The 144,179-nt window shown below is 40.4% G+C and overlaps 1 protein-coding gene across 1 annotated transcript; it reads right to left on the bottom strand.

Annotated features, from left to right (window-relative positions):
* Window positions 1-22,865: 22,865 nt before the first annotated feature.
* Window positions 22,866-142,238, bottom strand: COL3A1 (collagen type III alpha 1 chain). The gene is made up of 51 exons (XM_077448668.1): window positions 142,015-142,238; window positions 119,528-119,727; window positions 116,029-116,088; window positions 111,314-111,430; window positions 106,409-106,489; window positions 99,644-99,697; window positions 96,650-96,703; window positions 92,621-92,674; window positions 84,298-84,351; window positions 84,129-84,182; window positions 81,529-81,582; window positions 80,116-80,160; window positions 78,932-78,985; window positions 76,232-76,276; window positions 76,070-76,123; window positions 69,729-69,827; window positions 69,600-69,644; window positions 68,210-68,308; window positions 65,029-65,082; window positions 64,843-64,950; window positions 62,303-62,356; window positions 62,114-62,212; window positions 51,477-51,530; window positions 50,885-50,983; window positions 50,401-50,454; window positions 50,266-50,319; window positions 49,292-49,345; window positions 48,759-48,812; window positions 48,571-48,615; window positions 47,244-47,342; window positions 46,620-46,727; window positions 46,469-46,522; window positions 43,896-43,949; window positions 42,333-42,386; window positions 36,866-36,919; window positions 36,663-36,770; window positions 36,468-36,521; window positions 34,850-34,903; window positions 33,229-33,390; window positions 32,833-32,940; window positions 32,588-32,695; window positions 31,006-31,059; window positions 30,797-30,904; window positions 29,867-29,920; window positions 29,623-29,730; window positions 27,620-27,673; window positions 27,401-27,508; window positions 26,667-26,955; window positions 25,958-26,145; window positions 25,491-25,733; window positions 22,866-23,968 (listed from the first exon to the last, which is right to left on the bottom strand). The coding sequence occupies exons 1-51, from the start codon at window positions 142,100-142,102 to the stop codon at window positions 23,822-23,824; spliced, it is 4,410 nt and encodes a 1,469-aa protein (XP_077304794.1). The 5' UTR covers window positions 142,103-142,238; the 3' UTR covers window positions 22,866-23,821.
* Between the last annotated feature and the right edge of the window lie 1,941 nt (window positions 142,239-144,179).

Raw genomic sequence — 144,179 nt, 5'->3', positions numbered from 1 at the left:
TTTCAGCTTTGCGTTCACAGGCAGATCAGTGGCTAACACCGCTCAATTTGACAGTTGGTAAAGTGATGTGTGACAATGGTGCCAATCTGCTTAGCGCATTGAAACAGGGCAAAATCACGCATGTGCCATGCATGGCACACATTTTAAAATTGGTCGTGCATCGATTCTTTGTCAAATACCCTGGGGTCCAGGACATCTTGCGGCAGGCAAGAAAAATCCCAGCCCATTTCAGAAGATATTACACGGCCATGGCTCGCCTTACTGACATTCAGCGGCAACACAATCTGCCAGATGTCTTATTTGCGATTGCCTGATGTGATGGAACTCAACCTTCTATATGCTTGATAGGCTTCTCCAGCAGAAACATGCAGTTAACGACTACCTGTACAAAATCTGCGGCAGAACAGGTTCTGGGGAGCTTGGTTTTTTTTTATCGCGCCAGTGGCTGCTCATGCGCGACGCATGCAGACTTCTGCATCCATATGATGAGATCACCAAACTGGACAGTCGCAGCCATGGTGCCATCAGTGACAACATACCTTATGCCTTCTTTATGGAACATGCATTGTGTCGTGTCATTGATCAAGCCGTGGAGGAGCAGGAGCAGGAAGATGAGTAAGTCGTAATGCTGGATGAATTCCCAGGGGGGGGGGGGGGGGATACTCTATCTGAGACAAGTCAACAACAGGAGTCTGAAGAGGAGTCAGAGGAGGATGGTGCCAGTGTGGATGAGGAGGAGCAGGAATAGCATGCTTTAAACATTTCTGGGATCCCTGTTGTTGTGCATGGATAGGGAGAGGAGAACAAGGAGGACGACATTATGCTGGATGATGAGCAGGACCCAGACCACCACACCTCTTCCAGTTTAGTGCAAATGGGGGCCTTCATGCTCCAGTGTTTTAACAGGGACCCCCGTATAAAAAGCATAAAGATCAAGGACCAGTACTGGGTGGCAATGTACTTAGACCCCCGGTACAAACACGAAATGGTGGAAATGTTACCACCGTCACAGAGGGCTGTCAGGCCTTGCTTCGAGAAATGCTCCATTCTGCTTTTGCGTGCGCTGGCAGAGGAGGAATTCCCACTCCCAGAGAAATAGTTGCAGAAACCAATCCAACAGCGCCTGCAAGAAGAGGGCGGTTTGAAGATGTGCTGGTGAATTCTGATATGAGGTCATTCTTTCAGCCGACCCATCAACAGGTCTCATACGGATACACATGTGACCAGTAGACCATGTATATGCATAATTCTATAAAAGATTTATTTAATCGAGTACACTGACCTTTTTTCTACCTTTGGCTCACTTTCTTGTACAAAAAATGCACACCGTACTATATGCCCGTACCCTCCTGTTTTAAGAGGTTGAGCGGTGTCATATTTTTGGGTTCCACAGCGAATTGCTGGTATCAGTGCTGCTGTCAGTGCTCTCTATCTCGGTGCTGGTGTCAGTGCTCTCTCTCTATCTCGGTGCTGGTGTGGTGTCAGTGCTTTCTATCTTGGTGCTGGTGTGGTCTCAGTGCTCTCTATCTCGGTGCTGGTGTGGTCTCAGTGCTCTCTATCACGGTGCTGGTGTCAGTGCTCTCTATCACGGTGCTGGTGTCAGTGCTCTCTATCACGGTGCTGGTGTGGTGTCAGTGCTCTTTATCTTGGTGCTGGTGTGGTCTCAGTGCTCACTATCTCGGTGCTGGTGTGGTCTCAGTGCTCTCTATCATGCTGCTGGTGTCAGTGCTCTCTATCATGGTGCTGGTGTGGTGTCAGTGCTCTCTATCTTGATGCTGGTGTGGTCTCAGTTCTCTCTATCTTGGTGCTGGTGTGGTCCCAGTGCTCTCTATCACGGTGCTGGTGTCAGTGCTCTCTATCACAGTGCTGGTGTGGTGTCAGTTCTCTCTATCATGGTGCTGGTGTGGTGTCAGTGCTCTCTATCTCGGTGCTGGTGTGGTGTCAGTATTCTCTATCTCGGTGCTGGTGTGATCTCAGTGCTCTCTATCACGGTGCTGGTGTCAGTGCTCTCTATCTCACTGCTGGTGTCAGTGCTCTCTATCTCGGTGCTGGTGTCAGTGCTCTTTCTCTATCTCGGTGCTGGTGTGGTGTCAGTGCTCTCTATCTCGGTGTTGGTGTGGTCTCAGTGCTCTCTATCATGGTGCTGGTGTCAGTGCTCTCTATTACGGTGCTGGTGTCAGTGCTCTCTATCGCGGTGCTGGTGTGGTGTCAGTGCTCTCTATCTCGGTGCTGGTGTGGTCTCAGCGCTTTCTATCACGGTGCTGGTGTGGTGTCAGTGCTCTCTATCTCTGTGCTGGTGTCAGTGCTCTCTATCTCGGTGCTGGTGTCAGTGCTCTCTATCACAGTGCTGGTGTCCCTGCTCTCTATCATGGTGCGGGTGTGGTGTCAGTGCGCTCTATCTCGGTGCTGGTGTCAGTGCTCTCTATCTTGGTGCTGGTGTCAGTGCTCTCTATCACAGTGCTGGTGTCCCTGCTCTCTATCATGGTGCGGGTGTGGTGTCAGTGCGCTCTATCTCGGTGCTGGTGTCAGTGCTCTCTATCTTGGTGCTGGTGTCAGTGCTCTCTATCTTGGTGCTGGTGTCAGTGCTCTCTATCACGGTGCTGGTGTCAGTGCTCGGTCTCTATTGCGGTGCTGGTTTCAGACAGTGAGGGAGATAGTATCGGAGAAGCCATATAGCAGGCAGTGCCAGCACCATGGCTGAGTATCAGCACTGGACTGGCACCTCCGGACCACCGCAGTGGAGCCCTGCATAGGTGGGGGTAAGGGCCGGGCAGAGGGAGGGGCTCAAGCACAGGTTGGCACACTGGGACACTGGCATAGGACTGCGCTGCCCTGACTGTGGCACTGATCATCTCCTGCACCCCTTTCATAGCCTGCCCTGACCTTGCCTCTCCTCCATGGCCTTCATGCGCTCCTGAATTGTCAAAATTTCACAGATAAAAAAAGAATGCTTGTCCTTGTCGATCCCAGATTCACTTAATACTTTTGTTATGTCAGTGTCCATGTGGTGGGACTATGTGTGCACAGCTAGTAAACATTTTGTGGCTGAAAATATGACCTGTAGGTTTTTAAGGTTCGCCTGCCATTAAAGTCAATGGGGAGCGTCGTAAACTTTTGGCCGCATTCACGGTTTGCGTTCGGGAAACGTCCCGTCGGAAGTTCGTCCATCACTAATCAGAGCCTTCAAAACACTGGGCATCCTCAATGGAGCATTTACCCAACACTGTGCTCAAACAGTTCGAGGGACTCTTCAGGAGGACATCGTGGGGCTAGGGAAGGAGTGACTGATGCCATTGAGCCAAGGGAAGAGGCCGCATTGGCAGCTGCTTTGCAAGTACCCTGAGCCTGGGTGCGAGAGGATGAGGAGGATGAGGACGGCTTGGTCATCCACTCTACCAAGTATTCGGCATGTTGCGGCTCAACACGTCCAGCTCCCGAAAATAAGGACAAGCATGTCCCATGGCCACGTGCTGATGAGGATGCACCGTGTCCATGACCAGCACTGTTGCCTCTAGACACAGAGCCTGCTTGGCCTCTTTTATTGGCTCGTGACTGTCTACCTCTCCTTGTTGGCCTTTCAGACATACTAATGGCCTGCAGGGAGATGTAGCTGCACAAAGCTGGGACGTATATACTGATATACTGCAGCTAGCAGAATCAACTGCCTGCCTGTAGTATTATTAGTATGAGAACACCAGCAATTGGGGTAGCTTTATGTGCACACTGTGCAGAGTACACAGTACACCAACTGTAATTAATGCAGCTGCCTGCAGTATAGGATCAACAGAACACCAGCAATTGGGGTAGCTTTATGTGCACACTGTGCAGATGACACAATACACCGACTGTAATTACTGCAGTTGCCTGCCTGTAGTATAGGGTAAGAAGAACACCAGCAATTGAGGTAGCTTTATGTGCACACTGTGCAGGTGACACAATGCACTGATTGTAATTACTGCAGCTGCCTGCCTGTAGTATAGGATCAGAAGAACACCAGCAATTGGGGAAGCTTTAGGCACACACTGTGCAGATGGCACGGTACACCGACTGTAAATGCTACAGCTGCCTGCGGATAGGATCAGCAGAACACCAGCAATTGGGGTAGCTTTAGGAGCACACTGTGCAGAAGGCACAATACACCAACTGTAAATGCTACAGCTGCCTGCAGATAGGATCAGCAGAACACCAGCAATTGGAGTAACTTTAGTTGTACACTGTGCAGATGGCACAATACATCGCCTGTAATTGCTACAGCCGCCTGCAGATAGGATCAGCAGAACAGCAGCAATCGGGGTAGCTTTAAGTGTATACTGTGTAGATGGCACAATATTCCGACTGTAATTGCTACAGCTGCCTGCGTATAGGATCAGCAGAACACCAGCAATTGAGGTGGCTTTAGGTGTACACTGTGCAGATGGCACAATACACCGACTGTAATTGCTATAAGTGCCTGTGGATAGGATCAGTAGAACACCAGCAATTGGGGTAGCTTTAGGTGTACACTGTGCAGATGGCACAATACACCGACTCTATTTGCAACAGCTTCAAATTAAATGAAATCACACTGTCTCTCTGTCTATCTCTCTCCACCGCCGCAACACACTACACAAGGCCGCCGTGCGGGTGGCCTTATATAGTGTGGTACATGTACTAAACCCCCTGAGCCATAATTGGCCAAAGCCACCCTGGCTTTGGCCAATTACAGCTCTCTGTTTTTTCCATGCTGTGATTGGCTAAAGCATGCGGGTCATAGTGCATGCTTGGCCAATCATCAGCCAGCAATGCATACAATTCGAATTTGGCGTGAACGGCCCATAATGTTCGGAATTCATCGAACGGACGAACAGCCGATGTTCGAGTCGAAAATGGGTTTGACTCGAACACGAATCTCTTCCCTATTCAGGACATGTCCTTCGTCCAGAAGCAGAGCACTTCTCCTCACGCAGAAAATTGGTCTAACTGCTTCAGAGACAGGAGAACCATGCTAGAGGAAACACAGCCTCCCCCCTCCTCACCTGGGTAAACCACTGATAAGAATATTGTGGCAGCAGGCAGGTAAAGTCACCTGGTTGTATCCAGGATGGGAAATATGTGTGCCCTAGATTCAGGCTTTATGCAGACTTGTACAACTAGAGGGGAAGAGTTAATGAGCCCAGCTGAAGTAAATGGGTTCATTGAGACCTCTACAAAAAACCCCAGCATGCTTAGGGAGATGCTCCATCCTGGAACCAGTTTTGTGTTGTATAGACTGGGGAGTGTGACAACTGTTCTGTGCGGTGAGTTAACGCCTGTGTGGCAAACCTCTACAACAGGGACAGGGACTGGTGCAGCACAAGGCTGCACTCAGTTGTTAGACAGGGAATCTAAGTGTGTAGTTAGAGGTCGAGCTGACCAGGATTTATTTTCATGTTTTATTTTTGTTTGGCTGTTATATGTATCACTGCATGTAGCATAAATAAACCGCTTCTTTTGTTTTTTTGCACCTACAACGCTGTCTGCTGTGCCTGATTTTGTGTTGTGAACCCATCCAGGGGGTCACACACACCCGCTGCCGAGCTAACCCCTCACAGTTGGTGGAGAATTTTGGCAGTTTTTTTTTTTAAGGCCAGCATGGAGGAGATACTGAGACAGCTGGCTCTAGCAAATGCAAATCAGCAGCAAACAAATGCGGGTTTACAAAGGAGCCTTGCAGCTCAACAACAGAGCCTTGCAGCCCAGCAGCAGACAAATGCAACTTTGCAGCAGAGTCTGGAAGCTCAGCAGAAGGCTCACCAGCAGAGTCTGGAAGCTCAGCAGAAAGCTCACCTGCAGAGTTTGGAAGCTCAGCAACAAGCCCAGCAGCAGACAAATGCAACTTTGCAGCAGAGTCTGGAAGCTCAGCAACAAGCCCAGCAGCAATCTGAAGCCCGCTTCATAGACCTGTTGCAGAAGCAGGAGCAGAGTTTTCAACAGCAAATAGAGACATTGATACAGCAACGTCCGCAGACCAATGAAGCAAGTGGTTACAATAATACCGCATCCTTTGGTGTGAGCCGTTTACTGACAAAAATGACTGGAGAGGATGATCCGGAGGTGTTTTTGACCACATTTGAAAGGACTGCTGAAAGGGAAAAGTGGCCTAAGGAGCAATGGGCTGGACTGGTGGCCCCTCTGTTAACTGGGGAATCGCAGAAAGCTTATTATGACCTAGAGCCTGACCAAGCAAAAGACTATGGGGTACTAAAAACAGAAATATTGGCACGGCTGGGTGTCTCCCTGGCCGTCCGGGCTCAGCGTGTGCATAATTGGACTTTTCAGGTTGGAAAACCCCCCAGATCTCAAATGTATGATCTCATTCACCTGAGCAGGAAGTGGCTGCAGCCAGAGATTTTGACCGCACCAAACATTGTGGAACGTGTTGTTATGGATCGTTTTCTGAGAGCTCTTCCTACTGCCATCCAAAAATGGGTAAGCCATGGAGACCCAGAAAATGCAGATAAACTTGTGGATCTGGTTGAGAGGTACTTGGCTACAGAGAACTTGACCACCTCTTCCAGGGACTCACAGACTTTCCATCCTAAGACCAGATCATCCCCAGTGGCGGGTAAGATGACTCCAAGGGGTGAGGGTGGAGAGAGTGAGAGGATGGGAGTTCTACCTAAGGTCTGGCGGGAGCAGCCCAGGAAGCCCATGCTGCAAGAGGCAGCGAAAAAGATTATTTGCTACCGCTGCCGGCAAGAGGGACATATTGCAGCCAATTGCCCAGTTGTGGATGAGCCTATGCAATGTGACTTTATAAGGGAGAGACGTCAGTCGCTGTTTGCGACAGTTGCATGCACTGCCATTCGGGGACCTGAGAAACATTTATGTAAAATGTGTATTAATGGTAGAAATGTTGATGTGTTGCTGGATTCAGGTAGCCTGGTAACATTAATAAAAGCTGAATTAGTTACTACAGAGGTCTCTGGGAAGAACAAGGTGGCTGTTATTTGTGTGCATGGGGACACCCGAGAGTATCCTGTAACTTCAGTGTTTTTTGAGACCCCCAAAGGTAACCTCTCTCATCAGGTGGGGTTAGTGTCTCACTTACCACATGATGCTATTGTGGGAAGGGATTTTCCAAAATTCTGGGAACTCTGGGATTGTCCTGAGCCCCCCACTGGTGCCCCTATAAACCAGGAAGATGACCAGAATTCCTCTGGGAGTGGTGAGGACTCTCCTGAATTTCCCTTGTCGGTATTGGCGGGGGAAACTCGAGAAACTGGGGCGGAGCCAACATCCTCAGATGAAAACATGCCGTCTGTGGAGTTTTCGGATCTTGAGGTTCACAGGGAAAATTTTGCCACAGAACAGTTAAAAGACCCCACCCTAATAAAGGCACGGGAAAATGTGGTGAAAATAGATGGCGAGTTAGTGAACCCAGATAAGACTTGCACTTATCCTTACTTCACTATGGAAAGGGACCTGCTGTATCGAGTGGCTCAAAGGGCAGAAGAAACCATTGAGCAACTTGTAGTGCCCAAACCTTACAGGAAGTTGGTGTTAGAATTGGCCCATGGGCACATTCTGGGAGGTCATCTGGGGGCCGAGAAAACCAGAGAGAGGGTACTGCAGAGATTCTATTGGCCTGGGGTCATGAAGGAAACAGAAAATTATTGTTCCTCCTGCCCTGTGTGTCAGAAGTCAGCACCTATGCCACATTTCCGTAACCCGCTGGTACCTCTTCCTATCATTGAGGTCCCCTTTGAGAGGATCGCAATGGATTTGGTAGGCCTGATAATGAAGTCTGCTAGGGGGCATCAGTACATTTTGGTTATATTGGACTATGCCACCCGTTATCCGGAAGCAATTCCTCTTCGAAATACCTCGGCCAAAACCATAGCCAAAGAGCTATCTCTTGTTTTTAGCCGCGTGGGTATTTGTAAGGAACTGCTTACGGACCAAGGTACACCCTTTATGTCCAGGGTTATGAAAGAACTATGCAAGTTGTACAAAGTGACACAATTACGTACATCTGTGTATCACCCCCAAACAGATGGGTTGGTTGAAAGATTCAACAAAACCCTAAAACAAATGTTAAAGAAGGTGGTGGATAGAGATGGAAAGAATTGGGACTGTTGAATACCCTATCTGATGTTTGCCATTAGGGAGGTACCCCAATCCTCTACGGGTTTCTCACCCTTCGAATTGCTCTATGGGAGACACCCAAGAGGGCTGCTGGATATCGCCAAGGAAACTTGGGAAAATGAGAGGTCTCCTCACAGAAGCATGATTGAGCATGTCGCCCTGATGCAAGATAGAATTGCACAGGTAATGCCAATCGTAAAGGAACATTTGACCCAAGCGCAGTTAGCACAGCAGAGAGTGTACAACCGTGGGGCCAAGACCCGTACTTTTTCCCCGGGGGATAGGGTCTTGGTGCTAGTCCCTACGGTTGAAAGCAAATTTCTGGCCAAATGGCAAGGTCCATACGAAGTAATTGAAAAAATTAGTGAGGTGAACTACAGGGTTAGACAGCCAGGAAGGCGAAAGCCGGAGCAGATCTATCACGTCAATCTGCTGAAAGCCTGGAGGGATAGAGAATCCTTAGTCGCAGAGACTTTGTCACAAGCACAGCCTGATTGCTTAGTTCCTGAGGTTGGAATAGCAGACACCTTATCGAAAGCCCAACAACAGGAGGTTAAAGAGTTTGTACTTCGCAACAAAGAGATTTTCTCTGAGCTGCCGGGACAAACATCTGGCGTAGAGCATGACATTATCACCCCGCCAAGAGAAAGGGTAAAACTAAAACCTTATAGAATACCAGAGGCCCGACGGGAGGCAATACGTGGGGAGGTTCAAAGGATGCTGGAATTGGGTGTGATAGAGGAGTCCCAGAGTGACTGGTCCAGTCCTATCGTACTAGTGCCCAAACCTGATGGGAGCTGGCGGTTTTGTAACTATTTTCGACAATTGAATAAAGTTACAAAATTTGACACCTACCCCATGCCGCGTATAGATGAGTTGATTGACTGGTTGGGAACAGCCCGATATATGACAACTCTTGATCTCACCAAAGGGTATTGGCAAATTCCCCTGGCCGAGTCGGCCAAGGAGAAAACTGTGTTTGTAACCCCAGATGGGGCATTCCAATATAAGAGAATGCCGTTTGGGTTACAGAATGCACTGGCAACATTCCAGCGGAAAATGGATAAGATTCTGAGGCCACATCAGAAATATGCTGCAGCTTACCTGGATGATGTGATTATCCATAGCACAGACTGGGTCTCACATTTGCCAAAAGTACAAGCAGTCCTAGACTCTATCCGGGAAGCTGGGTTTACGGCCAATCCAAAGAAGTGTACCATTGGACAGGAGGAGGCCAAATATCTTGGGTACACTATTGGGAGGGGGGTGATAAAACCCCAAGTCAATAAAGTCGAGGCCATACAGAGTTGGCCACGTCCCAACAGCAAGAAACAGGTACGAGCCTTTCTGGGAATCGCTGGCTATTATCGACGATTCATTCCCCATTTTGCTTCTCAGGCTGTGCTCCTCACCAACCTGACAAAAGGGAAAGAGTCGGTCATGGTTAAATGGTCCCCAGAGGCTGAAGAAGCATTTCAGTCCTTAAAAACAGCCTTATGTAGCCAGCCAGTGTTGTACTCACCAGACTTCTCTAAGGACTTCGTGGTACAAACTGATGCATCAGACGTTGGGTTAGGAGCAGTGTTATCCCAGGTCTGGAACGGGGAAGAGCACCCAGTCATTTACCTCAGCAGGAAGTTGAAGTCCCATGAGGTAAATTACTCCACGATTGAGAAGGAATGTTTAGCAGTGAAGTGGGCTCTAGATTCCCTTCGGTACTATCTACTAGGTAGGCACTTTGACCTGGTGACGGATCACGCTCCTTTAAAGTGGATGGCTCAAAACAAGGAGACCAATAGAAGGGTAAATAGGTGGTTCCTGGCCCTACAGGAATTTAACTTTACAGTTAAGCATCGCCCTGGTGTTAAAATGGGGAATGTGGATGCTTTGTCTCGGATACATGCGTGCCTGACTGCTTGTGTTACAACCCCAAGGTTGAAACAAGAGGGGGGGGTATGTGGCAGCAGGCAGGTAAAGTCACCTGGTTGTATCCAGGATGGGAAATATGTGTGCCCTAGATTCAGGCTTTATGCAGACTTGTACAACTAGAGGGGAAGAGTTAATGAGCCCAGCTGAAGTAAATGGGCTCATTAAGACCTCTACAAAAAAACCCAGCATGCTTAGGGAGATGTTCCATCCTGGAACCAGTTTTGTGTTGTATAGACTGGGGAGTGTGACACCTGTTCTGTGCGGTGACTTAACGCCTGTGTGGCAAACCTCTACAACAGGGACAGGGACTGGTGCAGCACAAGGCTGCACTCAGTTGTTAGACAGGGAATCTAAGTGTGTAGTTAGAGGTCGAGCTGACCAGGATTTATTTTCATGTTTTATTTTTGTTTGGCTGTTATATGTATCACTGCATGTAGCATAAATAAACCGCTTCTTTTGTTTTTTTGCACCTACAACGCTGTCTGCTGTGCCTGATTTTGTGTTGGGAACCCATCCAGAGGGTCACACACACCCGCTGCCGAGCTAACCCCTCACAATATATTCAGCTTAGGCAACAGGCTGTGTCCTCTCGTCCCTTTCCTCCCCGCCAGCTGTTGACTCCTGCTCATAACTCAAATAAGCTGGAGAAATGTTCCCATTGGCTGAGGAGGCAGGTTTACATCAAAAGCATGTTAGTAAGGGACATTTCAGTGACAGATGTAAAAAAACACAGATTTTTTATGTACTGTCGCTGGTTTTACTGAGGCTGACCACTCTGATGGTGCCCCCTAGTGGCCCAGGCCCTCGGAGAGTGTCCGAGTGCCCGAATGGTCAGTCTGCCCCTAAATTGATCCCCATAGCATTAAAACCAAATGCTTTATTGCACAGAAAAGAATAAAACTTACAGGAATCCAGACAGATACAGGTGTGTGTACAAAATCAAGAAATCCGGATGTGACGTAATGGTGAAAATAGCTCTTCCTTATGCGTTTCATCACAAAGACATCATTGAAATTGGCCCTGTGAAAGCTGGTTGTCCTTCAATAGGTAGTGTCATCTGGTGAGTATCGCACATAAGGGGGGCATACAGAGTGACATGAATGTGACACAAAGAATTTGCTTGGATCTATGTACGTTTTCTGTAGCACTTTTTTCACTTCCTGATATATGGAATTTTCATGGACTTTACTTATATTTAATTACATTACTTTTGGAATATCTCAATGAGCTATTATTGCACTGTGCACTTTGTATATGGTATTTGCGCTGGCACTTAGCACTTTGTCTAAGGTATTTCAACTTTTCAAAGTTGTTTATGTTTTTTGTTTACCACTTTAATATTGTTTACAAATTTCAAATATGTCTTGGTTGAGCAGAATTTTTTTCAGAGGGGATTCTCATCTTTTGGATACAGTAGAGGAGTTCAGGTGAACATCTGATACCAAGTTTAACTCAACCACACATTATTACATGGCCTCTTAGGATGGATCTGATGGATTGCATGATGCATTTGAGGAAGCGCATTTGGCAGACATTAGGTGCATATATGTATATATCAAGGTATAGGAGACATTGTTTATAGTGCACGTTAATACAATGTACCGACCATTCAGGTCTAGGGTAACCTGATGGGACTGGAAAGTTACTGTGTCTTTGACAGCAATTAGGACTTCTCTTTTTTTGGATGAGAAGGAGGCCTGGAGAATGTGAGGAAAGCGTTTGTTGGAGCATTTAAGTGTAGGAGATGATGAGAAGTGAGTGTATTGGACAATTAGAATGTTGCAATTGTCATCTTAGGCAGTTTTACATAGGGAGTGGCGCTTGGCAAGGTGGTTGAGCCCATTTGTGTTCACAGATAGGATACTGAGTGGCTTATTTGATGTGGAAATGTTTAGTGTTAGGTATTCAGGCACTTACAGTTAATTGGATCTGGTAGAGGTATTCCAGTTGTTATTCTTGGCATCCTGTTGTAGTGAAATTGATCAGGACAAGAGGCAACTGTGGAGCTTCACGGTGATGCTGGGAAGTTAAACTGTGTACAAGGATAACGAAAAGAAAAGAAGAGGGAAAAAAAAGAAAAAGAAAAGTCAGCGTAAAAGAGCAGTATCACGATTGAAGCTAGATTATTGCGGTATAATCTATGACATATCAAATAAAATTAATTTAGCAGATCCGCAATGTGGGGAGAACAGTCAGTTGTAACAGGTCTCTAACAAAGTAATAAGAGAGATATTGTCAGAAACCATGAATCAGACCGAGACAGAAGTACAATCAAACCACACTTGTTTATTAAATAAAAATAAAAAGGTAAATAGAAAAAGCATAGTCAAAGCATGGCCAGAGTCCAGTAACCGGATCAATTAGTCAGCCAGGTCAGAGTTCAATAACCAGATCAGGTAATCAGCCAGGCCAGACGTCAGGGATCCAAGTAGAGCAACAGCAAGCAGGATAAGGAGCCAGAAGGGATGTCAGCAAGCCAGTCATTAAACAGAACCGCAGGAGATGGTTTCTTGTGATGTGACCAAGGCAGAGGTGAAGTGAGCTGGACAGCTTTAAGTAGGCAGGTTAGACGAGCATGATTAGGAACAGCTGGTAACTGTGGAGAGAGATGAGAGCTGGCAATTAGCCGACAGCTGAGCAGCCAGCCCAGAGAAGGAAGGGCTAAGCCAGCCCTGACAGTACCCCCTCCTCAATATTAGATATTATATTGTGTGTGGTACCTCTACGCTGGCCCAACAGAAACAATGTAAAGGGAGGATGGAGTACTGCTGCATGCACTGGATAAGGGTAAACTCCTACCCTGATGGGGTAAATATGTATATATGTGAATGTGTATATACGGCGCAGCCCTATCACATATATACATATTTACCCCCTCCTCAATGACCCCTCTCCCTCGGAGGGCCACCAGGCTTGAGGGGAAACCGTCTATGGAACTTGCGGAGGAGGAAAGGGGCATGTACATCCGAGAATGAAACCCAGGAGCGTTCCTCCGGACTGTACCCCTTCCAATGCACCAGGTACTGTATGCGCCCACAGAACCTATGGGAGTCAACAATGGATTGTACCTCATATTCCTCATGGTTCTCAACCTGAATAGGGTGAGGGCGTGGCACCGAGGTGGTAAATCGGTTACAGACCAACGGTTTCAATAAGGAGACATGAAACACATTTGAGATGCGCATACTAGGAGTAGGGTCCAGCGCGTAAGCCACTGAGTTAATCCTGCGAAGGATACGGAAAGGCCCAATAAACCGAGGTGCAAACATCAGTGAGGGAACATGAAGCTGGAGGTTGCGAGATGACAGCCAGACCCTGTCCTCAACCTGGTAAGAAGGCGCAGGCAGGTGTCTGCAGTCAGCATGGAGTCTGTACCTATCATTAGCATGATGCAAAGCCTCCTGGACATGTACCCAAGTGGAAAAAAGACCACGGAGATGCTCCTTTAATGCAACAACACTCTGCGGAACAAACGAGTCAGGCAACATGGAAGATTGGAAACCATAATTCGCCATAAATGGAGATGGAGACAATCGGGAGGCAGAATTCAAGGCACTTTTATGAGAAAACTCTGCCCATGGTAATTAGTCTGAGCAGTTGTTATGGTGGTCAGAAATATAGCAACATAGAAATAGCTCCAAGGACTGATTGGCTCGCTCTGTGGCCCCATTAGACTGCGGGTGATATGCAGAAGAGTACACAAGCTGGATTCCCAACTGTGCACAAAAGGCTCGCCAGAACCAGGAGACAAACTGACTGCCCCTGTCCGAGACAATCACCTTGGGTAGCCCATGTAAGTGAAAAATCTCCCAAGCAAAAATGGAAGCCAGTTCCTTAGAGGTAGGCAACTTCTTAAATGGAATACAATGACACATCTTTGAGAACTGGTCCACCACCATAAGCCCTTGTAGACATGGTCGGACATTCCGACAACAAAATCCATCGTATTTTGTCCAAAACTTGTGTTGCATACACACAGTCAGACAAAGTTGTTGTAAAATCCAACTGTACGTAAGGTGATGACGTTATTTCTTTACGACGGGACTACGTTCAGGCTAGTAGTCAATAGCTTTGGTCTAGGAATTTGATCTGAGCATGCGTGGCACTTTGTCCAATCGGAATTCTCTGCACAAAATCGGACAAAGTCCGATCAGATCATGTTGTCAGAAAGATTTATAGCCCAACTCTAAAACTTTGTCCGTCGGATATTCCGACGGAAACAGTCCAATGGAGCCCAAACACAGTTGGATTATCCGACAACACGGTCCGATTGGACATTTTCCGTCGGTATGTCCGACCGTGTGTACAAGGGCTAAGGATAACAGTGTTGCCTTGGGATTTGGGCAACTCCACCATTAAATCCATTGACAGGTGAGTCCAGGGCCTCTCTCCATTGGGTATGGGTAGAAGGAGGCCCAATGGAAGGTGTCGTGGAGTCTTACTCTGAGCACACACGGGACAGGCAGCTACGAACGCAGTAACATCAGCCCATAGACTAGGCCACCAGAATTGTTGGGAAATGGACCAAATGAGTTGATTCTTCCCAGGATGGCCAGCTGCCTTGGGAGGATGGTAAGTCTGGAGCACTGCAGTACAAAGATTCTCTGGGACAAAGCAGCGGTCACAAGGTTTCTCAGAAGGAGCATGGACCTGAGCAGCAAGAATTTTGTCACCCAAAGAAGTAAGACTGGTGTGAACCGTAGCCAAGATATGATCAGGAGGAATCATAGGAACCGGAACTGACTCCGACTTTGAAGTGGAGAAAAATTGGCATGACAAGGCATCAGCCCTTACATTCTTAGTACCAGGTAAGAATGAGACAATGTAATTAAAGCTCAACAAGAAAAGAGCACATTGCGCCCTTCTGGTCTTATGGCAGCATCATCTTTATGCATTTTTTTAGGGTGTGCCCCCCAAATATCTTGTTTGTCTATTGTATGCATTCTGACCAAATCCTGTTGGGTGGAGCACCCCACTCCCTCAGTAAGTAACTTCTAATTAGTGACCACCTGTGTCATTGTGGAGACCTCATGTTCTCCCATATAGAGGAGTATAGCTCCCATGGTTCAGAGAAGCAGGATATCCTAGTCTATGGATAGTGTAGGACCCACTAATCATGGGGAACTTTGTCGCAGTAAGTGGGCTTAAGCACCGTATAGCAATATGGTGTGACCAAATCCCCACATTTTTTGATAATGTTTTTTGAAAATGTCTAGGTGTTTTTAAAAAGCTTTGCTGGAGGTAAATGTTAGTTAAGCATGTGTGCGCTGTAATATTTTTGTTCTTCTGGGAGAGAGTCGCTTAGCCTCAGACAAGAATGTAAGATTCTTATGGTCAGTAAGAATAAGAACAGGCACAGTGGTACCTTCAAGGAGATGTCTCCATTCTTTCAGGGCTAAAATGATCGCCAACAGCTCTCTGTCACCAATCTCATAATTGCACTCAGCAGGTGACAATTTCTTGGAAAAGTAGCCACATGGATGCATAGGGCTCTCAGAGTTAGGACGTTGAGACAGAAGGGCACCAACTCCAGTCTCAGAAGCATCGACTTCTAGCATAAAAGGCAATGTAGGATCAGGATGTGCCAACACAGGAGCAGAAACAAAGGCAGCCTTGAGAGTCTCAAAGGCTTTAATGGACTCTGGAGACCAACTCTGTGGGTTACTGTCCTTTCTGATCAAATCAGTCAGGGGCTTGACCAGAGAAGAGAATTTACAAATACACTTCCAATAGTAGTTGGTAAAACCCAGGAAACGCTGCAGAGGACGTAAACCCATGGGTCGAGGCCACTGTAGGACTGCTGAGAGTTTCTCTGGGTCCATCGAAAAACCAGCATTGGAAATGACATAGCCCAGGAATGTAACCTGTTCACGATAGAACTCGCACTTCTCCAAATCTTAGTTTCTGAAGTACACGACAGACATCTGTGTGGTGGCTCTCCAGGGACTTGGAAAATATGAGGATATCATCGAGATAAACCACCACACATAACTGCAACAAATCTCAGAGGACATTGTTAAAAAATTCCTGAAAAACTGCCGGGGTGTTACAAAGGCCAAAAGGCATTACTAGGTATTCATAATGGCCTGTTCTGGTATTAAACGCAATTTTCCACTGGTCACCCTCCTTAATGCGCACATGATTGTATGCCCCTCTCAAGTCAAGCTTCGTGAAAACCTTTGCTCCCTTGATGTGGTCAAATAACTCTGTAATCAATGGAATTGGGTAGGCATTTTTAATCGTGACACAATATAATCTATACAAGGTCTCAGTTCACCGCTCTTCTTCTTCACAAAGAAGAAAATAGCACCAGCAGGAGACGAAGATTTGCGGATGAAACCTCGAGAAAGTGCGTCAGCAACATACACCTCCATGGCCTTATCCTCTAAGACTGACACAGGGTATGAGGAGGTATGGCACCAGGTTGAAGGTCAATTGCGCAATCATAAGACTGGTGTGGAGACAAACTACCAGCTTTATCAAAGACATCGCTAAAATCGCGGTACTCCTCCGGCAGGGAAGGTAGTGAAGAGGTGCACAGGACCTTGGATACCTTCAGGAAGCATGTCTAACTGCATTGTGGTGACCAGGAGAGAACCTCAGCACGGAGCCAATCAAAAGTCGGGTTGTGCCTCTGTAACCAAGGATAACCAATAACCAGCGGAAATCTGGGTGAGGAAATAACTAGGAATTTAATTATCTCATGGTGAAGAGCCCCTACAGCCATGGAAAACGGAACCGTCTCATGAGTCACATGGGCAGGCTGTAAAGGTCTCCTGTCAAGAGCCTCAAAGGCAAGTGGAATGTCACGCAGCTGCAGCGGAATCGATGCTGTGAAACAAATGTAGCATTAATGAACAGGCTTGCAGCCCCAGAGTCGATTAGAGCCTGTATCTTGATGGACGACTCAGCCCAAGAAAGGGTGACCGAAACCAGGGGCTTATCCTTCTGGATAACTGGGGACAAAACAACACCACCTAAGGTCTGTCCATGACAGGACCTCAAGGTTCGGGCGTTCCCTGGACAGGTAGGACAAGACTTCAAAAAGTGACCTGCCTGGCCACAATAAAGGCAGAATCTCTCCCTCCTCCTAAAGGCTCTCTCTTCCGCAGAGAGATGCGTGAAGCCCAGGTGTATGGGTTCATCTTCACTGACCGACTCGGTACCAGGAGGCATGGGAGGTGAGGGAGGCATGGGTGGGACTACAAAGCTCAGAGGCAAATGTACAGGAGGCTTCCGCAAGCACTCCTTAAGAGAAAGTAATTCTCTGAGTCTGGAGTCAATGAGGATGGCAAATGAGATCAAGCTCTCCAGCTCAGTGGGTATACCTCGGGCTGCTATCTCATCCTTGATGGAATCCAAGAGACCATGAGAAAAAGCAGCCATGAGGGCCTCATTGTTCCAAGCAACCTCTGCTGCCAGAGTACGGAATTCAATGGTGTAGTTGGCAACAGTTCTCGTACTCTGTTTTTATGGACATGAGGCACTTGGCAGCAGAAGCAGAGCTTGTGGGAACGTCAAATATCCTTTTAAAGGAGGCCACAAACTGAAGGTAACTCAAAACAACAGGTTTTTGCATCTCCCACAGAGGGTTAACCCAGGCCAAGGCTCTCTCGGAAAACAAAGATATCACAAAACCTACTTTGCTTCTGTCCGTGGGAAATGCCTGGGGCAGCATCTCGAAGTATATCTCAACCTGATTGAGAAACCCTCTGCATTGAACTGGGTCACCCCCAAATTGCTGGGGAAGCGGAGCGGAACCAGACATACCTCTTATAGAGGTAATACTCGAGGCGGGTGACTGCACAGAGACTGGCACAGCAGCAGGGATGGCCCACAACTCAGGTTGTACCAGAGCAGCCACCGTGGGTGATTCCAGGTGAGCCGTATGACTCAGGAGCGTTTGTAACACCATTGCAAACTGATCCATGTGGTGATCTTGCTCATCCAATCTGGAAAAAATATTACCAACAAGTGGATTGACTGTATCTTCTGAATTCATGGCCTTCGCCTACTGTCAGAAACCATGAATCAGACCAAGACAGAAGTACAATCAAATGTTTGTTTATTGTTTATTAAATAAAAATAAAAAGGTAAATAGAAAAAGCGTAGTCAAAATATAGCCAGAGTCCAGTAACCGGATCGAGGAGTCAGTCAGGCCAGAGTTCAATAACCAGATCGGGTAATCAGCCAGGCCAGAAATCAGGGATACAAGTAGAGCAACAGCAAGCAGGATAAGGAGCCAGAAGGGATGTCAGGAAGCCAGTCATTAAACAAAACCGCAGGAGAGGGTTTCTTGTGATGTGACCAAGGCGAAGGCAAAGGTGAAGTGAGCTGGACAGCTTTAAGTAGGCCGGTCAGACGAGCATGATCAGAAACAGCTGGTAACTGTGGAGAGAGATGAGAGCTGGCAATTAGCTGACAGCCCAGAGAAGGAAGGGTTAAGCCAGTCCTGACAGCTATAAACTATGAATCGGGAATAGAAAGATTTAGATGTGGAAGGCCCATCCATGGGTTAGAGGTCACAGGCATCAGTGATATAGCTTCTGCTGATTGCAACGGTTGTATGGAGATCTGTGTTGCGGCAGAGGAAGACTGAATTTCTGTGGTTGTTCTAGAATGATGCCCCAGGTGTAAAAAAGTTTCATTCCTCCTGTAAGGGTGGTTATAACGTGATCTGTTATCTGTTAGACTATTATTATTAAGTTTATATAGTTATTTATTATATTATCATTTATAATTTTGTGTTTAAAACTTTATCACTTTATAAAGCAGCCATAGAGGACTGTAAGGCCTGGTTTGTTTGGAAAGGGTTAAATGAGTAGGCCGCAGTGTGCTCTGTGGATGAGGGTCTAGGCTCATATGGCCTTAGCAGGGCTCCCTGAATGTGGGCTTCCTCCAGCTGAGTGACCGGAGATAGGGACAGCAGTTGTGGCTCTTGATTTCCCTGTAATTCATCATGGAGGTCTGTGTATGAGGATTGCGCCACAGCCGTGACCAGCGCTATTTTGGGCGTCACTGACCCTTGGTGATGTCTTGAGGAAGAAAGCCGTAAGCTTTTTTTGGCCGTTTTTCCTCTTTCCTCTTGTGGGACTTGGTTCAGGATGGTGTCCGGGGTGTGAGGAATGGATGGCTGTGAATTCTCCATGGATGTGGGCCATTATTGCTCTGGATCTCTCCCCAGTGTACAGAGCTCTGTACACCGAGCGGCCATCATGCTCGCTGGTTCCTTTCCCAGTTTGTGTTGTATTATTCATTTTTTTTTGTTATATATAGCTTGTATTATTTTCATACTGGTGTATCTATATACTTATAGGTAGTTTATTATATGAGTTGCAGTAGTTCCTCTGCTCCCAATTACTTTGATTAGATAACTAGCTAATTTCACAGAAAGTGAATCTCCCTGTCCTAAGTGGAGGCACAGCCAACTTATCAAGCCCTCTCTTCCACTTAGCAAAGTTTCTGGTTCTATAATTTACCACCAGATTTAGCACAATATTCTGTTTGGGGAGGGTAATTTTTTATAACCCCTCCAAAAGAGGGCTACATATTCAATCACAATTATATTTTGTAAACTTTTATAAGTACTGTATTATTTTAATCATATTTTAATGATTATTTTACCATATAACTACTTTCAGTGATTTATTAATAAATATATGTTTTTGACCAAACCACAGTTTTGTGAAGTTCTACTGTCCAAGAATGTGTATGTAAAAATAACATGTTACTGGTTATCTTCATCTCATATTTCCTGGTTAGCATTAGTATTAGCTTACGGTTAGACATAGGTTTGTCTGCAGTCAATATTTTATTTATATCATTATGGGCTTTATCAAAGGCCAGTTATTTTCATGGTACACATTTGTGACACGTGACAATGTTAAGTGCAGTGTTACAGTCTAGTACTGTGTATATCAGGTAAATTGTATGTTAAAGAACATTATCAAAAAAATCTTTATTTACAGTTTCAAAACGATATACAGTGCATCTACTATTTGTACTGTAAATGGTCAAACCAGTATTGGTTAACCCAAGAAAAGCTCTTTCTATTACCTTTTTAATACCTTTTTGTGGTGTGTGAAACTTAGAGGGGTCAGCCATTTTACATAAAACGATAGAGGTCTCACCATAACAAGTAAAAACAAGTTTATTTCTTTATTTAGGATAGTGGGTATTATCATACAAATTCTTCCTTTATACCACTGAGCCAGATATGCATCCAACTAATTTAGAGCTATTTATTCCAAACTGACGGGTCTTCAATCACACATTTAAAAATATATATATATATATCCTATATGTTTTTGATTGAATTGAAACATGTAGATGCAGGCATAGGGCAAATTAATATTGCCTGTGTTTTCCATGCAGCTGTTCTTTCCCCCATTACTAACCTACTCTTGGTCTGCACTGTGTCTGTGTGTGGAGGAGGCCAAAGAGGTAGGGCATGTTAGAGGCAGGGCTTTGCTTCCTTATGCCAAAGCCTCCACCAAGGAGATCAGTGAGCTGCACAATAGTGACATCATCCATTCTCACTCCAAATCTCCTGAGAAAAGAAGTCAAGGACAACAATGCCTTGGGTCTCACACTTCAGATGTACAGCTATGAGACTGTAGCATAGGCACACTCACATACAAGAAATGACAGTGATTTTTTTGGACAACAGGTCTGAAAGTTCTGTAAGTTTTTAGTGGGTTGGATTTCCGTTTTTTAGCCCACCTGAGCACTTAAGCTGCTTGGCAATCTTAGAAAACAAATCTCTTTAAGACATCATATCCAACTTGGCAAATGGGTGGGAAATCATCTACTGCATCTGTTTACATAGGTGTGCTATGGCAATGAATGCCAGATTCGTCAGCTGTGATGATGTTACTAATTCAGAACATATCAATGTTACTCAAATAATACATAGCTTTGTTTGAATATCCACTACTTGGATAACTGTACAAAGGCCGCAAGTCCGCTTTGAGGTTCTCAATCTTCTACAGCTTTCCGAGTTCACCTTGACCCCTAGGGGCGGGGGATTGTGTTCCGTCACGTGGTAGTGTCTGCACAGTATGTTTATGCTGTGAGTCACAGCCTACAGGATGTTGTCATCACTTCCGGGTAGGGGCACACCAGAAGTTGTTTTCACTTCCGGGTGTTAGTTCGTGCTGTGGGGACCTCCCCTTCGGCGTCCGCATGGGGAGGGATATATAAAGGGCACACATGTTGCAAGCTTATTTAGGTGGTTTGGGAGCGCTTGAGACAAATGGACTTGGTGTAACGTACTTTTGGTTGTTTCATTGCGGTGAATTGGGAGGAGAAATCATTGGGACTTTGATTGATCTATGATTGTTTGCTGTTTATTCATTTAGGTGGACTCCCTTTCCCTTTCTCGTTGCCTAGATTTTTATTAGATGTTTTTTTACCCTGCATTGGGACTTTTTGATCCTCTCTTTTTTCTGGTGCGCTCCCTCAGTATAGAGATTCTTTGTGAGGTTGGAGCCACACTGCAATAGGATATATAGAGGTGAGAAGCATATATAACAAATGTGAGATATTTCTAGTATATTCATACCCTATAATAATGTATTTGATCTTTGTCTTATTATCCCTGTTTATACATTTTTGTAGATCTTTAGACAGTGGAGTTTGGGCCATATAGGGAGAGTCAATTAAAACTCTTTGTAGTTCACCTGTCCGTCAGAGCTCCCAACATTGAGATCATGTGTGGTTGCCAATCAAGATATGGGCCTTTGAGTATAGTCCGTTTAGAAGTTGTCCTATGGATCTGGGCTCACTTTATGCCTAATCTAATTCTCATATTGATGTTGTATTATACACATTGCAGGCATTGCTGCGTTTACATTTGTCAGTGAGATCATAGAAGTTTCATCCTTCCCTATAGGTATTCTGACACAGTTGGATCATTTTTTGCGGGTAGGTGGGAGGAGGTGGGGAGGGCTCTGTTGTCCTTTCTCATCTTTTCCCTTGTTCTTCTCCCTTACCACCCTTTTTTTCCCCCTCCTTCTTCTCCCTTTCCTCCCTTTTTTTCCTCCTTCTCCTCCCTTTCTTCTCCTTTTTCTTTTTTTTTTTGTATTGCTGTGGGCCATATTTGTACATTCATTGTATTTAATATTTGAATTGTTATTCATTAGTTGTGATGCTTTTCTCTTCCTTTTCCTTCTACACACCTAAGGCTTTGCATATTTTGTCATTTTATGTCTATTGGATATTCTCGCCCTTTTCCGGATGAAGCCGACCTGGCGAAACATGTTGAAATAGTAGGATAAGAGAATAAAGCTGTATGTGACCCCAGTTCTCTCGGCAGTTAGGGTTGAGATGTGTGTTATACCCAGAATGTTGACTGTGACTGGTCCTTAATTTTATCTTGTTTATGTTTAATAAATGATGTATATATTGCTTTTTTACATTGTTGTCTGTTTGTGTATATGGTGTACCTTTAAAATCCCAGTTCCTCAACTCTTTGTGCCTTGTGTAAAGGCAAGAATGCAAGTTTGCGATTTTGTGGAAAACAACAAACATATTATAGGGGCCTGAATTGAACACATGACAGCTAATTAATTTGCAATAATCTTAATATTGTTTAAGCAGCCAGACTCTAGTGCAGCAGGGATGTAATAGACTGTCTGCAAGAATATGCTCATTGATGCCCTGGAAAACAGTATTTTTACTTCTTCGTAATTGCCCAGAAATGGCTGAACGGTGGGTCCAGTGAAATGTATGGGTAAATGCACCAATATAAACAAAGCATTCTTCAGCGAAAAGAAAAATGCACACAGCAAACATCCATTTCATAGCAAATACAACAAACCAAGCCCAGATGAATTTTGTACATCATTTTTTTATTATGTGTCTCTTTACTCAACAGCCATATAAAAAAGTTTACAGAGGTGGATAATGTCTGCCATCTGTATCTTAGTTATTGCGGCTAAAGCTGATGAATAATATTGAAATATGCCACCTTAGGTAAGGTGAATGCCAACAATAATTCTGAACAGAAGACAAACATGTTTCTGTTGTTGTGAAACTTTTTTATTACCATTTATACAAAATACCTTTTTTGTTTTAGTTTTAGAGTGGAACATGTTAGCATTTAGCACCATGATGTTTGATCTTTAAACTTCCTTTCTACTTTAGTGGTCTTGGCCAGCAATAACAGGAAAGTATGGAGAGCACCTTAAAAGACTGAATATCTTTAATCAATCTGTTCTGGACAAAGCAGAAAATAAAAACATTATCAGTGGACTACATTCAGGAATCAGGCCTTAGTTGTAATTTGTTGATTCATGGCTACCTTGTATTTCATAAGTTTTTTTTTTGCCTCATCAAACCCTACCCATCCTCTGTCCATGATGAGGTAGTTGAATTAGGAAGTTCTTTAAGCATGATGTGAACTTCATCTTGGTTAGAAAGATGGGTGGAGTCTGATTTATAGATTGATCAGTGCTTTTTAAATTGGCCACACATGTAAAAAAAAAAAAGTAAATCACACAGTGTTTTCAATAATGATTTTAACCTTTTTATAGCACCGTTTTCAAAATATGAAATTTGTACAAAAAATAGAGCAAAAGCATTTAGTTTGTGTTATTGCAAAAAAAAAAAAAAAAAAAAAAATTACAATTTTTTTTAGCCCTCTCTACCAAACTATCCCTTTTTCATTAATGGTTGGAAAATAAATTATTGGAATGCAGTTTTTCTTTCGAGTGACAAAATTTCAAAGGGAAGCAAATGGAGTGAAGATCATTTGATGTGGTTTAAATTTCAGAAATATCCTAAATTACAAAAAGCATACAGGGCCGACTTCAATTCCAAATTCTTGATCTGGTCCACCGATATCCATTGGTGCAATATCTACAATAGGTAGCCTCATTGTTTTGCGTGTTCTGTATTCAAATACTGTTCGACCCCATTCTCCTGTGTGTTTCTGTTGCCAAAAGAGTAGGAAAAGGTCAGCAGATCAATGCATCGATATTTGTTAGATAATACTATTATATTAGTGTATAGCAGGTAATTAAAAGCTAGTAAATAGTCACACACTTCTACATAAAAATATTTCCACTGGTGTCTGTTACTAAATGCAGGTGGATGATTTATTTTACTATTTGTAAGAAATAAGGAATAGTTAATTCAATATTAGTTAATTAAAATAGTTCATTTGTGGGGGGAGGTAGAGACACAAGCTAGAATTGGGGATATTTCATCATTAAAATCCCTGAGAGATGAGTTACAATTTAAGCTCCTCTATAGAGCATTCATCCCTTTCTTATCAACCAGGGATTCACATGAATTTGTTTCCTGTCCACTGTGAAATATCCATCGGCTGCCACTAATCGATTTTGGTCTTGCCCTCACATCTAAACATCCTGGACCAAGTGATAGCCTACATCCACGGGGTAACCAACTGTCAACTCCCTCTTTTGTTTGGGAGCCATTATGCCTGGGAGGCACCACATCTATCAGTCTCAGGAGAGTTTGCAGTGTTTGTCTGCCTATACATAGCCTGCAAAGCCATTCTCCAAAAAATGGATCACCACATCCTCACAGGCATTAAAAAAGGATCTGAGACTTTTGTTATATAGTGAAAATCTGGATATAGAGCTATAAAATTATGTCTTCTCTATACATTTCCACACAAGGTGGAATGTATTCACTGAAGCAACTCTCATGACTTCAGAAAAATCATCCCTGTTGTCATCTTTCACTTATGTTGAGAGGTATGCTAACGCTTTCCAAACCACTATGTAGAAGGACTAATTTTTACTTCTCTCCTTAGAGGTTCCACACAGGCTCTTTAAAAGCATACACTTGCTGTAAACACAATCAATAGTTCTCACCTTTTGGCCACTCCTTTATGATATAGTGAAGTATTGCTGTATATGCATGGATAACATGTTTTTCTATTGGATTGCAGATTCAACTTCTTTATTATGTTTGACACTTTTATACTCTTTTGATTTTCTGGATCACCTAAACAGCTAATCATTTCTATACCAGATTTGTGTCAACATCTTGGGGGGCACCTTGAGTTTCTGCTCCTTTTTTTAATGAGTCTTGAAACGGTGCCCCCTTATGGTATCAGCCTTAGTTGTCTTTGAAAGGCCATTGATCTATGCAAAGTGGATACTCTATTTGACAGTGTCTACCTACAATATGGCATAAACGTCCTTACCATCTGGTTTTCTACTCTGTATTGTCAAAGAAAAAAATAATAAAATATATTTTAAAAATAAATCCCTGAGAGATATAAGAAACAAGTTGATGGTCTTTGAGGTACCATGACTACTTAGATGATCACTTTTGTGTCTTTTCTATCTTTTGCTTTCTGCTCTCAACAAATGCATTAACTACTTTCAAAGTTCCTCTTGTAAGATTGTGTTACTTTTTTGTAAATAGCAAGACTCTATAAACATTTTAGAGATACAAAGTAACAAGTTAAAAAAACTTACAGTGCAGCCATCTTCCAAAACAGTGTATGTAAATTTGCTGTTTCCTTCGGCTTTAAGCTCACTTTCGGTAGAGCTCATAAATTTCACAGCCTTCTTAACATTTCCACTTTGTGCATCCATGTATGCAATGCTGTTCTTGCAATGGTAAGTGATATTCTGGTAGCCTCTGCTGGACAGAATTCTAAGGAATGCCATTTGGACATCAGATATATCTTCTGGAAGATCTGGGTCTCCATAGCTGAACTGTAAAAACAGATACACCAATTGGTAAACTACAACTCTTTTAAGAGAAGCATTTTTATTTCTTCCCGTATTGCTGTTGGAGAATCTCCCTCATTGCCTATGTAATAAAATGTCAGCAGGACAGTGATAGGAAATTTCTCTAACATGGTTAGCAATGAAAACTCAACTAATTTAAAGTGAAATTAAGGGCAAGTGTAGTGAGGAAAACAATATGTTTGGCTTACCTGGAAACCACCATTCATAGACTCTCCAAAATAAACATGCTTTTTATCAGTTCCAGAGCTGGTGTACCATTTCTTTTGTGGTGCGCTGCTTGGATTGGCATTTATACATGTTTCACCAGTTTCCATGTCACAGAAAACCTTAATAGCATCCATTTTACAGCCTTGGTTGGGGTCGATCCAGTATTCTCCTACAAAACATTAAAGTATTTAAAAAATATATATTTATAGTGTTCATTGTTTTAAAGCAATATTTGATACATCATTGCTTAATTTGCATATTCTGTAAAGAATATTATGCAATTGGACACATTGTTTATAAAACAATGAAAATTGAACAATTAACACTGAGAACACACGGAAACTGAACACAGGGGATCAACTACTACAGCATAGATGACATTTATTGACATTATAAGGGTCTTTGGTTTGGGAGCTTTAAAGTAAGTTGGTGGTGTAATGGTTCCTCTATTCCTATATTCCTATGTTTAGTACAAACTACAGGTATTAATTCAGGGTTACATTATGTAAGTCTGCTACTCATTCAAACTTAAGTGTGTATATCCTACAGGAACCTAATGAGCATTTCTTGGACGGCTTTTGTAAGCACACCTGGCTGGCGTTTGCTAAGAATGCATCTTAATTAAAACAAGAAGAAATAGGGCTGTGTATAAAAATAATAGCTCAATGTGCATCTTTGAGTTTCACTTACCACTCTTATACTCTGGGTGACACAATTTAAGATCACGACAGTTACGGGCAGGGTTCTTTCTTGTGCCATCTGGACTAATAATGTTTTCTATTTGGCTGTTGATTGATTTAAGGGAAGTCATAATTTCAGTAGTGGTAGTTGCATCAAATGGTTGATCGCCATAGTATGGGGACCCAATTGGTCCTTTCTCAAATTGTCCACGACTAGCTTCGCCGCCACCATCACAACAAGGGCCAGGTGGGCCAGGTGGGCCAGGCTGTCCTGGAGGTCCAGGATGACCAGCTGAACCCTGAGAAAATTACATACAATTTTAACTTAATGTGTTACACATTATTTTGGATGTTGCAAAATATTTTATTACTAACTTTGCATAAATAAAAATGACATAGTTGTTTAGAAATTAAATGATATATGGGTAACAAATACATACATTGAAAATCTTAAGAATTTTTGAGATTCTGACTTTAATGATCCAATACTGTTTTTTTTTCAATTTTCCTTGTGCATGACTGGGTATTTTTTTGAAAACCTAATTGTCATTTAGCTTTACTTCACTAACTAAGCTAAGCGAAATTTCATTTTACAAAGGGGACATGCTCTACTTCTTTAATCATTGTGTAAACAAAGGGGCCTGTCTTCTGTTTACATATTTGTCTCAACACTACAAGGCATGACATGAGCCTTATTCATGCTAAATGATGTCAAGCTAAACTATGAATTAAAAATAAAATCACCTCTGGGCCAGATTCTCCTCTGCTACCACGAGGACCTGGAGGGCCAATAGGTCCTGGATATCCAGAAATGCCATCTTTGCCTGGAGATCCATTTGATCCAGGAGGGCCCTAAAACATGAATGTATAGGTTAAAATATAATTCATCTATCTATAACTGCATTCATTTCTATAGCTGTTTTTTCACTTGCATGCAACTGCTATTATAAATAGGATACATACCCTAGGACCTAAGGGGCCAGGAGATCCAGCAGCACCTTGTTCTCCAGAAGGTCCCTGCAATAAAACGTTAAATTTGTCAGATTATTAATGCACAATAAAACATGAAGCCAGAACAATACTTATCAACTTTACCAAACAATAAAGAACCCACCTTTATGCTCCCACTACAGTATAATATAATATATATATTTTTTTAAAGAATTTGATTGTCAGTAATATGACTTATGCCACGTACACACGTAGCAGACTATCCGGCGGACTTAGTCTGGTGGACTGTCCCCTGCACTGTCTGCCGGATTTTCCGAACGAGCTACCTGCCCACACACGGTACTTTTGCGGCGGACTAAGTACGGCGTACTAAGTCCGCCGTACTTTTGAAATGAATAGACTCGCCCACACACACGGAGGAAAGTCCGCTCATTTTGGATGCTGGGACTGAGACATCATAATGGGCGGGGACATCATCCGGTGATGTCCTATATAAGTCACCACACGCCACGTGCCTGTCATTGTGGCCGGAGACAGCGATGAGGCAACATCTCCAGAAGAGAAGAAGAGAAGAACAGAAGATGGCGACAGGGGCGACAGAAGACCAGAGAGGGGGACAAGACCCCTGAAGAGGGGGACAAGACCCCTGAAGTCGGAAGAAGAGGGCGGCGGCGAAGAAGAAAGCCAGGCTCCTCCGCTAGTGAAAGAGCTGGCAAAAGAGCAGAAGATAGCGGAGGAGTCCGGCGAGAAGACCCCCGAAGATGGAAGAAGACCCCCGGAGCTGTGCAATAAACTATTTTAACCCTTGTGTGTTGTGTTTTTTTTACTTTTTTCACAGGTGAATGGGTAGGGGTACATTGTACCCCATACTCATTCACATAGGGTGGGGGCCGGGATCCGGAGGCCCCCTTATTAAAGGGGACTCACAGATTCCGATAAGCCCCCCGCCCGCAGACCCCGACAACCAATGGCCAGGGTTGTCGGGAAGAGGCCCTTTTCCTCATCAACATGGGGACAAGGTGTTTTGGGGTGGGAGGGCCGCACGCCCCCCCTTTCTCAAGGCACCCCATGTTGAGGGCACGCGGCCTGGTACGGCCCGGGGGGGGGTGCTTGCTCGTCCCCACCCCCTTTTCTGGCCGTCCGGGTAGCGTGCTCGGATAAGGGTCTGATATGGACCTGGGGGGACCGCCACGCTGATTTTTCGGCGTAGGGATTCCCCTTTAAGTCCATACGAGGTGATGGGGTGGGAAAAGTCAGTTCATTTCAAAAGTACGGTGGACTGGCACACACACGGCCATACTGTCCGCCGAAATGTGAGTCCGGCGGACAGATTGGTGTGCAAAACTACTTTCTTAGTTCGCCGGACTTTTAGGTAAAAAAAGTCTGCCGGAGCCTACACACGGGCGGATTGTCCGGCGGACTCAAGACTTTTCCACCGGATTGTTTGATCGTGTATATGCGGCATAAGTGTAATTGTTTACTTGTTAGGCTTTATACTAATGTCTTTTACCAAAAGAAAATAAAAACATCCCACTTAAAAATGTTGGAATTTTCATTCATATGGGCATTTAAAGACTAAGTCAGCAATAAAAGAACTGGGCAGGAGCTATAGCCCATCTCCATTCTATCCAAATAAAAGTTTGGGCTGGAGTTGGTGTTCAACAATTTGCTGACTTCCCCACGCAGATGTACTGCAGCAGGGCGGCTGCTCTGTGCTACATTATGTATATGATACACAGTCAGTGCTTATGGGTAGTGGGCATGCGTAATAAATAATAATGCAAATAGGTGCTCATTTTAGCATAATTTATAACAATCTGCCATATGTGATCAAATAATGTAGAAACAAATTTGTCTGTGGTTACCTTGTTTATCTTACACTACACTTAAGCAAGTTTTTAAGGAGCCATAACTAACACAGTGAACGAATATGGTGTTTGCTTTCAACTAGTACAACGTAATGAAAGTTAAATTAAAATTGTGGTTACAAAGCAAATCTTTCCATTGAAACTTACAGGGGAGCCAGGAGGGCCAGGGTTGCCAGGCATACCACGATGACCTTTAATTCCATTGGTTCCACGTTCACCAGCTTCACCTTTATCACCACGTGGACCTTGTTGTCCCTATAAAAGTCATATGTATTATTAAGAAAGCAACTCAATATAATATAGGTTTGTTTAATGATGATTGGAGTAATGTAAATTATTACTTGATCCACGTTTAAGAAAAAGAATGGGCAGAATTCTATTGTCAACTTACAGGAGCTCCACGTGCACCAGCAGGACCAGATGGGCCAGCAGGGCCAGCAGGACCCTAAATAGAAAAATAGAAATTAAAAATAAACATGCACTTGATAAATTTTGGACTCAAGAAAACACACAAAAAACAGGAAAAATATAACAGTAATCCATGTTTCACCAATGTTTTGTAACAAGCCACCATTTGACAGAGCCAACAATTGCCACAAATCACACGTAATCACCTAGGAGAAAGGAAGGGAGTCATATGGTGTGGAAGTGAAGGTAATCGAGTATAAACTGATGTGGGACTCAACAATAAATGGATCTTTTTGCAATGCACTGCATTGGCAAGGCACAGTTGAATGCAGGCCTACTTGGTGGATCCATTAAACAAATACACCAAAAAAATTAGCTGTAATGTGGTTTAATTGTGAATTAAAATGTTACTAAGCAATGACACATGTATTGTACATGTATTGTATGTTGTCACTGTTATATTTTCTTTGATCATCCCATCCCCATGACTTTAGGCATTGTGTGGCAGACATTTCTAGATACCCGTTCTACTAAATCAATGGTAACTAGAAAAATATACATCATACAGTGGTGTTGATTTACTAATAACAAATAGACTGTGCACTTTGCAAAGTGCAGTTGTACTCTGCATGTGCAGTTGCTCCAGAGCTTAGGAAATGAGCAGAAGCTCTGTTGCCTTCCATCATCCAATAATGTGCAAGCAAAAATGCTGTTTTTGTTATTTTCCTTGCATATGATTGGGTACTCTTTGCAAAGTGAAGCTTTGCGTAATTTTCTAAGCTCTGGAACAACTGCACTTTGCATAGTGCACAGTCTATTTCTTTAGTAAATCAACCTCAGTGTGTCTATTACAAATATAAAGCATTAAAATGTAAAACAGAGTTGACTCATTTTAAAATCAGCTTTAGCTTACGCTTTCTCCTCTGTCGCCATTCTTTCCAGCTGGGCCAGCAGGGCCAGGGGCGCCTGGGTGACCAGGAGATCCAGGAGCACCAGGAGAGCCATTTTCACCACGGTCACCCTGTAAAAAAAGGAAGAAAAACATAATTACCACATACACAGCAAACACATTTATAAATAAAGTTTAAATTATGTAAGGAGAACTACAGAACTGATATTTACCTTAGGTCCGGATGATCCATCACGTCCAGGCGCACCATCAGAGCCAGAGTTACCCTAAATTAAAGAAAAAAAAATCAACACATTTTAAAATCACACTGTTTTGCAGAATAAAAAATTATTTTAATATGTTGTAGGTCTGCATATGAAATGATAACAATTTTAAACGGTCAAGTGTACCCATGAGACAGTCTAGTAAAATTGCAACTAGTAAACATGGTGGTATAGTGATTAGCAATGCTGCCATGTACACCAAAACACTATAGGTATATTCTACATCTGTTATGACTTTATCTTCATATAGTTTAAACTTTTTTCCCCAATGGGTCAAACTTTCCAACATTTTGCTTGCAAGGGACACATTTGTCTGCAAGGTCCACTGAAACATGGATGATATGAATTGTGAAATATGTTCTATGAACTGTTTTTCAAAGCACAAGTGTACTTTTATTGAAAGTACACTAGACCACTCTGCCTAGACCTCCAGAGCTTAAAGGTACAATAAAAAAAAATCATGCCCAACTGCTTACTTGCCTTAGTAGTACAGCTGCAACCTGTACCAAGCCACTGGTTTGTTTTGATCTGGTTGAATTGCAAAGATTTTCACTTCTGGCCATGACTGCAGCATGGACCCTCATAGACTTGTATAGGGACATTCCCTAAGACTGGAGACACTAGGAAGACAGCCCTATGTATGTCTATGAAGGTAAACTTTGCAGGTGTTGCCAGCAGTGAAGATGACTGCAGCAGAATAGAATCAAAACAAAGGTGTGGTTCAGGGCCATTCTTTTCCCCGAAATTTTGCTTATAATGAAATATGTTGTCATTTATAAATATCAAAAATAAAGAAAATTAAAAAATTAAATAAAGTAAAAATAAACTCAGGTACAGTATATCATCAAGATAAAATCACTTAAACGTATACCGTAATAAAGGGGCAGACTAGACTGGCTGCCTTTATCTGCTGTCAGTATACTAACATTTTATATGATCTGAAAATACTTTACAATAATATGACTAAGAAAGCTGGTCAATCACCATCTTAGATGAAGTTATACTGGTGTTATTGAAATCCCTAAAGTCATCTGGAGTTATAGAATAAAAAGTTACAAATCTGTATGTACTAAGTGTTTTAGGCTTAACACGGAATAACAAGGAAACTAAAATGCTTGAGTGACTTATGTCACTATTTAAAATGTCCTTTTTTAAAACTTATCATGCCAAATGAAAGCTCCCAAAACTTGTCTGGATTGTCTTAGCTTTGCAATAGTGCTGTATAACACTACAGAAGAGTTTACTTCTTAGCTCTGGTGATTCATCTGCTTCTATGATACCCTGAGCAACAGGAGCCCAGGTATACTGCCCTGTACTGTATAGTGATCCATATTTATGATGGAATAATAAACGTAACTGAAATCCTTACTAAGTACAATAAATATGTGCAGAGACCTCTAGATTTCCTTCAATGGTAGTCCATATGCCTAAACTAGCTATGCCTCCTATAACTGCTACTGGTTAAACCATAAAATGAATTCCCATGTTGTTAACTTTGGCAAAGCAATAGAGCACGCTGTAATTTGCTTACATCTCTTCCAGCTTCTCCAGGGGCCCCATTATTTCCAGCTGGTCCTGGTAAACCAGGGGAACCACGTTCACCTGGGAACCCATTGGTACCTGGTTTTCCATCTTCACCCTATAAAAGGAGAACAATGAAGAATATTTAAATATATAGAATCACGTAAGTATTTTCTGTGGAATGATTGGCTGTAATTTTGTACTATTTTACCATTTTTTTCCACATAATTTAAAGAAAGGCTTAAAAAGCCATACCTTAGAACCTGGAAGACCAGGAGTTCCTGGTCTACCCTGCAATCCAGGCAATCCTACAATACCACGAGAGCCAACTGGACCACTAATACCTGAAGGACCTGGAGCACCCTGTAAAAATAAATATATGTAAATGAAATTCAGAATAACATTTTTTCATTAATATGCATACAGGTATAACTAATTGTCTTTCTTCACTTTATATTTTCTCCAACAGAACAGAGTGATATTGTGATTTATTTGTCAGTAAAATAGTTCCTTACTAGAGCAAACAAACAAATAACACTAATAAATAAGAGAGACTACTGTTCCCTTTTTTCTTTTTTTTTTTTTTTTAGGTTTTCACACTAATTACGTTTCTTACATTTTTTTAAAATAAAATAAGGTAAGAATGCTTACCGATTCTCCTCGATTTCCTGGTGGTCCCCTTTCTCCTTGTGTACCTGGTTCACCCTTTGGACCTGCACTACCTGGACTACCAGGAGGACCAGTACTGCCAGATGGACCAGCTGGACCATCCTTTCCAGGGCCTCCAGGGGGACCAGGAGAACCAGAATTGCCCTGATTAAAAAAAAACAATTATTTAATAAAGAAAAAAACGAATCATTGTGAAGGGCACTCTATACATTAATGCTTGTTTACATTATAAAAATAAATAAATACATACATACATACTGTACATTACTGGGAAAAATAAAATATACTTAATAGGATAACACTGAAGTGAGTGCAACATTGGCTAACCACTAATTAAAAAATGACAATACTTGCCCTAGTAGTATGTATTCCCAGAAGATTACTAAACAATGCCAGGGACCCTGTGTGCAGTCTGAATATAATGCTGCTTAATATTTGAGATTATGTATATGTTTTTTAAATTAGAAAAGGTGTCCCCATTCCAGAATGGGCTAGGGGGTTTTAGAAATAATGTTTAAGAATGGTTCTATTGGGTAAGAAATGAAAGAGAGAAATATAGAGGGTATCATGGCAGGCAATATGTGCATGAAAAAAAAGGTCAACTGTATGACAGGGGGCAACATGTGGTGACAGGATGGCCCATGGAGTGGCGGATGGGGGGGGGGGGGGGGTTCAGGACAGTGAGTTAGTGAGGCTGGGAGTTTTAGTTGGTTATGGATGGATGTCAGCAAGCAAGGCAACAAAGGGAAACATGGGATTGTAAGGTAGATGGAAAAGGAGGGTTCTGGATGGCACCCAGGCTCCAGCAGACTAGCAGCCAGAGGAGGGTGCAGCACCATGCACAGCAGCAGCAACAGGTATTAAAAGCTGATTACAGGGCTCAGGAGCCAGTAATGTTTAGGGCTAGAAGCTAAGCCCAATGGCAATCTATACTGCGCGATGCAAAGCTCCTAGGCTGACTAAATCTTTCCTACTGGTTGCAGAGAATGGGGAGGAACCAACATTTAGTGCCCTGGAAGCATGGAAGCAGATCATAGGGCCAAGATGATTTCTGTTGCTTGCTGCAAATTCTGGTGTTTGTTACTGACTGGGGAGAACAGGGTCAGTCCATTTTCACTGATACTGCTCCCTGTCCTATCTGGGAAACTTCACTAATATGCGGCTTCAGAATTAGTGCTGGGGGGGACCTTCTGGTTAAAAGCCAATCAGCAGCAGTGAACGTTTGGGGGGGAGTTAGTTGTGGGGCTGGAGATTTCAGTCCTTGTGAAGGATGTGTTTCATTTATCAGTGATAGTGGACTTTACTCCCGCACAAGAACTTTACACAAGAAGTGTTGGTGGATCAATCCACTGCGCATGTCTTATGAAATTTGTAGATAAAAGTTTACCCTGCCATTGCTACACAGCCTTTTCACCTTTGCATGCCTGATCTTGTGGCTCTTGACTGTAATAGGGTGGCGAAGAGTTACAAGACCCCCTGTGCATCTTTGCACAGGAGGTTGAGGGAGGGCAGTGCTAGCTGTTTCACTCACTTCCTGAGTTCTTTTTTTACAATAATTATGGGATATATACTTTTTTTGAAAAGGGTATATTCAAATACTTACATTAGCACCTGGAGGTCCAGGCAAACCACGAGCACCAGGGAAACCAGCTGTGCCCTGTAAAGCAACCACATTCAATGTCACTTCTGCAAATATTAAGGTTGATATCACTAAATTTTCAAGCTAACTATACATTTGCAACAAGAATAAGTTAAAGTTTCATTATATACCAAGTTCAGTATGCATTTTATATTCTGTGCACTTGTGGGCTTTGGAAATGTAATATTATACTAGTACAAAATCTTTATTGTGTTAGTTTAATATCTAGAAAGTTACAATAAATCTTTTAGGATGATGTATGTTAATGATTCTAGTCATGTAAATTATGAAAATACCCAAGAGTATCCTTTCTACTATTGGAAGTCATTTGTTATGATGCCAAGGGAATATTGCTTTATTGTTTTCCTACTATTAATATGTACCTTAGTAAAGTCAACCCTGTGGCGTTTCACATACTGATCAGAACTACCAGCCCTTTCCAAATGAGGCACATTAGGTCAAAGTGTATTGTTCATATGTAGGGATTATGGTTCAACAAAGTTCATATGCTTGAGTAATAGGTGAGTAATAAGCAGTCCACCTCCTAACTACCCAGAGTAAAGGTGCTAACAGCTCATCTGTAAGCCACAGGAAAGAAAATGATCTAGAATCTGCTGCACTTTAACCTTTAATGAATTTTCTTTAAAATCATCACAGGCAGTGTGGAAATGTTTCAAAGAAAATGCAATAAAGGTTGAAGAAGTGCAATGGATGCTGAATCCTTTTCTTCTCTAAAGTTCATATGCTTGTTTTAAATATCCAATGGTTAAGGCAGTGGCTTACCAGCTTATCATGCAAAACAACAAACAAAACAAGGCATTATGCAGAAGTCAATTTCCCTTTGCTAGTATATTACTGTGGCTCCTAGAAACATATCTGGGACACCGTCTATCATTTTACTCATTTTGTGGTAATACTGAGCTGCTTCTGAAACAATAAAATATGTGATCTATCAAATACGTGGTATGGCTGGGTCTGCAGGCATGTTGCTGCTTTAGTAAAATAAAAGATAAAAACAAACCCTGAATCTTTAAAAGTACAGCAATGTGCTGTCTTGAGTTTGGCAATTTGAAGCCAGAGGAGTAAAAAAAAAAAATAAATGAATAGGAGCGTAAAGAGAGAGAAGTTCAAAGTCACGTGACTGCATCTCATCTAATTGGGGAGCTCTGTTTGCTGCATTTACCAGGAGAACTCCATCAGGCACCACATGATCGGCAATGTGGCACACATTTAATTAATGGGCTGCTTTCATATGGACTTACATTGTGAAGTATAATGGAGAGCAGATATTATATCTGTTATTCATTTTAAGTTTCCCCTTTGGAGACATATTGGCTTAGGAGGTCAATGTATAAAACATGTCTCATAATGAAGCAATACATTAAATGGCAACTTTCACATTTCAAGCAAATATTCTCCAGGTCTTGATGTACTGTATAAGCTTTATTTGGCTCTCAGGTTGTTTTAATATGCTTTAGGGTACCCTTACCAATCGGTGTTCAGTATTTGCATAAATCCTTGCTGCATTATGCCCAACTCAGATACCTATATTAAAAAGTCACACCTATACTTGACTACTTACAGGTGATCCTGGAGCACCACGGTCTCCTTTTGAGCCCTGAGGACCAGTATTACCCTGTAAAAATGTAAGGAAAAAGATATCAGTTTTACAGTTTTTTGGCTTATTTGCATACCATTCTAACAGAGGGACTAATTATAAATAGCATAATTATAACAGAGGGACTAATTATAAATAGTATAGTGCAACAATACGTACAGCAGGACCAGGTCCACCTGGAGAACCACCAGCACCTTGAGGACCAGGTTCACCTCGCTCACCAGGACCACCTTTTTCTCCTTTACCACCAGGTTCTCCATTTTGACCCTGCACAGAATTCAAAATGTTATAGTACAGAATTAAACCAAGCCAGAATGGAATTGATTACATAACATTAAACTGATAACACTCTATGTACTTACAGGAGCTCCAGGAAAGCCAGCAGGACCAGGAGGACCAGTTTCACCACGTTCCCCCTATAATTATGTAGATAGAAAAACATTTACTGAAACAGGAAAAACATATATCAACTCTTAAAAAGATATTAATTTAAACATGGACTTTAAATTTCTCACACAAATCTTAGCAAATAGACTTATATCGGTCCAAGGCCATCTAATCTCTCAAGACCAAACATGGTTTATGCCTGGCAAAGCTGCAGATAATAATCCTAGGTGGGTTTATACCCATTTACAACTTGGCCCTGAGATCTCAACTGGGGAAATCCTAGTATTCTTGGATTTAGAAAAGGTCTTTGATTTGGTGGATTGGCAAAACATGCAGGGGGTCTTGCCTGGGTTTGGCTTTGGCCCAATTTTCCACAAATGGATTTCATTATTATATAGCAACCCAGCGGTTGCAGTTAAAATCAATGGGATGATATCTGAATTCTTCCAAGTAGCTAGGGGTACCTAGCAGGGATGCCTGTTATCCCCAGGCCTATTTGTATGAATGATAGGACCATTGGCTGTGGCTCTGAGAGTGTCTTCTGATGTGAAGGGAATCCAAGTGGGTTTGTTGGAGGCAAAAACTGTGTTATATGCCGACAACCTGGTCCCCTTTCTACAAGATTCTGACTCATCCCTGTCTTCGGCCCTGACCATATTAGATACATTTGCCAGGTTCTCTGGCCTTAAAGTTAATTGGGGTGAATCTCAAATTTTAGCATTGAAGGTCTCCTGCCCAACTATGAGGTCCCCTGGTGCCTGTGTGCTTCAGAGAATTGATCGGGTGAAATATATGGTGGTTGATTATATCAAATGCTGTCTCAGACTTTATTCCCCTAAATGTCACTAAAGTGATACAAACCCTTAAGCACCGCATTCGAGCTTGGTGGACTCTACCTCTTTTCCTGATTGGGAAAATAATTTTGTTGAAAATTACACTTCTCCCTGTTTGTTTATACACGTTTTGTAACTCGCCCATCTGGATTCTTAAAAGTGTATTTCAGACTATAGGCAGATAAGTGTCTGATTTCCTGTGACATGGGGGTGCCCTCATATCGGAGTACAAGTACTGCAAGGACCTTGAAAGGAAGGGGGTTTGGCGGTACCCAATTTCTCACGCTATTTTGTAGCAGGGCAGTTGGTTTTTGTACATAGGTGGCTGATGCAGCCAGAGGGTGATGCAGCTGTTTCACTGGAGGCAGCAATTGTGGGATCCTATCAGGTATGATATCATCTGGTGTTTCGTGGATACAGGGCTCCTTATCCCCTTATGGTGTCCATGCGGTCTGTTGTTAGGGCATGGGAAGTGTCCAGAAGGGCAGAAATGAATAATGATGGGGTGAGTTCTCCACATGTGCCATTATAGAAAAATCCGCAGCTGTCTCATTTTTACTTTTACCCTGACCCCATTCTTTGGACAAAGTTTGGGATCAAAACAGTGGGTTTAGTGGTGGGGAATGGAGTGCTCCTATCATTCAACGCACTAAAAAGTAAAAATCAGCTCCCAAACTCTTATTTTTTTTAGATTTATTCAGCTTAAACATGCATTTGCTGCTCAATTTGGCTCCACTGGCCTATGTGTACGGGTTATCAACCTGGAATCCTTACTCAGAGGTATGACCTCACTAAAGCCCTCTCCGCTATATACAAACAGTTATTCATAGATACCCATAAGGTTCTTTCATCTTTTCGCACTGCCTGGTTGACAGGTTTTCCCCAGTAAGATGAAGACGACTGGGACATATGGGGCCCTACTTTTTATAGGCTGGTGTCAGTACAAGATCACCTTATACAGTTTAAATTCATTCATCTATTTTACCTCTGCTAAACTAGTAAGAATATTTCCTTCACAATTGTCAAACTGCTGCTCCTAGGACAGACTTCATGCATATATTTTGGCATGGTATGACCAGTCAACAGTTTTGGTTTGAGGTTGTAGGATGTGTATGGTCTGTTACGACTATCAATATTAATCCTTCGGTGGAGATTTGTTCACTGGGCCTAACTGAATCACTAGAACGATAAAAATGATAAATCCACTGTATCCGACTGATTAGTTGTATGCTGCCTTGATTTAATGGGGGTGGGAGATTGAAATTTGAGTCCATGGGGGTATATGGTATACTTGCTTGTTGTTCCTTGGAGAATAGATTTTGTGGAATTTGTAATTGTCTTTTAAAGAAATGTGTTGAAGTATATTTTAATGATGTCAATATTTTGTTTTGGAGTCACATTGCTTATTGGTGCTGATGTATTGTAGGAACACATTTAAAGTGTTAGCAGCAATTCTTAGGTTATTAGAAGTTAGGTCACAGCTCAGGAGTACCTTTAAATATAACATACCTGAGGATTAATATTTATAGAATATTAAGCCTCAGGTATGCAAATTTCACAACTAAATTCAAGGAAATCACTCTTTATTGTGGATGTACTATGGAAAAGTAAGAATTAGATCTTTAATGTACTTTAGAAAAGGTAATTTTGCCATTTATTTGTCTATTGATCTGGTGCCTGAACTAACTAACTGAACTCAGGCCATGTCATCTGTAAAGTGCATCAGGAACTTGTAAAGTTGCTAAAAGTGTAAGTCCATATGAAGATGAGGGTAGAAACAAGAGGTGAACACCAGCTTGTAAATGGGACACATTGGTTTCTAGGAAAGTAGGGCATCTCAAGTAACAGACTAATTATCAAAATGTCAGAATTACCTAGAGAATCTGAATATTTTTGGGAGATTCCCCTTTCCAGGCAACATATTGATACAAATTTATACACCTTGCCTTGTTTATCACATTGGTTTAAAAAGAGGCATAACTACATCCAACAGTGTTTGTGTAAGATACAAGCATGTGCGGAATATAAGACGTAGGCATGATATACAGAACTAAGACTTTTAATACTTCACTAATCACATGCATATTCCAGATCAGTAATAGGCAGGCTATATTTTAGGCATGATAACCTACATTTTGGGGAAGAGGGTGGAAGAGTAACTTATTGGAACTACGATAACTCTTCAAAGTGTATCCAGGTTTTGTCAGGATAAACTGAAGTATATTTAATAATTAAAAGATATCCTTAAAGGGGATTCAAGGGAAAACCTTGTTTTGGCTGTGCTTAGGGCATCAGTTGCCCTTAACCTGGCCTTGCTTGCAATAGGTACAGAGGAGCCACCCCATATGCGCTGCCTGTACTGACTTGCCAACAGACACCATCTGCTTAAAATTGCATTTTTGCTTATGAAGTGACAGGCAGGTGAACAGCTTTGGTTTACTATAGGAGAATGAAGGATGAAGCTGGGATCCCTGGACACTATTATTATTAATATACAAAATTTATATAGCGCCAACAGGGCTTTACAATGTAGAGGGAGGACAGTACAATTACATTAAAGTTCAATACAGACAGGGTGGGAGGGCCCTGCTCATGGAGCTTGGAGATTGACTGGTTCCTAGGCTCCTGTGAATGATCTGTCTCACATTCAAGCAGGACCGGTACAATGCAGGGGCGGAAGGGGCAGATGCCCTGGGTGGTACAGTTTACTGCAGGGAAGGGGGGCGCAGGTGAAGTGGGCTTCTAAAAACGTTTTAGAAGCCCTGTCTGGAATTGTGTGTGCGACTGTACACACCAGCTGCTAATAGCTGCAGTTGCAATGATGTGCCGAGTGTGCTCCTGCACCCAGCACAAGCCAGCATGCCAGCCCTTCACTTGCCTTCCCTGTCAGTGGAGATACTCAAACTCCTCCCCCTTACAGGTGCTTCATAGTTCTGGATGGCCCAGGGGGACATCACTCACTGAGAGGCCGGAGATGATGGGAGGCGAGGTGGGAGGACTCAGAGGAGCATCATAGACTGCTCCTGGTGCTGTGACCAAGAGGAGCCGAGGAGGAAGAACTAAACACTGCATGACTGCAGTGTGTATCACACAAGTAAGCAGATGATTGCAGCTTAATTAACTCTATAGATTTGGGGCGGTGGAGGTGGCAGAGGGGAGGTTAATTACCAATGTTATTAAATTTCAGTATCATACAGCATGAGGGGGTTAATGTATTGCCATTGGTCACTGATGCATTAGTGACCAGTGTCAGTTAATTAACCCCTTTGTGCTGCAGTGGTGGCACCAGTGTTAGTGTAAATTAACACTGACACTGGTGCCACTAATGCAGCACAAAGGGGTTAATTGACTGCTACTGGTCACTAATTAGTGGCCAATTAGTCGCATTAGTGGCCAATGGCAATACATTAATCCCCCTTCCATGCTGTATATTACAAATTGGGTCAAATGCCAGTGATAAGAACAAAGTCCCAATTACTAGATTGCATGGACCGCCTATCACATGTAATCGCATTAGGATCAAAACAAGCTGGCTGGCTAATCACAGCTACCATCCTTCCGAGATTCGAGAAGCGCAGTAACATCAGGTGATGGAGCAAATCCCGGAAGGACAGGTAGCTGCGATTAGCCAGCCAGCTTGTTTTGATCCTTATGCCATTACATGCTTTTGCTGTAAAAGCAAAATTTTATAATTTAAATAAAGTTTTTAAAGATTTTTACAGTATGGCTAGCAAGCCTTTTTGTATTTTGGGGACCATCTGTGATATTTTTTCCTGGATGGTGGATCCACTTGCCATAAGTGGTTCCTTGAAAGGACCTGGCTGGGTTTAGTGTCACTGACCTTCCCCGATAGGAGGTCTGTGCAATCTGTTAAGCAAGCACTTTATCTATGGTGGAGGTGACTGTCACAGGATCACTCAAGTGAAGGTGGTGGATGGTGTGGATGTTACCAAAGAACTTTTTTGATCACATTGGGACTTTGTTTTTATCACTGGTGCTTGACTCAATATTAATTAGTGCAACTCTGTTTATGAATTTATGATTTGGGACTGTGTTATATCTCACAGTAGAGTTTGCGGCTGCTTCAGATGTTCATGTTATTTGACGTTATTTGATGCATATTACAAATACCGTTGTTAATTAACCACTTCCGACCCATCACAGTACATATACTGCTATGGGGTGGCAGCTACGGGCGTATGATGCTGCTTGTTTCAGGGTGTCGGGTGCATGCTCCCACCCACCTACTCACCTGTGATTCGACACATCAGGAGACTGTCAGCAGATCCCAGCCAATGATTCATGGCTGGGACATGCTGATCAGCTGTGTCAAATCACAGCCTAGAACTCTGTGTTGACAATCAATACAGGGGCTCTTTACAGAGGGAATGATCACTTTTTTCTTTTCCCTGAAAAGCACTGACTCTTTGTTTACATTGGGGGGGGGGGGGTGCAGTTTGCCATCTACGCCCTGGGCACCAAATGACCTTGTCCCGACATTGCGTTCAAATGCCATATTTTGTCTAGATATACGTCATCTGCAATAAGTCATTATACTTTTCTGTTTCAATCACTAAGCTGTAGAAAAAAAAGGGTTTAAAGTACTTACAGGACCGCCGCGTGCACCAACAGGTCCAGGAGATCCAGCTGAACCAGATTCACCCTGTAAAAGCACATACATAAACGAAGAACTTTAGTCAAGAGAAATATATTCAAATGTAAATGTACATAGGATCACATAAAATGTATGCAAACCTCAACCGTGAACTTCTTGCATTTGCTCACTTTTGCTCTTTTAACAATACCATTGAATTTGTTTTGTTATATGTTTGGTAAGTGTAAAAAGCACACTGCTGATCCTGTCAGAAATATTGTGAACTGTTATATTCCTGTGCTGCAGTCTTATCAGTTACCATTATTCCCAGCTCTCACTGGACTACAACATTCCTCCCCTCTATGTTATGGAGAACAGGAGAGGAGCCATGCCTCTTCAGCAGAGTTGACCAGCTCTGCTGAAGGGGCATGGATCCAGAACATTTTGCTAGAATGCTTCATTTGCCAGGATACAATATTGGTATTTACTAACTAGCGAATGATTTCAGTTTTTCCATTGATATTTCCAGAAGCTTGTTATCTGCACTCCTGCCCTCTCCTTATGCTGATTGCTTAGTGAGAGTAGACATAGTAATGTTTGCTATCATCTGGTAACGTGCAGGAGGAGGTTTATGCCTTGATCCAAGTTAACGTTTGTATGTGGAATGTTTATAATTTTTTTTTATAAAGAAGTTTTATTTTCACTAACCAGCAGGGCCACTGATAACACAGAACGGCCAGCCCTCAGTTCAAAAGGGGGGCCCAGGCACCTGCTGAGCAGGAGAGCCAGCTGTACTAACTTACTGCACACACAGATACTCTTCTGCCTCCTCCTGCAGCATTTCTGGCTTCTCCACTACTCCCTCCCTCCAGCTGTGCTGCAGGGGGAACAGTTCTAGCATCCGCACCCCCATTCTCCTGCTTTCTGGGCTCCTTCTTTGCACCCCTCTTCCCTGCAGTGTTTCCAGCTTCCCTCCTCTCCCGCCAGCAGCTGCTGCAGGCACACAAGAGGATGTTTCAGGATGGAGAGTGGGAGAAGGAGCCAATAAATACATCATATAATAATGATTATAGTGTATATTTTTTGTGAATATATAATTAGTTTTTTTTGTGGTGGGGGGAGGGGGGGCAAGCCCTGTTAGGTAAGCTGTATGGGGCCCAGTGATTTCTAACAGAAGCCCTGCTAACCAATGTGTTTTGTTTTTGCTTTTATCTTAGATACAATGTAAGTCTACTCACAATGTATTTGTATTATTGTTTACATTTAAGCGCCTATGGCAAAAAAAGGGCTTCTAGAACTATTTTTAAAATTCTCAGAATTTTCAAGGAGGCCTTTGGATTGTAACAGCGGAAAACTGTTGTGGACCATTTGTACTCTTCAGGACAGTACATTCAAAAATAAAAGACACAAAGGTAGTCAGACATTGTTTGATACCTATCTCGTAATAAATGATGTAATTATTACAAACATTCCCTTTAAATAAAACATTTGCATGTAAATGTATGGTTTACTAGATAATAGCACTCTTAAAATAAAATATGGTTAAATTTACATATCAAATTTGAACAGGCACATTACCTTGTCTCCAGATGGGCCAGCAGGACCAGGGGGGCCAATGGGGCCAGTAGAACCCTAAATTAAAAAATAAATAAATAAAAACATTAATACAGGTATATTATGCAGGATCTCAATACATTGAAACTGATGCTGGATATGTTTTTTTTTCCAGGCATAAATAAAAAAAATGTCATAATGTATTACCATTAATTAGCTATCTATGTTACATAATTTTGGAAATGTTGTATAGTAAATATTTTATAGATTATAATAATAAAGTGTTAATAATGCCTACATCTATAAATACTAAACTGCTAAACTGATCATTTATTTGCAGCACCTATAAAAATTGAGACATGCACTTTCATGCACTCCCATTGTCTTCAATTGGCTCCCAATGCACATTGACAGACGAATAAATGCATCTGAAGTATTTTTTATGATGTACCACATCTAGGCACTTTTCATAAATTTAAAATATCATCAAAAAGTTACTAAAATAAATTAATTCAATTCAAAAAGTGAAACTCATATATTGTATATAGATGCATTACACACAGAGTGATATATTTCAAGCATTTCTTTCTTTTAATTTTGTATTTTTATTACAGAAATGTTGGCTTACTGACAAGTATGTCCATGTACAGTATAGTGTCCACTCAATACTTGGTCAGGGCTTCTTTTGCATGAATTACTGCATCAATGCGGTGTGGCATTAAGGCGCTCAGTCTGTGGCAGTCTGTGGCACTGCTGAGGTCACCTCATCTGCATCTTTGCGTCTGGTGTCTCTAATCTTCCTCTTGACAATACCCCATAGATTCTCTATGGGGTTTAGGTCAGGTGAGCTTTCTGGCCAATCAAGCACAGTGATACCATGATCATTAAACCAGGTATTGGTACTTTTGGCATTGTGGGCAGGTGCCAATCCCTGCTGAAAAATGAAATGAGCATCTTAATAAAGCTGGTCAGCAGAGGGAAGCATGAAGTGCTCTAGAATTTCCTGGTAGAGAGCTGTGTTGAATTTGGCCTTGATAAAACACAGTGGACCAACACCAGCAGATGCCATGGCTCCCCAAATCATCACTGACTGTGGAAACTTAACACTGGACCTCATGCAACTTGGATTCTGTGCCTCTTCACTCCTCTCCACTCTTCCTCCAGACCTAGAATTCCAAAATGAAATGCAACATTTTCCACAGTCCATGATGATTTGGGGAGCCATGTCATCTGCTGGTGTTGGTCCACTGTGTTTTATCAAGTCCAAAGACAGCCCAGCCCTCTGCCAGGAAATTCCCTAGCACTTCAGGCTTCCCTCTGCTGACCAGCTTTATGGAGATGCTGATTTCATTTTCTAGCAGGACTTGGCACCTGCCCACACTGCCAAAAGCACCAATACCTGGTTTAATGATTATGGTATTACTGTGCTTGACTGGCCAGCAAACTAGCCTTACCTAAACCCCACAGAGAATCTATGGGGTATATGCAGCACAACCTTTTTCAGTAGCAGAGTCTGCTGATAAACTTAACAGCCCCAGAAGATAGCCACTCTAGACAGTATCTGGTGGCTCTGAAATGGGCAATAAATCATTGTCTTTTGCCAGAAGAAGCTGCCTGTAAGTAATAGGATATACACCATTAGACACAACAGATGTGTTTGGTGCTATATCCCAACAAAAAGTTAAACTTTGACAAAAAAGGTTGTGTAATTGGAAAGAGTGGTCACAAATACTTAGAAATAACATTTTAGAATGTGTATCTGATTGTCACAGGGGATCCCAAAGTAAATCTTTAAGGGTTAAGGGTTTAAGGCTTCCCCTGATTTAGGGTTTGAAAGATTGCTAATGTTTTTTCTTTGTTTGAACTTGATGGGCATGTGTTTTTTTTTTTTATTCAACCTGGCTTCAAATATATGTATATAAATACAGTAAGTATTTTTTTGCAATTCCCTGACAATCAGAACAATCTTTTCATTTGCACAATTACATCTGCAAAATGATAGTTAGTATCTGACAACTAGAGTACTTTCTTTAAAGACATTTTTTCCTTATCAGACCTTTCATCTTTTAGGGAAAATAAAAGGAAGTATTAACAATTCAATGGAAGGAGAGAATATTGGCCTGGCGCAATCAAATAATGATAATTATTAAACAGATAAAATCAGCTCTATGGTCATTCATGGTTTATTGATTAAACATTTAAAATATTTTATGCACAAGGTTTGTGTTGTCTTCTGCTCTCATAAGTAGTGATGTCTATCTGTGTCTGCTAAGAGAAGCTGCAAGACTGACTGTGTTCCTTCACACTTTTTAAGGAGTTTATTGCTTTGAGACTACCACCATTATCAAGTGGTCTTGTTCATACTTTCTTAAAAACTAAACACTTTGAAAATTTGTGAAAACGTATTTGAAAAACAGACGTTAGCTTTTATAAATCTCAGCGCATAAAAAAAAGTTACTTACTTGCCATAATGCTATAATACTTATGTGCCATTATCATGTACATGAAACAAAATGTCCTTTACTTGTGCAGGACACAAAACACACATTTGAGCAGATGTGTTTTCTAATACATTATACTGGGCTATACAAACTCACTCTCAATCCATCTTTTCCAGGTAATCCATCTCCGCCTCTGCCTCCAGGTTCTCCCTAAAAAAAATAATATTTTTATTATTTAATTAGGACAAAACATATCTGTATATATTGTGTGAAAAAATCAATACATAAATTAAACCTTGATACTGACCTTTTCACCTTTTGGCCCAGGATTTCCAAAGCCTCCTCTTTCTCCAGGCATGCCTTGAAGACCAGGTGGTCCCATTGCACCACCGGGCCCAGGTGGTCCAGCAGGTCCCTGTGTGTGTTCCACAGTGAGTTTAAAATGCATTTTAAACAAACATAAGCTTTTTTGTCTCTATATAAATCATTTGTATGTTATATTATTATATTATATATATTATAAACAAAATTGACTAAATAGGTGCAGCATTAAGTTCTACTGTATATAAAGCATATTGATCCTGCAGATAAATGCACACATATGTATGCATTCGTTGGGAAGTCATTTTCTTACATTTTTAAATGAAAGCCCTCACAGCTGAATCTCCCTACAAATATCAGCAGGATTAAACTGCCTAGCAAGACATTTTTTTCCATACTCTGTACATACCCTATACAGAAGTGAACTTGAATTGTTTAGAGAGGACTTAAAGTACCCATCCCTGATGTTATAGCTAATATAAAACTGCTACTATCAAGAGAAAGCATCAGTAAATAAACAAATTCAAAATGCCCATAACTAACATGATTTTACCCCACCTACTACATTTCTGAAGGTTCAGTAACTCATCTTACATTTTTTTGTAATTACCTTCCCACCATCTGGACCTGGAGGACCAGAAGCACCTCTATTACCAGTAGCTCCAGGAGGACCTTGCAGACCTCTTTCACCGGGAACGCCATTTTCACCCTGAGATGGAGAACATTAATTATATTATATTTATATCATATTAGTTCCTTGTAACATGTTACTTCTATACTTAATGCTTACTTTCTACAGTATATGGCAAAAGTACTTGAGTGACAATATCCCCACTTACAGTAAGAATGATTTTTAATTTACCAGCTAAAATGACAACTTCTGTTGTTTCTTACTGCCTTTGTGTTCTTTATCATGCTCATACCCATTTAGGGTATTTTCTACAAACAAGTATCATTATTTCCTGAAATCTAGCTTTTAAAGCCAAAAAGCCAATGCCAGCACCACACACCTGCACCTGGCAGGTTATTTAAAAGAAAGAGCATTAACTGCATAATACTGTTTCCATGGAAATCAACTTGTTTAAATTTAAACACAATGTGAAGCAGTCATCACCTCACCTCATCTGCAGCACTCTGAGACTATTATAAAGGGTTCGACAACACTCTTTTTAACCATGTCCATGCTCAAGATGGGTTTTAACCATCAATCTAATGTGTTATTCAGGTAAAAAATAAACCAATAAGAAAGATTGCATAAGAGTTAATCAACTTGCTTATAATGGTCATACACCCATAGGTTGGGTACTGTAGTGGTAAGTGAGCAGCAGATATGGAAGCCTTAAAAAAAAAAAACTTTTTGCATTAGCAAGTATTCACTGTGGGTTGACTAGTGAATGTTGTCATTAATTTATTCTATGAAAAAAAAATGGCCAGTTTTATGTAGTTTCTAAGTTGTTAAGATGTTCCAAAACATGTTCATTTAGTCTTTTGGCTTTGTGGCATGAACACTGATTAGAGCTTATCATTTTCTATATGAAATACACTAACAGCACTTAGAAACAGACTTAGTAGGACCCCTAATGTTCTGAACATCCAGTCAATGCAAAAAAAGAGTTCAGTGCACATAGAAAATCACTGATCTCACCTTAAAACAGCAAGATATTCTTTTTTCTGGAGCATGTACTTATTTTTCAATTGGCATACTTTTATATAGAAAATCATTAACCCCAAGGCTCATATTCTAAATCTGTTCCCCTAGATATATTTTAAATGCAATGACCGCTTTCATTGTGAATGTATCCTAAATTGATGACTGAGACAAATAAGCAATAGCCAGGTTCAGATGAATAAAGTATATATTTCCATAGAAAATGGCACCCACTACCAACTAAAAGGTATACAGCCAATAAAAAGGTTAATTAGGATGAAGAACTCACTTTACCACCTGGGGTTCCAGGACTACCAACTTCACCTTTAGGTCCCTGCAAGTAACATAGATTGAATATATGTATTATGGAGCAATTTACTCAGTTTATTCTAAATACATAAATACTTACATTCAAAGAAATAGTTTTTTAGGGTACACATATATCACACTTTATAAGGGAGTGGAAGTGTAACTTACTGCTTCACCGGGTTTTCCATTCTCTCCGGCGGGTCCAGGAGATCCTGGCAGACCCTGTCAAAATAATACATAATTAATATTATTCCTAAGGAATAGATTCATACCATCTTTTAAACCTTTACCTCATGCTGTTTTTAGTACCCAGTTTGAAATCAACATATATGACATATATGAACACAATTTTTTTCTAAATTCTGATATAATAGTAAAAAAATAAGAGGAACTGAAATATGTAGTGTAGTGAGTCCACAAATTAGCCTCATCCTGATATCCAGTGTCTGGTTTTGAAAACATCAATAATTGTTGGATGGCCTGACTAAAAAACTAGTGTAGCTAGATGCAAAAATGTGGCTAAACTAGCTATAGAAGGTACAATTCAAATTATGCCAATAACATTTTTAGGAAATTGAATAATAATTAAATGCTCAATATAGAACTATATCACTCATTTGTGTTTTAACTAAAAATAAATAGTATCAGTCTGGAGAATTAATTGTTTTTACAAACAGGTTAAAAAAAAGGTCTGACTATACCTGGAAGCCAGCTTGTCCAGGTGCTCCTGGTTCTCCTCGTTCACCTGGAGGTCCCTACAAACGATAAACTGTATATTAGTAATAGCAAATAGGAACTATTAGTGTTTGGAACTAGGTATTGGTTTGTTATCTTCTTAGTATCTTCTAAGTTATTGTCTCAGCAATTAATTAGTATCACTAATGTCATTAATCCACCACCTGTAAGCTTCATATATGCATATAATAATAGTAATACCAAAGCTTAATCAAAATTTTATAACGGGATAACATGTCATGTCTTCTAGGTATCATTGCAGCAATAGCTACTCAATCTCCATGCTGATGATTTTCTGACAAAAAAACACCACAATAACATCAGTTTTAACATTTTCAGTAACAATTTAACAGAGCTGATAATGTGGATTATTGTGAATAAAACTACACTGATATATTCATTTTATTTTCAAGTCTAGTCACTTCACTGTGGAACTGTTTCTGTTCTATTTCAATTACTCTTGAAAACCACAACTTACTCTGTGAGAAATAAATTTGACATTTTAGAAGGTTGTAAGTGATATTTGTCTGAAACTGAAACATCTTTCATTTTTAAACTATATACATTAACATTTTAGACCAATGCCAAAGTACAATGTTTAGGCAGCAGAACTGATGCACATTGCAACCCCGTTAAACATCAAATGTTATTTCTTGTAAACCTACAAAATAACCCTTATTTCTTATATATATCATAGATTATTGTACCTCATTTCCCTTTAAAAACATTCATAATTAAAAAAAACTCTGTGATATTTGTGTTAAGCATCTATTACACATTTATTGTTCAATAAGTGTGTGCTATTATTTTAACTTTCTTTGAAAACAATCAGGTGGTATTCTAGATTTTATTCAGTTTTGACTAACTTTGAATATTGACTGGACTTCTGAAATGTGAGTATATGTATTCCTGCTCATTCTATAGCAATAACAGTACTTACTGATGTACCCGGAGGACCCTGGGCTCCCGCGTCACCACTCTTTCCAGGAGGACCCTGATAAAGAAAAAAAGGCATATTAGATTATAGGAATAAAAACACTGGAAATAGAATTAATACAAAAATCACAACACTTACCTGTGGTCCAGCAGATCCAGGGCCACCCCTTTCTCCATTTTTACCAGGTTGACCCTAAAATAAGGCACACATAGTTAAACTAGAAACAATATCATATATTAAGGTCCAATAATCAAAAACTAAGGGTCACTAATAGGTTCAATAACCCCCTAACATTTTAAATCTCTCAAAGAATCCAGTTGCAAGATTTTCTTACTGTAAATTGTGCTCTTCCTCCATAAGGCCAGAAAGACAGTTCTTTAGAAATGCGTTTTCCAGCTGTACTGTTTACAGTATCTCAATTAAGTCATCACCATAGCGGCTAGATACTGGGATACTGGGAATTTTAGTCAGGATATCCTGCCACTTGCGATGCCAAGGCAAATTGTTGGCTACTGATCCAACTTGCCAAAAGCAATGCAAACTTTTAAATATCAGTTTTGTTTTAAATATTTATAAGATGTACAATAAGCATGCCATTTTGTAAACATTAGGAAGCACTAACCTCATTACCCTTTGGACCAGGAAAACCCATGACTCCAGGTGAACCTCTTGGCCCTGGTGGACCGGGGTTGCCAGATCGTCCAGATTCTCCAGCAGGACCCTTACATAGAAGATTGGACATTTTAAATGGTGAATATTCATAACAATATTATTTCTAAACAGGTAACTAAATATATTATATAATCTTTATCTTAATCTTTATTCTATAAACCTAATATTCATTAACAATAGTTATCATTGTATGATTATCTGTATTTACTATGACTGTTAACATTTTGTAAACTATAATTTTATCTTAAAATAATAATAATTATCAGTTAAAGAGGAAGTAAACCCATTGATTTAACAGTTTAAAAAAACTGTTACATTTCCAGCAGGTGTCGGGAAGGTAACTGTCACATTGTCACACTGTCACATGGCACTGATTGTGCTCTCAAACAAACTGTCATAACTGATCACATGTACAGCATCATGGCAGTTAAAAATTAAACAGGGGCCAAGATGGCAGCTTCCTTGGCTGAAAACAATAGGAGGGTTAGTTCCACTTTAAACATTTTTGGTTGTAATTGATGTTATACTGTTTGAATGCTTACTTGGGGCCCTGGTTTGCCATCAGATCCAGGACCACCAGGACTTCCAGTAGAACCCTACAATATAGAAGAAGGCAATGGTTAGTATTCAAAACAGATAATGAAACAAAACAGATAGTTGCCAGTTTCACAGTAATGCCCACCACATTGTAAGCAAAATTATTATCAATAAATGTCCATACCAAACAAGACTATAATTTATAAATTGGGTGATAGGCATTCAGGCATGAATGTTATTCTTACTAAATGACAATATTTCTATGGCTACAGTTGTTTCATAACACAAGAGTTCTTTATAGCTTATGTGCCTGCTATCAATATTTTTACACATAAAATCTTTATCTTCAATTTTAGGATAAAGCTTTACCAATTTCCACTCCTTATCGAATGAAAGTGCTGTTTTCAACCACTACAGCACTCTCACTGAACAGAGTAGAACTACCTAAATGGGCTTAATCTTCCAGTCCAAGAACTGAAGTTCATAGTAACAAAGAAAAACTAGTTTTAGTGGGGCATTCAAAGGATACTAATTTTAATAGATCATGATGTTTTTAAAAAAAAAACATTAGCTTTTCTCCCCATCAAAATTAAATTGTTAAATTTAAATAATAACATGTGTAAATCATACTTTAAAAACAACTCTTAACCTTCACCAAAGCATAGTTACAGTAACCAAAATTTTAAATGGTTCACATTTTATTACAATTTTAGTTACACTAGGAGTGTTTTGAAGATTCGGTTGGGGGCAGCAACCCATTGATTGCGATCTACCTGTCAATCATGGGCAGATGACTGATAGCTCTGCGATCTTGCTTTGCCAAACCCTGGACTGCTTCACCCACACTGCAGAGCAGTGCAGGGAAGGAACTACCTTGTGTGCTGCACTGATCGTGGTCAGCCCTTCTCTCACATCTATCCCAGGTGCTTGTGTGTGACATCACTTGGGATGGATGAGAGAGCAGGGCCAACCACAATCATCACACCAGAAGAACGAGTTGTAGTGTGTAGCCGATGCCTCCCTTGAGGATGTTTCTGCTCTCTGCTCTGTTACTGACTGACCTTATACTCTGCCCAACTAACTGACACCATCCACAGCCCTACTAACTGACACCATCCACAGCCCTACTAACTGTCACAATCCACTACTCTACTGTGCCCTATCTATTACTGACCTCTATACACTGCCCTACACACCTCCCTACCTATTACTGACCTCCATACACCACCCTATCTATTACTAACCTCTACATACAATCCAACACATCTTTCTATATATTACTGACCTCTATACACCGTCCTACCTATTACTGACCTCTATACACCATCCTAATTATTACTGACCTCTATACATTGCCCTACCTATTACTGACCTCTACACACTGCCCTACCTATTACTGACCTCTATACACCGCCCTACCTATTACTGACCTCTATACACCACCCTACATATTACAGACCTCTACATACAGTCCTACACATCTCCCTACCTATTACTGACCTCTATACACCGCCCTACCTATTTCTGACCTCTATATATCACCCTACCTATTACCGACTTCTATACACTGCCCTGCATGAGGGCCTGAAACTAGTAGAGGCAAGTTACTCCGCAGTATCAGGCATTCTGCTTTCATGAAATACATCTGCATAAGACTTTTGGGGGGTGACCAATTACTCTCCAATTACGAAAAATTGTGGATGAGATGCATGAGTTGCCTACTGAAGTTACCTTTTAAGGTAGGGTAAGTTTATATTTTTTCAGTGACATTAGTTGTAGTATACATTTTTCTAAGTTACACCCATAACATCCTTACTATGTAGTTAGGCCTTGCTGGTTAATTTCTTTAAAAAAAAAGTGATCTTTGATCTCTTTCTTGTTCTTCAGGTAGATCTCCACCTCTCAAAGGTTGCCTAACCTTGATCTAGATGTCAAGGGTGCAGTGATTTGCTTATTTTTTTTTTTTTTTTTCCATAAAAGATTTTATTGAAAAAAAATGCAAGACATACAACTGTGCAAGTCAGAAAAACATCATAAACACAAAGTGCTGTCACGACCCTATCTACTCGTAATACAGATAACGCTATTACACTTTTACATTGGTCGTGACTAATAGGACAGTGCTATACAGAGGCACAACTTGTTAGCAGACACATAACTAATGGGAACCAATCATTTAAAGAGGCGTACTCAAGTCGTGCCAGGTAGTGTTGGGCCTGAGTACCTAGCCCGCAGGACTGGCATCCTCCGGTCCCGCTAGGATGTGTGGGGTAACGTAGTTCCCGGCACTCGTGACCGAGTGGGAGAGCAAACGACTGCTTTGTTGCAGTCCTATAGAATAGAATGTTCAATGTCTGACTGGGAGAATGTGGGGGGGTAAAGGATTGAGGGGAGGGGGGTAAAGGGACAGAGAGAGTAAGGGTATAGGGGAAGGCAGAGGAAAAAGGGGCGGGTAGGTGTCCCCCCCAGCCCCCGCCGACCAAGCGCCTCCCTGGTTTATACATGTAGTGGGAAGAATGTCTTGTATTGGTCTGTGGTTTGGAAATGTTTCCAACATGCCCAGATGATCGAGAATTTCTGTAGTCGATCTTGAGTGGTGTATATCAGCTCTTCCATCTCCTCTATCTTAGCGACTCTGGTCAGCCATTCCCTAATGGAGGGAATGTCGGTAGATCGCCAGTGTGTTGGAATACACAGCCTGGCCGCGTTAACCATATGCATGGCTAACGATTTAAGATAGGTCCGTTTGGGTAGAGTCGTAAGGTGGAGGAGATATTGCGCGGGGTTATAGTCTAAGGTGTAGGTGGTAACTCGTGCGATAATGGAGTGGACTTCCTGCCAGAAGGGTTGTATCAAGGGGCATTCCCACCATATATGAATCATTGAACCTATCGCTGTCTGGCATCTCCAGCATGTGTTGGGAGTCGTAGGGGAAAATTTGTGTAGTCTAGCAGGGGTCCTGTACCATTTGGTGGCGATCTTGTACCCATTTTCTTGGATAGCCACGTTCATCGAGCCTTTATGGACGTAAGTAAATATGTCCTCCCATTGTTCGTTGGTAAGGTGGACCTGCAGATCCTTTTCCCAAGAGCTGCGCGAGGGAGTCCTTAGTGCCTGGTCCGACTCATCATGCAGAAGTACATATATGCTCGATATTAAGTGTCGCAAAGGGGTGGTACTCGTGCAAAGGCGCTCAAATGGGAGAAGTTGTCTGGACCACGTGGTCGATGGCTGCACTGAGGCGAGGAAGTGACTTAGTTGTCTGTACGTCCAGAATGGGAAGCTTTGGGTCGGGGAGAGTGCCACTAGGTTTTCATAGGAGCGAGGTCTATTTTTGTGAAAGCAGTGGTGTGCTAAAACCTCCGCGTGAGGCCACTCTCTGCTTAAAAATGTAGTGCCTTCTCCCGGGCTGAACTCCGGGTTGTTGCGTAAGGGTGTCATGGGTCCTGGTCGCGAGGAGATTTTGTATACACGTAAAGCTAGGTTGAAGGCCACCAGAGTAGGAAAGATAAAGGGGTGTATCTTAATAGCCTGGTTCCAATGGGTCGGGGCAATCCAGGGGAGGGAGTGGAGCACTCTGTCAGTAAAATACTGTTCCAGAGCAAGCCATGCCTTTCTGTCCTTGTGGATCCGCCAGTCAACCACTCGGGTTAGGTGGCAGGCTAAATAATATTTGGAAAGGTCAGGGAGGCCAATCCCCCCCCCTGTTTTAACCCGAGTTAGGCGGGAGTATTTGATACGCGGGATCGAGTTCTTCCAGATAAACTGAGTACAGGACTTTTTATACATTGCAAAAAAGGAAGGAGGGAGGTGAATCGGGATGGTTTGCATCAGGTATAAGAGCCGGGGGAGGATCATCATCTTTATCAGTGCCGCCCTGCCGAACCAGGAGACATTTAAATTGGCCCAATCTGCTAGTTCCGTTTGGATTTTGGAAAGCGCGGGTAGAAAATTTTGTTTATATAGGTCAGAAGTTTTCTTTGTGATGTGGATACCCAGATAAGGGATGCTATCCATCTGCCATCTAAAAGGGAAGGAGTCTTGACAGTGAATAGCTTCTTGCGGGGGAAGTGAGACATTTAGGGCGTATGATTTTGAGTAATTAATCTTTAAGTTTGACAATTCACCGAACTGTTTCAAATCACTGAGGAGATTAGGCAAGGATGTGCGTGGGGACTGCAGTGACAGTAAAATATCATCCGCATAAGCTGCTACCTTGAACTCTCTATCGCCCACCACACAACCTTTTATATCAGGGTTGGCTCTCAGTCTGTTGAGTAGAGGTTCAAGTGTCAGGACAAAGATTAAGGGCGACAGGGGGCAGCCCTGTCGCGTCCCGTTGCTGATGGAGAAGGCGCCCGACAGGAGGCCGTTGACTTTCACTTTGGCAGAAGGATTCGCATACAAGGCATCAATATGAGTGCACATACGTGGTAGGAGTCCAACTCCCTTCAGTACTGCCCGCATATAGTCCCAAGCCACCCTGTCGAACGCCTTCTCCGCATCAAGGGACAAAAAGAACCCGTGGGATAGGGTGGAGGTAAACCAGTGGTGTAGGTTCAGTGTACGGATGGTATTATCCCTAGCCTCCCTGCCGGGGATGAAGCCTACCTGGTCCGTAGAAATGAGGCCAGGAATGAGGGGGAGTAGTCTATTGGTGAGCATCTTTGCATAGAGTTTAATGTCTACATTAAGTAGCAAAATGGGCCTGTAGTTGGATACCTGCGTTGGGTCCTTGCCGGATTTGGGAATGACTGTTATGTGTGCCTCCAGCATACGGCCTGGAGGGGTGTTGGGGTCTGCTAGAGTGTTAAGTGCCCGCAAGAGGGGGGGCGTCAGTTCGTCTGTGAAGGTTTTGTAGTATATAAGAGGTAAGCCATCCGGGCCCGGGCTTTTACCCACTTTCATTTGTTTAATTGCTAATAAAAGTTCCTCTGAAGAGAGAGGGAGTTCTAAGGCTTGCGCCTGTTGAGGCGTGATCGATTTCGGGCAGTATTGGGAAAGGAAGTCTGCGATTTTGTCACTACGGTCCCCTATAGTATGCGTCTCTGTCCTGTCTCTCTGCAAATTGTACAATTTAGAGTAAAAGAGTTCAAATTGTTTGGCAATGTCCGTGCTTTTAGCGAACACATTGCCCTTGCTGTCCCGTATCTGGTGTATAGTTGTCTGGGATTTGGCTGCCTGGACCGTGCGGGCCAGTAGTCTCCCGCTTTTATTTCCATGTTCGTAGAAATTTTTTTGACCTAGGACGTATCGTCTCCTGGTGCGTTTCCCCAACTCATCTAGAAGCGTGGAGCGGGTTTGGATGAGGTCCTGGAGTGTCAGTAGGGAGGTGGTCCGCTTGTGCGCTCTCTCAAGTTTTTGGACTTGTGCAATAAGGGAGTTAATCCGTTCCTGACTCCTCCTTTTCGAGGCGGTTGCAAGCGATATAAGTACCCCCCTGAGGACACATTTGTGGGCTTCCCAGAGGGTAAGAGGCGATATGTCAGGGGATAGGTTTTCTTTAAAGTAGAGTTGAATTCGGGAACGTATTTGTTGGAGAGTCGCCGGGTCTTTCAAGAGGGAGGGGTTCAGTCTCCACATCTTGGACTTGGGAGTCGTGTCCGCGAAAGTGAGAGTCATCGTAATGGGATGGTGATCCGATAGAAACATCGGTTCTATAGATGCTTGGGAGAGGTAGGTCAGGTCACGTTGAGATAAGAAAAAGTAATCCAGCCTGGAGTACTTTTGGTGCGGTGCGGAGAAAAAAGTATAGTCCTTAACAGTGGGGAATAAGGTTCGCCAGGAATCGTGTAAGGTCAGGGATTGGAGTTGCAATTTAATTTGGCGTAGCGCACGGTAGGGTAGGGATGACGTCCCAGTGGAGGAGTCTAGAAGGGGATTCATTGGGGTGTTAAAGTCCCCCCCCAGTATAACTACGCCCTCCTGAAAGGACGCTAACTCGTCGCAGATCGTTCTGAGGAAGGATAGCTGACGTTCGTTGGGGCAGTAAATATTAGCCAGCGTAATTGGCTTAGATGCATATATACCCTTAATAAAGAGAAATCTCCCCCCCGGATCCACTTTGGACTCTTTAAGTTGAAAATCAGCGTGTTTGGCAATAAGGATCGAAACCCCTTTTGTTTTGGCATCGGAGTTGGTGGAGTGCAGCGACCTGTTGTAAATGTGATTAGCTAGTTTGGGTACAGCATCAGTACGGAAGTGGGTTTCCTGCAAGAATAGAAAGTGAGCCCTATGTTTTGTCAAAGCAGTTAGAACCTGAGACCTCTTCTCTGGGAGGTTTAAACCTTTAACATTTAGCGATAGGCATTTTAGAGTTAGTTGCTTTTGCATTGTCAGAGAGGATAGTATGCTAAACCAGGGAATAAAAGCCTATGAGTTAACAACGTCAAGGAGCCAGCCAGCCGGCAGACCACCTACAGGTCCGACCGACCTAGCAGCAGGCTCGTATGGCGCACGGGTGGTCGGCGGAACAGCCGGCAGATCGGCAGGGGGGGGCACCCCCGCCCCGAAAGAAGAAGAGGGGTGAGAGGCGGGCAGACAGAAGGGGGGGCGTAGGGGAGGTTGAAGAGAAAAAAGAGGGGGGGTGGGGGGGGGGCTGGGTGGGGTGGGAATAGATAGTGTATGACAGGTCCAATAGGGCACAGACAAAGTCTGTGGACAGAACTACCGGAGGTGGACGTGGAGGTTTCCTGTCCACCTAGAAAGAAAACTGGGCCGGGATGTCAGCTAGGGCCCGTGGGGGCAGCTGTAGGGTGGACGTAAACCCTAGGGGGAGCGAACGCTCCAACATCGGAGAGGGCGATCTGTGATCATGAGCCAGTACTGAGTGGGGGCACAAAAATCCAAATCGGTTTCCTGGTGAGGGTATGGGGCTGACCGAAAGGCGGCCTTAATGTGTCGGGTACAACCTCCCCGAGGAACCAATAAGCTGTTAAAACAATGAACTGGGTAGAACAACTGAACAGTATAAACCCTTGCATAAGATAACATAATCGAAAAACCAAAGGGAAAGCCAGACACAGTGCTCTGCGACACACAGACAGCATACAGTAAATTCTGCTTATAGCATCGATACTACGGATTAGCAATTTAGTACATCATTAGTGTATCAAAACGAATAGTCAGGGGTGCTAAGGGACCTGGTGAGCGCTCCGGACTCATGTGCTTGAAAAAGCCAAGACGTAAGGTCAACTAGTAATCTGCTGCTATAGGAACAAACGGTATGCTGTTCTGCAGAGCCTAGCATCCACTATATATGATACATCATACCCCTGAGCTGCTTGGAGGGGGCCGGGGCCCCCACCGGGGGGGGGGGGCGGTTACGCTCGGCCTCCCCAAATGGCGCATGGAGCGCGAAGAAGGGAGAAAAAAAAAAAAACCCAGGGAGGCCACCCCCCGACGGCCGGGGCCCCGGTCCCCCCCACCTGTCAGCCCTCCATGTGCAGTGCATATCCCCATTCAGGCAGAAATATGGAACCAAAAACATCAGAAGTCACACAAAAAAAAAAAAAAAAAAGGGGGGGGGGCATGGGGGGAGGACAGAGTCCAGGCTCCCCTTCCCCCCGGAGGATCCTTAGAAAATGTCATAGCGAGCGTCCGTGGGTGGGAGAAAAAAAAAAAAAAAAAAGGGGGGGGGCTCCAAAGGGTATGAGTGTCCTGGCCAAGATGTAGTAGGGGTGAGAAAAGTACCTGACTCCACGTTGACAATGGGTTTGTAGTACCTTGAGAGAGTTCCAGAAGTACACCAGGTCCCTGCGGCCTCTTGGCGGCGATGAAGGCTGAATTCCTGTGAGGGGAAACTAGAGAACGGACAAGAAAAAGAGGCAGAAAAAAAAAAAAAAAAAAAAAAGAAAAAAGAAAACCAAAAGTATATCAAAGATGACCGAGTTAGGCTAGTCTGTGTGTGCGCAGAGCGATCTGCCTCTGCACCGTCTTAAGCCAGAGGATGGTTCCGTCACGGGGTGGCCGCCGGACCCGGGCTGCGGAGTGACGAGTCTCTGCGAGAGGGCCTCTCTCCAGGTGACATGGGTTCGAGTCTGCGGCGCCTGGAGCGGTGTCTTTGCGCCTTAGGCGATGCGTCGTGCGAGACTGGCTTCCAAGGCTCTGTAGGAAAGTAGAAGGAGTACCATTCAGGCAGATCCACTGGAGGCAGGTCCAGCTGCTCACAGAAGGAGGGCAGGTCCTCAGGCGTCCGAAGTAGTGCGGTGCGACCTCTAGCCGACGCTGAGAGACAGAAAGGGAATTTCCAGCGATATGGGATGTTGCGAGTGCGGAGCACTTCCAGCAGGGGGCGCAGGCTGCGCCTGTTCTGTAAGGTAATCTGTGACAGGTCCTGAAAGAGTTTTATCTCAGCGCCGTTGAATAGTATGCGCCCTCTGTCTCTAGCTTTTCTGAGAATTTCTTCCTTGAGGGGGAAATTCACAATGCAGCAAACAATGTCTCTGGGAGGTTCCGAATCCCGAGGAGGGGGTCTTAATGCCCGATGTAGTCGTTCCATTTCAATGGGAGAGTCTGCGGGCCGGTCAAGTAGATCATTAAAAATAGAGCAGACCGTTTGAGGTAGATCGTTCTGGTCTATCCCCTCCGGGACTCCCCTCACCCGTACGTTGTGCCTGCGTCCCCTGTTGTCGAGGTCTTCTACTTGTCTGTGTAGCTCGAACATGTGTGGCAGGTGCAAGTCATAGGTTTTCTGAACCTGCTTGATCGCTGTGGCCTGCATCCGGGAGGTCTCCTCCACCTCAGAAAGCCGGTTGGTCATTTCGTGAAAATCCGCTTTCAGGTCGGAGATCGCCTCTGTGAAAGTGCGCTTCAGGTCTAGGGCCACCTTTTGGAGGTCTCTTTGGATGTCCAGGAGACTGGGGTGTGGGGTACCGGGTCCAAAGTCATCCCCGTCCATGGTCGGGTTTAGGGGGCCACTGAGTGAGGCCGGGGATGCGGCTCGTGAGGCTTGGGACGCCTGCGCCACTTCGTGATGCGTTGTTTGGCGTGTGCGAAACAGCTCCGGGATATTGCCAGAGGCTTGGGTACCCGGGTCTCTGTGGGTGCGGGGTGTGGAGGAGCTCTTGGTGGATCTGCCCATGTTAGTGAGGATTTACTGAAGTCCCCTGATGTGCGCCTGTTCGCCCTCCGGATGCTGGAGCTGGCCCTTTACATGACCATTGTGGGGCCCCCTAGGGTCACTTCCCCTCTTGGGATGTCAGCGTGGTCTGGAGGGGGTAGACTCTGGCTCTGGAGGAACGCGGGGCCTACTGGGGGGTTAGGGTGTACCAATATGGCCGCCTCCTACCTCCACTCCTGGAGCTTGGATGTTGCGTGGGTGAGGCCGGATGCCTCCAGGCACCCTCTGTCTTCTGCCCAGCGGTCTTGAGGATCTCTGCTGGGGCTGGGAGGGCCTCCGTTTCCGCTGTCCGCGGCGGCACTCGGGTGTGGAGGATCCTAGGGCCTCGTAGGCCGCAAGATGGCGGCAGGGCCTCGTGGGTGACACCGACTTCAGGCCTGGCTTCGGAGGTAGCTTCGGGTCCCCGCAGCGGCCGGGGATGTCGCCGCCTGCGCTCCGACAGCTAGGTGGGGTGCGTAGGAGCAGACACGCTCGCCGCCCACGGCGGTAATTCAGTCCGGAGGATCCCTGGCTTGTGTAGGCCGCAAGATGGCGGCCGTAGCCTCGCGGATGGCGCCGGCTTCGGGTCGCAAAGCAAGAGATGCCGGCTGCCGCTGTGATCCAAAACGGCCCGAAGGGGAGCCGCTGATGATCCGGGCGCTGGTAGCGGGGTCTTGGGGTAGATATCCGATGCCCCGGAGTAGGATGGAGCTCGATTCGGCGGAGGTCAGCGGAGCTCAGGCTCGAAGCGTCCGTCCTCCTTCACGACCGGCCACGCCCCCTCGATTTGCTTATTTTTTACTCTGCTTTTATATTTTTTGTACAGGCATACCCCACTTTTAAGTACACAATGGTGTTTATTTATATCAGGCTCACTTCTGCATAGAAACCAATGAGCTTCCAGGTTTTATTACCAAAGCTTAATTGAACAAGCTGGGGTTAGAAGCTCATTGTGTTCTATGCAGAAGTGAGCCTGATTTGCGCTTTCCAGCTTTAGTAAATAAACCCCATTGCATACTTAAAAGTGGGGTACGCCTGTACAAATAAAATTAGTTTTTTTTCATAAATCATTCACCGCCATTATCATTGTGGCTGTAAAAAAGTCCCAGGGGAGACATTTCTTCTTTTTGTTCACCCCTGATCTAGGTGGTAGGCAGCAAACCACCAGGAAGTTGAATGAATTGTCTTCCAATTAACATAACATTTTCAAAGGTAGGTCGATTTTACATTGACAGGCGTCCATAATGACCATGCAGTTTTACATTCAATGACAAAAGTAATAATTTACAGATTCTAATTAGGTATGTCCCTAAGCTTTTCAACCTAAGCAGTAAAAGTAGTTCTGTCTGCATAAGAATAAACCCCCATTAGTGTTTATATTATTTCCTTACATCTAAAATCACAATATATATATATATATATATATATATATATATATATATATATATACTTACACATATATGTAATTATGCAAATATAAATGCTACTCTAATATATAATAAATGCAAATTATGATTATAAATACATAGAATACATATTTACCCTCATTCCTGGTGGTCCAGGGATTCCATCTCTTCCAGATTCCCCAGGGCTTCCCCTTGGCCCAGCGGTTCCTGGAGCTCCACGTTCTCCAGCAGGTCCCTATTAAAACACACATGGTTATAATGGCTTAAAAGCTATAATAGAATTTCATGATTAAAATAATAGCCCAAGAAGGTTCTATTTAAATACCTTTTCACCTGGAACTCCATTGCTGCCTGGGGGACCTCGGAAACCTGGTGTACCCTAAAATGTCACAAAAAAATGTGTATATTGAACATTAATTTCAAAGCTTTGCATAAAAATAAAATGTGCTTTTCTTATCATTTTTAAGTTGATTAGTTTGGTTCCTTCTTCAAGAGATTTTTTTTTTACTTTCCTGTAGTATATGTGCATATGTGTATTGTTATGTGTATGAACGTCTTCAACAACAATGTTACACTATGTGAATTTATAACATTTATTTAACATTTTCTAAATTATTTCATTTTGAGTTTTGAAGCAAGAGGCAGATTTCAAAACCATTCAAACTATTTCTGTTTGTCAGCAATGTACATTAACAGACTCACAAATAAAATACAGCAAAATATGTCCAAGAGTTATCACATAGTAGCATGCACTATAGAGGTATTTTTCTGAATACTAAAATCCTAAAAAATACAAAACAAGCCCTAGGAACTCTAATGAGTAACCTAATAGTCCTTTAAACCTGTAGTGCAGATTCCAGATTTTCTGCATCCAGCATTGGCAGACCCACGACACACCCTACAGTGCAATTTAGATGAACTATTGATATATGATTGCTGGTATTGTCATTACAATTTTTACTAGGAAAAAAATGTAGGTGATGCTAGAATATATTACTGTGATAGTATACATTTGACCTGCCTTTAAAGGTTAATGTTGGGGTGTAAACTCAAACAAAGTTTAGAGATCAGGTTCAAGTATTGGGTGGGCTGATAGATTAGACTAAAGTTCAAGGTTAGGTTTAGAGGTTACAATATAATTAAAGTGATTGTAAAGCTTCAATTTTTTTTTTAAATAACAAACATGTAATACTTACCTCCACTGTGCAGTTCATTTTGCACAGAGTGGCCCCAATCATCCTTTTCTGGGGTCTCCTGGCAGCGCTGGTAGCTCCTCCCTGCATCGTATAACCCCCTGGGAGAAGCACTCTCCTGGGGGGTTACCTTTTGCACACGCTCCCGAGTCCAGCATTTGTGACAAAAGATGCAGAATTCCGGACTCGGCCCTGCACCCCAGCACCGCCTCATTGGATTTGATTGACAGCAGTGGGAGCCAATGGCTGCGCTGCTATCAATCTATCCAATCAAGAGCTGAGAATCCCGGGCAGAGGAAGAGCGCATCCTAACCCTGGGAAATTCCAGGTCTCAGGTGAGTAAAATGGGGGGGCTGGGGGCTGGTTACTAGAAGTTTTTTCACCTTAATGTATAGAATGCCTTAAGGTGAAAAAACACGAGGGTTTACCACCCCTTTAAGGATCAAAAATTACTTTTATTGTTTTTCAGGTGCAAAAAATACAATCAATTTAATCTGGGCCAAAACCGAGTGTGCTAACATTTCTGGCAACAAAACCTCCAATGCAAAAAACAGCCAAGTCAGTTTTTAAAACCTAGAAAAATGTATCTTGTTTGGGGAGTCCTGGGTCAAATCTAAAGTGTTTCTAAAGCCAAAAAAATTTATATATTGCAGTTTACCAGTCCTTATATGTTGTGGCTGCAATCATTTCCTTTTTTTCCTTCTTCACCTAGGGTGACAACTCTGACCCACTACTTCACATATAAAGTAGCAGCGTTGTAGGAGGGGCCTTATAGTTCATAAAACATAACTTTTAAACCTGATAACATAGTTTCAGGATTTCAGTTAAAGCAGAGTTCCAACCAAAAGTGGAAATTCTGCTTTAAGCAATCCTCGCCCCCTTACATGCCATATGTGGCATGTCATTTTTTTGGAGGTGGAGTGGTTACCTTGTTTTAAGAGGGACTTCCCATTCCACTTCCTGCTTCCATCTTTTGGCCGCCTAGGCGACTCCTCCCTCTCTGCAATCTTATGGGACACGTCACAGGTCCCAGAAGATTGCTTGGCCACTAGCAGAGCGCAGCACGACTCGCTCATGCGCAGTGCAAGCCCAGCCATGCAGCTGAAAGCTGTCATGGCCAGGTGCCCACAGACAGTTGCTATGAAGGCACTACAGAGAGGAGAAGGAGAGGCGCGAGGCTCCATGCACCCACATCACTGGACCGTGGGACGGCTGAGTGTCTGTTTATAAAAAGTCAACAGCTACACTTTTTGTAGCTGCTAACTTTTAATACACTAAAAAACAAATGGAACTCGGCTTTCAATAAATATCTATCAGGATCAATAGGTATTCTTCTATACTTGCAGAACATGTATTTAGTCTGGAACAGAAAACAAATGGAGCCACCATATATAAGCTAAGGTAAAAATCCCTTGCATAGTGAAAAGACTATTTGCATTTAGTTTTTGTTCTTGGGATTATATATATTTTAACTGTGCACAGTGTGGTGCCTGAGATCATCCTATAGTGCTAGCCTATTAAGTTTAGGACCCGCAAGGAGTTCTTTCTTTCTGCTTATGTTAGAAATTGATATGTTGCATTTGTAAATATGGTAAGTTATAAAGCTGCATACATTGTATGGTCTAATTATATAGCGCACATTAAAATATGAAATTTGTGTGTTACAACTTACTCTTTCTCCTGGTGTTCCTGGTAGACCATTAGTGCCTGGTTCACCATTTGTTCCCTTTTTGCCTTCTTCTCCAGCAGCTCCAGGTGGACCTGGAGCTCCAGATTCCCCCTAAAAAAAATAAAAGATTTAATTAGGAACACAAAAGTTATGGTAGTGAGATAGCAATTGACACAGACTCATACTTACACGTTCGCCTCTTGGACCAGTCTCTCCTTTTCCGCCGTCTTTGCCATTTTCTCCCTAAAACAATAACAAGACAACAAATTAACAAATGTTGCTCTAGAGAATATACAGTATAAATATTGCTAATTATATATATATATATATATATATATATATACATACACAGTACAAATTAATTCTCTTTGACAGTTGTCACCCAAGCAAGTGTTCTCATTGGAGGTTCTGATCACCTTCTGCTCTGTTGACAACTGTAAAAATTTGGCTTTCCCATTCTCTTCTGTCTCAGTGACAATGGTCACTGAAGAAAGAGATGGTTAATCTAATCTACCCATCAAGGACATAGGCAGCAATAAAAGAGAATGAAAAATATATATTAAATCACTTGCGCAAAGAATAGATGAATAAATACAAAATTAAAAAATGTATGATAAATACTGGGTCGCTGCTGCTCTAAAAATAATATAGTAAGTTGATTATTGTAAATAAAAGCTGCACTTACCCTTTCACTATGAAAGGGAAAATGTATCAATAAAGTGCAATCAATACAAATAAAGAGCATATATATATATTAAAGTATAAATAAACCATGAGCCTGCATTAAGTCCATCAAAGATGTCTCAAAAAGTGACTGTGCAGCTTCTTAAATCCTTGTAAAAATGCCTTCAAAAAGTACATTCATGCATCCACAACTGTTCTACAACAATTCACCATCTGTGTCCCCACCAGGGTATGCATTCACTTGTCAATATAGAATGAGTATATACTGAGGTAGTGATTTGAAGCCTGATTGACCTACCTTAGTTGGGAGTGCATACCCTGGTGGGGGCACAGATGGTGAATTGGTGTGGAGCAGTTGTGGATGCACAAATGCACTTTTTGAAGGCATTTTCACAAGGATTTAAGAAGCTGTCACTTTTTGGGACTTTACATCTTTGATGGACTTTATGCACTTTCATGATTTATTTGTACTTTAATGTATATATGCTCTTTATTTGTACTCTTACTCTGTACACTTTATTGACACATTTGCACTTTTATTGAAAGGGTAAGCGCAGCTCTTGTTTACAATAAAAAACATAACAGGTTCTAGCTGGTAACAACTATACCCTGTTTTTAGTAACAATTGCAAACCACAATAAATGTTTATGTACACATTTGCCAGTGTAACATGCTCCGGTGTCTAACATTTGTCAGTCTAAAATTCTCAAGAAAATATTTGTTTAAGCAGACTCAAATAGATTTTTTTGGTTTGTTATAGGCTAACTTCTGATGTAATCCCTGCTATATATTGGATGTCCATATGTTTGGGCTTCTGTAGATGCAACATGGCAGAAGTATCTTGAAGTGGAGGTGGGGCTTTCAAATATTTTTCAAATGAATGTGAGTAAGATCTATGTTTTATTTAAAGAGGAAGTAAACCCTGATGAGTTTACTTCCTCTTTCATTCCCTGCAAAGGTAAAGCATAACGGACTACTATGCATCGCATAGTAGTCCATTATGTGTCACTTACCTGACACAGGAGCCAGCGATGTCACCGCTGTCCCCTGTAGTCCGACGCATCCATCTTCTCGGTGGGTCTCGCTGCTCCGACACTGTCATTCGGCGAAGCCGTGATGACATCACTCCCGCGCATGCGCACGGGAGCCGTCACGCGCGGCATATCGCCATTGATGGTGCCACGCTCAGTGCACCTGTGCGACGCTGTCTACGGCGCATGCGCCGTAGACAGCGGTGCCTGTCTTTCAGCAAATATCTCCTAAACCGTGTAGGTTTAGGAGATATTTCTTGGACCTACAGGTAAGCCTTAATCTAGGCTTACCTGTAGGTCAAAGTGTGTTGTAAGGGTTTACAACCACTTTAATGCCCAACTGCAGGAACTAAAAATAAAAAAAACTACAGTGGGTCTCCAGCCCTACAAGGGTTAAATTGCCATTACCTCTAGGGTATTATATACAAGGTGCAATACTCACCTTATTCCTAACTCCAGCAGGCTCCAGCCCTCTTCTCTACCCAGTTTGTGAGTGGTCCTTTGCCATCCTCACATACAGTGCAGGGTTATTGGCCCTGCATTGTACCTGATGACATCATTATGGGACCATGGCATGGAGCGTCTTATAGAAGATGCTTCAGGGGAATGGTTGCAGAGATGGAAGGAGCCTGCCAGAGTGAGAAGTAAGGTAAGTATAGCAGCTTTCTTTTTCCTGATCCCTTAGACCTAAGGAGCATTTAACTCTTACAATGTGGGAGGGAGCGCCACTGTATTTTTTATTTTTTTATTTCCACAGTTGAGCTTTAAGTGTTAGTTTTAATTAGTAAGTTGGAGTTCTATATTGGATACGTTATCCAACCATACATGGGTCGAATTCCGAATAAATTTTCTTTAGAAAATCTGAAATTTAGTGCCTTTTGTGATCCAATGGTGTCACTATTGATTTAGAAATTCGACCAACGAAACTTTCAAGTTCACCTCATGCTGCTACAGAAAAAAATCCTGCACGATTCTCCCATCAGTGATTAAAAATTCATTTATTTTTCCAAAAATGCCCAACATGCCGATCACTGAAATCCAATGGCGCCATGAAAATCTGCCTGTGCTGCAGCCCACTATCGGTGCGAAATTCTAAAGAAAATTCTTAGTTACAGTTTTCGTAAGAAAATTCTTTTGGAATTTGACCCATGTATGGCCTGCTTTAGGGGCCTATTTTTAAAGCAAAGGATATGACATTCAACAAACATTCACAGCAGGTGACTTCTCCAGGAGCAAGTGCTGCAGATTACAGTGATTAATTTACCACCAATAAATGTTTGATGAAAGATGCTTTAAAGCATGCCGATAGAGCAATCGGCTTCATTTCCTGGGATATTCTAATAAGTCTCCTTCTTATTATGATACATTTACACAGCATTATTGGAATGCTTTCTACTGAATTTCTTATCAAAACTTTATCAGACTTTGTTGATGATTACAATTTAATTATTCACCTTTAGCAAGTAAATATCTTTAGTAGGTGTGTAACTTTGGTGCAAAATTAAAATTCAATCATATCATCAAAAATACATATTAGCTTTCTGGAAAGAGAATCTAAGAAAACAATGCACAAGTCTTAAAATATATTCTTAAAGTTCTGTATAAAACTACAATGTTACTGATAATTTATAGTATTCGCTATTTGCAGTACTTACTGAAGGACCTCTTAAACCAGGTGCTCCATTAGTACCAGGGGGACCTGGTTGACCACGAGCACCACCCAAACCAGGAGCACCGGGAAGACCAGCAGGACCCTTTAAATATAAAGTCAATAAGTCAATCAATTACATCTTAACAGGTCTATCAATTTATATTGTTGGGTCCCTTAATAATAATTCACTATTCTTCTTAAGTGCCCATTCATACTACTACACTGTTATAATGTGAACGGTGGCACACTGTCCCTTCATTAGGGCACCTTGGTGCCATTCATTTTAAATGGCATTACAGTATACCTCCATAGCAATGCAGTTTGCTACAATATCAGCACTGCTTTGCCTCTTTGTGTGTTGGAGTGCATTACAGCGAAACGTGCCTCAATGCACTAAAATGTGGGCACTGTAATGCATGGAGTTCAGGTGTGAATGTGCATCAGAGATAACTATATGGCTTAGATCTATGACATATGAGTTAACAATTAACACTATGCATACTATATATTATGTCAATAATAAATAAAGTTATTGCCTTGAAACCCAGTGAGGTTAAATTTATAATGAGAATACAATGAAGCTGTTGTTCACATCACTTCTCTATTTTCTTTATTTCCTTACACATAATTAGAATATTGAAGAATAAATATCCTCATTGGGTGGAATGAAGATTGCACTCCTTTTTTTTATCAACTTTAATGTATACATTGTGCACGTGAATTTCTTCTTGTTTGACAAAATGCTAATCTCTTATTTTTTTGCTATTTTTGATATGGCAAAAATGTTCTAAAATACATACTATGCATATTTTACAATTCTTTACAAAACTGGAATAAATAAACACACACAGGAATTTTTCTCCCCTGAATGTCATTGCACCAGGGGAGGAAAAAGAAGCTTAAAAAATTCACCTAAAGCCACATTTTGCATGTGTGTTTATGCATCTTTGCGCATTTGGCAATAATGCATTATATTGGCTAGATTATTAATTTATTCTGGCCAATGGAATGCATTAAATCCCAAATGCACCTAAACACAGCTCATGTTCATGCGTGCTTATACGCATTTGCTGTATTTTCTGCCCAATCACTCTATTTCTAAACGTGCAAGTGATAGGGTTTATGCCTCTAAATGCTCCAGCCTCTAAATGCCTGTAAATGCCTATGTTTAAAATCAAATTATACTTTGTTTCAAATTCCTTATACTAACAGCTTTTAAACATGTTTAAACATGTTGACATGAATAACCTTACATGTTGACATGAATAACCTTACAGATTTTAGTACAAATATTAAAAATAAGTGATGTGATGTTTTGTTCAGACTAATGGGACTGACAGGCAGTCACCCCTTAAAATTGCATCGCTTTTTAATTAAGATATAATGACACTTACGATTTCACCTTTACCGCCAGGATTTCCATCTCTGCCAGGAGGACCCTAAAATATAGAATAAATGCATTAGTGTATAACTTATTATACCAAACTAAGTTACATTAATATTTTAATTTAAAAGTTGCTTACAGCAGGGCCTGTTAAACCAGATGGGCCTTGGGGTCCTATTTCACCTCTAGATCCTGGAGCACCATCAGAACCACGAGAACCAGGAGATCCAGCTTCACCCTGCAAGATGACATAAAGGGGAATTTCAAATCAGGGTAATTCTGAGGCTAAAGAATAGCCCTGGCATATGAAGCACATAAGACCACTGACTAAACATTTTTAACACTAGTATTCCAATAGTGAAAATGTACTGTAGCTACTGTAATTTTGAAATGGATTAAGTGACCCTGGGTATAGAAAAGGTATATGCTACTGGGGATACATTTAAACTGGCTGACCAGCAACCCCCAGATGCTCACAAGCTCAGCCCATAAAGTCACAGACACACCAACCCTTCTAGAAAAGGGCAGATGACAGAATGGCAGACCGCACCTCAGACAAAACAGAGCTATGAGTAAGTAAAACATATGTAAGCATGGTTGGGATTTTCTTAAATTTAGTTTTTTCAAAATATTCCTATAATCATAAAAGGAAATCAGAATAATTTTTCCCATGTTAAGTTTAAAGAATAAGCTCACCTTCAGGAACATGTTACATGTTCCACCTATTTTTAGGGTGGAACATAAAACATGTTCCCACTCCTGCAGTTCTCCCATCAACTTCCCCCTGTGACAGCGGGCTGGGGATCCTCTCCCTGCCCCCACTGTCACAATTTGAAAAGGGCGCAGCTGTCTGGGGCTCCACCCACATGGCCACGTCTTTCATTCACAGAGTTCTGGGAATGAATAGACTACAAGAACCTGTAACCTTTCCGGCTGGCGGCTTGTAGTACTCAATGAATTACAAGGATGCTGGGGAGCATCCTTGTAGTTCATTGATTCTTCCTGGACTGAAGTAACTGCCTGTATCTGAGGTACGCTACAGCTACAGTGACAGCCTGCAGGAGTCTAATCGCGGGTACAATGCTTTACAGGCTCCTAAGAAAACAAAAAAATAAATAAAACATTTTTTACCACCAAAAAATGTGTATTTCTTTTTTTTTTTTTTTTAAAGGTGAACATATCCTTTAAAGAGCAGGTGTGCAAAAATAATTTAAACCCATCTGAACTTTTAGTTAAAAAACAGCTAAATACATTCCGGGTGAATCAAAATGAAAGATGTGCAAAGTCTTTTCCTTAGAAAAAAGAAACAGCCTGGGCAGAAAGGCCTGTCCCGTGCAATCATGCTTTAGAGAAGGGCCCTTGCTCTCTGTTTGAAGAAAGCATTTACTCTGCAGAGGTCTGACATGTCCCCATGCTGAGTCAAAGCTAGAGCTCTCCAATCAGCAGGAAACATGGTTTTCACTGATTGCAAAGGTCTGACACAGCAGGGGGTGTATTGGACCCCTGCAGATAAACCACTACTTCCACACAGAAAACAATGCTCCCACTGTGCCCTGTGAGCAGGGGACAGGCTTTTTAGACTGTAGCTGCCTTAAAATAAAAATAAACTGTAGAACTTTGCACACCTTTTGTTTTGATGTATTTATTCTGTTGGGCTTTAAAAAAAAATATATTTTATTCTTGTAAAAAATAATATAAACAGTAAATAACTACATAAAAAAATGAATCTGGTGGTTTAGAGGGAAACACTTCTGTCTTCCAAGAACTAGGGTCCCTGGTTTGAAATGTTAGGCCCCTTTCATGTGATTGGCCCGCTCGGATCCGCCTTTCCATTTTTCAGGAAGATCCAAATAGACCACCCATTGACTTTTATGGGCAGGCGGATGTCAGCGAAGATGTGTCCACTGACACCAGCCTGCCATCCGATCTGACAAACAGATCGGATGGCAAACAGATGGATGGCAATATGTTCGGCATCCGTGCAGCGGATCAGATCAAATGGGATTGGATAAAAACAGAAAGGCTGTCCATTTACATCTGATCTCCCCATGGAGAACAGATGGGCTCTGACAGGTCCGTCCCTGCACAGTGAATGGAGATGGACCTGTCATCCGCCTGCTCAGCGGAGATCAACGGAGTGCATCCAGCAGATCCGTCCCATGTGAAAGGTGCCTTAGTCATAACAGTATCTTCATGGAGTTTGCATGCTCTCCCTTTGGCCCTAGTATGTGTAAGCACAGTTGGGACCTTAGATTATAAACTCCTTGGGGGCGGGGACTGATGTGCATGTAAAATATTAATATCTTGAATAAATGGTAAGGAGCAGTAAAATGCATTTTTTTTTACTGCATTTTTGGAGTGAAAAAAAAAAACAATCCCTATGCTTAGATATTCCTTTTATGAAAGTCAGAATTGGTGAAACACTCTGCCTTATTAAAATACAAAAAACAGGAATTACTATTCTGATTCATTAAAAAACTTAGATGAAATTAAGTAAAATCATGGAGAACAGTTGAATATTCAAATATTTTATTTTACTGTTTTACTTCTCTACTGGTTTGTTATTCTGCACAGCCAACCTTGCCATACTGCAGAGTCAGACACATGAGACATTTTTCTCCTGGTTCAGAAATGCAGCTTTTGTAGAAACAGTTAAGCTGACCCAAGATACAGAGGTAGGAATAGTGAGCTTTAGGACTAGCAGAGGTTTGTGTATCGCAAGAATGGCAAGTCAAACTTGCAAATTCTTTGGCAGGTAAAAGGGTAAACTTATATGTATTGGAACTCTGTACTTATAGGATACAGTAGTGATGTAGGGGATGTCTGGAAGAACAAAAGTTCTTGTACTGGGTTACTCCAGTCTTACTAGTGACAGCTAGTGACAGGGTTGCTTTAAAATCCCGTACACATGGGTTGAATGTCGAGAGACACTGGGCGGTTAAAAAAAAAAGTTAGACAATGGGCTCGTATGCCAGTCTTTTCGACAGAAGACAACCATTTGGTCGTCTTCTGTCAAACAAGCATGCTGCAAAATCAGCAGCCGGCCCACTCCCGATCAGCGCTCTCAGGCAATAGCAGATAGCGCTGAATGGAGTGTTCGGGTGCGGGGGACCACCGTTCAACCCAAAAAAAACTTGTAGTGTGTACCAGGCTTAAGAATTTGTAAATATTTAAAGGTCCATTACCTGGCCACAGGTTAAATTTAAAGAGGTTGTTGAGCCACTGTGATCTCTTCATACAATCCTCTGTGTTTCCTAATGATAGGTGCCTCTGAGTGTGTGTGGTTTATTAAAAAAAGCTGGTATATACCTTATTTCATAGCGCAGCTAAGCGCTAACGTGATTGGCCACCTCTCCCCTCTCTGGATCTGAAAGATACAGTGGGAGGGGCTGAGAACACCTTGCTGATGTCAGCCAGGAGTAGGAGAGAGACGGCCGGTCACATGAGCGCTGAGTATTTCAGGTAATACAAAGGTCCAAATGACACAGCACAAGCACTGTGCTGTATAATATGCTTTAAAGGAACAGGATAATTTAATTTTAGGGTAACAAAGGCCTTAAGTTTTGTTTTATTTGCTCTGTGTCAAGCCCTACCACGTGCACTTTGCTCTAAATCTAGTTATGAATTAGGGCCGCTGCCTTTTTGTTTCACTTGTGGTTTCATGTTTGGTTTATGCACATAAAAGGTATTTGCAAAACAAAATCTGTATCTTAACATACAGCTCCCAATAAGGCTTCACAGAAGTTTTATCTCAGAATTAGGAATGGCAGAACTTTTGGTGTTGGGGCGTTCGATGAACAGCAAAACAAACGGGTCATTCGACTGTTTGTTCGCCCCCCCGAACTGACCACAATGCATTGCAGCGCTGAACAGTGCATTGCAAGCCCTGATTGGCTGAAGCAGTGAAATCCTCAGCCAATAAGGGCACAGAGCACTGTCAGTCATGATTGGACACTGTCATTTTGGCGTGGAGAGAGATAGAACATGGCTTTGTTCAGGACTATTAGTTAGTGTGCTATACTGTGCTATTTTGCTTCAATTGTCAGTGTAGAATATTAGTTTAGTGTCAGTCTAGTGATAGTGTGAGTGTAGTGGGGAGCACCATCATTTAGCTTTGCATAGTGTGCAACTAGAGTAGGGACAGCTCAGATAGTTTCACTGTAGTGATGGTTGAACACCATCTATTTGATTGTGTTACTGACAGTTTAACGTAATTTATTTCTATGTGCGTTACTGCCAGTTTAACTCCATATAGTTTTGTGTGCCTTACTGACAGTTTAACACCATATCGTTTTGTGTGCGTTACTGCCAGTTTAATGCCATATAGTTCTGTGTGTGTTACTGCCAGTTTAACACTGTATAGTTCCGTGTGCGTTATTGCCAGTATAATGCCATATAGTTTTGTGTGCGTTACTGCCAGTTTAAGGCCATTTACTTCTGTGTGTGTTACTGCCAGTTTAACGCCATATAGTTTTGTGCGTTACTGCTAGTTTAACACCATATAGGTTTGTGTGCATTACTGCCAGTTTAATGCCATATAGTTTTGTGTGCGTTATTGCCAGTTTAACACCATATAGTGCTGTGTGCGTTACTGCCAGTTTAACACCATATAGTTTTGTGCATTACTGCCAGTTTAATGCCATTTACTTCTGTGTGCGTTACTGCCAGTTTAACACCATATAGTTATGTGTGTGTTACTGCGAGTTTAACACCATATAGTTTTGTGTGCGTTACTGCAAGTTCAATGTTATATAGTTTTGTGTGCGTTAATGCCAATTTAGCGCCATATAGTTCTGTGTGCGTTACTGCCAGTTTAATGCCGTATAGTTTTTTTGTGTTACTGCCAGTTTAACACCATTTACTTTTGTGTGCGTTACTGTCAGTTTAACGCCATATAGCTTTTTGTGTGTGTTACTGCCAGTTTAATGTCATAATTCTGTGTGCGTTACTGCCAGTTCAACGCCATATAGTTTTATGCGTTACTGCCAGTTTAGGACCATACAGGTTTGTGTGCATTACTGTCAGTTTAACGCCATATAGTTTTGTGTGCGTTATTTGCAGTTAAACGTCATATAGTGCTGTGTGCGTTACTGCCTGTTTAACGCCATATAGTTTTGGGCTTTACTGCCAGTTTAACGCCATTCACTTCTATGTGCGTTACTGCCAGTTTAAAGCCATATAGTTCTGTGTGTGTTACTGCCAGTTTAATGCCATATCGTTTTGTGTGCATTACCGGACCCCTATAACCATTGTATGCCAAATTACTTGCATATAAGCCTTCAAGATAGGCACTTTTGATTTTTGACATTCGGATCCCCCTGACTTTAATGGGGTTCATTATTTGGGTCCGAACTTTCGCAGTGTTCGGAAGTTCTGGTGCGAACTGAACAGGGGTCCGCTCGGCCCATCCATACTCAGAATAAACCATCCTCACCAGGTATACATTTTTCAGTTCTAGGAAAGATAATCTTCACCAAAGGTATTTGTGTTTTCATGCTGTCTTGTTTTCTCCAATCTCTGTTTTTCTACTTGCCATTTAAATCATGTAAACTAAAATAAATCACTTTTGTAGTAGCAGCTGGGGTCCTGTCGTGTAGTGATTGAGTTAAAAAAAACAGTGGGGTTGATTTACTAAAACAGCAGAGTATGTTTACAGTCAAAGTACGTTTTCCCTTATCTAAGTAAATTAAGTGAAATTAAGAAAATTTAATTTTGTAATGAATACCAATCATTTGCAAGGGAAAAAAAGATTTGAACAAGATATGGTGATTGAAGTCAATACAACATCACCTCATTCACTAAGCTAAATTCATTTTCTATTTGCAAAGTTAATTTTGACTAAGCTTTAAGAATTAGACATTGTTGTGCTGACTATAATCTTCCAAATCCTATGTTTTCTGAGTTCCCTTGCACGTGACTGGATAGCATTTTCACTTTGCTTTACCTTATTCAATAAAATTTGTGTAAATTCACATAGAAAGTAAAAATGTTCTACTAATTTAATCAGGGTTAGTGCTTGATAGCAGTAGAACAAGGGAAAAGATGATTGGTAACTATAGTTACCTATCATCTCGTTTGTTGATTTACTGATATGGTTAGTCTTTGATGGAGGAGTGCCTACTTTTTTGACTCTTTATCTGAGGAACATACATACAAGAGGAAAATAAATTGTTTCTTTTTTTTTTGTATTAGTGTTTCATATCACTCTCCATAATGATCATGTAAGATGATGCAAAAACAAACACTTGTAAGCACATTACTTGTACTTACTGTTTAGCAGCTCTAAAACCACCGTCACTATAGTATGCCTTCTTTACAATGATGACGATATGATTTTGTATCACACCTATCTTAAAAAATACTGTATAGCCCTATGGTAGATCTTTTCTGGAGAAGCAGTTGTTTTTTTTTTGTATTTTAAAATATATAGCTAAGTCTGTTTTTCTCTTGTCCTTTGGGTGAATATTAGGTCACAGTTACCTTGGGGCCTGGACCACCAGGGAATCCAGAATTACCAGGGGGGCCAGGAGGACCCTGTCAAGAAAAAAAGGTTATCCTTTTAAATAACACATTACTAAGCACTAAAATTACAATACAATAAATAATAAAACAATACAAACATAAAATATAAAATAATCTTACAGGTTGACCAGAAGCTCCAGGAGCTCCATCGTTGCCACGTGCACCCTGGAATACACAAAAATGAAGAAATGTAAATTAATATGACTTTATGTCCTATCTGAACTTCTGCTGCAATACTAAACAACATTGTTTCAATTAATATTACTTTTAAAATCCAAAAAGTATTTTTATTAGCTTTACCTGCCTGTACACTCCATGCTTAATGTGGATGTAAACCCTCACATATACCAAGTGAAGTGAACAGCCTCAGATGATACACAGAGATTAAACAAAACTCCCTACATAATTTTTACATATATATCTGCTGTCTTCAGCAGATATTTTTTTTCAATATTTGTTATTCATTTTTTGAAAAAGAGCTTAGAGAGTGTATCTCAATCGAGGATGTAACTGTAGGGTTATGTATCACAATAGAATTGTAAGTCAAAGTTGTTCAACAATGTTAAAATATGAAAAATATCAAGGAGTATTAACAAAAGAGTATTTTCTGGGTACATCTCTTAAAAGGAAAAAAGAGGCAAATGAGAAGACATTAACCTCCCTGGCGGTATGATTCAGTCTGGTTTTAGGTGCTAAAAGCAGTACAATTATTTTGCATGGAAATTTGGCGTTTTATATTGTAGCCCTGTAATTCTTAGGAATAACTCTCTTAAATATGTTCAAACCAGAGTCTAGCAGACATCCCGGGTATGATAAAGTTTATAATATAATAAATAAGAATAAAGATTATTCAATATTGTAATCAAATCCTAAAACACTGAAAAAGGGACACTTTTTGGTTGCTATGGACAATCTCCAAATTTCAGGCAGAAAAAACTGTATTTATAATATAAAAGTGCATGCAGGGCACTGCACAGACCACTAGGGACAAAATGGATGTGTATTTGTTAATACAGTACTGTAATCTGTAAGATTACAGTGCTGTGTGTGTGTTTTGTGTCTTTTTACTTTTTTGAATGTGCCGCCGTTCTCCGCTCCCGTGCGCCGTAACGTCACAGGGAATGGTGCTCCAGCGGCATTTGGCACTGTGAATCGAGTGGAGGACAACTCAATCACACAGCGTGGAGGACATCGCTGGATCCAGGGGACAAGGTAAGTAACTCTCCCTGTGTCCTCCCCTGCATCCAGCGATGCGATCCCGAGTCTGGCTCAGGGTTACCGCTCCTGTTATCAAAATCCCAACCCGAGCCAGACTCGGGATTACCGCTAGGGGGGTTAAGGAAGATGGCTAGACTACAAAGATGACGTCCCAAAGAAACTCTGGCTGCTTTTATTTACTGTGACGGAGAGCTTGTCAGAAGTTAGCAGGCTAATAACAGAAGAACAGAGCAGGAGAAAGCCACAGGACATAGTGCTATGGAGAGAGATAAGAAAACACTTTAACCACCACTCGTCCACTGTCAAATGACGGCTGGGTGGTGTGGCGCTTGTTCTGGGTAAATGTCATATGATGGCTTCCCAGAATGACTGCTCTTGCGCGCCCACGGGAACGTGCAGCGTGGTGATCTCAAGCACGCCCTGTTGCTAGGACACAGCACGACCCCGATCTCTGTAAAGAGCCACGGCTGTTTAACCATGTGATCGGCTGTGTCACATCAAAGCTGTTCACATGTAAACATGGAAATGCCGGTTATCGGCGATCCTTGCCTCACACTGACAGAGTGTGAGGAGAGGAGAGCCGATTAGTGGCATCTTTTCACAGTGTCAGCAATCAGTGCCCACTTTTGCCAGCAATCAGTGCCCACAAGTGCCAGAAATCAGTGCCCACAAGTGCCAGAAATCAGTTGCCATTAGTTATGCCAGTCAGTGCTGGCTATCAGTGCTGCCCATCAATGCCCATCACTGTTGCCCATCAATGCCCCTTACTGCTGCCCATCAATGCCACCCATCCATGCCCATCAGTGCTGACTATCCATGTCGCTTATCTGTGCCCACCAGTGCCACCTATCAGTGCCCACCAGTGCCACCTATCAGACAGAAACAGAAAAAGAAACTAAGAAACCTTTTTTTTCTAAATTTTGTGTGTTTTTTTTTTTTTTTTTAGGAAAAAATAAAAAAACTCAGCAGTGATTAAATATCACCAAAAGAAAGCTCTCTTTATGTGAAGAAAATTATAAAAATGTCATATGGGTACAGTGTAGCATGACTGCACAATTGTCATTCAAAGTGTGACAGCGCTGAAAGTTGAAAAATGGCCTGGGCAGGAAGTGGGTGTAAGTGCCCTCTATTGAGGTGGTTAATGAACAAAACACAGATAAAGATACAGACCTGATTTAGCACCTAACTTCTAATAAATAAATTATTTGAATGCTGTTTGTGCCCCCCCCTTTGAAGGTGTTCTTGTCATATGTTACTGGTACATTGGACAGTATGTAAGGGGTAATTATTCCTCTGGGTACAGAATAAGCAATAAGAGCCTGACATAAGTCCTAACCTTTCCTTGCTCTATGCAAAAATGACCCTGCGTTTTAACTCAAAACACCTACTAGCACTACTTCCTAAATTACGCCCTAAATTTCAGCATGACTCACCATGACCATGACTGATAAATTAAAGCAACGACATGCTCACTCCTTGCATTAAGATGCCCACATTCTTTAATTGCCATTGGCATTGCATGCACGTTGCCATTATTTCAAATTAACACATTATTTCAGTTTAACTTATGATCAAAATTTATATCAAGCAAAGGTAACTTACAGCTGATCCAGGAGATCCAGGGCGGCCTCTTTCACCAGATTGACCTCTTGGACCCTAAAATGAAATGGAATATTATTTAGTTGCATAATGGTAGTCATATAACTGTTTCATTTTCTATTTATTAAACACACATGAACATGCAAAAATAACGTTATTGTCATTATAATAAATATAACATTATTTTATTAACTAATATATTAATATATTTATTCAGATTAAATGTGATTGAGTAATAATATCAAATTTGTGGTGTCATGTTTTTGTCTTTAGTTTGCTGTCTTGAAATATGTTTCTTGCATATTTCGACAATTTGGCACTGGTGCTGGTGCACACTAGTGTGACTTCTGAGGTGACTTGAGTCACACAGAACCACTTGAGTAATAACATTGTTTTCAATGGTGTCCATTCTAATCAAGGCAACTCAGAATGATGCTATTTTGGAAAAGGTTCCTGCACTACTTTGGTGTGATTTACAGTGCGACTTGGCCCCATAGAATATTCAGAAGTAAAGCCTCATACACACGATCAGACTTTGTACAAACTTTCCTGTGGATTTTTGTACAAAGGGTGTCGGCCCTGAACTTGTATTGCATACATACGGCAGGACTTTTTCAGCCAACTTTCACCAAATTGTGTGGTTATTCTGCTCTTTACCGCCACCTTTGGTCAACTTCTGAATTGTTGTCTGATCTTTTGCATTGGTTCTGAGCATGCCTGTTTGCACTTTGTACAAAAGTCCTATGGTCTTCTGTACACACGATCAGACTTTGCTCCATCGGACTTTTGTTGCCAGAAAGGTTGTCCATTCGCACAGCCAACAAAAGTCTGATGAAAACCGAAAAAGTTTGTCCGATGGAGCGTACAACAGTCGGATGCTGCTCCAAAACAGCTAATTTGCATGTTTGTTGTCAAAAAGTCTGATCGTGTGTATGGGCCTTTAGAAGAAGTTGCATTAAAGTGGTACCACATATAAGCTCTGTAAGTCGCATCGCAGTAGTGTGAGCTGAGCCTCAATTGGTGTGTAGTCGTTATGTTGTATGACAAGGCAGATTGAATGTTACACATTCTCATGTGCTATCAAAATATATGTAACAAAAAAAAAAGACCATGTAAAGTGCCAAGGCTAAATTGCTAATGAACCTGAGATGTGATATATTTATTTATTGAAAAACAAAATGACTTACTGCACTGCCAGGTAATCCATTGTCTCCAGGTGCACCAGGTTCTCCCTAAAAGAAAAACAAAAATACATTCAATGACAGTCAAATACTATTTTTCTGATTTGATTATTATGTATAGGGAATTCTGTACAATATACATGTATTTATTTATTTACCTGCTAGAATGAGAACTTTATCCTGCAGGCATTTGGATACCTTGCAGGTTATTGCATGAAATAGCGTGAATTTATGTTTTAATAAAATGTATACTTGAGTACTTGATTGGAAGTAATGGACCTTTTATAATTGTGCGGGCATTGGGTAGGTCATTAATTTGGAATGTGCTGGCAGCACACCTAAACTCGTGAAAAAATAAATAAATAACCACTACTTTCAGCTATCTACTGCACCATAATTCCCGCTATGTACTGTAGGTGCATTTGCAGATACTCTGTATGTTTAGGTATCCCCAATGCCCACAGTAGCAAGCCATAGTATGTCTTGCTGTGAAAGCAACCTTAGATTTCACTTATGCCTTGACTATGGACATTAATGAATTTACATAATCCTAACAACTGGTAAAAAGCGTTAGAAAAAAATATCCCTGACATCTCTTGCATATTTTCATACTGTGAAGTAGGGATGAGGTTCGAGTTTTCCATTACCATGGGTTTGAGATGTTTGGTCCTGGCAAATCTTTGGCCTGTATGGCTAGCAAGCTTAGACTCTCCAATGAATGAGTCACTATAAAAGTGGGGACACAGAGCAGCCTTACTGTCAAGGAACTAGAAGCTGCTTAAGGGAAAGGAAATTACACAGGGAGAGATTAGGGTTAGTTTTATTTTAAATAACTATATTTTGTGGTTTATTTTAGGTTAATGGTTACTTTTAGCTGGTGTCCTATCTATAGCAAACTTTTTTATTTGCCTCAAAACTTCCCTCAAAAAGTGTCTTTTGCTTCAGGTGGGTGATATATTGGGGTTTTCATTTCATTTTAGGTGTACATTCTTTATTATTTTCTGTTGATAGGGCCTTTGTTTTAGATTGACCTGTTTTTGTTCAGCACGGCTTCCCTTAATAAAAGTGGGATTTTGTTTCAGGCAATACTGTTTTGGGTTTCTCATTTATGTTGGCGACATCTTGGTTTTTATTGTATGTTGATGGAAATTTTTAAGTTAGGCTTTTGCAGGGGTGGTATTTGAGGGTTTTCTCTTCTTTTTTTCTGTTACATTGATATGGATTTTTTAAAGTTTGGGGTGCTCAATCTGCACAATTCACTTATTACTGACCATCTGTCCTTGGAGCTGCCTTCGTTTGCATCATGCTGCTGAATTATTCGCAAAAAAAGGGGAACTTACCTGTTCAGGAATACTACTGTTACCAGCAGTCTCAGTTTAACTATATTTTTTGTGAAATACATAATAAATAATTATTTACCCTAAGTCCAGGAGCACCGGTATCCCCCTTTGCGCCATCCCTTCCATCAATACCCTGTAGAATAGAAGAAAATTAATGCAACCTGTACTATATAAGTCTAGTCTACTAATATTACAGCATTTAGACAAAAGATTAACTGCTTTCTGCCACATTTACTGTGGACGGGCGGCACGGCCAGGCTGGGCAAAATACCCATCAGTCACTTAGCACATGCGCACTAGCCTTCCCCCTGGAGCACGCAGCAGCGATATCTCATGACGACTGTGTCCGCTCATATCAATCCCATGTTGTTATGTAAGCAAACTGTCAAAATGGCTTTCATTCATAAACAGGTTGCATACTGTTGCAGAGGCGGATCCAGAGCCTAGTCTCGGGAGGGGCACTGCCAGAAAATAAGGTGTTGCTTATAGAACACGTTTGTATTAAAATATATGTATTTAACATATCATACAGTCATAACCTTGTTTAAAACAGTGACACTGTTTTAAAGTGTTAGATGCATCCCCATGCCGGCATCCCATTTATTTGTATTCTAACACATCGCTGCATGGACACAGCCACTATGTCCCAATATGACATGCTGGTGTGGGTACCTGAAGGCACCTGGCAAGCATTCTGAGACCCACGCAGGACATATTGGGACACAAAAGCTGTGTGTGTCATTAGAAATAAATGGGATGCCAGCACAGGGATATGTACAAAACTTTATGGAACATTCCTTTTAGTATATCCCACACTTTATCCATCCCCAAGTCAGTTAAAGACAGCCCGCATTTCTGCAGCATGCCCCCTGTGTGAATGAGGCCTAAAGATGAATTTTAATGTCATTCTATATCATCATTATCATCATGATAATCACACAATACAGGTGCTGTGGCTCATGATGATGATGATGATTGGTAATTGTAATACACAGCATGGAGGGGGGTAATGTACCGACTGACGCATTTGTGACCAATGGCAATTAATTAATCCCTTTGTGCTGCATTAGTAGCAGTGTTTTTTTTCAACCCCATCATGCTGCAGCATAAAAGGGGTTAATTAATAATGATGGTGCCACTGCCACTAATGCAGCACAAAGGGGTTAATTAATTGCCATTGGTCATGAATGCATCAGTGAGTACATTACCCCCCTCCATGCTGTGTATTACAATTACCATTCTAACTGCATTAACACCCCTCCCCCCTCCCCTTCCCTCCAAGTGTTAACCACTTCAGCAGTTCACACAGCTAACACACTGTTAAGGAGTTAAGGCAGTTAAGTGATCACTCACTTGCAGACAGTGCAGATGGGCTCACAGGTCGGACAGCATCTTGTCTTGAATCTCGCGCTCCCGGCCTCTGAAATATGACGTCACGCCAGCCGGGACTAGGAAGCTCCTGTCGGGTGGAGATCACTCCGCCTGACTGGGAAGTAACACTGGGCACGTCCGCACCGCTCTGCAAATAATACTACACAGCGTGTAGCGGCGACCCCAGTTTTACCATGGTCTTTACCCCCCATAAGGACGCCACCGCCTGGGCCCCTCTAAATGAATGGATGGGGCACACTGACTATGTCTTAAGCCATCTTGGAGTGGGGGAAGCAGAAATAAAGTCCCTGCAACTGCATTTAGACGATTCCTCGCCAAACGTAAATAGGTGGCGGAGGGAGAAAGCCTTGAAGTGAAATATTTTCGGGGGGGGGCAATTGACCCGTTGCCCCCCCCTGGATCCGCCCCTGTACTGTTGTAATGCTTAGATTAGTCCACAGCTATCACATGGTATCTGGGCCAATCACAGCATCCTACACCATGTGATTAGCTGTTGAAAATCACAGCATGTGAACAGTAAGCAAGCTGTCATGAATGGAAAGCCATTCATGACAGTTAACTATTGCTTATAGCAGTGATCATCACTGCTATAAGCAATAACAGTGTAAAAAACAATCTCTAATCACCCCCCAGAGTTGTACAGTGCCACTATGGTGAATGGATGAAAGTATGTAAAAAAAATAAACTTAAAATAAACAAAAAAAAGTAAAAAAAAAAATGTTTAACAAGTCAAATAAAAAAAAAGTCCTGGTATTTCTTTATTTATTCATGATTTGTTATAAATCATTGTTACCATATTGTCACCAATTAGTATTCATGATCACCGCCACACCAGTCATATGCACTGGTGACAAAATATAAAAAAAACAATTCTTGAAAGAAAATTTTTTTTTTTAATTTCTTCATTTTCCAATAAGAAATCCACTAAATAATACTAGGTTATTTTTACCAAAAAAAATGTAGCAGACTATATTTTGGCCTACATTGATTAGGAAACATTATTTGTTTGCAAAATGTTATAACAGAATTTAAATTTATACAGCAAAAAAAAAAGTTGTGATCAAATACCAACGAAAAAAAAATCTCTATTTGTGTTAAAAAGTTATGTAAATGTTATTTGCGTACAGTGTTGCATGACCGCACAATTTCCAGTTAATGTAGCACAGTGCTAAATAGGAAAAAAATGCTCTGGTCATGAAAGAGTAAAACTTTCCGGAGGTCAAGTAATTAACCAAAGGTCATTATGTATAAATGTATTTGCATGATGTGATTAGTGTACACACTTACTCTGTGGCCTTTCATGCCAGGAAAACCAGACATGCCAGGTGGTCCTCTATTGCCCTGTAAACAACAATAAGAAAAAAAAGCTTTAGTTCTTCCACTTGCATTTTGTGAGTGTGCTGGGTTCTGCTTCTGCCATACAATGACTACAACCTATAAAAGCATAACTACTTACAGGGGCTCCAGCCACTCCACGTTCTCCGGTTCTGCCTGGTCGGCCTGACTCACCCTAACAAATAAATAAAACAAACCATTATTTAGTTCTAAAGTGATAGATTGTGTGTTACATGAAGGTATTATAGTACAGATAGCATTTATACTGCTTGATACTAACAGTGATTAAAAAACAAAAACAAACGGAGCAACTAACATTTTAATGACTGCTACAACTGAAAAGTGCTATCTGGGGGTTCTGTGATCCTCTAGTTGCTGGAAGAACCTTTTTGGATACTGTACCCTTTCCCTCTGTCCATAAACATGCCAAGAAGAGCATTGATGGTTCTGTCTTGCCCGTGTCAAGCAGGAAACACAGTAAAATAACAGGACAAATGTAGAATGTGTATGATTGTACTTTGGCAGACATTTGTATCACTTGCTAAGCACACCTGACTACAAAGTAAATATCTCACTTGGCACCATGGGGGATGATTTACTAAAACTGGAGAGTGCAAAATCCGGTGCAGCTGTGCATGGTAACCAATCAGCTTCTAACTTCAGCTTGTTCAACTGAGCTTTGACAAAAAAACCTGGAAGCTGAACATCACCAGATTTTGTACTCCAGTTTTAGAAAATCAACCCCTGTATAAACCCACACTGTCATTAACATTGCAGGCACAGCTATCAAAATGGCCTGATTGAGCTTAAAACAATATTTGAACTAATACTTTCAGTGGGTAAGTATGCGGGTGTTTTCCAGGGAAGACATGATGGCTAAGTGTGGCACTATGTAACCATGCCCAGGCGTGTAACATGTAGAGCTGAGCCACATCATGCCATACCAATTTACACCTCCCCTGATGGAACACGGCTAATTGTTATGTCTTGGACACTGTTGCAACCATTCAGGATACCTACCTTGGTGTAAATGGTGGTGGTGTGATCTGTGATATCTGGACAATATTTGCTTTGATATATATTTTAGCAATGCTTGTCTAATTTCCCTTTTTTTTTTTATTATTTTGTTATAAAGATGTTTAAAATCTTTCACCTGGGGGGATTGGCCTGGAGCTCGACAGGAATGGATGCTGACTAACAGAACTCTGCACACCCACGGCTGAAAACAACCCCTTCCAGCCTCTCAGCATCGGTAATGGGCATGCGTGACAGGCACACACCTGGCCCCAGTCAACGCCAATCACTCTCCACTCCAGGTTCCCACAGCATACCCAATTTTTTTGGGACTCGGACCCACTGCATCCAAGGCTGTTCTGCAGCCAAAATGGCGCTCCTGCAGCACGAGGCTGAATACAGTGAAGACTCCCTGTTGGCTTCTGAGGACATGGTAAGGGAGCCTGCGTACACAGACCACCCTCTCCAACTATCAGAAATGACACAGATAGTGGCAGATATAAACAATACGTTCTCTTCTGCTATCACTGACTTACAAGCTGATCTTCTAGCCCTGTCTGATCCTATATCTCATACAGAGAGACCAGATGCTAAAAGGGATAGAGCAGTGGAGCGTTTAGAGACGGCCGTCTCATCCCACCCCACTCATTTAATTCTCATTAACAGGCATCTGCAGGACCTTGATAACAGAGGGAGGAAGCAGAACATCAGGGTTAGGGGGATCCCTGAAACGGTGGCACCACCCCAGATTAGGAAAGCACTCCAGGTTGTTTTCAATTAACTTCTCGGTCGCTCTAAAGACAATGAGATAGATTTTGTGTGGGAACACAGGGCTCTGAATCCCCATCCCACTGATACAATCCCTCCAAGAGACATTGGGGGTTATTTACTAAAGGAAAATCCACTTTGCACTGAAAGTGCACTTGGAAGTAAAGTCGCTGTAGATCCGAGGGGGACATGCAAGGAAAATAAAAAACAGCATTTTAGCTTGCACATGATTGGATGATAAAATCAGCAGAGCTTCCCCTTGTTTCAGATCTTCCCCTCAGATTTAGAGCGAATGCACTTCCAAGTGCACTTTCAGTGCAAAGTGGATTTGCCTTTTGTAAATAACCCCCAATGTGTGCTGCCAGCACAGCTTCCCACTTAAGGAGGAGATTCTTAACAAGGCCACACGGAATGACCAAATCCTCTTCAATGAACAAAATATCTCACTATTTCAGGATCTTTCACACATCACACTCCAGAACAGCTTTACGCCCATTGCTGGCCGTTCTAAAAGAAAAAGGGATACCCTACGTCTGGCGCTTTTCATTTGCCCTCAACATCCACATATCAAGGGAAACAATATTACCTGTGAATGCCTGAGGATATCCCAGTCTTCTGCGATCAGCTAAATCTGCCACTGATTGAATTACCAGACTGGTACAAAGAATTCCACCTTCAAATTCAGGGAACCTCTCCCCTCCACACTCCACAGGCACCCCCCTCAAAACCGCTCTCCACTAAAAAATCGAAGTTCAACAAACGCATGGGCCTCAACTGTGGCAAATCCCCTTACTTGGCCAAGGGAACCAGATCTCAAGACAACACCTGAACTGTGATACTGTGATAAGCGTTCTTTTTGTAGAGATCTATTTAAGAAATCTGAGCACAATGCCATCCTTAAAAACCATAGCTTAACCAAATAAAAATAAAAATAAAAAAATAAATAAAAAAAAAAAAATTTTTTTTTTCTATGAATAATTTCATTTATCCATTTCTTTTGTACACTATATATATTGGCCTTTTTTAGGGTAACTCCTTATTGATTTAATCATAATTTAGGTCCACACCCTGACACTACATCCTATCCTGGACCTGCTTATTCGCAGTTATCTGTTCCTTTTATGAGACACACCAAATACCAACTTGCTCAGGTAGGCTCTCATTGATGTTTTACCTTAAATTACATTGGCATCTCCCTTAATTCGGTAAATCGATCACGGGAGCCCTTTCAGGCCTTTTCAATTCTAATGATAGTGGATATCTGTCTGTTCCATTTATCTCCTGCAGCCACCATTTGGGGAATTTTGGGACTGGTCCACTCTCCACGCATTAAAGGTGTCCCTATTATATCGTGTGGGCGGGGCTCTTGTTTGGAGTTAGGTAGGCATAGCTATTCAACTTAATGTATAACTGGCTTTTCCAGCCCAATAATATAATTTTTTTTTTATTTTTTTTATTTGTGAGCGTGTTTAGAGTCTGGGCTGCATTTCACTTTTATGACCTAATTCACTAAATCTGTTGTATTTTGTCCACAGTGAATCTCTTTTCTTGTTTTATACACTACTTTATGTCAAATTACTGGCTCCCCTGAAGAAGCCTTTGTGTAGGCGAAACATGTCGGGATTCCATCAGAATAGCCAAGAAGTTTTCGATCTGAATGAATTGACGGATTCTGGTCATTGTACTCTTAATCATTGTACTGGTATTGATATCTGTGATTTCAGAATTTTGAACTTACCTCTATTTCTATTTTTTATTATTATATTAAATAAAGTTGTTTTTTCTATTTTTATACTATACAGTTTCTCTATTTCTATAGCACTGTAATAATCCCGCCCAGCCCCTTCCGTCTTCTTCATTCTGTTAAAATTGGGATGAGGTGCGTTGATAAATTTTTGCCCGACCTGGTTTTCTCTCCTTGTGATACCCATCTATCTCTGCTCACATCTTAAGAGCTGAAGATGCAAGTTACAAGTGATGACACGTTTAACCACTTGCTGACCACTGTCGGCAAATATACATCGGCAGAATGGCATGGCTGGGCAAAGCCGCACGTTACTTTGAATTTCCCACTGTGCACGCGCCTGCCGCAAGCTCTGTGACCGTGCCCGCGGGACCCGTGGACTCGATCGCTGTGGGGATACCCGCGAGCGTGTCACGGAGCTGAAGAATGGGGAGATGCCGGTGTAAACAGCATCTCCCCGTTCTGCCTAATGACAGGACACTGTCATCGGGAGCAGCTTTCAGTGTCACGTTACGCACAGCCCATCCCCCAGACAGTTAGAAACACTCCCCTAGCACACACTTAACCCCTTCCCGCCCCCTAGTGGTTAAATCCTTCACTGCCAGTGACATTTTTACAGTAATGAATGCAATTTTTTATCATTGATCGCTTTATTAATGCCAATGGTCCCAAAAAATATTAATAAAAATGCCATAAAACGATCCCCTAGTTTGTAGACGCTATAACTTTTGCGCAAACCAATCAATAAACGCTTATTGCGATTTTATTTTTACCAAAAATATGTAGAAAAATATGTATCGGCCTAAACTGAGGAAAAAAAAAATTATATATTTTTGGGGGATATTTATTATAGCAAAAAGTAAAATATAATGCGTTTTTTTTTTCAAAATTGTCGCTCTTTTTTTGTTTATAGCGCAAAAAATTAAAACCGCAGGGGTGATCCAATGCCACCAAAAGAAAGCTCTATTTGTGGGGAAAAAAAGAACGTCAATTTTGTTTGGGAGCCAGGTCGCATGACCGCGCAATAGGCAGTTAAATCGACACAGTACTAATATCACTAAACAATATAAAAATATTCCTCACTGATCCCAGCGCTCAAAAGGAAAGGAAGTTATCAAAATCGAATCCAATTGTAAGCTGCTATCATAAATTAAATCATAAATCATATAAATATATAGTATAAATCATTCCTTAACTCTTCATCATATAAAATATACTATATTGACAGCTGTCAATATAATATATTTTATATGATGGAGGGTTAAAGAATGATTTATACTATATATTTATATGATTTAAATCGACACAGTGCTGAATCGCAAAAAGTGCTCTGGTCAGGAAGGGGGTAAATCCTTCCGGGGCTGAAGCAGTTAACTGCAATTGTACGAGTCATCACTGCCCCATTGGCTCCAACCATAACTTACCTATTTGTCCCCATGGGTTAACTGTCATCTGTATATTTCACTCCTGGGTGGCTAATCCTACCTATTTGTGGCAAAGTGCCTTTTACAGATTATAACTTTTCACCTTTCTTGCTGAAAGTCTTCTCAGCAAACATTATCCTTGCTCGCCATCTATTGACATTAGTTGGAATTGCACTAAACAGATTTTTCTTACAGATGAAAGGACAATGGAAGCTATCTGCTGTCTGAGACTGTACTTTTTTGCTGTACACCCAACAATCCCTTGCTAAGAATATCTCTAAATCTAAGGGCTATCAATATTGCTCCACAAAAATTCTAGAAATATCACAGCGACATGCAGACACAGAAGGGAGATTTCTGTTCCTTAAAGGACACTGGGATGGGATACCAATCACTTTGGCAAACGTGTATTTTACGAATTCGGCTCAAGTCACTTTCTGTCAATATGTGGTCGATGAGCTGAAAAGCTTGGCTACAGGATGCATTATACTAGAAGGGGATTTCAACGTATCGTTGAACCCACTACAGGCTACAGCTGATGGCAAATCAAGATTACCATATAGAAAACGGAGAAAAATCAAATCCTTGCTAGCTTCCCTTACACTGGTTTATACATGGCGCACGGTTAACCCCTCTGGCAGGGATTTCTCATATTCCTCCACTCTGCATAATAAATTCACACGTATTGATGACATTTTTCTTTTTTCAGAGGGATTTGCACCTACTGAAAAATGCCAAAATAGGTATCAAATCCTTTTCCGATCACGCCCCAATTTCTCCAACCTTACAGACACCTGTTAGACGGCCTAAAAATAACAAATGGAGGCTAAACAAGGCTAACACATTGTTACTCGTGCACACATACCAGATACCATGCTTACACAAATTACAGCAAACAGTCAGTTTTTTCTTAGTTAGCGAGCTCCGGTTTTGTGATTGGCCGAAGTCGCAATGACATCACTCCCACGCATGCGTGCAGGAGTTGCTGTTTTTGGCACAGGCTCTGCATATGCTGATGATGTCATCAGCATGCATGCACTCTGAATATCTCCTAAACTGTGCAAGTTCAGGAGATATTCACAGTACCTACAAGTAATACTTATTATAGGCTTACCTGTAGGTACAAGTGGTAGTACAGATTTTACTACAAAAACACTTCATACCTTCCCCAAAACAACAGTTGCCACATACACTTGTATAACATTTTCTAAGAAGTTGAACAAACTGGGGCTGATTTACTAAAACTGGACAGTGCAAAAACTGGTGCAGCTGTGCATGGTAGCCAATCAGCTTCTAACTTCAGATTGTTCAATTAAGCTTTGACAAAAATAAGCTGGAAGCTCCAGTTTTAGTAAATCAACCCCTAAGTTCCCAAGCCTGAGGTTCTCCGTCAATGGTAGATAATCTTTATTTCATCTTTCTAGTAAATGAACCTGAGCCATTTAAAGTTTTAATAAATAATACAATATCTATAAAGCAAATGCAGAAAGCATTTTCAAGTATTTAAAAACAAACTGGATTGTTTGTAAATAGCTGCTAGTGGTAAAAAGTGTATGTATTTAGAGAATAAGAATTACTAAAACAGAAAGCAATGTTTCTGTCTGTAAAAGTTGAGCACATTGATTTTAACTTTATTTTATTTTAAAGCAGGCAAAATCATAAATAAATGGCTAGATCACATAATATCAGCTAAACCAATAAATGCAAAAGTGTCCATGTATTATTATAGATGTTCTGACGATTTATTAAAACTGCTACAATGTTTTGTAATGTACAAGTGTTACATTTCAGCTTCAGCATGTACCAAGAATTAAATCTCATCTCTAGTAGAAAATTCCTGGTTAAAACTACAGTAATGTGAAAGTCAACACTGCCCTCTACTGGGCTTTTAGTACAACGACAGTTACTCAAAAAATGTGGGCTTTTGATTGTAGATTCTTTTCTTTCAAAATTATATCTTTGAAGATATAACATAACCACATATACTTGTATATATGTGTATTTGAAATACACGCTGCAAGTTGTCATTTTCTTGCGACTTTAGGAAAATTACGCATGCAGATAGTTACATTTATTACTACTTAAGGAAACCAACAATGAGAAAATATACATATTACTGACTGTCTTGTGAAAATCCTGGTTGCCTGGTTGTCTTACTGATTCTCTGGCTTGAGTTCTAACTTGGCCACTGACCCAAAACAAGTATGCAAATGATGGGTTCTCATTACACTTGCTGCAAACTAGTTTCAAAAACTCAAAATACACCTAAGCAACATTACAGCCAGGCAGCTAGTATTCTTTATGGTAGATCAGCAATGGCAGTCCCTGTATATATTTTTTTACTATTGGTTTCCTTTAATTGCCATGAATAATTACTGTACAACAGTTATGCGCAATAATTTAGGGGCACCTCACCAACAAGACATGTTAAAATTCAAATGCTTTAATACGGTTTGTATCTAGGGAAGTACCAGCCTTTCAGTGAGAGTCAGGCTGTCAAGCTCTCATACAGCCTCCTGTGGGCTGACTATGGTACAAAATGGGATGGTGAGAGATTTGTGGCTGGTTGCGGATTGATATATGTAGCAGAGTGTTCCTTTCAACACCATGCTTAGATGCCTGTGTTAGATGGGTGTGTCCTATGCCTGCATACTTTTGTTGATAGGCGTCCCTCATTCTCATCCAAAAAGTTGGGAGGTATGTTTAAATGCATACAGAGATAGATGAACAGCCCTGAATGCAAACTGTCTGCATCCAGGGGGACATCTACAGTACAATACCCCATAAGCATGTAAACGCTCAGATGTGCAGTTATCCATGTGTGCAGGCCACTGTACACAAATGCCTATCACTCCTAGTCACAGAAATATGCTTGTTTTTATGCTATATAGCTCTTTGCGCCCATACATAAGAGTCTTCATAGATACTGCCATGTGCTGCCACCTAGAGCCCTGACCGAGACACTGAAACATTGCTTTGAAGAACTCCTGTTTGTACAGCTTCAATATCTTTTGATCATTGTTCTGTACTTTATGTATATTATTTACCATTCTGACTCTGTTTACATTGTTATGCAATCCTACTCTGCGGATATTTAGTACATTTCAAGTTACAATACCCTCTGCCAAATTATTTAGCCAGTAATGTATTCAGTGATATATATATATATATATATATATATATATATATATATATATATATATATATACAGAGTGTGCTGGGGGCAGCTTCTTCTGTCAATGTACTATATATACAAACCAGAATAGTGATGGGAAGAGCAATAATAGAGACAAGCAGTATGTAGATAGGTGAGTGGCCCAGTTGCAGGACAGACCTCATAAGCCAGAACTTTTGGCAGCAAAATGTCATGTTGTTGTACATGATCAACTTCTTCTCACATGGGAAGTTAAAACAATAAAGCATTATGACATCAAGGTTTTATTTCATGAAAATAACAAAGATAAAGACCTGCTGCTGCTGTAAAATATACTTACATCTTTTCCTGGTTGACCGGGAGGCCCTATATTTCCAGATGGACCTGGAGGTCCCTACAATTACAGAAAAAACATCATAGTGAATACAAAAGACGCATAAATCCAAATGTAAACATCAATCCCAGTTCTCTGGCGAGGGCACCAATATGCACAATTGAAAAATAAATCCTGAAATGTAAGCAGGAAGCCCAGTCTACCTGATCAATTCTTCACTCAGATATTGCTGGTCCACACCACTCCCTTAATCAGAAAGCTGGGGATCTGTGAACCCCTGATTGGAATATAGGTGAGCTGATCCCAACTGTCAACCCAGTGCAGGTTTCTTGGTGTCTTTTTCATACAGAAAGCCTCATGTACAAAATGTTAGGGGATTCTCCAAGACCAATCCGATTCAAAGGCAGTGTGATTGTGATTGATGATACAGGAGGCACAGTGAGGTACTGTAGTTACACTTCAGATTTACACAGAAATACAAACCCAGGACACATCAAGTATACTCTCAGTGAACTGATTAACAGCTCACTGAAGGGCTTAAAATGGGCATAAAATGGATTAACTTTCTGATTTTACAACAGTTGCAGTTCTGGGTAGCCTTAGCAGCACTTACATTTGTTGCCCAGAATTGCTCTGTATTGGCAAAATAGCTATAAGAAGCAGTTTTCAGTTCTAACTATGATCAGAATTTCAAGTGGATACTTATCAGATTTGCTGTTATTATTATTGTTATTATTATTTTGTCTTGTACAATTTGAATAGAATCACATATAAAAAAATAAAAAAAATCCTATCAGCAACTCGTGGGACAGCTGGCTGCTCCTTTTAAACCTTAGCAGGTAGTCAAATTGTGGGCTTTATTTAATGAGGGAATGCACAGTGCCATGAGTATGTGCAAAATCCTTTAAACCGTGACCATAATATCTGTTTTTACTGTAGTCACATGAAGAAGCAAATGATCGAGGGCACAGGTTTGGGTTCAGATATACCATGGGTTTGAGGTGAAGCCTGCCTGTCCTCAATTCTAGTGATTTAATGCAGGATTTCACTGGGCCAAATGAGTTTAAAGTGGTTGTAAACCCTTACAAACCACTTTGACCTACAAGTAAGCCTAGATTAAGGCTTACCTGTAGGTTCAAAAAGTATCTCCTAAACCTACACGGTTTAGGAGATATTTGCCAAAAGACAGGCACAAGCGCCGTCGTCAGCGGCGCGCAGGCGCACTGAGTGCGCTACTGTAAACGTTGATATGTCGTGAGTGGGGGCTGCACTTATCAGTGTGCCCTCACTCACATTAAAAGGGTTGGTACAGAGCAGCCACTGTCCTGTCCATAGCCATTTTTTTCTTTTTGTAGCAAGGCTTCCGTGGACTTTTATTTTAGGGGGAATTATTTGGGGGTTTTCATTAATTTTGCAGATACATAATCTCACAAAAGTGAGTACACACTCTCACATTTTTGTAAATGTTTTATTATATCTTTTCATGTAACAACACTGATGAAATTACACTTTGCTACAATGTATAGTAGTGAGTGTACAGCTTTTATAACAGTGTAAATTTTCTGTCCCTGTCAAAATAACTCAACACTCAAGTCATTAATATCTAAACTGCTAGGAACAACAGTGAGTACACCCCTAAGTGAAAATGTCAAAATTTAGCCCAATTAACCACTTTCCCTTTGACTTGTTAGTATTACAAGGTCTCAGGTGTGAAGAGGAGCAGGTGTGTTAAATTTGGTGTTATCGCTTTCACTCTCTCATACTGGCCACTGGAAGTTCCATATGGTACTTCATGGAAAAGACCTCTCTGAGGATCTGAAAAAAAGAATTGTTGCTCTACATAAAGATGGCCTAGGTAAGAAGATTGCCAAGACCCTGAAACCGAGCTGCGATGCGGTGGCCAAGGCCATATGACGATTTAACAGAACAGGTTCCACTCAGAACAGGTCTCGCCATGGTCGACCAAAGAAGTTGAGTGCACATGCTCAGTGTCATATGCAGAGGTTGTTCTTGGGAAATAGACATACAGTATGAGTGTTGCCAGCATTGCTGCAGAGGTTGAAGGGTCAGCCTGTAAGTGCTCAGATGCTGCACACTGCAACAAACAGTTTGCTGAAGACAAGCAGACTAAGGACATGGATTACCTGAACCATGTACTGTGGTCTGATGAGACCAAGATAAACTTATATGGTTCAGATGATGTCAAGCGTGTGTGGCGGCAACCAGATGAGGAGTACAAAGACAAGCGTGTCTTGCCTACAGTCAAGCATGGTGGTGGGAGTGTCATGGTCTGGGTCTGCATGAGTGCAGCCGGCACTGGGGAGCTACAGTTCATTGAGGAATCCTTGAATGCCAACATGTACTGTGACATAATGGAGCATAGCATGACCCCCCCTTCAGAGACTGTGCCGCAGGGCAGTATACCAACATGATCACGATCCCAAACACATCTCCAAAATGACCACTGCCTTGCTAAAGAAGCTGAAGGTAAAGGTGATGGACTGGCCAAACATGTCTCCAGAGCTAAATCCTATTGAGCCTCTGTGAGGCATCCTCAAATGGAAGGTGGAGGAGCCCAAGGTCTCAAACATCCACCAGCTCCATGATGTCATCATAGAGAAGTGGAAGAGGACTCCAGTGGTAACCTTTGAAGCTCCGGTGAACTCCATGCCCAGGAGGGTTAAGGCAGTGCTGGAAAATAATGGTGGCCACAGAAAATATTGACACTTTGGGCCCAATTTGGACATTTTCACTTAGGGGTGTGCTCACTTTTGTTGCCAGCAGTTTAGACAATAATGGCTGTGTGTTGAGTTATTTTGAGGGGACAGCACATTTACACTGTTATAAAAGCTGTACACTCACTACTTTACATTGTAGCAAAGTGCCATTTCTTCAGTGTTGTCTTCAGTGAGGTTTACTTACTTTTGTCAGATACTGTATATTGGTTTTCACTGTATAGGCCATATTTGTAAGTTAAACTTTTTTTGCTGCAGGGTTCCCTTAAAAAATGAAGCTTTGTTTCAAGTGTTGAATTTTGAGGGTTTTTGTTTCTTTGGGGTTTATTTTTTAGTTTCGATTTATAGGGTCTTTTAGGTTTGGTGGTATTGCCAATATGTTCTGGTGGCTGCCTTTGTTAAAAGAAAAAAGGAAAAAACATACACAATATCACCCATATTCACTGTATTCTATTGTAAAAATAAAGGTTAGGCATACACTGGTTAGACCTATTGTCCCTGATTAAAACTGTCCCCATCACTGGCCACTTTTACACAATTATATATTCTCCTGCATATATCTGTATGTATATGTATGTACTACATTGATATATAACTTTTTTTGTAGAAAAGCATAGAATAATTTTGTTTATTAAACATCAACTATCACTAAAAACATATTTTCTGTGCAACATAACCATACAAAACATTTACCATGTATTTTGTAAGCTTTATTTTTTTACATTAAATATAATAGCAAAAGACCTTGACCATGCACCATGCCTAAAGGTCTAAACCATGCAAGCAGTAGGCTCGGGCTCTGTCCAGCCTACCCAATGATATGTTACTTTGTGCAATAGCTTCTGGGGACAAATCTCACTTTTTAGCCAGTGACAACATTTGCTCAGGAATTCAGGGAAGCTATTGCATAGGTGCTTGTCATTGGAGATGCAAGCTGGCTCCTCACATCGAGGGAGTGGGATATGTGATAAGAATTGGACATCCTTCCAGAGTCCATTTACTTTGTGGCTTTTAGGCAAGCACCCCTCTCCCCTCTTCTGCTACATGCATGGTTTAGGTCCATAGGCAATGCCATCACTTTGTGTAATTAGCTCATGCGGTTAAACACACCTAAAAATAGCATAAAAAGCTTAAAAATAAATAAAACACATAGCTAACAATAACAATTATTTTGACAAATATAGCATGCATTAGAGCTTAGTGTGTTGGGCATTTGGTTTTAGGTTACTGACATACTGATTATTATCGGATAAGGAAATGTAAATGTTTGGTTTTGCAAGTTTTAAATACAGGAACTTACAGGTGGTCCAGGCTGTCCAGATTCACCAGCGGGTCCTTGATAGCCATGAGGTCCCTAAAGCAAATTGACAGTTTAGTGCAAAGTTATGTCAGCTTCCATTAACATTTGTTTTATTGTAAATTTTTCTATAAATGCAGCCATAACTAAGCATGCACAGAATGCAAAACACAATGACTGCATTATATTCCAGTTCATCCATTGTGTTGTTATTGTGTAAAAATACATAAAGACGGTAGATGTTCATTACTTAATCAGGTATACTGTATTTCAGGCAGACTGGGGGTTGACCCTCATGTGAATGGGTCATGGCAGATTGGTTGATCCTTTTAGGTGAAATTAGTGATGGGCAATCAGATGTTTTGACTATCTGAAATTATTTCACTGGGATGTGGTTGACACAGAATTGTGTGTTTGCCTCTTTCTACTTTGCATACACAATAATATGAACAATTGGCTAGTCTGTGCTTGAACATGTGAAGGATAAATAATGTCAATGTCCAGCCCCTAATGGCAAACTTCACTACTTAACTTAAATTCTTAAAACAAAGATATGTCATTTATATTATTTAAGAGATACAGTTTTCCCACAAATGTAAAAAGCTTAATGGTCATGGCCTGCTTGCTATGGAGCATGGCTAGAGGAAAATATTGGTATAGCAAATCATGATTTGGCATTCATATTAATGTTTTGAAACCCAAGATTCACTAATCTCTAATAGGTGGAATTGTGATTCAAACGAGTGGGCCTCGAGCATGGCCTATTTTTAATATAAGAATATTTGAAGAAATTTTCCCAAACATTTTTATACTGTGAATTTTATTGGTGGGATGCTTGCTCTTCTAATTTTGGTTCTAATACTTTGTAATAGCAATATTTTTATGTAAGCCAAGGGAACCTCGCTTTTATAATTTTTTAATGTTTAATGATGGATATATTTGAATAGGTTTGCTGACTCTGTAAAGGCTTGTTTAGACTGGGGGTTGGTAAAAACACACAGTAAAACTTTCTCTATTACCCATAAATTGTCCACTGCTAGTCAGATACAGGAGAGGAATTTTAAACTTCTAGCTAGATGGTACCACTATCCTACTTGATTACATACTGATTTATTTTGAATATTTAATGTTTGCTAGAGATGTCAAAGCCATCCATTTTGGTCAGCTAAATTTTATATATAGTATGTAATCACATACTAGGTGTTCAGATACCTTGCTCTCCTTAATCTGCTTTACTGTCAAATATTATTGGTTCTAAAATCGGTGCTAAAAACGGTCTTTTGAGTTTTTTCTGATGGCTGCCAGATCTATTATACCTAGACACTGGAAATCTTCTTCTCCCCCATCTCTTTATGAACAGGTGTATAAAATGTAAAACATGAAAATACTAGAGGAATTAAGTGATAATTTATTTTTATTTTTTTGATATTTGTTCTCCTTATAATTAACTTTTGTACAACCTCCAGATTTAGAGCATGCCTAGTGATTCTTGAGTATACGATCTAGTGGGTTATGACATGGCACAGTGAGGTATAGATGTGTTACCTCCTTTTTTTTTTTTTTTTTTGCATTTTTCTTCTCTTTCCTTCTTCATTTTTCTTTTTCTTTCACTTTTTTGAATTGATTATGGCTATACAGGAAGCATATGCATTTACCTATAGTTTAGAGATTGAGGGCTATTCATTATGGATATACTGATCCAATAAGGATCTGTATGTGTGGTTTTCTTTTTTTATTTTATTTAGAAGAAATATACTCTATGTGATTTGTTATGTAATAGCCCCTTTTAGTGAATTTAAATCATTACTGCGCTCTATATTGTATATTGTATTTTTTTTTCTTCCTCAATAAAAAGATATAAAAAAATATCCATCTTGTTGCATTTGGTGGGCAGTACGCTGCTGAATGTGACCCATTTAAGGGAATAATGACAAGCCACAACTGCCCAGTGATTGTGCAGCATTTAAGATGTTAAACCATGCCACGAGGAGGCATAATATTGCATCCTCACTGGCTGTCAAACACCTCCCAACAGTGATCCAATTACAAATCATATTTCAGAGTCACGGGCAATTTAGCCACACATGTACACTTATAGTATCATTGTATCATAGTTGGTAAGGTTGAATAAAGACAACATTCCATCCAGTTCAACCTCTGCAGGTGTGTGTGTGTAAACTGTGCAGGTGTGTGTGTGTGTAGAAAAATAATTTCCCATATCCCCATATATTGTTTTTGCTAGGATGCCATTCAAGAGTCTTTTAAAACTATCCACGCTTCCTGCCGACACCACTGATTGTGGAAGAGAGTTCCACATCCTTATCGCCCTGACAGTGAAAAATCCCCTACGCAGCTAAAGGTTAAACTGCTTCTCTTCCAGTCTGATTGTGTGGCCCCATGTCCTTTTACACTCCCTGGGACTGAAAAGTTTCTTACTTAAGTTGGGTTCACCATTGAGATATTTGTATATCACTATCAAATCTCCTCTCAAGCGTCTCTTCTCCAGGGAGGGTACAGTACATTTAGCGCTTGTAGTCATCCCTCATAATTGAGGTCCTCCAGGCCCCATATTAATTTAGTTGCCCTTCTCTCTTTATCCCTGGAGTAAATTCCCTTTTTAATCTATGAAAATATTCTGCTGGCTTTGTTAACTGGCTTTCATTTCCTGTGTACAACAGGGAAACTTACTCCCACTTTTTGTTTTGTCTGACACCCAAACAGAAAAAAGCAGAGGAGAAATCTTCCCAAAAGGGCCCCAGAATTAAAAGTTGGTAAAATATTTTCTTTGGTTCTAAATTATTGTTAGTCATATTCACAGAGTTACTTAGCTTAGTTTTCCTACTGAATTCATGTATATATTTTTTATGTACTGAAATGTACTGAAACGCAACAGCAAAAGTACAAAAAAAAAGCTAATTAAACTTGATGTCAACACTATAAAAATGGCAAGCAAAGGTAAAGATGACATTCTAATGATAAAGCAGTCATTATACTTACAGGTTGTCCAGCAGGGCCAGATGGTCCAGGTGGGCCAGGAGGACCAGGATAACCCTTTGCAGAAAAATAAAAATTGTATTATGTTAATTCATAGTTAATGTCCATTAGACTTGAAATACAGCTCTATAACTGAGATCCTGCAATGCTTGACAATGTACAATAGGAACCGTTTATATTATATATTTTATTTATCTTTGTTTATTTGTTTTATGCTTAGAATATAAGGCTAAATAATCTTAAACCAATAAAACAGTTTGTAGTCTAACTAGATTTGATGGCTGCAAAGTAGATACACAGTATATAAAAAGGTAGATTTCATACAAGTCTAATTGCGTTGTCTCTCTAGGCTGGTATATCTGGTTTTATCATATACTATATTCTAAAAATATATACTATAATTTTCAGGCAATATCGATGATATCTGACCACCAGTAAACTGATTATGAGTCCCCAATAGATTATACTTTAGACGTAAAGCCTATCACTCTATATAATCTCATCTAGAGGGTAGAAGGGTAGAAGAGATAGCATTGTTGAGTCTTGTACTAGGTGTTAGCTGCTCAGCTGTATGTTGATATGCATTAAATGGTTACTCTAAAAGCCATAGAAACTGTAAAAAACATATTTACAGGCCTATTATTGCTCAAATGTTCTTTGAATGTGTCAAGTGTAGGAAGGATTACCTTCCACAAAGACTCTTTTAGCATTTCAACATAGACAGACTCATATGTAGAGGCTATGAAATAGTGGAAATCAGGTGAAACTGTTTATGTGTTGTATATTAATACAGTTTCAATATGAAAGTTACTTCCGTGGGTGTCTGCAGCACAGCACTCCTTATGTGAGCATAATCAAGAATCTCATCTTTTTATGGAATGGCTACCTGAAAAAATATTGAGCTTGTCTTTACTGCAAGGAAGTACAGAAGGAGCAGACTTGCTTTGTTCAGTAAATAAGATATAGAGAGAAGCATATAAATACATAATATATTAATGTTCACAGTGATTAAATATGTAAATTGGATTTGTCTGGATGAGAGCCTGGTTTAAGTTCCCTAAGGTACTTAATTCTAATGGTAACATTTATTTGCCTGTGTGTACAAAGGATGCTGGTCAGTTTTAGTTTTGATCTCCTGATTAGGGCCATTTAAAGTTTTTTAGTTGTTAATGGTAGGTCTGGAATTCATTACTTGAGTAAAAGTGGCAAGCTTATAATTTGCTTATTAGTAAAAAGCATTGGCAGATCCACTGCTTAGACACTGGGCATTCCAGTTGGAGCCACCCACAGAAGCCCTGCTATCTAAAGCCCATGCCCATGTTGACTACACAAATTTTGGTCTAGTTTAGTGAATAATAAGAGGATATCACCCTTGGGACCTATGAAATTACAAATACTCACAAAAGTAGATGTCATCACTCATTTAAAACAGTAAAGATTAAACATGGAAATACTTTTCTTTTACTATAAATTCACCCTAGGTGGAATATTTTGTTGTGCAATGCCTGGATTTAGGAATCTGGTATGGCCAAGCCTTCAGGTGTAGCAAGAGGCAGAGATCCCAGGGCTGAAAATATTGCATGTGCGTCACAAATTCTAAAATACTTTGTTATCCAAATATTACAGTTTTAACATTTTATGTGTTTTCCGTGGAATTAATTATCTTCCATCCATTCAATCGAATTAATAACAAAGGTGTTTGGAAATAAACTCAACCGTGACGATATCTGATGAGGAATGTAAATATTAATGCATTTTGCAAAGTATTTGTACTTTAATGAAAAGCTTTTTACAAACATCATTTATAAACAGATGTCTTTGGTAAATTAGCACAGTTAAAGCTCCCCAGAAGGACACTTTATTTGGTCCAAAAGTCTTATGAAAGTCTTTTTTCCAGTCCTCGGCTTAATCCATTTACTGTCTGCAAATAAATTAGCTCCTTTGAAGCACATAGTCTAAGCAATAAATGATTCTACTAAAAAGCAAGTTATACTTCTCTATGTTTTTTTATAGTACATAGTGTTTCCTGATGTAGCTATGTTTTTCATGGTAAGCAAGCAAATCCAATGTAAACCTGACCATATTTAGTGGATCATGTCTGCCATTTAAAATAATAAAATAATTCAATGCCCTGTAAGCTCCTGTGAAAAAAATAAAATCTTTTTTTTTATTTTTTATATAAAGATGTGAATTTAGCCTTTGAAGCCCCATACACACTATAAGATTTTTGTCTTCAGATTTACCAAAACCATGTATTGCAAGGGCCTGCCTGATTGAATACAAGTTGAAACTTCTAAGGTTTGACCTCATATTATATGGTTTTAGTAAATCTGAAGACAAAAATCAGGAGAAAATCTTATAGTGTGTATGGGGCTTCAAAGGCTAAATTCACATCTTTATATAAAAAAAAGTTGTATTTTTTTCACAGAAGCTTGAAGAGCATTGAACCCGTAATTAGTGGATTGTGGGTGCAGCTATATTCTCCTACCCCTGTACACAGAATGTGTGCCTGCACAACCATGCTGATATTAACAGTGACAGCTGCTTTGGGGGGGGGGGGGGGGGGGGTGGTTAAAGAACATCTTTCATTATACCATAATTGAACTGGAAAATGATGGCCACATTCTACATGATTAACCCAATGCCCCAACCTATTTCTCAATACATATATATGTGTGTGTGTAAAGTTTACATCACTTGCTCCTATTGTAGAATGTCAAGCAATATTTATAAAAAAAAAACATGTAGAATAGAGGCAGTACTTCTTTAAGAGGTAATTAACAGGAGTATGGAGTGTCACCAAATTCTTCTGTCAAGTCCAGCTAATGTAGTCTGCAGTCAAAAAATAAATGCTGTAATGGAATGTAGATGAGTAGCACATAATGAGACATATTATGTTATATGACATGTTAGGAAAAACACTTCTTGAAGACTGTGGATTAGATGAGTTTGATTTAGTAGGAATGAATGTCATCATTAGGTAAAATGAAATGTACTTGTTAAAAGCTTTCATGCAACACATACGTATTTCTAATAAAAAAAGAGTTATTAGCAAAGTTAAACATTTAAGAAATCTGCCTGTAAATAAATTAGAATGAAATAACATAATGAATATCTACCTATGTAGAGGTTTACAGTTCATGCAAGGTCATCTACTTTTTGCTATATTTTTACCTAATGGTACCTATGACAGTATAACTTGTAAAAATAATTGGTCTACATCAGGGGTCTCAAACTGGTGGACCTCCAGCTATTGCAAAACTACAAGTCTCATGAGGCATTGCAAGGCTGACAGTAACAAGCATGACTCCCACAGACATGATGCAACACCTTGAGGGCCACCAGGTTAACTCCTGGTCTACATAGTAAATGCATTGCCTGTTAAGCCCCATACACACTATCAGATTGTCTGCTGATTTTTGTCATCAGATTTACCAAAACCATGTAGTAGAAGGGCCTGCCTGATTGCATACAAATTGAAACTACTAATGTTTGACCTCATATTACATGGTTTTGGTAATTCTGAAGGAAAAACTCAGCAGAAAATCTGATAGTGTGTATGGGGCTTTAGAAAGACCTGCTAGTAGGTTCCTGACTAAATTGACCCCAGTATGTGTGTATTCATGCAGGGTAGGGATTTCAAATTGTAAGCTCCTTAGGGGCAGAGACTGAAGTGAATGTACAATAAGAAAGGCACTGAGTAAATTTTAGTGCTACAAAGAAAAAAAAATGATAATAACACATGGCATTATTGTTGCTTTTTGCAGGAAATGCTGCAATAAGTATGACGTTTCAGCTCAATCAAGCTCTATGTAAAGTGAAAAGCATCAGAGGGAGAAGTCTTGTGGCATATGAGTGCCATGTTAATGAATAAAATGAATAATCTGTTTGAGCAGATGGTGTGCTGCCTTCATTTGTTGGATTGAGTCCACTGTATGTGTCTTGGGCAAAGCAAGGAAGACTTACCAGCAAACATGCCACACAATTCTCTGGGAATCAGAGGAAACTACACATGTATGTTATTTTTTTATTTTATTTAAATATTTTGACCGTATGTGTCAATTCAAAAAGGGTATCCCGCCTTTAGAAAAAGGGTAACCTCATGCAGCTGATAACTGGGGGGTGTCAAATGAAAAGAACAGGAATAAAAGTGAAAAAAAGTAACAGGGGTATGTAAACTTTTTATATCCACTGTAAGCGTGTATTTGTGATTTTTTTAGTGTGTATGAGAAGGTTTTAGTATGCAATAAAAAAACAGACAGTGTTGAACTAACTCATCCATCTCAGTGAACTGTTCCTTATGCAACCTTATATAGTAAGTACAATGAGTACATGTTTACAGGCCCTGAACCTCTCATAAATCAATGTTTGGCAAACTATCTGAATTGGATTAAAGAAAAAGATTATTAAACGTTAGTAGACATGTCAATTCGTGCTATTTTTCCATGCTTTGATTCACAATGAATTTATGTTTCAATGCAAGAATATATGTTAAAATTAGTCACTGTGGTTAGGCAATGTAACATACCTTGTCAACTTATTAGTAATGAATGATGTAAACAATTAATCAGTCATTTCTACAATTTGATGTGCCACTAGTTTTGCAAACTATAATTTATACTGTATGGAGTCAATTGCCTAAGCAAAAAAAAAGTTTTCTATACCCAGACATGTTAAGGGGTCAAATTCAGTTGTTTAGTTTTCCCATAAAGTTGAACTCCAGGTAGATAGAAAATAAAAACAATTCAGATAACTTTACATTAAAAGAATCATTAAGGTAAAATTAAGAAAAGTCAGTTGGGGCTCTGTTGCTTCCAACAGTGATGTCAGTCTGTACACTGAACATGGTTACAGGGAGGTAGAGTGCCAATTAGTGTTGCCTGCAGAGAGGCAGAGGACCAGCTTGTCCTGTCTGGCAGGATTGTCTAGCATGCAGCACTGGCTGAAAAGAATTACAAATACATTAGCAGGTTGGATAGTTCACACATACACTATTTTACCAAAAGTATTTGGGCACATATCTTTACACGCACATGAACTTTGATGGCATCCCCGTCTTAGTCCATAGAGTTAAATATTTAGTTGGCCCACCTTTTTCAGCTATAATAACTTCAATTCTTGTGGGAAGGCTGTCCACAAGGTTTAGAAATGTTTATATGGGAATGTTTGACCATTCCTCCAGAAGAGCATTTGTGAGGTCAGGCATTGATGTTTATGAGAAGGCCTGGCTCACAGTCTCTGCTCTAATTCATCACAAAGGTGTTCTATTGGGTTGCAGTCAGGACTCTGTGCAGGCCAGTCAAGTTCCTCCACCCAAAACTCACTCATCCATGTCTTTATGGATCATGTTTGTGCACTGGTGTGCAGTAATGTTGGAACAGGAAAGGGCCATCCCCAAACTGCTCCCACAAAGTTTGGAGCATGAAATTGTCCAAAATGTCTTGGTACGCTGATGCCTTAAGAGTACCCTTCACTGGTTGGCCAAACCCAACCCCTGAGAAAACAACCCCACACCATAATCCCCCCTCCACCAAATGATTTGGACCAGTGCACAAAGCAAGGTCCATAAAGGCATGGATGAGTGTGTTTGGGGTGGAGCAACATGATTGGCCCGCACAAAGTCCTGACCTCAACCTGATAGAACACCTTTGGGATGAATTAGAGCGGAGACTGAAAGCCAGGCCTTTTCATCCACATCAGTGCCTTACCTTACAAATGGGCTTCTGGAAGAATGGTCCAACATTCCCATACACAAACTTTTAAACCTTGTGGACAACCTTTCCAGAAGAGCTGAAGCTGTTATAGCTGCAAAGGGTGGGCCAACTCAATATTGAATCCTACGGACTAAGAATATGATGCAATTAAAGTTCATATGCGTGTAAAGGCAAACCTTCCAATACTTTTGTTAATATAGTGTATGTATTTCAACTCTATTTGGCTACTTGTCAGGAGTTCAACTCATCTAATTGTAGCTATTTTGATGGTCCTACAGCCCTTTTAGCCTATTGGTACAATGAATAGAATACCCTCTCAGATCAAACATCTGAAAGTAAAAATGGTGGGTCTAGAGCAGGGATCCTCAAACTACGGCCCTCCAGCTGTTGTGGAACTACACATCCCATGAGGCATTGTAAAACTCTGACATTCACAGACATGACTAGGCATGATGGGAATTGTAGTTCCTGAACAACTGGAGGGCCATAGTTTGAAGACCCCTGGTCTAGAGGGTAATGCAGCATGCAAGCCAATGTTTAGTTATTTTATCATAATTTCCTTGCATAATATTTTGGACAGAATTGTGACAATCAGCAATGAAATTTGTTAAACATATTGCTTGTTCCAAGAATCAAAAGCAATATCAGTATTCACTCCAACCTGCCACATGGAATGATAATTTGTTAAGTCATTAAGTCATTAACTGTGTCCATCTTTCATATTAAGCAACATAATACAGAACCATGTAATAAAATATCCATGTATAATATATATTCCTTATCAAAAGGAATACATGTTGGCACAGTGAGCCTGTGTTCATTTCAAACACCCAAACATCCTCAGGGGAATTCTAGACAATCACCCTGAACATGATTGGGTATTTAAAGGGCATACAGGTTTGTTGCATCATTTCATTTACTTCTTTATCAAATCAGTCCCATGGAGGATGTTTTAGGTATTTAGTTCCCTGGTCAAAAACCTGGTACAGTCCTCACTACAATACTTCTGCAAAAATAAAAGTTAAGTGGGATGAAATGAAGATTAGAGTCTTACAATTGATGTTTGACCCCCAATGTAACCTGAGCCAGATTTGAAATCATATCCAGTTTTGGAGTCATATTGAGGTCTGTAATTCTGTAAAAAAGACAGCAATGTAAAATAGAGTTATTGATTAAAATACTGAAATATTTTCCTTTACAAGCATCCCTGTATGTTTTAAAAAGTGATATGTTATGTTATTACAAGAGAAGATATCAATATTTGCAATATGTAGCTGTACACTTTACTTAGTTTTTAAAGCGGCTAACAAGTTGCCTACTGGAAATGCATTTTTTACTTCTGGAATGTACATTTTAAATGGTTTGATATTTATTATGATATTTTATGTCTACAGTGTGTAAAATATGGAAATCTATAGACAAAACAATCAGCGTATATTGGCTATTTAAAGAGGAAGTAAACCCTTCCAAACAACTTGGACCTATAGGTAAGCCTAGATTAAGGCTTACCTGTAGGTCCAAGCAATATCTCCTAAACCTATATGGTTTAGGAGATATTTGCCCGAAAATGGGTACCGCTGTCTACGGCGCATGCGCCGTAGACAGCGGCGCGCATGCGCACTAAATGCGGCAAATCCAAGAATGGATTTGCCAAATTTGTCGACTCCCGTGCGCATGCGCGGGAGTGACGTCATCGCGGCTTCACCGTATAACAGCAACGGAGCTGCGAGGCGCGACTCCCGTGCGCATGCGCGGGAGTGACGTCATCGCGGTTGCGCCGCTGTCATTGGTCGGAGCTGCGAGACGCCACCAGCAAGATGGACGCGGCGGACTACAGGGATCAGCGGCGACTTCGCTGGCTCCTGTGTCAGGTAAGTGACACATAATGAGCTACTATGCGATGCATAGTAGTCCATTATGCTTTACCTTTGCAGGGAAAAAAAGAGGAAGTAAACCCATCAGGGTTTACTTCCTCTTTAATGTACTGCATATGCAATCAAATACAGTTTTAGGCTTGTACAGGATGGATTTACTTAAGGCGAATAAGCTGTTCACCTTGCAATTGATTTTTTCCTTAGCCTAATAAATATGGTGAGAAATCACTTTTAAAAAACATATACAATCAAGTACAAGGAAAAAAAATAATGTATTTTTGTTTGCACATGATTGGATGATAGAAGTCAGCAGAATGCCACTCCATTTACCTAGCTAAGTGAAAATTCCCTTGCAAAATTAGAATTCCTTTGGAAAGTGAACAACCTTTGTGTGAAAGTATGTTTCCAGCCCATAATCCTATTAAACATGAGTACCCTTAATAAAAAAAGAAAGAAAAAAAAACGTTGCAAGAAAGACGTATCATCCAATCAACCATCGCTTTGATTATGTTGGTTGAGTACAATATGGATAATAATGCTATAAGCACTACAATATAAACTTAAAATGACTCAGACATAAAGAAAAAGCTGTTAACAGGTATAAAGTGCAATAACCTAGAGGTAGCATCACAGTACTACAGTAGCTTTTACACCTATAGCTCCACCCAAATATTAGTCCATTCTGATTGAAGAAAACTGCAACTTTTATTTCTGGTAGTATTGAAGCTTTCGTCGCCCTTCCTCCCCATCCTGCAACACACACACACATTCCTATTGGCCACTGAGGTAGCCTATCTCAGTGATAAGCCAATAAGGAGGAATGGGCATGTAAGTAAGTTGTAGGATTTCATACTACCTAAATGAATCAGAACTTTGTCCCATCAGAATGGCCTGGCATTTGGGTTGAGTGAGGGGACTAAAAGCTTCTGCATGCGTGTTGAGGAACCTCTAGGTTAAAGTATTCAGTTTAAGTGACTGTAAAGTCTTTCTTTCTTTTTTTTATTGAATAAGCCAAATAGACAGTTAAAAATGTTGGTTTATTTTACATTAGGTAACTATGCTCTTTGTCAGTTACCAACAGACAATGTACAAAATATATTCAGAAGTATATTTCAAGAAGAAGAGCTTAACACATGAGACCATTCAAAAATGAGCAAAGACACATTGATGCAAACAAACTGCAGGTTTGACATAGGATTTAAAAATGGAAAAACAAAGTGTAATGTTGTAATGTTCATTGGATAAATACACTTGTAAATTAAAATAAAAACATAGATAAGATAGTATGCAGGCTACAGAACATTGGTATTCAGGATCCTTTTATTTCTGGCATACAGTCTGCAAATGCTATACTTTGGGGAGTTCAGCAGTGCCCAAAGGCTAGCCCTATGAACACGTTTGCCTTCCAAAATGCTGTGCCTCGCTGAATCACATCCCGAGCCATAGAATTTCTGCAGCCCTCCCTAGTAACCTATTACCTGTTGTTTGCAAACAATTCCTCTCTGTTATGGATAGACATAAATGCAGATGACTTGCTAAGAACAAGGAGTACTAAGACAGCTACCCTGTCCGTTCTTATTGCACCTCTGCACTGGGAACACTGTGACGCTCTTCCAACAGGCATTGATGTTAATGTTATTATGCCCTCCCCATTCCTATCCTAATTGATGCATGTTATTCTCGAGCTAAATGTAACACTTACAAAATTATGACTGTGTATTTAATGTAATCTCTTGTAAACTTAAACTAGAATGCCGCATACAGACTATCTGAATTTCCGACGGGAAATGTTCGATGTGAACGTGTTGTCGGAAATTCCGACCGTGTGTATGCTCCATTGGACATTTTCTGTTGGAATTTCCGACAACAACTGTTTAGGAGCAGGTTCTCAAATTTTCCGACAACAAGACTTGTTGTTGGAAATTACGAGCGTTTGTACACAATTCTGACATACAAAATTCCACGCATGCTCGGAATCAAGCACTGGCTATTGAACTTAATTTTTCTTGGCTCGTCGTACGTGTTGTACGCCACCGTATTCTTAACGTTCGGAATTTCCCACAACATTTGTGTGACCGTGTGTATGCAAGACAAGTTTGAGCCAACATCTGTTGGAAAAAAAATCCACAGTTTTGTTGTTGGAATGTCACATTGTGTGTACATAGCAGAAGACTTATGCCCTGTACACAGGATCGGACTTTCTGACAACAAAACCGTGGATTTTTGTTTGAAGGATGTTGGCTCCAACCTGTCTTGCATACACACGGTCACACAAATGTTGGCCAACAATTATGAACGTAGGGACATACAAGACGTACGTGATATTTATATTACGAATGCTAGTTATATCTCCGGCTCGTATTGGATTCCGAGCATGCGTGGACTTTTGTGCGTTGGACTTGTGTACACACGATCGGAAAGTCTGAGAACAAACATTTGTTGGTTGAAAATTTGAGAACCTGCTAGCCAACATTTGTTGCGGAAAGTCCACCAACAAATGTTCGATGGAGCATACACACGGTCGGACTTTCCGTCAACAAGCTCACATCCAACATTTGTTGTCGGAAAATCCGATCATGTGTACGGGGCATTATAATCTCTCCAAGTCCTTCAGAAGTGGCTCCTTTTTTCCTTTGGAATGTACAAAAAGAGGCACTTTGCCCAAAAAGAAAACTCATTGCCCAAATTGTGATTCAGTGAGATAATATGCTATTCTACTTACCATGAGAACGTGCTGGACTCCCCAGATAACATTAAATTCAGACAGTAGTATCAGGAATAAAGAATTCCATAAGATGCTATCTCTCTAGCAGCAACATCAGATACATATACAGAGTACTCAAAAGAAAAACATTTTTACTTAAGGTATCTAAAGGCAAAACTTTAGTTTTGGGTAGATAGACAGAGGCAAAGGGTTAAAACCACTGTCAGGTTTTTATTGCTGTTTGTGTCCCCATCAAGGAGAGTGACTTCCTTGATGTGTTCTGTGATCACTATCACTGGAACTGAAAGTGAGAGAACATACAAAATTTTGAGTTATTGTCAGAACAGGATTTTGTAAAGGAAATCTTCCAATGGGGACGCTTGTTCTTGTTATAATTGTCTAAGGCTGGGCTCACACTACTGCAAATTGGATGGGGGTTTCCCCGCATCCAAACCATATGACAGGAGATTGTGACCGCCTCTCTATGGAATCCAGCTCACACATCTCCGGTGCAAATTGCACATGGGTCCTCTATGTCTTCTGTTCCATTTCAGGTCCGAATTCAGCCAAACATCAGGCTGAAATCGGACCTGAAATGGTGAATGGGGACATACCAGACTCCTGCTGTGAGCCGCTCTGTGCTATAGTGTGAACCCAGCCTAAGAAACGATTTTCCCCACGTTGGAGATATATTCTCTTATTTCCTGTTTTGTATACAGGACAGGAAGTAATAGTTATTCTCCCCAATGAGACAAAAAAGGCAAAAAATACCCTGTATGGATTTTAATAATTTCCTACTCTTTAAAAAAAAAAAACGTTGGCTATAGATAAGTTTTTGTGAGGCATGCTGCTTTTTCACAACACAGTGACGTTACAGTGGGGTTGATTTACTAAAGGCAAATAGGCTGTGCACTTTGCAAGAACAGTTGCTCTCATTTTCTCCAGAGCTTAGTGAATGTGGTGAAGCTCTGAAGAGTTCCATCATCCAATCACGTGCATGCAAAAATGCTGTTTTTTTTTCAATTTTCCTTGCACCTGATTGGATATTCTTTGCTTTGGAAAAAATGAGTACAACTGCACTTGCAAAGTGCATAATCTATTTGCTTTTAGTAAATCAACCACTGTATGTTGGTATCCTAGAAATACCGGAGAGGGTCGTAAGTAATTTGTCAAATCGGATATAAATTTGAAGATATAATGGTACTTTAATATTACTTTCAAATGTACAAATATTACCAGCAATAATCTAAACCTATTCACCTTTGTTACTTCTACCAAAACTATGATTATAACTGTATGAAAATATAAATGGGTATAGTATTGTTTCATACATCCTGCTCATGAAGTGTGTAACGTGAAAATTAAAATAGAGGTTACATACCGGCTCTCCTCCACCATCTATGGAACCACAGCCTTCACAAACCCCAGGAGGGCCAGGAGGACCTGGAGGACCAGGTACACCAGGACTGCCATTCTCACCATTTCTGCCGGGAATGCCCTGATAAGGAACAGAAATAAAGCGTTTCATATAGCAATGCTTCCAGAATTGCATCTGTGATTCTTCAATACTAGGTGTAAGCTATACGAAGTGTATTTGTTTGTGCATCTGCAAAACGTCATTAAACATCTATTTATTGGTTTGGCTAAAGTGATTTTTGTTAACTTTTTATTTGAATTGAAGGAATGGTTTTGCCAGCAGCATAACCTTGCTGAAGCAGAGGTACCTAATTTTGTTACATGAGCTTCTTAGGTGAAATTTTCTTTACAAAAAAACACCTTTTTTAAATTTAGGATGAATTAGGTTTGTTTAGTTTATTTTAGTCAATGTTGTTTCTATTTGTGTTTCTTCCTTTTTGTGTATTTATTTGATTTTAAATTGTGTACTGTTTATTTTTACTGTCTATTTTTAACTTTAATTTAAAAAATGAAAAAATAAAAAAATATAATGAAGCTATTACAAGACATTGGAGTTGATTTACTAAAACAAGAGAATACAAAATCTTTTGCAGCTCTGCATAGAAACCAATCAGCCTCCAGTTTTGTTTTTTGTTTTTTTTGTCAAAGCTTAATAGAACAAGCTTAAAATTAGAAGCTGCTTGGCTACCATGCACAGCTTCACCATATTTTGCACACTTAGGCATTTCTTCAGTACTTGCAGGGTCTTTAAAGGGATAAATATGGGGGTGCATTGGATCAGCAATATTACCTTATATTGCTCATACAATACTCTCCTTCCTCAAGAGTTAATTCATAAATAATTCAGGTATATTTACTGAAAAGCCTTTATAGACTTCTTATTTTTCAGCATGCTTTGACAAATTCTAGATGGGCTTTTTTGTGCATAGGCTTTAGGAGAGGCTTCCTTAATGGATGACACCCATGCATGTCTTCCTTTCCTTTGCAGTGTGCGGCGTATTGTGTCATGGGAAACAATCACCCCAGTTTGGCTTTCTACTTCTTTAGCTAACTGCAGTGAACTTGCCGATTTTCTTTAACCCTTCTCATCAGAAGACGCGCCTGTTGAGGTGTTTACTTCTGTGGATGGCTTGGACATCTCTGTGAGATGGTCGCAGTTCCATCTTTGTTACTTTTTTAATACTTTTGCTACAGTATTCTGATGGATAAGTAAAGCTTTGATGATCTTCTTGTAGCCTTCACCTTTCTTGTGTAAAGAAATTATTTTCTTTCTCATGCCTTGTGACATTTCTCTTCCAATGGTGCCATTGTTGAGAGCATGAAACGGAAAGAGGTTTTCTTTGTTAGGTTGGGTTCATACTGATGCCAATTGATGCCAATTGGATGTGGGTTTGACTGCATCCAATTCACATGACAGGGGAGTGTGACCGGCACTCAATGGAGCCATTTCACACAGCTCCGGGACAGCCACTGTCCGCATTGGAAAACAGTCCTGAACGTCTTTGGCTCTGTTTCAGGTGCAAATTCCGCCAACAATTCTGACCTGAGTCGCACCTGAATCAGTGAACAGGAACACACTGGACCCCCTGCTGTGACCTGCAGCTGCATCAGTGTGAACCCAGCCTTAAATAACACCCCTTTATATTCAACTGTCTGCTAAACACCTGTTTAATGAATAATTAGACTCAACTGTTGAATTGTTAAATAGGATTTTGTTGTCCAAAATTTAGTTTTGCTTCTGAAAAAAAAAACTGTAATTCTCCCACTCTACAGGGCTCTGGTCTGGCTGCATCTTGAGCATGCCATCCACTTCTGGGCACCAGTCCTCAAGAAGGATTTGCTGGAACTTGAGAGAGTCCAGAGAAGGGCAACAAAGCTAATAAAGGGACTAGAGGATCTCAGGTATGGGGAAAGATTATAAGCATTGAACTTATTCTGTCTGGAGATGAGAAGCTTGAGAGGGGATGTGATAGTGATGTACGAATACCGTACTGGTGACCCTAGCATAGGGAAATAATTTTTCAGTGAAAGGGAATTTAAAAATGGCACTCCATTCACTGAAATTGGAAGAGAAGTGGTTTAACCTTAAACTGCTTAGAGGGTTGTTTACTGTCAGAGCAGTAAGGATGCAGATTGTTCTTTCACAAGCACAGGCAGTGTAAGACTTTCATTGGGGTGTATTCATTTTTGCAATATGGTCTTGAATGAATTTGTTAGGAATATATATATATATATATATATATATATATATATATATATATATATATATATATAAACTGGTTTAGACACACTCACTGGTCTTGCAAAGGAGGAAGATCAAAAACAGCAGTATTTCAATTGTCAACAATAATCTTGAGAAGGATGGACTGAGCTTCGTTGACAATAAAACTCCTACTGCCTTCAATCTAGGGTTTCCACTTCATCCCTTTAAACCTGAACACCTGAACACATATGAATTACACAAGTTCTGAGACTAATTTAGTACAGATAAGGCACCAAGTGAGTTTAATTACCACCTTAATCAGCCACAGAACCTGTGCAATCAATATGTGTTCGGGTTTAAAGGGATGAGGTGGCAACGCTACTTTAATCATCCGCCTCTGCAAGATCACAACCGTCTGCAACTGCACCTGCGCAAGCCAACGTAAATTTAATAATAAACCTTTATTTGATTTGTACATACATTTTCCATGCTTTGAAGCATAATTCAAGTGTCATTTTAAATAGGAAAATTATAGAATATTTTTTTTAAACTAACACCGATCAAAGTAGAAAAATAGTGCTTTTTTGGAATGTTTTTTACCTGGAGCAGAAGTCAGTAATTCAATTGCCGATGTACAGCTACGGCCATTCGCTCAGGAGAGCCAACCTGCCGTTGTGTAACAACGGCGGCTGGTTGGCAAGCAGTTAATTTTTCTAGGCATTCATATATTTGTTTTTATTCATTTATTTATTTTGTTTGTCATTTTTTTAGTGTAGCATTAAGAAATAGCGAACATTTAATAAGAAACTTTTATTTGATCTGTAAATAAATTTGCCATGCTTTGAAGCATAATTCAAGTGTCATTTTATTGAAAAGTATAGAATACACTTTTTGGATTTTTTTTTACCTATGGAGCAGAAGTCAGTAATTCAACTATGTGACAATTAAATTGTACAATGTTATTATTTGAATAGGGTTATACACATATACTGTACCTCAACAGTAAATTACAATTATAATTTATATAGGGTCATATCTATATCTCAGTTAACACAGTTACTTAATTTGTATCTACGTTTATGTTTTATTACAGGCTTACTGTAGATCTACCGTATATACTCGAGTATAAGCCGAGATTTTCAGCCTCTTTTTTGAGGCTGAAAGTGCCCCCCTCGGCTTATACTCGAGTCATCGCTGTCTGCCCGCTCGATCAGCGTGTCGAGCAGACAGACAGCGGCCATTCTATTCAAAAGCCGCGCCTCCGGCTCCGCCTTCGCCTGTGATAGGCGGAACACTGAATTTCCCAGCAGCCTGTGTTCCGCCTATCACGGACATCGTATCATCCTCGTACTACGGACGAGGATGATACGACGTCTGTGATAGGCGGAACACAGGCTGCTGGGAAATTCAGTGTTCCGCCTATCACAGGCGAAGGCGGCGGCGCAGCTTTTGAATTTTACAATGGCCGCCGACGAAGAGGGCACGGGACGGAGGCAAGGCAAGGCACGGCACGGCACGGGACGGGACGGGACGGGGGCAAGGCAAGGCACGACACGGGACGGATGCAAGGCAAGGCACGGCACGGGACGGAGGCAAGGAGGCAAGGCACGGGACGGAGGCTCGGGACAAAGGTAGGCTGGACACACACACACACACACACACACACACACACACACACACGGATGGATGGAGACACACACAGGGATGGATGGATGGATGGATGGAGACACACACACACAGGGATGGATGGATGGATGGATGGAGACACACACACACAGGGATGGATGGATGGATGGATGGAGACACACACACACAGGGATGGATGGATGGATGGACACACACACACACAGGGATGGATGGACGGACACACAGGGATGGACGGACACACAGGGATGGATGGACGGACACACAGGGATGGACGGACACACACACAGGGATGGACAGGCATGTCTCACCCTCGGCTTATACACGAGTCAATAATTTTGCCAGTTTTTTTGGGGGTAAATTGGGGGCCTCGGCTTATATTCGGGTCGGCCTATACTCGAGTATATACGGTAATTTCCTGTGGTCACCAGGAGACTGGGCTTACAAGATATGTAAACCTTGTCTTTTAAAACAACCCATTCAATTTAAAAACATTTATGTATAGACATAAAATAAATTATAAATCCCCCTTTATTAGTAAGTGCTCACATAACCTTTTTTCTCAGCTACATAAGGAGCGCAGAGAGCTGGGGGAGGAGAAACAGGACATGTCTGATCATTAGAGAGCAAACTGAGTTCCCGGCACAGCTAGAGAACTGACCACTTTGTGCTCTCATGCCTAGTGTGGTAACTTTTTAATAGGAAAGCAAAGGGACTGGCAGGAACGCCAGGTATTTTACACAAAGGAAAGGTTTACACATTCTTCAATACACCTAAAAAAAAATCTAATTTTCCAAGACATATTATTCCTTTAAGTTGAAAAAATAACTTACATTGTCGCCTTTGGATCCTTTTTGTCCTGGTTTTCCATTTGCACTTTCAGCTGGGGTAGGCTGTTCATAAAAACAATTTAGAAAATCATTACATTTTCTGTTACCTGTTACACTTTTTAACTATTTAAAATGTTTGTGATATAACTAGATTATAAAGCAGGTTTACATTAGTATAATGATTTACTTTATTAAAGTGATTGTAAAGGCTATTTTTTTTTGGTTTGTTTTTTAAATAACAAACATATTATACTTACCTGCTTTGTGCAAGGGTTTTGTACAGAGCGGCCCCAATACTTCTTTTCTGGGGTCCTCTAGTTGCGCTCCTGGCTCCTCCTCTTCTTCGGCGAGTGCACCCGCAGAGAGCCAATTTCCATGGAGGCACCCACGCGGATGCGCTCCACAGACAGCAGGACTCGGCCCTGCCCATGGCTCCCATGTGACTGGATTTAATTGATAGCAGCAGGAGCCAATGACTCCTGCTGCTATCAATCTATCCGTTGAGGACAGAGGCAGCGGTTGGAGCTGCTGGGCTTGTGATCAGGTTCAGGTAAGAAAAATGGGGCTCTGGGGGCAGCTGCAGCACAGAAGGTTTTTCACCTTAATGCATAGAATGAGACTTTTCAACTCCTTTAGAGAGCAAATAGTATTGGTGGACTAGGAGACTGGGAGATGTAGCAGATGGCAAGAGCCATTTGTAACTATACCTAAATTAAGTCACAGCCTGATCAACTTCAGGAATGCATTCTGCATCTTTACAAATGTTGGCGCTGTATTGGGCTATGGAAGATTTTTTGACACCAGCAGAGATGCAAAAGTTGGCTCCAGGTTCAGATGGATTCTCTTTCTTTTTTTTTTGGTTAATTACTTTTTTAAGGATTCTCTAAATGAATTGAAAATCTTCATACAATAAATCATCTGAATATTCACATCAGTTATCCAGTCACATATAAAACAAATCCCTGTTAACTTATTTTATATGTATGTGATTGGACAACTTACTGTGTAAAGATTCTAAACCTCTCTATTAAATCGGCCTTAATGAATCTCTGATTATACTGATTTGTTGTCAAAGAGTTAAGGAAAAATAAATAACAGAAGCTATTAGGTACCCTTCAGTCCTGTTGTGCTTGGCACAGTACTGTCATGAATCAAGGCAGAAAGCAAGTCTGAATTTGTAGGAGTTAAAGTTAGGTTTGGAGATGGATCAGGGGTTAAAAATTAAAGTTAGGATTACATTTTAGGAAACTGAGTGTTAGAGTACATTGTAGGGTTAAGGTTTAGAAAAGGGTTACACTTTTGCTTAGGTTAAGGGTTAACAGAACTTTTCCATTTATCTAGCATGCAAACATATTCATATTTTTATAGTCAACTCCATTAGCTGGTAAAATTGCACTACTTCTTTCCCCAAATCCTGTAGTCTTAACCAAGTAAACAGCACCATTACCAGTATTCAAATTTAGACTGTTGTTGTCAAAAGTCAACAGCTACATCCTTCTTTCCAGCTTTAACCATGAAGGTAATGTATACAGAAAGTAGGGACAGTGACCATTACAGGGTGGAAAAGGTGTCTTTTGTGTGCTAGCTTTAATTGACAGCCCGTGTTCATATTCACTGGGGTCAGGTGTTGGGGTCAGTCTACGAGTTATGTCTCTTGCTAACCATGTAATGCATATGTGTTAAGGGAAGAAGGGTAGGCTTTAATGCCCAACTACTGTACATATGACAACTGAGGTTTTTGTGCTGAGAGCATGCTCATTGCAAGCACCCAGCACAACTCCCAGTCTGGTTATGATTGGGAGTCAGCAGGGGGGCTCCTAATCATGTGACAGTCAATTATAGTAATCACATGATTGGGAAATCTGTCCCACCTCTCTGGGTAAAGACTCTGTTAAAGGGCCAGTGGGAGGGGAAGGTGGGGGGTTTACAGGAAACCTTTTATTCTGAGGGAAACGTGCAGTTTTCATTACTTACACTTGGTTTGGATTATAGCCATGAATATGAGGGGTTTTTAAAATATGTGTGTGAAATTTCTTTTCACCTAAGGAACACATTCCAAATGTTCTTACTGAGGGCTTGCACTTACATTTCATTTGCTGAAAATTATTTAGATGGGCTATTAAAGGGAAAATCTAGCTGAGAAATTCTGCCAGAAAATTTAACAGAAAAATTTAAATTATTTTTTTCTTTTAAGAGCACATGTAACCTGGGTAAAAATAGAATAGTTACCATAAGTGAACTGTAACCAATTTTTTTACTCATCTTGAAGAAAATAATTAATCTTGGGCATATATTCAAACATTTTGGAAAGCAGAAAACCAGAATTAGGTGAACGGATGAAATATAAAAGTACTACAATCTACATCTTTTATGTACAGATGTGCCATATAATCTACTAAATTGGCATGTTGGTCTTTGTACCTGTAAAGTCTTATGATGTGTACTTTAAAAACTTCTATGTACTTTGATAGCTGACCTAGACAGCAATAACATTAACACTTACAAGGTAAAAACTGTTCTCTTATTATTAAAATGCTACATTTGCCAGTGCTACCAACAGCTGTGTCCACAAAATGGAGTAATATACTGGGGTATCTTCGTATAGCTCAGTACACTATTTTTACAGCTAGTAGTCTTTATATAGTTATGTATTGCAGGAATTGATTATTTAATCAAGTGATGGAGAAGAAGATATTGGAGAGATAAGCAAACTGTGGAAATGATGATACTTTACTAGGTCAGTCAGAAGCCTTTGTATATTTGCATAGGTAGCAGGAGAGCTGTTGACTGGAGCATTGTGCAGGGTGCGTGTCGGGATGCTGGAGACCCAAAGTACAATTGATAGAGCTGATGGAGCAGATTATTAAGCTATAATTATGTTTACCTGTTTGGTTAATGGGAAGGGTTACTTTAAGTAAAACATGTGCCAGAAGAAATATGGAAGCCGCCATTGATGACCTCCTAAAAAAGTTAGTTTCCTGACTTTCTCTGTTTCCAGTATTTTCTGAGTCAATGGCCTGGAACAAGTATCACGCAACTAAAGGTAGAGTTAAATTGATGCTATACTCACTGACATCTTTGGGCAGCTGTCTTACGGGTATTGATCGATGGCCACTGTCATTGGCCGGGCCAAGATGATGCTGTTCCAGTACAAGCATGGTAGTCCAGTCATCTCGGCATCGCCGAACCTATACAATAGTCTGTGCATGCGCAGATCACTGTATATGGGCAGACAGGCAGGTAAGTAATTTTAATGCAAAAGAGACATAGTATGTCTCTTCTGCATTAAAAATCCTGCCGGTTCGCCCATGTTTTATTTTTTTCATAAAGTTCCACTATAAGTTAGAATTCCTGATCATTATTTTATTTCTTTGTTAATGGCTTGGAAAAATATTGAAGTTAGTAGATCAGCATGATAGTCAGGCAATTAGCACTATCAGAAGGTTAGCAATGAAGGTTTGCCTGGTACTTTCAGTACAGATCTCTTTTTAATGATACTTACACTTGGAGGTGATGGACATATTGGACAGCACTCTCCAAATGGAATCTCAGGGCTTTCACACTCTGGATCGGTGTCATCACACAGGATTTCATCACACAAAACAGCTCCAGTGTCGCAAACACAGATTTGGCAAGGTTCTGGTTTCCAGACATCCCTGTCTGCGTAAACTTGTCCTTGATGAGTACATGCTCCCGATTCCACTGTTGGAAAGATAAATTGCAAACAAGTTAAGAAATCGGTGAGGTTTCTATCAGACAGCGGTAAACCATTCCCTTTTCCCAAAATGGACAATACTTGATTGCTCTCAATAATGAACATTTTGTGCCACCAGGAAAAAAAATGTTTGATCATTGCCTCTTATTTCACACCCTATTCCCATCTATAGTTATACACATCAGATAAATGTTTGATTTTGGTCTTCTTTGAGCTGAAGACAACTTTGGAGACAATACGTGATATATAGTCATACTGAATTACCATCGGCCACATTACATTGTATTTTTCTCATCTCTCCAAGCTGGATATTCAGCGTGGCAATTTGTGTGAGTGCTGTGTAATATTTTTCATAATATATACATGACAAACTTGGATAAACTTTAGTACACTGCAGCTTTCCTTTTAGTCTTTGGCATTTCTAACTGGCTGTTGAATCACAAGACTGGCTAAAGAGAATGACAGGTCTTTTGGGTGGGCTTTCCGATAGTGACAAAGTTGTAACATGCTTGTGCATTAAATCTTCATTATAGTTTCTGCTGGATGCAACAAGATGACAATGACATTGAGAGCACTTTGTCATCCCATAACAGGATGTACCTGCACAAGGACCTACTGGCAGGATTACTATGTTTTATTTTAATGATAGCTGCAGATCTATTTTGTTTTTAAGACATAAGCATGTTCAAGATTAAAAGTTTAGTGTTTGAGGCTTGATCTTCTTTGAGTTAAAGACCCAATAACATCCCATCACAACTGACTCTCCTGAAGTCACATCAGGATAAGGTGTTTTTTCTGAGGTGCTAATAACATACTGTAATTTAAAAAAATGCACTCTTCATTGAATTCGTTGCTAGTCAAAAAGCCAATGCTCAAATGTAACTATTCCCAAAGCACATTACATTATGCAAATACATTTTTGTTATTACTTGAACAAAGGTATAAATAGTATTATTTCATTGTAATTATGTAAAATGTGAAAGACTGTTCTCTTGCATCTAATACTTTAATTTAATACTGAGGCCAGCTTTGAAAATACAGAAATAACTAACTACTGCACTACCACCATTTATCCAGCAGATGACAGCGTTGCTTTTTTTTTTACACATCTGGAGCTAATAAATAGAATACCCAATTTAAACTTAACTGAAACGAGATATCAGCTGGATAAAAAAAGGAAAAAAAGTGCTGTTTTGGCAGATTTTTCACTGTGGAATAATTTTACTTTGGGGTTTATACATCTGCACTGGTTTAGTTTATTTAGTGTAAGATTATTATGTGCAGATGGGGATTATTTGTCAGAATGTTATGGCACAATGCAGAATACGTTGCACAGACACATTGAACAAAAGGCCCTAAACAGTTGTTAAATGTATTCATGAGAACATATTGGCATGATGATATGTAATTATAGGGGAGGATGTGTAGCTAAAGCCAGCTGTCTTTGCAAATTGAGGGGCTGAGGATTAAATTGTATTAATGTATATTGCCATCAGAAAATTAAATTTGGATGTTATGATTGAAATGCCAAAAAAAATTTAAATAAAAAAAAGTCTTCTCTTTGTGCTGAATCTGCTTAGATATTTGTATGTTAATGTATTTTCAATTCATGCCATAACCATTGGCATGATAAATCCGAACAAAATATAATTTCAAGTTATACAGTTGAAAAACTTTACCCAATTATACTGTAAGACCCCTTTCACACTGAGGCACTTTACAGGTGCTATAGCGCCAAAAATAGCGCCTGTAAAGTGTCCCTCCTTTCACTCGAAAAGGGCCCAAGGGCTTTCACACTGGAGCGGTGCGCTGGCAGGACACACAAAAAAGTCCTGAAAGCAGCATCGTTGAGGCACTGTAGGAGCGGTATTTACACCACTCCTAAATCGCTCCTGCCCGCTGAAATCAATGAGCAATGTCGTTGGAGCACCAGCAAAGCGGCGCTTTGTGGGCACTTTTAGCCCTTTTTCAGCCGTTAGTAGGGGTAAAAGTGCCCTACTAGCGGCCAAAAAATGCAGCAAAAAACAAAGGTAAAGCGCTGCTAAAAATAGTGCCGTTGCTTAGCCCTGCTCAGTGTGAAAGTGCCCTAAAGTGTATATTTAAGTGGGACAATATTTCTAGAGGGGCACTTATGTCCCATAGCATTTTAGGAAAAAGCAATGGTATTCTCTAGTGTTTTATGATATGACTGGTGGACTTACACTGTACCAAAAGATAGCCTATTGGTAATCTTTGTATTTTGAGGTAGCATTGAATCTGAAAACCATTTACTATTTCATTCCAACAGCCACTGAAGAATGTGCAAAAATCCCTAAACCAGGAGGCCTGCATGCCCTTCCCTACCAGATGAGGGACCTCTGGTCAATTGAGCCTGTATGACATTATTGTTCATTGACAAAAGTATTGTACTTCCTAAAGGATAATACTTAATAAGGAAGCATGCCCCCATGTCATGGGGGATGGGGGTAGAGATTCTTACACTATTAACCTTTGTCACTTGTGGAGCAGATCCCCTCCCCTCCATTTGTCACCCCTCATGTTGTACATACCCAATAGCAATCTAAATTCAATAGAAAATCGCACAATAGTAACCTTAACATTAACCTATTTACATTAAAGATATTTTACAGCCGTGTATTATTACAAGGGTAAATACAATATAGGTCTCTGAAAAAAACGAACTTTCCCTAAAACATTGGCGCTCTTTAGGCTTTTCCAGCAATCATGTTATTGTCACTGCTAAAGGGGCTTCAGGAATAGTTGCTCAGGCCCAATCGGTCAATTCATGGCTCTGAACAGTAATCTTATTTTAGACTCAGTTAGTATTATCTATGATTATGGCATCTCTGCAATGCTGTTTCAAAGCCCAACCCCAGCCGAAACTTATATTCTTTTTTATAGGAGTAGCTAAGGGTAAGAACCTCTGTCCGGTTTTTATTGGTACCTGGAGCCTTACTAGAGGATCTCTTCTTTCTTGTTATCCTGGTGATAACATTGTAAAAAAGTCCTGACCAGCAGAAGAATCTCTCCAATAAGGATGCAACAGATAATAAGTACAAAAAGCTGGCACTCCAGTGAATCGTCTATAATCAAATGCTCTTTATTGACGTTTGTGTAATACAGGCATGTACAAAGCCCACATGTTTCGGATGTCAGGCCTTACTCATGGCCAACAGATGTCTTTGACTCTTATAAATAGTGCAAACATAATTGCCCTTCCCACCTCCTGGGAACACATGCTTCCAGGAGGGAGGAATAATTTGTCCAATACAAAAACACGTAACTATATCCAATATACCTCTTGCTGCAGCAAACGTTATTAGAACAATGCAGGGGGCCAGAGAAGAAAAAAACACATTGCACTGAGTAGGCAAGTATTGTATTTTTGTTTAAAAAAAATAAGCTACACAATCACTTTAATGCATGGTTGGTTTCATATATATCTATGCCTATTGCAGTTAGAAGGCTTGCCTTGCATTGCAAGCCCTGCTAGCAATACACCAGCACCCCCTCAATGAATAAATTACTTTTGGGATTTAGTAAAAAACACTTAAGGTACTTACTGAATAGCAGTACCCAATCCCAAGTTCTGTCCATAATAAATATTAACTGATTTAGATGGGGTTACATTGTTTTATTGTGCAGTCAGTTCCCTCATCTCGTATTGCAATTTAGATTTAGAACATTTACTTTAATTTGATTTTGCTCAAGACTCACATGTATGAATATGAAACACTACTTTTAAAATAAAGTGCATATTTTAGATAGAACAAAACATTCTGAGGTTTTTCATCTGGAACATTGTTTTTGAAGAAAGTTGATTTATATCAGTGCTGCATTGCCAACAGACACATGGGGCAGATTTATATAAAACATGCCGAGTTATGATCAAACCTTTGCTTTTTATTGATGTTTGATATAGTTGGCACACATTCAGTTATAGAAAGCAAAAAACAGATCAAAGCTACGCTGAACACAACAGACTGATTTAAAAGTGTTTTACAGGGTTTCCATTCTGCCATTTTGCACAGTTATTTAATAGTACTGTTGAATGTGTAATTTATAGCTACCAGCCTTGCTTGTCTAAATTGAATAGTACAAGGGACACAATATATTACTTATACAGTTTGGAGGTACATGACACCTAGCTCTCCACTCTAATTCCTTCCAACGGTTTCTATCAGGTTCAGGTCAGGACTCATATCTTAATGGACCTTGCAAAGGTTGGGCCAATTCAATATTGAACCCTACGGACGAAGACTGGGATGCCATTAATGTTCATGTGCGTGTAAAGGCAGACGTCCCAATACCTTTGGTAATTTGGTGTAGGTAAACTGACTAAATATGGCCAGTTTGTACAATAGTCCTCCAAACTGTAAACAAACTTGGTTTGACCTGAGCCCAAAGCTCATTGATATTGTGTATAATGGCAAAAACCCTGGTTGCTGGCAGCGGATTTAAAATTCCACTTCAACACCTTCCTACCTTTCTTTCCTTGATGATTTATTTTTTTCCCCTTTTGTATGTAAACCTTGTTCATTTTCATCCATCCTGTTTATTAAAAAACTAATTTAAAGTTTTCTCTTTCATTTCATAATAAGGGCATTAGTGGAAATAAGGCAGGCCTTACTGTATCTTTTATGGACATTATTCATTGGTAATTTTCCCTTCTGGAAATACAGCTAAATATCTTAAGGCGACTGTGGTGGGTTCTCCATAAATTTTAAAATTATTTTTAAAATTATTTTTACATTTTTAAAATCCTTAGTATATCAACGTACCCATATCCCCCCAGAAGTTATTTCAGCATGAAAACTATGCTGAGGGCCTGGTCAGCAGTTATTAATTAGTTCTGAACTCCTGGTACCCTCACACCTACTTGTGGAACAATGCCATACTTCAACATTTGAATATGACACCCAACACTGTTGTATGGACCAGACTGGGTATTTGTGTTGACCACATTTTCTAGGCAGGTAAAAACGCTTTTTTTTAATACCGTCAAGTCAGACGCTCTGTTAGTGCTCAATTCCCACACTCAACCTCGCGCCAACAAAACCCCCTTAAATCTTTGCTAAGGACATAAAACCTCCTAAAACCACTTTCCTCTATCTATGACCTACTCCTGACCTTCCAGAGCTCAATAGCTTCTGCTTTATTCCACAAGTGAAAGGGCGATATATCCACCCTTTGTGAGCAGATGTGGGAGGATGGAGTAACACAATACGCTAAACTGATAATTTCTGCTAGAGACCGATTTGTTCAGCTGAAATTTCTTCATTGAATATAATACACGCCCCAGAGGTTACATTGTGTTAGGCCAACCGGCTTCCCTATTTGCAATAAATGTTGGTTTGACATTGGCACCTTTTATCATGGTATGGATTTGCCTCCTAGTTCTTGACTATTAATGTCAGGTGATGGCTAGGCTGGCATCGGTGTTGGGCTTTCCCCCAACACTGAATCCCCTCATATTATTATTAGGCATCTAGCATAACCTTTTCATCCAAAAGCATGGTAAGCGTTTCTTATTTTATGCATCCGATTCTTTTATACAGTCAATACTTAAGTGGAAACTTACTTCTCCTCTGTCCTGTGGTGACTGGTGTTCGACTGTTTAAAGTAAGCTCCAAAAGTGGACAATAACACATGGCATTTGCACACTTGATGAAAAATGTAAACTATGTTAGCTCCAAAATAAAAAAATATATTTTAATTACCATAATGTTGATGAAAAATGTGTTCTGTTTCACTATACTCGTTGTGAAATTATCTCACTTAAGTTAAAAACCCTATTCTATTGAGTTTTCCAAAAAAAAAATGTTGTTGCACTAGGACAAGTGAACAGTGCTTGTCATTGCAATACCCTGTACCATCCTACATGTAGATGTGAAAAATAATTTTAGCTTGGAGTGGATGGGAGGGCATGCCAATAGACAAGATGGCTTCCCTGAACCAAGCTAATACGTGTTCCCTTTGTGGTTGCAGAAATTGGGCACTTGTCAATGCGAATGCGCATGCGCATACTCATGCATGCACCTGTATGAGCGTGCATACCCGCGCGCAAAAAAGCTTATGAGCACTTGTGACAGATATTGGTACCAAACGGGCTATTTAAACTGAGCCAGTGCTCAGGATCAGGGTTGCTTTGTCCCCAGCCTCCTGTGTACCCTGTGTTCCTGTAATTCTGTATGCTGATTCCAGTTGCTGACCTGGCTTGTCTTGACCATTCTGTGAACTCTGCTTACCTCGACCTGTCCACTTACCTCTGCTTCTATCTGATCCATTGGCTTCTGCTTCACTGATCAGTTCCAGACCTGGCTTGTTTCCTGACCCCGCACTTACCTGTGCCCTGTATCCGATCCATCCTGTCTGTGTTTGACCCAACCTGCTTGAACCTGCTACTCTGCCTGTTGTTACCAGTACCCGTCTACCACCCTGCTGTTCCAGCTGTTCTACAGTCTGTTACCAGCAATCATCTCAGCTGCCTGCTGTCGCCAGTGCCAGCCTGTCTCAGTCTGCTGCCTACCAGCTTACTGCTGTCTTCTGACAACTTCTTCTGCCCAGCGTAGACACCTGCCCTGCTGCTAGCAAGATTTACAGGCACTCATGCCACACTGCACTCCTGCACCTCCTGTCTACTCTATTGGGGTCCCCGAGTCAGAGGTGTCATATCAGGCTCTTCTACAAGGTACATAATAGGAGCATATTTGGCATTTTCGCTATTGGTGCCGGAGAGCTTTTTCTTGCACTGCAAATAACCACGTCAAATTTGGTATTAATGCAGTAAGTGCACTTTATCATATTTATATTCTTTGTCACATACCTGTAAGTGTATGTCTGTTAGTATAAATTTATATTAGTACAGGAATTTTTTATTTTTTATTTTATTCCTGTTCAGAAATAATCTTAGACTCTTCTTTCCACAGGGTTCTGAGATGAAAATCTTACCTGTTCATACTAAATGTTCAGAAGATTTACAAGAACATGAACTTGTACTTTGCCCATACTAGATAAAAAAAGGTTTGATTTACTGTAAGTTTCCTTACCTTCCACTTTCTCTCCTGCTACCCCAATCTGCTGAAAGAGTGACCCAAATTATTTTATAAGTTTTGACTTAGTCAGCTTTTATACAGGCTGTGGACACCCCTATTTTACAGCAGTCCAAATTGAAACTGTCAGCTCAGACATTGAGCACTCAAGGGAATGGGAGTGTTATATGTTCCCCCACACTCAGAGGTATCAAGTATCTCCAGGCACCAAAGACAGAAGGGGGAACTACACCCACTTAAACGTGTAAGGAAATCCTCTTAATGGGTCCCCAAAGTAAAATTAACTTGATACTTTGCCAAATTTGGACAAAATACAAGTGAACTGTAAAATTATATTTTTTTTACACTTTCTCATTCTTAATGTGTCATATTTAAATTACAACTATGCTATAGATATTTGTTTTTCAATTCAAACAGCTTCCTTGATAAAGAAATGTTAATACATGATCGGGTAGTTATGTGAAATCGCTCCATTAGGGACAAGAATACAACAAAACACAGGATGTCTTCCTGTTTCTGTGACAAATGGTTCCCTAATTTTGTTGTCTTGCTCTCAGAGGGTCAGAAAGAGAGGTGAAATGTGGTCATGGAAAGCAATAAATACTTGAGGGGAATATTTGCTCCTTCCAAGTTTTTCCAAAGTAAAAAAAAAAAATGTTTTGCTTTAGTGAGCTTTAAGCTTTCATAAAAAACATTATAGTTGACCTTGAAATTAAGTTAGATGGAAAAACATATGACTCACGGTATAATCAAGTTTTATCACTGTATTTCTTTGTGTAGCCACTAATAGGGAGAGGACCATATGGGAAATGGGAGATGGCAATACATAGTGTTTGTTCTTTATTATAGTTGTTGTAAAACCACTATATTACGATCATATAATCCCATCTGTTAAATAAGGATATGGGCCCCACTGTATGTGTGTTTTTTTTTAAAAAGATGTGGATTTTTACTTTCTTTCAGAGCATCTGCCACTGCTCACGTGACTCCTCGCTTCTCTCCTCTCCTGGGCTCAGAGCTCCAGTGGGCTGGGCCGCAAACTTCCACTGTCATCAGCTGGAGGAGAGGGGAGGAGAGGAGGAGAGAGCCAAAGAGTCACGTGAACGACATGAGACGCTCTGAAAAGAAGGTAGGCATTAGCATATTTTTTATAAAACACATACTGTGAGGCAAAGGTCCTTATTTAGCAGAGTGGAATGTATAATTGTATGATAGTTTTATAGCAGCAGGAGTGGCACTGTCATGAGCTGACAGGAAGGGAGGGGAGGGAGGAGAAGGTGGAGAGAGGACAAAGGAGAGCTTTGGATATAGCACTGTACTACATAACATGCTTTAAGGGAAAGTTATCTACTATTTTTTTTTTTTTTTTTTAGGATAACAAACACTTTAAGACTGTCTCAGCTTGCCTATAGGACAGAACACTCCTACCGACAACTAAGATCTTTGATTTTCAGGTTTTGTTTTTACAACCCATATCTTTGCAGTAAGAAATAAATGACCAGCTAAAAGGTCATTCTGAGACGAAAAAATATGAGAAGAATCCATCCATAAGTACGACAGATAATTGGTTTTCGAAACTAGATTTGTGTTTGCCAAGCAAAGTCAAAAGGCTCCAACTTCTTTAGTAATTCTGGATGACACACAGGACAGTATTGAGTTTTGGAAAGTGTGAGTAGTGTGTTGAACCTTTTTTTAAAAAAACAGCCATCGGCACACAATTTTATAACAAAATACAGTTTATGGAGTTGGGCTTCAAAGCTGATCTTAACCCAATCACCAAAACCTTGTACAAGCATCAAAACATGAATGCCATTTCAAACGTTTTTAAAAATTTTTGAAATTTGCAGCATTCATTAAAAAACCTGGCAATCTTGCCTTGAAGATCTTTGTTTATGCACTTCCTATTATGTGGTGAGTCTCCGAGCTGTGCTCCTGCATTATCATCCTGTCACTTGTGCCCTTGAAAGCACACACTTGTCAGGCACAGTCATTCAATGTCACTATTAAGACCTGTGCAGCGGGTTCTGGAAGGAGTGCACGTAGACAGGAAATACAAAGACTGAAGGTGATCAGCATGACTGAGATGGAAAAAAAGTTAAACAGTATTAATGAAAAGACAATTATTATAGATGTTTAGATTTTAGCAAATTAAATTTCATCCAGTTAGAGCTTAAATCTGCTTTAATGGTATTAATTAGCTATGTAGTATTATAATAGTCCTTTTTTTTTTTAATGCTTGAACTCCGCTTAAATAACCGTGTGGGAAAGCGAGTGAGCTTCACTGGAGTTCAGACATAACTTTCTGGTTTAATTCTAACACAAACATTGTTCAAGGGCATATATTATGGAAAATGGAAGTGGTTTCTTAGCTAATCTTTAAGGCATTCACTTTCAGTAAACATTGCCAAATTTCATGTCCAAAGTCAATGCTCCATATTTCAGCTAACAAATGCCTACAGCCTGACTTATCTTCTGTTTTCCATTCTCAAGTTGACAGAAAACAGACAATGGGCCTATTTAACCAAGGTTTAAAGCTTGCTCACTGGCTCTAAACCCCCAAGGATGTAGTAAGGATGTCTTGTCCAGATTTATTAACATTGAAAATTATTTGCTCATACATAGTCAGCTTGAGCTACACACACACACACACACACGCACACACGCACACACACCCACACACACACCCACCCACACACACACACAAATGCAGTGATTTAAAGTGGCAAACATTGGACAGTGATTAGATGTAGGACTCAAAAGGAAAGTTCAGAGTGGAGGAAAACACCTAGCACTTTGGCATGCGGGGGCGGGTTGATAGTTGTGCCATTGATGTTGACAGAAAAGTCAGGGGAGGAGTCACATGGTAAAATTTATATTATGAGGAGGTGGTGTTACATCCAGACTGATATATCTGTTAGTAAATGCGTATGAAGGTTGATTGAGTGAACTGAGAGGTAGAGAAATAAATTTGGGCCATCATCAGCATAGAAATGGTATTGAAAGCCATGGGAGGAGGTGTAGATTGAGACTAAGAGAGGTCCAAGAACAGAACCTTTGGGGGCCCTGACATATAAAGAAAGAGGAGAGAAGTGTAGCCTTATGAGTTTATGTGAAATCTCCATTAATACCTGTACAATATTGTAATTAGAAATATATTTCCATTAGATTTAAATATATATTTAAAGTATTGAGTGTTTGTGTTGGTGTTACTGTAATTGGTTCAACTTCAAAGCTTGGCCTTTTGTTTTCCCTGATAACATCTCACCTGGGAAGTAAACAACAGCTTTCGTTGACTCATCCAATCAGGCTGTTCCCAATATACATTGACTAGGTACAGTGACCAATTAGGGAGAATTATATTAGCCACACTACAGAAAGTAGGGGGGGATATAATGCTTTGTGAGCAAGCCAACTCACTCTGGTGTGGGAGCACACGGCAGTCACCATGGGCTGACCTGAAGTTAACAGGTAATCTAACTCTGAACTTGCACCTCATATTGTATTGTAAATATGGTTCTGTGAGTAATTTGTAAATATCATGTAAGCCAGGGGACCTACACTGTATATTGTGATGTAAATACTGTCTGGTGTGTAATTTGTATATATTATGTAACCCTATAAATAAATGTGTATTGCTGATAGAACTATCTCTTTTGTACAAGATCTCTCAGATCTAGATATGTATATGCCCATACTACTACAATGATGGAGGTGTATGCAAATAATCATAAATACTAGTCAACAGAAGTAAGTAAGTAAAATTTCAGTGAAGCTGAAGGTGCAGAGGGATGGGTAGGATGAGAACCAGTGAAGAGTAGAGTCATGGAGACCAAAAAAGTTGAGTTTTTCGTTTCTTTGGAGCGTTGAGGGTGAAATTCAGACAGGTTATGGATAATTTCAGGGAGTATGGAGAAAAAAGGAAGTAAGGGGATGGAGTGTAGGTTGTTAAAATTGGTGGGGTTCAGTGAGGGCTTTTTAAGTATGAGGATGACTAGTGCATGTTTTAAAGAGTTGAGGAAGATGCCAGAAGAAAGGGGGATATTGACGATGCGAGTTAGAGAGTGTGGGATAAAGCCAGAGGATGACCATAGCATTTTCAATGGCAAAAACAGAAAAGCACCTCTGAGTGAAATGTTTATTCAATAAGGCAGATAATTCATAAGCACTTACATTAAAATAAGTACAGGAATACTTGTCAGGAAGGGCAATGTCCTGGGAATATCTGGCCAGTGTCAGTGGCATGTTTCCCTGTGAGCCACAAGGAGATAGCCGGCTATGTTCTGTAGGGGAGAGGTAATGAACGGCTCATGGAAACAGCATGTGAGATCAGTGCTGGCAGGGGAACACAATGCTTTTCAGAGCATGCGCAAAGTCCGTGAGGCGCATGCCCGCTCCTTTGTCAACAGTTTGAGTCATCATACCAGTGCTCCGAGCACCAGCATCTGTGGTTTTTGTATAGCATTTTCAATGGAACAGGATCCAGGGGGCAGGTAGTTAGGTGGGTGTTAGAAAAAAGTTTAGTAATCTTGTCAATAGTAACAGGGTTGAATGAGGGAAGTAATGATTGTATGTGTGGACATGGCGTGTTAAGTGTTGGGGGTATCTGTACAGTGGAGATCTCATAATATATAAAACTGCCAATGTTTGAAAATGTTTAAGAGGGACACCTATGTATAAGAAAATAATCCTCGTTGGACACATAAGAGGTGTGGCCAATAAAGTGGGAGTGAGGAAAGTTGGGTGTGCCTTCACATAATGGGTGTTGCAACTTTTCCCCTAGTTTGCAGTGTTTTAAACATACTCAGTCCTACACTAAATAGATAGTGGGAATAAAAAGGTCCTATCATTGATGTCACTGGGAAAAAATAGAAAAATAGGCTCCATTGTTGGTGTCAGACAAAGTAAAATAAACTCCATAGTGACTCTCTAGAATAGTTATGGCACTTACACCACTGCATCATATATATATATATATATATATATATATATATATATATATATATATATATATATATATATATATATATATATATATATAGTATATACTGTATATATTTTATTTTATCCCTTTTCAGCGTAAGGGAGAGGTTAAAAACCCTGTCCATTTTTTTGCCATCTATATTCCAGTGTGTCGACACAACAGGAAGTGACGACAATGGCTTTTAGACAGTTGTTGCTGGAAGAGTATGCCAAATGGAGGATTTCCCCTCTATTTCTGTTAAAATGGCAGCTCAAAAATGTTTGATTTTCCCATCCCAATAACCAGGACAAATAGAGAGAGTGAATCTCTCTAGTGGGGAAGCAGGCAGCAATAAAATCATGGCAGTTGTTCTAACCCCTCACTAATCTATGCAAAACTAAAACATAGATACAGTTTACATGCATACACAGCATTTCAGCATTTCAGCTGATAAAGACAAACAAAGTCATATGACATTCCCTTTAAATGATTGGTAATCTTAACAAATTAAAATGGTTTTCACATTTCTTTTTATTTGTTTATTTGGTTTTAATTACTTGATGTCATAGTGTTTTATGTTTGTAGAAATGCATAGAAATTCTTCCAAGTCATAATTGCTCCTATTTTGAAAAATTGTCTGTAACCAGATGGTGTAATGCCTGAACAGTTTCTTCATAGAGTCTGCATTCTCCAGAGTTGAATGTTTTACAAGAAATAATGTTGGAAAATGAGCATAATTCTGATCACTTTCATTGTCCTTTTTTTCCATGAATCATGTCAGTGTTTTATGTGGGAAAATCACTTAACAATTAACAAAAACAATCCAACACACAATCACCCTATTAAGAGTACTGTGGCAGTTCACTGCTGTCTGCTGTCAAATGCACGGCACTGAGGATCCTAAGACATTTCGTTTCCAGTCATCAATCTTCCCTGCCTTTGCATAATAAAATATGAACTACACGTATGACCAAAGCTCTTTTGTCCATCCTTCTCGTGTGGGTCACAGGAGTGCACTCCTCTGACCCAGAATTGGCTGACAGCGAGCTAAGGCCCACTATCATCTGACTTAGCAGAGCATGCCAGGCTCTGAAATATTGTCGGGATCCCACTGGCTGCCTGATTGACAGCTGGCTCCACCTTTTAGCGTAAAGGTTGAGAGCCAAAGCCAACTGAGCTCACCCTCTCCACAGCTCGGCGCTACAGTGAATGCTGGAGGAGCAGAGCGGAGAGCAATGACTGACAGTTATTTCCCTTTGCTCTAAACAGACAAAGAGCTGAGCAATCAGCAGTCATTTGATCATTCAGTTAGAGCCAAAATGGAACAGCTGCAGCATCACACCAATGCCACAGCAAAGAGGTGAGTATAGATTTTTTTTTAAATATATATATATATATATATATATATATATATACCTCAAACTTCTCCCTTAATTCACCTTTTTCAAATCTATTGAAAGACTGCAAAAATTAACAATGAATTAAAGACAAACTCAAATCTAATATAAAAGCGGGAAATGTCACTTCCCATCCAGGCCAATTCTGACATTTCTCTCCTACATGTTACATGAATAATTTTTTTGCTAGAAAATTACATAGAACCAAAAATATTATATATGTTTTTTTTTAACAAAGACCCTAAAGAATACAATGGCAGTTGTTGCAACTTTTTATCTGGCACGGTATTTGCGCAGCAATTTTTCGAACACGTTTTTGTTTTTGGTTTCATGCTTTAAAAAAAAAAAAAAAAAAGTTAGCCCAATTTTTCTGCATAATGTGAAATATGATGTTACGTCGAGTAAATAGATACCTAACATGTCACCCTTCAAAATTGCAACCGCTCGAGGAATGGCGCCAAACTTTGGTATTTAAAAATCCCCATAGGGGATGCTTTACATTTTTTTACTGGTTACATGTTTTAAGTTACAGAGGAGGTCTAGGGCTAGAATTATTTCTCTCGCTCTAACATTCGCGGCGATGCCTCACATGTGTGGTTTGAACACCATTCTCATATGTGGGCAGGACTTACGTATGCGTTCCCTTCTGCGTGCAAGCACGCGGGGACTGGGGCGCTTTAAATATTTTTTTTTTATTATTGTCACTACTGACCTGGCTTTTCTAAAATATAGTCAAGCAACACATCCTGGTCACCTTCCCACCCTCTGCCCGTGACTATGAAGGAGCAGCAGCATAATGATGAGATCATTTCTTTGCCCATTGCTCCTGTCTACAAGTTCCTTGCCAGCATATATACATGCAGCAGACCCAATTGGCTCCCAGCCATGCCCCATGCCCTTCTAGTCCCAAAGTACTAATGTGCAAGGTAATTTATAAGATTGGTACACAAGATGCATTTCAATATTTTTTAATGAATATATATCTGCATTCATTAATTATATTTCTAATAACTAATATCTTAAGACATGTTGTGTCTGTACCCACCCCTACACTGAATCATTCAAAAGTGTGAAGATCTTTAGTCCTGCTTTTGCTTAAACTTTCCCAAAATATTAAAGTGTATCTATAGCCAAACCATTTATTATTTGTTTTGGATACAGCAGTGAAGGGTAAAAACCCTTGATTTCTGAGTCTCATTCAGAAATGAAAAGGAAAGCCTAGCCAAAGTGGGAGGAAATCCCCTCTTAAAAAAATCTGTTCCCAATAGAAGATTTCCTATCACTGCCTGTTCCACTGATTTGTACACTTTTAGATTTCCCCTCAGTTTTTGTCCATCTTGATACTTGATATTTGTACTTTGTCACTTTCCCAGGTTTTTCACGTTTTGTTCCTCTTAAAGGATAAATTCAAATTTTTCATAATAAATGCGTGTTTTTGCAGGAAAAAAAAGTGCATTTATGATGTTTTCCTGAAGCAGCCTGGAAAACATTGCACACGTGATCATTTAATCAGGGGTGTAATGTCAGACTTCTGTAGACCTGCAGACTACAGCCCATCCCTCCATACAGACTGTCAGTTTGAAAGCTGCAGGGCTTGTGAATGAACTACAAGGGCACTCATCATCTTCCTCGTAGTTCATTCAAACTGTGAATAAAAGAAGCAGCCTTGTGGGTGGGGCTCCATACAACCATGCTTTTTTTTAATTATGACAGTGGGTGTAGGGAGAAGAACCCCCAGCTCCCCATCTGCTGTCGCGCTGAGGGGGGTTAGGAGGAAGGAGAGGTGGCAGGAGCTGTAACATGTGATGCCGCGTACACACGATCGGAATTCCGGCCAGAAAAAGACTGATGAGAGCTTTTCATCGGAAAATGCGACCATGTGTATGCTCCATTAGAATTTACCTGTCCGAATTTCCGCCAGCCAAAAATTTATAGCATGTTCTCAAAACTTTCTATCGGTAATTCCGATTATGTGTATGCAATTCCGACACGCCAAAAATCATGCATGCTCAGATTCAACTACAAGACAGAAGCTATTGGCTACTGGCTATTGAACTTCCTTTTTCTAGTCACGTCATACGTGTTGTACATCACCGCGTTATAAATGATCGGAATTTGATGTGACTGTGTGTAGGCAAGACAGCTTGAGCGGAATTCCGTTGGAATTCCGTCGGGAAAACCATCAGAGCTTTTTCCATCGAGAATTCTGATCGTGTGTACGCGGCATTACACGTTCCACTCCAAATACGGATGGAACGTAATATGTTCCAAAAGGGTAACTTATTCTTTAAAGTGTATGTAAACCCTAACAAAAAATGATCTTATTTGCTACTTGTTGGTCTGTTAAAGGAGAAACATGGGGTTATGAAAAAAACAACATCATACCTGGGTGTGATACTGCAGCCATCCCATGTTGGTTATAAGACTGAGAACTGAGCAATCACATAACCACTGATTGCTCAATTCTTGGTTTACTCAGAGCAGAGAGCAGTGATTGTCACTGGTCTCCACTTTACTCCTCCAGCACTCACTAGAGCACCTATTTGGGATAAGGACAGGAAACTATGAGGTGGAGTCAGCTGTTAATTGGCAGTCACGTGGATCGTGATAATATTGTCGGGATCCATCCAGAACCTGGAGTGGCTCTGCCTTGTCAGCTGATAGCTGCCAATTGCCTGCTATTAGCTGACTCTGGGTAACTGTCGAACAAAAGTAAGTGTACTCCTAACTCACAAGAGAAGTATGGGCAAAAAAAGCTTTGACCATACTTCTTTTTTAAATATACAGTTTAAAATGCTTTGGCATAACTATTCAATAAGTGCAAATTGATCAGACAGAAATTCAGAGCTGCCTTGTGTCCTTTGCACACTTCATGTTTTATCTCAAGAAGTGTAATTAGTCCTCCCGATACTTACCTTGGATTAAAGAACAATAAGTCTCTACATTGTGGATAATAGGAAAGTGGGAGGGTTTAAGTAGTTCAGCAAAAGACAAGTGGGCAGGCAGAAACTAGGGAGAAGGTCTTTAAATCAAGCATGAGAAAATGTTCATGTATTGCAAAGAAGTACTGCATTTATTTTTATTTGCCTCGACATACACTTTAAGACTTACATAAGTAACAAATGTAATCAGGCCCTTATTCTTTACACAATCCAGGCCTTCTGTTATCTGCGAAGAGCTGATAAATCTAAAGTAATGGATGCGGTAGAGAGGCATTAATTCGTACTTGAAAGAAAAAGACAAACTTCCATTACATATCAGCATGACAGTACAGAATTCCTTTCCAGACTTCAGCTGATGTTTTTTTTTTTTTAAATTGCAGGTTGAGGAAAAGGGGAAATAGGACAATGTGAGTTAATGGAAAATAGACAATGTAATTAGTAATAACTATGGAATGTGAAAAAAATGTCTGTTTTAAACTGGAGAATGCTGAGAACATCTCCTAAAAGAGAAGTAAATTAATTAATTTCCCCCCATAATTCTTACCTAGGTGCATGCAGCATCAATCCAATGCTGTATCTGTCCCCCATTGCCTCCACACTGAGAAGCGAGCAATCGAACATCGCAGATCGCTTGGTTTTTAGAGCTCCGTGAGCTTTAGACCATCAGTCACGGCTCTCTGCTCTGCTCCCTTCTCACTCATTGGATCACTGGGCTGTAGAGGGGGCAAGGTGCGGCCAGCTCAGCCTCCCAGTTGCTTGCTGAGAGGCTGAGCTGGGTGTCAGTCCAGGCATCTGGCGAATCCAGACTCCATGGTCGGGATGACGCGGTGCCTGGACTGACATCAGCAGAGAGCAGACTTCAGCCCGTTCTATGCTGAAAATGGGTCACAGTAGTGCAAAATCAGCTTAGGTCGGACTTCTCCTTTAAGTCACTTCAAACTGTCTCACAACCTTACCAAGGTGATCCAAAACAGACTTGAAGACATTGCGAAGACCGACTGGCATAGTCTTTAGCCAGTTGCTCGTCAGGTTTCTTGTTCACAGACAGCCTCAGGGGTTCTTCTCAACTGCCTATTGACATAGCCTCCAGTTCCTGTGTATATGCTATTTGCATAGAAAAATGACAACTGACTTAAACCTACATGGTACAGCATTGGCTCAATTTACTATCCTGAACTATAGACATGGTAAATTTAAATCTTAATCAACCTATGAAAAAAATCAGGATGTATGCTCTCAGGTTGCTTTCAGGCAGCCATTGTTTTATGGAATATAATTACCTTTCCATATTCCAATGGAAACAGCATCTTTGGCGCTCCTCCAATTCAGGTGGGCAGCCATAAGGTATCCAGCAGTTTAAGCAAATACGTGTTCATAACTACAGCTGAGAGGAGTTCTATCCAAGGGATACAGTTCCAAGACTTAATATTAACAACTTTTGCAACTGCAAAGCATTGTTTTGTTTTTTTAGCTTTCCAGCTTACAGTAGACTAATCAACCACAAGCTGGGAAAAAATTTATACCTTGTAGATTTTCCTTCCCATACTTACAACAGAGTGGAAACACATCACTAACTTTCCAGAGCTTGCTGGAAAACTGCAAAATCATGCTGTCATCCTTAATCCTTTTTTTTTTTATTTTACCACCAAAGACATCTTAACATGGATACCATACAAATCTTCACTCCAGTTAGCCAAATCATCGAGCCCCAGTCTGTCTGTATCTTGGTACTATCAATCTGGTTTGCTAAAGGCAAATAACCTGTTCACTTTGCAGGCAAAGTTACACGTTTCAAGGGAATTTCCCCCAGAGCTTAGTGACTGTGGTAAACTTTCACTTTGCAAAGGATACCCATTTTGTGCAAGGAAAGTGCAAGGAAAATGCAACAGCGTTTTTCCTTGCACATGATTAGATGAAGAAGTCAGAAGAGCTTCGCCTCATTCTCTAAGCTCTGGGGAAACTCCCTTGCAAAGTACAACTTCCCTTGCAAAGTGAACAGTCTATTTGCCTTTAGTAAATGAATCATTATATGTCTATTTGTTCAGGGTTCATGCCCACTTTTGTATACATGAAGGGAAGTTTTACAGTGGCTAGAGAGTGCAGATATGTTTTAACATTCAGACATATGCAAAAATACACAATATACTTCAAAGGAAGAAGAAAATCTAATTTAGCATCTACCCTCCCCTTGGTCTTCCTATGCAACATACAGCACCAAATCTGTTTTTAAAGGTAATTTGTCATCCGACTATGGACATTTAAGTATATAAATATTCTTAACAAGCAGTAAAAAAAAGGTTTAAAATACTTGAATTTCCATAGCCTGTCCACAAATTAACTTTAAGGTCTTGGGCACACTGTGGTCAGTGTGCCTTCATTAGAACAAATTGTTTTCTTATACCAGCTAAAAAGATTGGTACAATGTCTGCTACCATCCATGGCAAGAAGGATGTGTCAAAACATTTAAGTGTAGAAATGGTGCCAGCACAGGGCAAATGAGATAAAAACTGTACATCCTGTTATATTTTGGTATTTTTTCTCAAAGCATATACACATAAGTGATGCTTTAGGGCATGGGTGCTCAACTTGTGGCCATCCATCTGTTGCGGAACTGCAAGTTCCATCATGCTTCGGCCTTTGGGAGTCATTCTTTTAACTGTCAGCCTTGCAATGCCTCATGGGACTTGTAGTTCCCCAACTGCTAGAGGGCCACAGGTTGAGCACCCATACTTAAGGGTATATTAAGCATATTTACTACCAATAACCTGTCTATGTAGTCTATGTAGCTGTGTTACTAGAGAATTCATGTTAAATATCATGAACATTATTATAATAACTGCCATTGCTAAGGTTAATTCTTCTAAAGATTATTTACTCATACATGTGTCATTAAACTTAATGTTTGCTTCTTTAAACTGTCTATTTGTTATACACTTATTATTATGCTTGCGAAGACTACAAGGTCTGTGCAATAATGTACATATGATCACACACCATAAAAAAAATAAAAATTCTGCAAGAATTCTACATAGTTAGTTCATCTTTAATATATATATATATATATATATATATATACATTTATACATATATATATATATATATATATATATATATATATATATATATATATATATATATATGTACATACATATATATATAGTTCATCTTCACATTATATTTGTCTCTTTAGCAAAGATACTAAAACATAATGTTTCCAATTTCCAATATGTATTTCTTTTGAGAGCAATGGGTGTGGCACGTCTTTCAGAGACTGAAATTACAAAGAAGAGCCACCAGATGGCAGCAATAGATCAGTTTCCGAATCTTTCCCTTTCTCAGTCACTCCCTCCTAATCCTAACAAAGGTCAGCAGATTCTGAATCTGGGAAATTTGGAATCCAAATGATTGAATGAACACTAGCTGTGGGTTGTCTTGTAACAAAAGAACAATAATAGGACAGGATATAGGTCTCAGATTTATTTCATAAGCTTCTTGACATCTAAAGACAAAATGTAATTCCATTTGCAAATGGTTTTCTATACCGACATGCTGTATATTAGAACTCATGAGATCATATTTTGCTCATTGCCAGCTTTTACAGACTACAGAGGGTATACTTTACACAGTGCCTTCCAGCTGTTACAACATAGGATGAATATTCATAGCCTAGAGCAAGTTATGACTACATGGAAACTGTTAGAGCCAGTCATGACACATTAATCCTGCGCTGTGATTTAACACAAAGAGCCAGTTGCTGGGATGATAACTTGGAGAAACATGTTCATGTAGGTAGCAGAGCTTTACAATAATAACATTCAAATACCCAAACACCTAGAGAATGCAGTAGAGTTTGTGGGCTTAACATTTTTTTTTTTTTTTATTATTATTCATCATTTTTATATTAAGCTGCTATACTGTTTGAATAAAAACTGTAGACTTTAGATGATAACATTCATATGATGCAATTTTGTAGAAGTCTGTAACGCTGTGCACTCATCATTCTAGAAAGTTTTGTTGTGTCCAACAAAAAGGTCATTTGTAGCAATGCTTGATTGAAAAATTCTTTAACAGATTTTACTTTACAAAAAAAAAAATCTACAATAATTCTACATAGATAGTTCATCTTTACATTATATTTGTCTCTTTAGAAAAGATACAAAAAAATAATGATTTCCAATATATCTTTATAGAAGTTTGTAAATCTTTGCACTCATTCTAGAAAGTTGGGGACACTGTCCAACAGAGATGTCATTTGTAGCAATGTTTGCTTTAAAAATTGCTTTAAACTAAAAATCTGTTAATGTTTGATTTAAAAATTCTTTAACAGATTTTTAGTTTAAAACTAAAAATCTGTTAAATCATTTTTTAAATCAAACATTGCTACAAATGGCATCTTTGTTGGACAGTGTTCCCAACTTTCTAGAATGAATGCACAGCTTTACAAACTTCTACATTGGAACTCATTATGTTTTAATATCTTTTCTAAAGAGACAATATAATGTAAAGATGAACTATCTATGTAGAACTCTTGTAGATTTTTTTTTAGTAAAGTAAAAAATCTGTTAAAGAATTTTTAAATCAAACATTGCTACAAATTATTATTATTATACAGGATTTATATAGCGCCAACAGTTTACACAGCACTTTACAATATACAGGCATACCCCACTTTTAAGTACACAATGGGGTTTATTTACTAAAGCTGAAAAGTGCAAAATCAGGCTCCCTTCTGCATAGAAACCAATGAGCTTCTAAAATCAGCTTGTTCAATTAAGCTTTGGTAATAAAACCTGGAAGCTCATTGGTTTCTATGCAGAAGTGAGCCTGATTTTACACTTCCTAGCTTTAGTAAATAAACCCCGTTGTGTACTTAAAAGTGCCTGTAAAAGGGAGACCATACAGTTATGATAAAATAAAACACAAGAAGATTAAGAAAATGACATCTTTGTTCGACAGTGTCACCAACTTTCTAGAATGAGTGCACAGTTTTAAGACCATCTTTTAGAATTTTATATTTTCCTTCAAAATAACTTCTTAGATATTTGAAGCTGAAAAAAAAACATTGTAACAGCTTATTTGCATAACTTTTACAATTTTGAACAACACTTTACAATAATTTCAATATGGTATAATGATTAGAGTAAAAGAAGGGTGCCGAGTATTTTGCATTCCATATTCTGTTTAAGTAAATAAATCCTATATGCATGCAAACATCAAATAAATCAAATCGCAGCATGCATGCTGCATTGTAAAGGTTTTGTGTATCTGACAAATGTTTTGCTTAAAAGCAGTCCTTTAAAACAAACTGCCTTTCTTTGTTAAGTTAGTAGTATACTAATACTGCAAGTAAGCTAATAATAAGAAGGTATATTACTTCAATAGAAAAAGTTTTCTTTAAAAAAAGTTACTCTCTGTTAATAAAGAATGCCATGTGCCTTTGTATGAAACAGTCGTCATTCCAGCAGGGATTTATTAAGCACATGGCTGCACAGAGCACATTCCCAGATTGTTAAGGTTTGGTCCTTCTCTGCCTTGATGGTGTTGTTATAGCTGTCCTAGGGAAGGTCAGATTACACTGCAGTCAGGGATGTAGAAGGATGTAGTATCTGCATCAGACAAGCACATCCAAGTCCTCTCTACAACCTGTTGGTCGTTTAAGTTTAATGTACTTGTTTGCAAAAGAGTAGATAATAACTAAGAAAAAAAAAAAAGTTGCATACTCTATTGTTATTTTCAATGTACTACTAGGTAGTACAGCATTCCAAAAGAAAATGTAAAACTAGTAAAGCATAAAAAAAAAAAAAAAACTAAGCAGAGTCTGCTTTTCCTTCTGAGTCAGCATGTAACTTTCAGACTCCTGAATATCTAAGCAGTTAGGAACAGTAAGGTGAGGGAAGAATATAACATTTTGACAGTTACTCACCTTGCTCCTGCTGCTGTGCCAAACTAAGGGACGGGTAAGCCACTGCAAGGATGCAGAGGAGGGCAGATATTTGCACAAAGCTCATCATGTCTAAATGTTAGACATGAGACTCTAAGTGCAGACTTGGGGATGAAATATGAAAAAAAAAGAATCTTCTCAAATTTTCACCATCAATTGTTCCCCTACCCCCTTCAACGATGGGCCCTTAAACAGTACTTAGCCACAGAGATTCCCTTGCAGTGTTCTTAAATAGGGAAATCTTTGGCATGTATGAAATCCCAGCCCCTTTTCTGAAACTTGAGAGGTGTTTCCATCATTAAACCCATTCAACGCTGCAGCATCCCATATAGGGCTTCCACTGTATACTTCTGCCAAGTTAAGTTCTAGAAGAGTTAACATGCAGAGACCTGCCAATGACCTTACAGAGCAGGAAGAGATGTTAAAGAACACATCTGGAGAAATGCTCCTTATGTACTCTTGTGTGAATGAGTAGATTACAAATTTTCACTTCTTGCTAAATATAGAGGCAGCAGATGTTCTTGTATCTGTCGCCACACACTGAGTACCAACAAGATTTATTTCATTGTCTAATTATTGAAAACATAGGTAAATGCTATTGGACTTATTAAAGTGCGAGGGATAAAGTGCAAAGTGCCAAAAGCAAGAATCATACCAAGCAGTCTGATCAGATTTTACTAAAGCCAGAGCTGGAATTTGGCTTTGTGTTTTACTTGCAATGTTTTATTGTAAACATTGTAAGCCGGGAAATGTCGTTATTAATACCCTGTCTAGTGTACAAACAACTCAATGCATTTGGTAACATTTCTTTTTATAATCTAATATACTTGCAAAGGGTTTTTTCAATCAGCTAAAAGCAACCTAAATCCACTAGGATTCATTAAGGTATTATGAAGTGCTAATTTTATAGGGAAAAAAATGGATTGCAATTCTCACATGCTCTGGGCGAGTTTGGTCATTTTAAGCAAATATAGGCGCTATACTGTTTTCAGGGCAGTGCAATTTAGATGCATCCCGCAGCTGACTCTGGCAACATTTTTATGGACTGGTCTTGAATCTTTTGGCTACCCACCATTATTAGTCACTGGGGATGATTTATTAGAGCTGGAGAGGGAACAATCTGGTACAGTTCTGCATAGTAACCAATCAGCTTCCAGGTTGTTTTGTTTTGTCAAAGCTGAGTTGAACAAGCTGAAGTTAGAAGTTGAATGTCTACCATGCACAGCGGCACCAGATTTTTCATTCTCCAGTTTTAGTAAATCACAGTGTGCTCCACACATTAGTTTTTATCCTAGATGTTCTCTGTGAGATGCTGCTAGAACAAAATATTGTGTTTGAAATGGGGATCAAACTGCTGCAGGGAGACCAGTGAGGATGCCCATAAGTTCCCATTCATACCTGTGTGACTTGTTGTGCAATCATACCTCATGTTTTTCATGAAATTCCCTGGCGGTATGATTATTTCAGATTTTAGGTGCTGAAAGCGGTACCATTATTTTGCAAGGAAATTTGGCATTTTATATTGAAGGCCTGTAATTCTTAGGAATAACTAACATAAATCTGTCCAAATCAGAGTCTAGCAGACATCCCGGGCATGATAAAGTTTGAAAAATTAAATCATAAATTATAATATAATAAAAAACTATAAATAATTATACCAAATAATAATATAATAATAATAATAAAAATGATTCAATAATGTAATCAAACCAAAAACACTGAAATTTGCTCAGTTGCAGAATTGTCACTGTCATTACTTTTCAGTATTTGATGACGGATCTCCTCACAAATCGTTATCGCTCAATTCTGCAAGTGATTCTAATTTATTATCGCTGTTTTCTAACTGGTCTAAAACCACTTTCGATGTAAAGGGACAGTTTTGGTTGCTATGGACATTATACAGTTTCCAGTCAGAAAGAACAGTTTTTATATTATAAAACTGCATGCAGGGCACTGGAGAAACCACTAGGGACAAAGGGGATGTAAAATAATTACATACAGTAATGTAATCTGTAAGATTACATTATACTGTATGTATAGTGTGTGTTTTACTTTTTGAATTTGGTGCCGCTCTCTGCCCCTGTGCGTCGCAATGCTAGCAGAGAACGGAGCCCGGTGAGGTGATATATTGAGCGGAGGACAAGCCG

The sequence above is a fragment of the Lithobates pipiens genome, unplaced genomic scaffold (assembly GCF_037356315.1).
Source record: "Lithobates pipiens isolate NorthernLeopardFrog02 unplaced genomic scaffold, aLitPip1_a1.2 Scaffold_22, whole genome shotgun sequence".
NCBI lineage: Eukaryota > Metazoa > Chordata > Amphibia > Anura > Ranidae > Lithobates > Lithobates pipiens.
This window is presented reverse-complemented; position numbering and strand designations above follow the sequence as displayed.

What these genes read in the sequence shown, in the direction of transcription:
- COL3A1 (XM_077448668.1), bottom strand. Translation starts at nt 142,102, where the DNA reads ATGATGAGCTTTGTGCAAATATCTGCCCTCCTCTGCATCCTTGCAGTG. An exon ending in CTGGAAAAGATGGATTGAGA is followed by an intron (nt 43,950 to 46,468) that starts GTGAGTTTGTAT and finishes TTTTTAATTTAG; the next exon opens with GGTTCTACTGGCCCCATTGG. An exon ending in CTGGTCTTCCAGGTTCTAAG is followed by an intron (nt 32,696 to 32,832) that starts GTATGGCTTTTT and finishes CTCCTTTTATAG; the next exon opens with GGTGAAGATGGAAAACCAGG.